The 144,179-nt window shown below is 33.4% G+C and overlaps 4 protein-coding genes and 1 long non-coding RNA gene across 11 annotated transcripts in view; 2 read left to right on the top strand and 3 right to left on the bottom strand.

Moving 5' to 3' along the window:
• Positions 1-3,397, bottom strand: part of LOC148612946 (ubiquitin-associated domain-containing protein 1-like) — a 23,230-nt gene extending 19,833 nt beyond the window's left edge. Inside the window, exon 1 of the mRNA XM_088594879.1 lies at positions 3,075-3,397. Coding sequence (XP_088451005.1) covers positions 3,075-3,330 — 256 coding nt within the window. The 5' untranslated portion in view covers positions 3,331-3,397. The remainder of the gene's footprint in view (positions 1-3,074) is intronic.
• Positions 3,398-17,828: 14,431 nt separating this feature from the next.
• Positions 17,829-42,022, top strand: LOC148612945 (fatty acid-binding protein homolog 9-like). The gene is made up of 4 exons (XM_088594878.1): positions 17,829-18,068; positions 37,114-37,292; positions 37,943-38,050; positions 40,497-42,022. The coding sequence occupies exons 1-4, from the start codon at positions 17,990-17,992 to the stop codon at positions 40,545-40,547; spliced, it is 417 nt and encodes a 138-aa protein (XP_088451004.1). The 5' UTR covers positions 17,829-17,989; the 3' UTR covers positions 40,548-42,022.
• Positions 42,023-54,417: 12,395 nt separating this feature from the next.
• LOC148612944 (beta-1,4-mannosylglycolipid beta-1,3-N-acetylglucosaminyltransferase brn-like) lies at positions 54,418-56,308 on the bottom strand. The gene has a single exon (XM_088594877.1). The coding sequence runs from the start codon at positions 56,190-56,192 to the stop codon at positions 55,128-55,130; it is 1,065 nt and encodes a 354-aa protein (XP_088451003.1). The 5' UTR covers positions 56,193-56,308; the 3' UTR covers positions 54,418-55,127.
• Positions 56,309-76,394: 20,086 nt separating this feature from the next.
• LOC148612943 (uncharacterized) lies at positions 76,395-81,454 on the top strand. Its single transcript, XR_015923951.1, has 3 exons — positions 76,395-76,519; positions 78,519-78,653; positions 81,270-81,454. It is a non-coding gene; the product is annotated as an uncharacterized LOC148612943 (long non-coding RNA).
• A 10,468-nt stretch (positions 81,455-91,922) lies between these two features.
• Positions 91,923-141,562, bottom strand: LOC148612942 (beta-1,3-galactosyltransferase 5-like). 7 transcript variants are annotated; one of them, XR_015924525.1, is made up of 3 exons: positions 118,218-118,672; positions 93,963-94,279; positions 91,923-93,560 (listed from the first exon to the last, which is right to left on the bottom strand). XR_015924525.1 is itself a non-coding variant. In XM_088594874.1 (2 exons), exon 2 carries the CDS (start codon positions 101,898-101,900, stop codon positions 100,809-100,811), a length of 1,092 nt encoding a protein of 363 aa, XP_088451000.1. In that variant the 5' UTR covers positions 101,901-101,947; positions 141,471-141,562; the 3' UTR covers positions 96,278-100,808. The 7 variants fall into 7 exon arrangements, 5 of the variants coding, with proteins under 5 accessions (XP_088451000.1, XP_088451002.1, XP_088450997.1 ...); XM_088594874.1 differs by lacking the exons at positions 91,923-93,560; positions 93,963-94,279; positions 118,218-118,672 and adding exons at positions 96,278-101,947; positions 141,471-141,562; XM_088594876.1 differs by lacking the exons at positions 91,923-93,560; positions 93,963-94,279; positions 118,218-118,672 and adding exons at positions 96,278-101,947; positions 138,750-138,797.
• Positions 141,563-144,179: the final 2,617 nt, after the last annotated feature.

Below are 144,179 nucleotides of genomic sequence, written 5' to 3'. Positions count from 1 at the left end.
ATTTTTTGTTACTGGCAGCCATGTTTTTTACCAGATCAAAAACCCCACAAAGAGATTGTTTGAAATACATTAAGACAGGTTCATGCAAAGTTTGGTTACAATCTGTTGAGAAGTTTCAGAGGAGGAGATGCTTGCATGATCAGTGTCAGGTCTGAAGAAATTCCACTACTACAATTCCATCAATATACAAGGTTTATCATGTAGAATGCTAATAGGTCGAAGAATAATCAAGGGAACCAAGATCCTATCTATTGGAAATCATAAGAATGTAAGCCATGGACAAAGACCAGACATTGAAAACAGAAACACACAACAAAGAACTCAAAATAACCAAAAAAAAAATACATACAAAGTAACAAAAGAAAATGGATAACTCAGACTTCACTATAAACTGGAAGCATGGACCAGGTGCACCGGTAGAGTTAGCAACCTCTGCTCTTCTAGAAACAACTGCCGAGTTGCTCATAAGTCAAGTCCTGGGTAGACGAAAAAGGAAAGGAAAACTATGACACTTGAACAAATCAGTTTTCATGGTGCAAGTGGATACACCATAAGGATTCAAACATTCAATAGAAATATTTGTTATAAGTATGGCATCATCATACAAGAAAATGAATACACAGTCTACAGTGTACTATTGTAACTTACATGTACATGTAGGTACACTGAAAATCTGCACGATTTAAACATTCAAGATTTTAGAAGTGTTAGAAGTGTGGTGCTACATTGTACATGTATGTTGTACTACTAAAAAATCCCTTCTTTTGTATGACACATTCATTCTGACCTCAAACCTGATGTGTTTCAAGATATCTTATTGAAAAAGAAGAGGGTTACTAGTGTTAAATCTAGGATTAGAAAAGGGCATGTATTTTTTTTTTCAAAGGGCACTTTTTGTCGCAATGTTTGGTTTTTCAGGGTACATTTATTTGTTTAAAAATTGTTATACAATTTAAAAAATCAAAGACACATCTGAATTAAAATCTTTTTATTTGAACTAGAACTGAATTTGAGAAAGTCTCATACCTGCCAACTTTGGAAAATCCCCATGGGTATTTTACATTGGACAATGTGTGAATCAACATTTTAGTGACATATTTTGCAAACTGTGTGGGTTTTCCTGTAGTAATGTATGAATGAAATAATCACTATAGCATTAAAGGGCCTTTTTCAGCTGAACAACATTTGCATGCATAATAATAGATTGAAGTTTGTAAGCCTCCCTTTTTTGTGTTGGATTCCTCCAAACCTATTTAAAATTCCTAAGATTTTTTCAAATTAAAACAAAATAAATGAGAAAACTTTTATTTACATTCATATTCTATTTGAAAATTTATACATTGTACATGTTTATGTCAGTTGAAGGGGAGTTAGTATTCATGTTGTGAACTTGAAGTTTTACAATTCAGCAAGTATTTTAGGGCCTTAGTAAGTCTAAAGTGGAACATGTGACAGCTTGATGCTGTTTAGTTTCTTAAGTACAGACAGAGGGAAACTTCGGCACCTCCTTATTTTCATTAACTACATACCATGAGGTGTAGTATATGAGAAAATGTAAGAAATATTCAAGAATGTTGATAATGAATTTCCAAAATCATCACTATTTGAAAGGAATAGTATTTCTTTTAACTATTGCAAGCAAAACTTTTGGGGAGGATACTGTTGGAATTACAGGAAATAATATAAACAATGATAATTTTAAAATTTGTTTAAACATGTGTTCTACAAATTTATGAATTTAAGATCTGTTAAAATGGCAAAAATTAATTGTGAAGTAGAATTTAATCTTTAGAAAATGATTGGATGTTTATAAATTAGTGGTAGATCCAATCGGGATTTATTTTCTAATTGTCAAACCCTGATCAGCTGATTGCTCCTCAGAGATTACTTACCTGTCATAAAACGTACCCTTACCATTTTAGACAGCAATTAACACTTTCTGTCAGATTAATGACTCTTTTAATTAAAGAAATGAGATTGAAAAGTGAAATTAGGAGTTTGATTTCAGAGTTTTTAGGTAATTTTGACAACATTGGGTTTTGTGTCAAAGGTAAATAACAAGTTTCGTGGTTTCGAGAGGGCTAAAATTCTAACAAAAGCACATTTTCATGACCGAAAAGGGCATTTGGTGTGTTGGAAAAGGGGCATGGCGTCCTGAAAAAAGGGCATGTTATTCTGAATTAAGGGCATGGTGCCGTGCCATGCTACTTTGCTTTAGATTTAACTCTAGCAGTGTAGGAAACCATTTTTTTCCCAACTTGCCATTCTGGCTAGTGGAATATTGGTCTAGCTAGCCAAATAGTAATTCAACTAGCCAATTTTTTTTTGTTTTTTCTGTCTGCGCTATCATCTGTTTTCTCTTGGATTTGACTATCTTCTGCCTTTCTTTTTCTTTCATTATTTAAAAAATTTATCAAAATCTTTTCCATTTTCGAATATCCCCTTCCATAGAAGTTTTTCATGTACTTTACAATAACAAAATAAGTACTCCATTTCTGAACTCATATTTTAAAAATAAAATTGTATTTCAACAAATTCATCATTATGAAACAAGAAAATGTTTATCATTTGCTTCTTGTTCATTTTTATTTTGACAATAAACAACTAATTTGCAAGGTAACATATAATAAATTACCAAGATAATTTCGTTTGAATACTAATATGAGATTGGGACCACTGCATAGATTTTGGCACATCTCGTTTACCGAAAATTAAAATGGCAGATCGTAAACAATGCTTTACAAGTCAATAATATTGTGCATATCATGCCAAACTTCACTTGACATATTCAAGCTAAACTTCTTAAAATGTAGGGAACAAATTTTAATGAATGATGTTAAGGGATGTTTAACTAAATAACCTGTTGGCTGGTTAACTTTCCTTGGAACTTGCCGATCAAATGATGGTCGCCAAATTGACGAGTGTAAGCTAATGAGAACTACTCATATTTGGTGAGCTGGCAAGCGGTGGTTTCCCACAGTGCTCTAGTTACAGAGTCAGAGGAATTCTGACTCATTAGAACATGTAGAAAAGAATTTATTTGTAGGTTAAGTGAACCATTCATGGAGTTTTACCATTTTCTTTCACGCCAGCTTCAGCAATGGTTTTCTCTTCCGACAGAACCTGACCAGTTCTAGCGAGCAGTATTTTATGATAAAGCGAGGTTTTCATACTCTCTGCGGGGTCGTTGAAATGACTCAGAGACATTATTTTCAACTCGTCAATTTTTATGTTAGAGCTGAGGTCAATGACGTAGTTACGACCATCCATATGGCATATTCTTATCCTCATTCCCTTCGACGGGAAGATGTTTGAATCCGAGACATACATATAAACAGCACTTTTCTAGCAGACAAACAAATTTCTGCTCAAATTAACCGGAAGTGCTATACACCATGGAAAAGTTAAATTAACATCGGTGTAGAAACGCACACAGTCCGTCTTCTAAAAAGATTATTTTTTATCAGATCTATAATTAAAGGTCTATGTTTTTTTTTATCGATATCAATGAAAAAAATTGTCATTGAGTGGTCGGTGTACATATCGACAGAAATAAGAAATGTATCTCCATGAAGGGCCGATCATTTATTTTTAAAAATTTTAAAAATGATTTTCTATGATGCTTTCTAGAGATATCCTGGACTCTTTAAGATATTAAAAAAAGCCTTATTCTTATGATATTTTTCTCCAGATCTAGAGAACTATGAGAATCCTAGAGACTTTCCTTTGAGCCTGCAACTCTTTTTGTTTAATTGTTCTCTCTCTCTTTTTTAAATTTGTTTTGTATCCAATGAGTATATACAAGTTTCAGCTATCAAGAGATGGTGGAAATTTGGTATATTTTGAGGCCTTATAGTTTAAGGCAAAATGCGGTGATAGGAACCGGGAGTTTTAGAACTAATGGTACACAATTTTGCATATTTTAGAGCGTTTACAAAAGAAACACCGGCTTTTACTTTTTAAAATTATGTTTTAAATCTTGAAGGACATCTCTAGTGTCAATCTTGACACTCAAGATGTGAAAACTACATGTATATCAATTGATGTGATAATATTTTTTCCAATCATAGAGTCGAATACAAGAGGTTATAAATATAAGATATTTAAAAAACACTGCAAAACTAATAAAGGGAAACTTCGCTTTTCGCCAAGAGTTCTGGACAAGTGGAATTCACTGCCTGTATCATGTGGAGTAGCCAGAAACATAAACATATCTAAGAGTTCTCTAAATATTCATTGGAAAAACAATCTAATAAAATATGTGCCCGACAGGAAGCATATTATTGAAATGGATCAGAGAGGCGACGCCTAAGAAGATCTCAAAGACAATGTAAACAAGTTAAAATTGGTTGAAAGTTTTATGTCAAACTGTCTGTTTACTGAAGTTTTGACTATCCCTTCATAAATAATTCTTCATAACAATCTAACAAGTAACCACACCATCAGATTTTCGCAACTCGAATAAACCAGGAAAAAATTAAAGTCTACACGTACATTGTAATTGTAAAAAAAAGCATTGAAGGACATTTTCTCTAATCCTTGCAGGATAATGTTCAATTTGAGCATGCTCATCAAGTTACCACGAAAGGGTCTATATTCCCCACCCGCCATGTCTATAGGAAACGTTGACTAAATTTCGTTTTCCTGCCAGAATATTCACCATGTGCCTAAGCAGTACAAACGAGGGAAATCCCCAGACAACCAATTGCAATTGCAAAAGGACAAAGGGCGAAGAACAGACCGCGAAATACGAACCATTTACACACAGAAAAATGAATAGAACTAACCCCACTAAAAGTCAATGTAAAAAGGGAAATTATATAATGTTTAAAAGCGTGCAGTAACATTAATAACCATGATAAATAAGGAAGGTCTTTGCGAGTATTGAAAACTTTCAATTATATAATGCAGGATTATATGATGTAATTTATTGTAAATGAATTAATTAACGATGTTCATTCATCTCCACAATATGGTTCCATGGCTTACGGAGGCGGTGAGTCATTCTCCGTGGGATAGTGAACAACCAATCTAATTAGAAGATTTGACAGATGTGTTATTAACTCGTGTACCCTTCAACAGGACATGTTCAAAGGACGTTTATCCTGTTTGTTCTGTTAGGTATATTTTCCTCTCTCGTACTACGTTACTGGTCATATATATGTACATGGGACATTGTTCTGGTAAAACTAAAGAGGACAACTACCTAACCGATGCACCTGGTCAAGTCTCATAGATTTGTTCATTTTATGGATTTTTCTATGTGGTCCAATTTTCTCATTTACTTTTCTCGTTTTTTACTTTTTTCTTTGGTTTTTGTTTTTGTTTTGTTTTGTTTTGTTTTGTTTTGTTTTTTGGTTGTTTTATTTTATATTTGATTTCTGTATGTTGATTTAGTCATTGTTTCTGATTTTTACAGAGAGAAAGATTTAAGTAACCTAGCCACAAGCTGCTCCACTTCTTGTGTTCTTCTCGCATCAGTTGATAATGATACTGATGATGTTGTTTTTCCATCCTTGTTTCTATTTGATGTTAAGACATGCTGGTAAACTTCTTGTGTGTTGTTTGAATTAACGTGAAACAAATTTTAAAAATCTAGATCTGCATCGGTGTTACTTAAAATACTAATTAACTCCACAATCTCTACTGAATTTCCTATTTCCAAATAATAAGAAAAAATAAAAATAAACATTTTAACCGTGCTGCAAGAAATTGTACCAAACACGGCAATGGCAAGCTAAGTTAAAACAAAACGCTCTACCGATTGGTCAAGACGGTGTGATTTCATGTTTTAACCGTGCACGTCAGTACCCTCAATTTCACTTAAGCTTCAAAATTTTCGTTGACTGTAACAAGCATACAATATCAAATACATTTACCCCTTGAAACGTTGACGTTTCCCATTTAAGCGTTCGTGCATCGTTTATCGCTAGTTTACACATCGTTTTGTCTAGGTCATCATTCTTCAGGCTCAAAGAACATTTTGCTGATAAACATGAAGACCAGGATACGGACCCTGATAGTTCTGACTCCGACCATGAAGAAAGTGATCTATACACTCGAAAATTCAAAAAGAAAAATCTATGGGCTCCTAAACCGAATAAATGTGGCACGCTAGAAAATGTTATTGACAAAATAAAATCAGATGTCAAACACTTATCAAACAGCTACATTCCATCTTTCGTCAACATCACGCCCGATGAGAAAAAAGCAATACAGTCGTTAAAAAACCGTGACGATATAGTTATAAAACCAGCAGACAGAGGCAGTTCCGTAGTATTCATGGATAAAAATAAGTACATCTCAGAAGCTATGCCTCAACTTTCGGATGAAAGATTTTATAAAAAGCTACCCAGCGACCCTACTAAATCTTTTAGTGAAAAATAACTTCGGAATTGAACAAAATGTGCAAGGACGGCAGCATTACTGAAGAACAGTTAGAAAACCAGAGGATCCAAGACCCGGACGTTTTTACCTTCTGCCCAAAATTCACAAAAAAGATATCCCTGGGCGGACCATAGTTTCTGCTAATAGTCACCTGACCGAAAACATTTCAGAATTTGTTGATTACCATCTCCGACACCTTGTTCAAAAACTCCCGTCATATTTAAAAGACACCACGGACTATCTGAGGAAAATGGAATCAATGAATCCTTTACCTCCCGACACACTTCACTCTATCCCACACGATCACGGTATAGAAGCCTGCAGAGAAGCTTGGGAATCACGAGATATTTTGGACCCCCATACTGACTGACTAGTAAATTTAGTTTTGAAGGGTAACAACTTCACTTTCAACGACAAACACGACCTCCAAATCAATGGTACAGCTATGGGAACGAAAATGGCTCCTTCGTGTGCTAACATCTCCTTGGGTAAATTAGAAAATCAAATAATCTCAACATCTTTATCGAAACCTCTCTCTTAGTTTAGATTCATCGATGATGTTGACATGAAATGGACTGAGTCAAAACAAAATTAAGACAACTTTATCACACATGCCTACAATGCTCATCCATCAAGCAAATTCACCCATGAAATTTCTCACACTAAAATCACAGTTTTGGATACCACTACGTCTGTAACAGACGGGGAAATGTAAATGGATCTTCACAGCAAACCAACTGATAGTCACAAATACTTATCTCCCAATAGTTGTCATCCAAAACATTGTACTAAAAGCATACCATACAGCCAGGCACTTCGAATTCGGCGCATTTGTTCATCTGACGATACTACCAACAAACGTCTAAATAAAGTCCATGATCATTTGTTATTGCGTGGCTATAAATCAGTTGACAGATATAGATCGGCGATTTGAACGTGCTAACGACATGCATCAGCCGTAATGATGTCCTCGAGTACAAACCCAAGAAAAAGAACAAAAGGGTTCCTTTTGTGCTCACTTACAATCCAGCCTTTGGGAAACTTTCGTAGCTACTGCATTCGAATTGGGAAGACATTCAAAAACATCCTAAGCTCTCCAAGCTCTTTCCTGGGGCCCGGGTCCTGGCATTCCGTATACCTAGGCGTCTAAGAGATGCCCTAGTAAGAGCAAAGATTTCATCTCATCCCAAACAAAATACAACGGGCCAGTGTCGACCATGTGGAGATAAAAGATGTAAGACCTGTACCCAGATACTGCATACCAAAACGTTTAAAAGCTACTGCACTGGAAAGGAATTTGCCATTTTTTGCGACGTGACTTGCAAAACTGAAAATTCCATATACCTTCTCCAGTGCCGATGTGGTATGCAGTACTATGAACAACCTTTCAAAAGGCGCATGAATGGTCATCGCAGTGATTACAAATGCAAACCAGACCTCCCTCTAAGTCGCCATCTTAGATCTGCCGGACACACCCAGGAGGATCTTCACTACATTGTTGTTACGATCATGGAACATAATAAAAACTGATCAAAATGTAAAAGAGTGTCCCGGGAAAGCTTTTGGATGAAAAAATTACAAACAACTTCTGCAGATGGAATAAACGACAAAAATAATTCATTTTTAGGTCTTGGTCTAAGGCTGGTACAGCACTAAATGCTATACATCAATACGCCGTACTACTATATTTTGACTTTTCTTAGTTGTTTTCCAGGTTAATTCATTTTTTAATTTTGATAAAAACACCCCTTTGTTATTTTCTTTCAGATTCCTTATCATTTGCTCATGTGTGCCTTTGATAAAGGTACAATCACCCACAGCGTACGTGATTCAGCTTCTGAATCTATGTTTTGATCTTGAACTTTATTAGTTTTATGCTGAAGAAGGATATCGGTTATCCGAAATATACTGAAATGTTTATTTTTGTTACATTGCCTTTTTATTCTGGATTGATAAATAAACTGATTGAATCCTTACAGTGTTTTGTTTGGAAGATCCCAAAAATAGCGTTACCACTGGGAGCGTCCATTTATCGTGCGTTTGGTGAGCGTTTAGCGTGCGTTTAGGTATCGTGCGTGCGGGAAACCTAAATGTCTCAATGAGTGTACGTGTATAACAGTTTATTTTTTTAAAGAATGAATAAAACGTTGCATACGTTGTTGGTGTCACATTCGATTGAACCGGGGCTGGTTACGAAAACCGAAATATTGCTATTAGAATATGGAGTTATCAAAGGCAATATAGATATTAAAATGTTCAGAAATGGTTGTTGTTTTAGGATTACAATTATAAATCTTTGAAAGATGCCGTTAATTGTGGAGGGAAAGCATTATTCGATCACAAGAACGTCCATCTTCATATGTGGACGGGTAACATTAAGAAATCTTTGCTTTCCATTTCACCAATATATCCAAGTTGTTTCTTGGCGTATTTTGATCAAACAAACCGTTTTTGGAAAGAGCAGTCTGTGCTGCAGACGATGTCATATTTTTCATGACGTAATGATAAAATCAAAGCTTATTACAATATCACAAATATCGCCCCTTTGATGTGAACATTGTACAAATGGAAAGAAATTGATTTGAATACAAAATGTTAGACATTTTTTTTTAAAGTTATGCGAACAGCTTTTTTTAATCGGGACTCTTATTAACTATATTGACGATTTATTACATAACCCCGATGAAAATATATATAAACTGTTCAATCAGTCTTTTTGTTAAAAGCCTTTTTCTCCGTATTACAATCATGTCACAAATCTTAATTTTTTCGACGCTACTTTCTTGCTTTCGGTTGTAACATATAACAACCAATAGTATTTTTACCAAAGTATATTCACACTTAAAGGACTGTATAAATATTCAGAATATCATGTTTATTCTAAAAATAATGAGTTTTATTGTCTAATAGTAGATAAATACACACGTATGTTGTGATGTCCCGTTGTCTTTTTCCCGATGTTTTCTACTCGTTGCGTGCTACCCAGTTTTTATCAAAAGCTTTTTTCGTTAGCTTTGAGTGAACTAATAACTATGAAATTTTGAATTTTACATGTATATATGCTGCAGATAGTATATTCTAAAAATAATGGTACTTGGTTGAACATGTATATAAGCGAAGCATTTTGTCTGTGTCTAACCAAATTGTCACAACATCTAAAATTTGTATATTTTATTAATTCACGCGTACACCATGCGAAATTCGAACGAATTGTTCAAAAAGGCAAATGGTGTTGAGTCGATTTCTTCATATGCTTAAAAATGTATTCATCCTCGTCTATTGTTTTATCATTTCATTTTTTCTGTGGCTTAACAAATGGGTTATATATATATATATATATATATAAAGGTCTGAAAAATTCCCAACGATGTTAGAACTGTCAAATTTGCGAAGCAAATTTTTGGTCGTTGCCTCCGCGGAACTCTAACTCGTACCGCTGTGACATCTATGGCAACACCGCCTGCACTAAGTCCAGCGCCCTGGACCACTCGACCAGCTAGGCTATATAAAATATAGCTTTCGCTGGCCGGGTCATTCCTCCTCGTAGGATTAATCTAGGGCTGTAACTTAGTACACGATGTATGGTAGTACGGGACAGTATATATATGTAAAACCGTGTCTAACAAAAATGTCACAAAGCGCATTTTTGAGGTTTCCAAAGTAACGTTCTATTTTGCGACGTAAAAACTCTCTTAATGCCAATTTTAAAAACAATAAAAAATATTGAAAAGTTGTATGAATAAAAAAATATGATTTTAGCGAATCTGATAAAATAAATGAAAGAAATGTTGAAAAGAAAACAGGAAAAAGAAGGCCCAACCTTGCGCGCACTCCTGTCTGTTCACATGCAATGATGTCCTGGTGAAATCGGGATCAGCGTGCCTGCATCAAAGTATTTTGAAACGTGTAGAAACGCGCTTGCACTAGTGAAATATTGTAAAATCAACGTATTTCATGATGGTCTAATTACTTCTTGACAATTATATAAGCTATAAGATATAATAAGCTGTACATTTTTTTTTTCAAATCTGACCAAAAACAAAACAAAAAAAAAAGATTTATTCTGGTTTGGCCTTTTGATCCCTTACAACTCGAAAACCGTAAGAGATATCCGAAATCTGATTTGAAAAATGCAGGCAGGATTATTAATAAGGAATCCGATGAAGAATCCAATGAAATAAATAATTTCGAAATCGGACAAAAAATAGTTATAAAAATGTTTTTAGGCGTTGCCCAACTTTGAACCCCTGTAACTTCAAAACGGTCCAAAACACACAAAGTCTGCGGTACATTTTTTTAGCCGAATTAAATAAAGAACACATCAAAAATAGAATATTTAAGATAGAAAGAAAACTACATGGGTTTTAATATAATACGTATTTTAACACTTTTTTGTCCCTTTTTCTAAAGCGGCAGAGGCAACAAAGTCCAAATTAAATAAGAATCTTCTTAGTTGTTGGTGAAATCATATCAACATTTCAGAACAATTTATCAATCACAACTAAAGTTATGGCACGGATACGAAGTGTCCCCAGACCACGATAACGACAACGACTGCGCCATATATATAACATTATACGACCACAAGTTTTTTTTTTGTCGTATAATAAAAACGGGAGATTTCGCTCTCCATTTGTCTCATAAAGGGAGATTTGCCAAAGTTTTGTTTTCTCGAAATGATTAGCAATGTTTTATGTTAAGCAACAGACCTTATAAAATTCCGAAGCGAGTACATGTATTCGGAAATATCAACATATACATCTGCATTAGAGATATAAAACCAAATAGGAAAGATTCACTTTATACGCTTTCACAAAATGATATCCGGGAGGGGGAAGGATGCTACTGACATTTTTTGCTTGTAGGTTTGTTGGCTTTCTGTTTTAGTGAGGATGTTTTTACTTTTTTTCCGCACCACGAAATTTGTTTTCATAATACCTAACATATTTCTCATAGGATAAAATTTCCTCCAAATCATTTTTAAATGCCGAACTATTTATCATATCAGGATGTAATCTGATCATTTCAATTTACCAAAACCGGCGAAAAATTAATATCGAATCGGATAATAAATAATAAAACATGTCGTGTGTGTTATTTCATGTAAAAATAATTAAGCACACTTCTTTTTACATGTAACAATTATAGAACGATGTACGTCGCAATTCGAAGAAAAAAGACGTCAAATTTTGCCGATTTCGACGTTTCCAAAAATGACACCAATACCGTATGCGACATCTTAACAACCGACTATTTTTTTTTTAATATTTTTTCTTTTCGGTGAAGTGCGACCCGCACTATTGCTTTACCACATTTTCTCGTCATGTTTTCCTATACATTTGAGAGGTTATTGAATTTATAATGTGCGAAATGTGAGACACACACCTCATAAATCTAACAACATATGTCTTTAACTTACCAAGGGATATAATTTTGCCCTTTTTTCGCTCGCGTCAAATTTGCTTCTGTCATGCTCAGTTGAAATACCGACTTAAAACATTATACATCGTTGTTACTCTTAGAAAGATGGAACACCTAGATGCAAATACGTACAGTAGCATCTACTTGACATATACCGTACGAAAAAAAAACAAAACAAAGCAAAACAAAAACAAAAAACAAATCATCTTCTGAAGTTTCCGAAGAATTTGTCAAAACGTTCAATTTTTGTTCAACAATATAATTGTTCAGAATGAGTGTGGTGGATGTGTATTTTAATAGACGGGTTGGCAATGGGAACAATTTGTGTTCCGCCTCTGGCTGATATTTTTCTTTCCTCTTATTTCGGCGTGTGCTTGTAGCAGAGGACACGTACCCTACCGGGTCACCTGGTCCATGCTTCCAGTTTTTGTGGAGTTCGGGTTGCTCATTCTTTGTTCGGGTTACTTTGATTATTTCATGTTCTTCTCATTTACTTTTTTTTCTATGTTTGTAGTTGTGTATGTCTGTTTTCTTGGACTAGACGTTACCACTGGATTATGTTTTTTTTTATTGTCGTTCGAATCCTGATTTCCCCCGATTTCCCTTTAAGTAGGACAATCATATTTGTATAATGGGTAAACTGTGGGACACAACACCCATTCCACCCCTACTCCGTGTTATAACGTACCGAAACAACTCTCTTGTTCAACTTGTTTTCCCAAAATGCCTGAACTATATTTAGTTGTGATGATTGTCAATAATAAAGATGTGAATTCCACTGATTAGGTGTTGTCATACTGTGTTAAGGAAGATATACTCATTAAATGCATATCACCGCACTGCAATATTCTATAATCGAGATTCCTGAATATGTTCACATATAAATCCGATACAGCACGTGCATCCATCTGACATCATTGCCTTTACTTCGAAAATACATGTGGTCTAATTCTGTACAATCCTTTAGACTTATATAATTATGTTTGTTTGTATTGCATCGTCATGACTGGACGATTCGATACCCATTAAGTTTGCTGGTTGGCAGATTCCTTTAGACTATATATATATAAACGACCAAAAATTTGCATCGAAAATTTGACACATCGTTGGGAATTTTTCAGACCTTTCTATACGTTTACATATCTTCCCTGTATCAATTTGATCTGATGGAGCAGTAAACTTATAGAAGGGTCTGAAAAATTCCCAACAATGGTAGAACTGTCAAATTTGCGATGCAAAATTTTAGTAGTTCCCTCCGCGGGACTTGAACTCGTACCGCTGTGACATCTATGGCAACAACTCCTGCACCAAGTCCAGCGCCCTAGACCACTCGCCCAGCTGTGTTTGTTCAACGATACCGATAAAGATGTTAACACACTATAATAGAGTATATAATGGGCAAAATTTTCAGTCAACAAATGACCTTCTTCAGTGCCTAAATAAACTAATATATATATATTTATATATATATATGTATGTGTGTGTGTTGTTTCAGGCTTAAATCAACTCGATGAAGAAGTTCAGATATACTTAACACGTAAGACGAAAGCAAAAGACCGGTAATTTTAAAGACAACTCGGTCTTTGTGTTCCGTGCTCATTGCTTGTATTTATTGCCAGGTACATGTATGATAGACACGACCAGACTATGCTCATAACACATTATTAACAATAGATTTACACAAAAGAATAATAAAAATATATACCTTTCGTGAGTTGTCAACTTTTTAGATTTCTATTCAAAAACTAATGAACTGCCATCAGTAGTAGAAAAGAAAATTTACGTGCAACTATTGGATGACTGTGTAATTGATAGGAAGAGATTTATTTTTCCCTCTATATCACTGTTAGTACTTTTACAATGCCTTCAAACTATTTATTAATGTTTACTTGAAACTTGGTCATCTACAGTCAGGCTATTCTCTGTAGTCCTCTGTTTATCATTACAATTTTTTACGTGATTCATGTTGTAGTATTGTATTATTTTTGTCACTAAGTTTCGCACCTATACTTCAATCCCTATTCTAAGATTCTAAGCTTGATATGCACCGGTTATTAGCCTAGTTTTTTTTTAAATCAGATTTTTATGCCTGTCTGTGTCTGACACAAACACAATTATTGATGAAAACTTTCATCAATTAACTTTAATTCTCCCGACATTTTTCAAGCTAATTGTCTTACGTAACACAATCATGGTCCCGCAGCAATTGTACCCTGTCTGTCCAATAATGCATTGACGTGCACTCACTTGACTTAAATGCTACCTGACCGATCGATTCAGAATTGATTATGACAAATACTAGTCAATGGAATTGAAGAAAGTCATGGTTTTTATTGTGTGATATTTCAATTTTTTTGATAAATTATGTTTGATTTTGAGATAAATTATCGACAATTCTCCTAAGTATGACGTTTATAGTTATAAATGTTTTAATTTGCTAATTCTGTGGCAATTACCCAACAGAATTGTTGTTGGGATTGAAGCTTATCTATTTGTCCTTATTGGCCCATGGAATCCATAGAAAAGTAATCCATCGACTGACTTTCATGTGTTTTAAAACGATATTGACACAAACTACAGTAACTGGTGAAATGGTAGAAGAATAATTTAAGTATGACCATTGATTTATTTTAACCAATTGAATCTTATACTGACTGTTGTAGGTAGTACATGTAATAACATGTATGAACGACATTTAAGTATTACTTGATTAAACACGTGTTTTTCTCTACATTTGTCTGTATCAGTTAGCCCAGTACAAATTTAGAAGCACTTAGCTTGAGTATACAACCGATATTCTCCAGGCTTGTAGAATTCTGGTTTCGTTTGCAAATCAGCCTTTCCAACTATGTACTACAAATAATACGAAAACATCGTTTTCGACAAAAATTCCAGCAGTACTGTAACAATGTATCCTTGCACTCATTGCTATACTTACTCTCACACCTGCTTGTCACTTTGAATAATGCTCTTACCAGTACTTCTGCCAATTTCAAGGATATAACATTAAATATTATCGTAAAGTACATGATATATTTAATCATTACCCTTCCCAAACAATAATTCTTAATATCTTGAAGTGTTACTGAATGAATATATGTAATATGTTTATTTAATTTTTGTAGGATCTTATTCAATACATGTACGTACTAAGTATTGTACTCAGTTATTCACAGTGGATATGTTTTGTTTCGTAAAAAGTAAGATAAATATCTCCTTCCCAACAAAATTGCGATGAGACATGCAAACGCTAGTAAAGGTGTACCCGTCCCCGGTCCTCCTGTCTGTCCGTACAACTCAAGTGAACTCGATCTCTGAAATCAATATCTTCAATGACTTTTTGATCAATTTAGTGAATACATATTCCTAAGAAAAAAAAACACCAAAAAAAAAAAAAACCAAACAAACAAGAAAACTAGAAATCAGTTTATTTTTTATTGTTAATGATTAAAGTCACAGATCCAAGAGGGTCAGACACTCCATTTTGAGTTTATCTTGAATCATCAGTTTTATTTTATTGTACATAGACAACAATCCAAAAGATATAACTCCAATCTGTGTGTAATCATAAACAAGAGGATTTAAAATCATATGAACACAGTTTCAGTGAGGAGAGTTAAAATCTCACACTCAACACGTCGAGCTATTTTATTAATTTCTTGATAGATTGAGACAGTTACATTTAAGGAAGTAGACCTAGGGTAAGGGACATTACAATCAGAGATATGTTGGTACCATATTCAATTCACCAAAGTCTCAACTTTTCATTTCAAACAGAATGAAAACAATCCAAGTTACTTTGATGCTTATATGAGATTGATATAAAATACTGAATACAAACACTCCAATAATTCGAACATGTAAGAGTTGTGTCCCTCACCTTAGGTCTATCTCCTTAGGATATCATTAAATCCATTCCCATTTTAAATTTGAGTAATGTTGTATATGAAGGAATCGTCAGGAATATGAGGAGCTTTTGTGGAACAGATGTTTTGATTGTTTATTTATTTCATTGACACCGGCAGTGGGTAATCACACATGACATTTTTTCCGACGCAGTCGATATAGTTTCGCTTTTCACCCTTTGACTAATCACTAAATCATCAAAACTAAGGGAAATAACTCCATGTTCTGTACATGATTTAGTTGATATTTTAGGAAGCTTTGAAAATATCAACTTTTATACAGATAATCCCTGTTCACTTTGACAATGAGTTTGAACATACATGTGATATTGAAAAAAAGAAAACAAAAAAAGTTGGATAAAATTTACCATGTCCTGTCCGTATTATGGGATCTGTCAGGTATTCAAATGGATATTCTTTTATGGTTTTTGTCAATCAGTTAACAGAACGTTCGTCTAGCGTGTAATGATTCAATGTAACAGTCTGAAGATACATTATAATTACAAATATCAATAACCGATAATTATGCTTTAATGGAACCATTTTAGTCACTCTAAATTAGTTTTAAATGGTTTGACGTTAAAAGCTTTTCAATATATAAATTTTCAATTAGACATCTAAACTATTTGACGGGTAGCGAACTTTGCACAAAACATGACATATCTTAGAAAGTCGTTAATGTTTGTCTGAAAGTGAAATAGATTTGATATAAAACATGCCTACTAACAAATTTACATATCAGATCAGACAATGTTTTAAAATTGATAACAGAAACCAGGAATAGCATATCAATGATATAACGCATCAATATATGCATGCCATTATGGTGTAAGCATTATATTTTTGACAGCATGTAATACTTGTTGTTTAACTGTTTAATTAGTTTCATATCTCCCATTTTCAGCAAGTCATTTCGTATGCATGCAATTTTCATTTTAACCACCGGCTGGCGAATACATTTCCGAGAACAATTTCCCACTATTTCATATTTTAGCGTTTTCTAAAATATACAATTTAATTAGAGAAACCGATTCATCTTCAACTTATCTTCATTTTGAAATATTTGTTTATATTTTACCAATTCGAGTGGGAAAACAACTCTTTGTCCCGGTATGACCATCCATTGTTTGGCGTCAACAACAGTACTAAAACGGTCATCTTGGATATTCAAAGTAAAAGGAGAAACTCATTCTCATTCAGTCTTATCTTGATTTGAAAGATTTATTTACTCTCGATATAATTTAGATTTTAACAATCTCGATAGAACAATCATTACGTAAGACTTTGATATTTAAAAACCTCTAGTGAAGACGAATCATAATTCTGGTATGACCAATCACCGTTTGGCTTCGACAACAACAACACCAAACGGTCATCAAGTAAACCAGTTATTGACCTAACTATGAGCTACAAATTCATATGAGTTATAAGTGACTATAAGTTAGAAGACAGTAAGGTTATCTTCCAATTACTAATTCATCCTTTGCCCGAATTTGTCGACAATGAGTTATGGAAAACAATCTCTGACTGAAACAGTAATTGAACACAATTTTAGACTTACTTTTAAAGTAAATGTCCCCTATCCTTTATTTGCAATTAATTCAAACCTATGCAAATGATTATTTAATTGATTTTATATTAATCCATACCACTTAACAGACTTTGTATAATTTCTGAGAGAATGAATACATGTTAAACTGTATTTTGTAAGCTAAATCGAGCATATATAGTTGCTATTACAACAGAGGAAAGACTTAAATCAATTTCTCCCTAATACCGAATGTTTCATACAATAAGTCATCGCAGTTGTAACAGGAAAATGCATCAAATGTTATCATAAATATTTTCTGTCTGCTGTTGTATACACAAAAACAATAATTATGTGATGTCTAAACATTCTATGCTTCCAGACTTTGACTGAAATTAATTGAAATGAAACGAGCATGCCTCATCGATACCGCGTAATATTGGAAGCGTAATAAAAAATCGACAAAAAATGAAATAAATTTTTACGACAGTGAAGGCGCACTGGACGACCCTCATTGCAGACATCGTGGGTTTGTCTATTCTAAATCGTTGTGCTATATATAAAGCGTGCCATAGCGGATTACTATTGTAACAAAATTAACCAACACGTGCTTTGCGGTTAAATAAATTGAATAAGATATTCTTTCAAGAACTGATCATAATTCTATATTAATATTTCAACTGTGTTTGTTCAGGACTACTTGAGAGATTTTTTTATATTAGGGACACTAATATCTTACCATTCCAGTATGAGTGGAGTAGAAGCATTTTTAGGAAGCTGGCAGGAGCAATCCAAAGAAGGCTTTGACGAAATGGCAACAAAACTAGGTAAGAAACTGCTTCCAATATCTTTACAATTTATAATTATACTTAGTTTTAGTAGTCTATAGTTTTTCAGGCTATACATTGTAGCTATTATGGTTATAGTGTTCCCCATATTACCCTTTTCAACACAATACCATTTTCCTATTAGTTTTTACCAACTTGCCGTATTTTTGTTTTTTTTGCAAGAGTTTTAGACAAAATACCAACTACTGTGATAGATATTTGTACAAGTATTCTAGTGCTGAAACTAACAATTAACAATTAAGTATGTCGAAATTTCGTCGAAAGCATTTGCCGTAATGCACTGGTATTATGTTGTTAGCCTTGAATGATGTTCATATACAATTAGATTAGCAAAAGTAAGAAATACAAGATTTGCCAATCTATACATATCCTACCAAGTCTTTATTCATGTTGCTAATTCAATTTGACATTTCTCCATATTAAACAAATCGGAATACCTAAATGCAATTTTTATTTGCACCATTTAGCTTAGTGCGGCGAAAAATTGATTCAGTATTAAATCTTTCCCTACTGGTTCAAATCATCTATGTATCCACCCTTTTCCCGTATATAAGCAGTAAAAACATCTACGCCACGTATGCTTCAGAAATTAATTTAAATATATTTTCGGTTGTTTTCTAGATGTAATGAATATATTTCAGGCAAAAAAAGACCAAATTGATAAAAATGATGTGTCACTTATTGCCTGAATTTTACACAGAATGGTACTTAAGTAACGTCAATTAAGATATTTGTTGATCTTCTTTTGTTTCTTCTTTGTTTTGTATTATATGACTCTTAATGTTCATTAAAGTTTTTGTGATGTGTTATTTTTTTCTATAAAGTATACATTTTTTGTAACCCAAGTTTGCATCATTAATACAATTTAATAGAATTCCAAGCTTAGGACACCTTAAATCAAAGAAGTGAAACGAGTCCCTTTGGCAACTCATCACAAATGAAATTTTATGATTGACTATACTGATTAATCGAGCATTCGATATAGAAAATCAATAATTACATTCATCACTTTCTGTGTGTGAGTTCTTTTTTTTCTCGCTTGTTATCAACGTCTTACCTCAGATCTGTTTATTAACCAACCAATACATGTTTGTAAAGTCTGAAATTAATGGAACATTGAGTATGCTGTCATTGACATCAACGTTATCACATTTTAATGTACTTAGAAGTATTATAATAACGTCAAGCTTAATTGAGGATGATTCTGATTTATTTAATTTGAATTCCTTGGTATGCTTGCGACGCGCAAAATACGATACACACTCAAAGCATATATTACTTATATATCATTCTTTACAGAAAAAGGATGTTCCCTTGTTGCATAATTCCTTCATCACAATTTTTGCATAGCATAATCTCTTCGGCTTCAGGCGCGAAAGTGTGTCTTATCATCTTAAAAATAACAGAAAGATAAAAGCGCATATAGCTTCGGGAGATTCTCTTCATTGCATTATGAATCGTTTAAAACATATTTAAGATAACGCAGAGTGAGAAGAAGGAAGCGTGATAGCATTATACCTTTTAATTTAAGGACCAGTCTCAATATTATATTTGCAACTAATATACTGTTCAATCTATAACTATCTCTTGAGAGAAAAAAATATCTGGTTGCCCTCGTTTGGTTAATTCAGTATTATGGGTTTAGAAATGCATTTTCTATGATATTGTAATTAAAACTTCGGCTTTGAATAGTATAGTTGCACATCCGTGCGATACTTATGTACGGGCATTGGCGGCTTACGTATTACTAAAATGAGGATTGGCCTTTTGTTATTTCAATTGCTTTTTTTTCAATCCTGTTTTGAGTCCCTGTTCTGTGAAAAATGTGCGATGAATTATCCGTTTATGACTTGGTAGTGTTAAAACTATACTTCGTAATTTGCTCAATCATGCACTTGTCAATGTTGTTCATATGCAACCTGTTGACTTCCCAACCACTTTGCGCTCTATAAGATATATCAGCAAATAAAAAATAGCCCCTTTCTCAATGTGATCCGAGACTGATATCGAATAAAGTATTAGTACATCATGGACTTGTGTACTTTTGAACCAGGGACATGTCAAAGACATTTGATACCGCCCCTTTTAAGGTATAAGTGAGATTCGATTTGATTAACTATTCCTACAATGACTTTTGTTACAATTCAGTATTAGTTATGTGTCACAAATGTTTGAAATAGGATTATAATGATAAAATAACCATTGGAAGGAAGTACTAAATGTAAAATTAACTATGCATACTTCTACATGAATAATGGATGTTTAAAATCCGATTTAGCTTTGGTATTTAGATACCGAAACAGATGGTCATATATACAGTATTTTTTATTCTTGATTGACCCATTTACAGAACAAAGATTGAATGAATAAACCATATGGGATACTTGTCAACAATTTAGTGTTATCTTTTTTCTCTAACAGTTACAGCATGGCCTCGAGTATGTACATTAATAGTGTAAAACGATTGCCATTTTAGATCGGTCATTAACCTTGTTATCGTTTGGTATTTAACGTAGTAGAACAGAAACCTTTTCATATTCGTTTTAGGGAAACCTTTCTAACCGGACCTTCAGAAATATGAAAACATGTCTTAACAAGACACTTTTCTATTTTGTAACTGAAAATAAATTGCATAGAAAGCATTGCAAGTCTTTGAAAAAGGTAGATAACTCTTTCATTTTGTGCCAAATTTGGTTGCTTTCTTAGGGAACTGTAAAATCATTTTCTGAACCATCCATTGTCGATTTGAAAAAAATGTACTGTTTGATATTTATATGTAGTACTAGCAATTTATGTATCTATTAACAGTAATCAATGATCTTGTACAATTATATTTTGTAAACCAAATTTAGACACTAAGAAGGATACAATGTTTTATGTAAGAGTGATTCAAGGCGACCTTGCCTTTTTAAGGTTCCTTTAAATGGAATAACTCTTTTTGACAAAAGAAGAAGACAAAAGTGACAAGATTTGCTGGCCCGTATTCCCTGTTATAGGGAACAATGTGAAAAGAATTCGAGCAAATGTTGAATTTTCGTACACCATATTGATATTGCCCTTTATTTGCCATGTCTGACGATTAGATACAAATATGTCTTAACTTTATGTTTTAAATCTACATCAAAATATTGTATTTGGAAAGATTTGAAATATGGAAAAACAAATCGGCCTCAAATATCCACGCCGCCGTCTCAAATTATGTGAGTTTTAGATAAGAAAAGGTGTTTATAGTAAAGAATTATATCAACACAACATTAGTGAATAGATAAAATAAAACGTAAATCAATACAAGTAAGAAAAAGAGAATGTTATTTTATTTCCTTCCTGTTATATGCTGATTGTGTCTTTTAGGTTCGGTCTTATCCTGTTGTTTAGATTTACATACATTTGGTCTGGATTTGAATATTATGATTTTTTTCTCATAACGGGTATAACATGTTTACATTAGTGTAAGCGCCAAAAGTCCTAATCAAATATTGATTTTTAGCAATTCGTTTACAAATCTATTTCTGGTTATTGTAAATTTGATAAGAAAGTTGAATGCTAGATATTGCCAGCAGAGGACAAGCATATAATACTAAAATGAAACAGACAACGATATGTTTTTCTGCACATTAGTGCTATTCTCGGACTAAGCCGATATCACAAAATTGTGATGACAAGTATAATATCAAAAGATGCTCTGCAGGAACAAACTTTAAACTTTTTTAAAAAAAATGTAATCATCCGACAAGCAGCTTCTTTTGGATAGAAGTAAAAATAATTGTTTTTTTTTATGAATTGACAACTCGTGTTCGTGAAACTCGCCATCAAATCCACTTCGTCTAGAATTGAAATGAATTATTGTTCAGAGCTCTCCTTAATACGATACCAATAGATTGAAATGATGGATAATTATAAGATACCAACTATTCCAAATACAACACAAATCAAAACAATAAATAAACTACTCAAGTAAATGCTGTAATATCAATGTTTCATCAATATATCCGAAACTGTGTTATTTTCCATATTTCTATTTCTATTGGTTTTAATACATATTTAAATGTTGATGCCAATAGTAAACGATGCTTAAATTTATGATGATGATTGAGAAATATTTGAGAGATTGAGAAAAGCATGTGCAAAACTATCCATCTGCACCATGAAAACTGATTTATTCAACGGGTCATAGTTTTCCTTTCTTCGTTTGTCCACCCCGGACTTGACTTTTATGAGCAACTCGGCGGGTGTTTCTAGAAAAGCAGAGAACGCTTACCCTACCGGTGCACCTGGTCCATGCTCCAAGTTTTTAGCGACGTCCGAGTTGCTCATTTGCTTTAGTTATTTTGTATGTATGATTTTAATTACTTCATGTTCTTTGTTGTGTATGTCTGTTTTCCATGTCTGGTCTTTGTCCCTTGATTACATTCTTGTGATTACCGCTATAACCTTGGTTCCCTTGATTACTCTTTTAATGTCAAATAAAATTTTCATTGTATAAATTTTATACGCCTAACATTGCTGTTTTTACCAAAACGAAACAATACTCAAAACAATATTCAATCAAACACCGATAAGTTTTTATTTATGGAAGATTTTCTGTCAGAGATATTGTACAAAATTAAACATTCAAAATAATGTTATATGAAAAACTCCGTGCCTCATATAAGTAGGTTTTCTGTGTAAGCTAATTAATTGCCCATTAATTATTGAATTAACAAGGGTAATAATTATAGGTTAACATTACATTGACATTGTATTACAAATCAAATGGGATGGCTTTAATTATATAACGATGAAAAACTTAACCACAAGATAGCGAACAGCATGAAACAACCAATTTTACTCATAACTTAGAGACAAAAACATAGAGCATCATTTAACATTATTAAGTTCCACATAACTCTTGGTTATAATGTTTTGGATGCGAATGCATTGATAGAAGTTTAGTACAAGCTGGATGTTTCAATGACAAAGAGTGCAGCTGAAATATTCTGAATGGTGACTTCAATATCGATGATTGAGATCTCTTGTGTATTGTGAAGTTATAAGTACCAGCCACATCCGATTCCCCTTTTGACCATTTAGATTTCCATGTGTAATTTTTGTAAATTCGTTTGTACTGTAGAAAGACATTGACTGATCATCTATAAGCGGCTGCATACTACTCCTCATGGTAACGTAAAACATTTCATTGTTAATTACTGCTGACATGTCTCGGCGGCTTTTAATCATGTTTTAAATTTTTTCAGCCGGTATTAAACAATTCAACAGCATTAGTTTGAATCAATCAGTCTAGCATTCTTTAACCGGTTCTTAACTTCTTTTGTTAATCCATGTTATATCTAGTCAGCGCACTATTATTGCCTATATAATTCGCCTCAACAATTTACGAATCATTATGAAATAGTGTTATTAAAAACTCAATCAGAAATTATTATTTTTTTCTTGTTGAGTCAAGTATCTATTGATAAAAACGCAGAGACAAAATAAAACAAAACAAAAGACAAACAAGCAACAAAAACGAAATGCTACTTAGATACTTCAATCACGTACGATTTAGGAACCTAGAATAGTTTCCCGTAATCCAATCTCCCAACATTATACGAATAATAGGGTATGTAAGTCTCGTCATGGGACCCCGTGATTTCACGAGAATGAGTTCTAGTCTACTATTCAAAAGCATGGAGATTTGTCATTTAGAGAGCGTTGAGTTCAGTGTTAAAGGCAAGATCTCTTTTTTGTGTAAAAATACTGATAAAAATTACAAATTTCTATTTCTACATGATATAGGTATTAAGAAAAAAAATGAAATAGAAGATTTTGCATTATTATACAGCGTTTTGAGTACCCGGAAGTATAAAATGAAATGCAAATCGCTCTCCGGTCTTCAATATGTTCTACGCTGGAAATTCCGGTTAAGAAAATGAAACTAGAACGAGACCTCCATACCCTATTGTCATTTTTAAAGGGATGACTAAATGACATTTTTTGTGCATATTTATTGTACTTATTAATTATTCAATGGCAAAATTCTATTTTCATTAACCAAAACATACTTCACGACTGAATAAGCGAAGTGACATTTGATTATCATCTCCATTTACCCTATTTCAGCACTTTAAGCAATTAGTTTTTTTCTACATGAATGCATTAATAGCAACCACTTGCATAACTATTTATTTCACTTACGTAACAATTCAATTGAAACCTTTATATAATATTTCCCCATCAATAATTCCCTATTTGGATTTGATAAAGAAGCACATTTATTTCCGTTCGATCACAGAACCTAAGCTTTCTAATATCTCATTCTTTTCTAATGTCAAAAGTTAGCTTTATATGATAAGACCAAATTTGATCACAAAACAAAATAATTGAACATTTATGCGTCATTCAGCTTCATATTTTGTCATGCTTCCTTATTAGATAAGTGATAGTTACGTATTGACGATATTTAGTTAAGATGAAAATAGACAAAGCTTTCGAAAATTGAATACCAGGTTTGTATGAAAAATATGTATAGAAATCTTTAATTCGTTCTTGAAGTAAGAACGTCTGTGATTCTTAAAGAACGAATAAAAATTTCAAGTATTAAGATTCCAAAATTATATCAGAAATATCTTTTTCTCATCCGTTTAACTCTCACATTCACCTCCGACGTTTCTAATACCCGAAAATATGGACATGCAAGAACAATACAAGTAAGAAATTCCATACTTCATTTCTGAGTTGAAGTACATTTTTGATAATTTCATTCCATTGACCCGTTGTCGCAAGCTCAAATAATTTACGATTCATACAATATTTATATGCTATTGATTAAAACTAAACAAAAACTGTTTAAAAACACAAATAAATTTTAAAATTCAATATGTATACTCGACAAGGTAATAAGCAAAAGAGCAGATATCATAATATTCAAACGGATCATACAAAAATGAGCTATTAAACACAGTGACGATATTCTCTTCCACTCGTTGGTAGCACTTCCGCTATTCATAATATCTAATCTGATCATGATCAACTCCTACTTTTTCATCTCATAGTTACAATGTGAAAACATATATTTTGCAGTATGAAAAAGTTCTACCTTGTACTAGGTTACATACGTATATCTTAGCCGGACGCCCCTAGAGAATGGCAAGTATTCAGGATGTTTGCTCCAGGATATCTACAAAATTTATGGAAGACTTAGAAAAACGACTTATTAACTTATTAACTATGATGTTACATAACTGCAAAAATCATCTTTATGTTTGTTTTTCAAATAATTGTACTGAAACATCTCAATTAGTGATATATTTGACAAACTGCAGATACATATATATTCTTGGCTTCTTTACTTTACCTTAGTGATGCTGATTAAATTCCTATCGTCGATTTAGATCAGTAAAAAATGATTATTAAGTAGGATCCCTTCTTGTTATCCAGATGCTTATTTCGTAAATTAAGGTCTGGAAATTGTTGATATTATTTGTAAGTAACTAGCTCAATTGAATTTGATTCCTGAATACAGATGCTGTGTTGGCAATAACACCGACAACAAGAAATTCTATCATCAAAAGTTAAGTCGGTTTGTTGGTCAAATGGTGAATTATAAAATCTTACAAGTCCAGGAGTATTGAAAATACTTCAAAATGTAAATAGGGGATTGCTGTTTTCATACCTATAATGTACCTCATACAAATGAAAAAAAGACGATCTGTTTGTTTGTTAAAGGGGTGGTGGATGATTTGTAACAGCAATTACATGTATGACAAACAAATACCTACCTTTGTTCCATTCGCCAGTTTGACAAGGTACCGATGAACTTAACTTGGCCAATGGACGTAACTACACACGACCTATCGATCTATTAATCAATAAAAAAATATTTCTGGGTTCAGTAATTACAACTTATTAACACACATTAAACCTTACAATCACATTTGGTATCAACAAATGCAAGTATTCATAATATACTAAACCAACTATAAATCCGTTCTCTGGGAACTTTTCTTGTCTGGTCATAAGCTAAATAATGTTTTTATTTTCAAACAACATTCAAACAAAATTAATATAAGCAAAAATAAATGCACTATAAGTCTATTATTATGTTCCCAAGAATGTACTTCATCACTCTTAACAAAAAGACATTTTAAACAGTTGCAGACAACTTGTTTTGGCTAAATGTCTGAAAAGGCAGGAAAAAAATAGTTAAAATGATGTATAATCAAGGAAGTAATGAATTGATAATCGGTGCATTGCTAATTAGTAAGATGTTAATGCCATTTTGCATTTTATTGAATTGCTTATATCGTTAAACAGGCGATTATATCGCATCGGTGGAAATCGATACATATACGCCCAAATAATTTTCAGCTGTTTTGATGGAGATGTATTGAAATTGTGGATTTAGATTCTATATAAAATGATTATAATAATTAAAGACAGATTACATAAATAATGTTATTACATTCAAACTCGAAAATTGTCAAGACCAGTTGCTCATAATAATTTTCGAGTTTGAATGTAATATGAAAAATTAAATAATGTGTCTTTAATTATAAGAATCATATTATTTGCACGAAGAAGATTCTATTCGAAAGAGGAGTTTAGTTAAATTTGATATGAACTGCAGTCTTTGGCAGATGCATCTAAAAGAGCAATATTTTGTGGTGTCTGACAATTTACATTAAATAAATAAATAATCGTGTCTATGAATCCCGTTTTATAAACATCTCAGATGCGATGTTAAAAGAACTTTAAAATTAAATTGGCTTCGTGCGGAGTTCGAACCCATATCAATCTAAGGACCACCTAGTTTAATGTTTCCGTTGCCAAGTTAGCAAAATCAAGATCATGATGGGATTCTGCCGCGTTAATTTTTTTTCACTGAAGTATTCTTTTGCAAAAGGAAAAGGGACTGTATTAACGAAGTGATAAAGCAATTTTAACCAATGGTTTAACACACTTTTTTCATTAAAATGCCTATGCAAAGGCATTTCCATACTGATCTACTCATGTAATGTTTGAATGATTTACATGATCTTTGGCTGAGGCAAAAAAGTCTAATTTACATGAAAACTCCAGCCTTCTCCGCTTCAAAATCCAATGGTTTTGCGACTTACTTCTTTTTCTTTATTTTTGAAAATAACGTCAGGTATTAGACATTAATTAATTTTGATATTTCAATTTGTAACTGTTACTATTTATGTATGAATGTATCTGTAAGATACAATCGATTTGGATTTGTATTTTTTTTAAACATTACTTAAGAGCAAAATTATAAGAATTATTGCTAGTTTTGCATTGATATCTTCCAACATAGCCTTAGGTCTTTCAGAACACTAATTACCACCCTGTTTTTATCTACATCAGGGAGATTGACAGCCGATAAGCGTAAACGTTACGGCTAGTTTATTTCTCCACCTGATGTGTAAAACAAATCTTTTTAACTATTTTCGGGATTTATCCAGGGACATAACAATATGCAGATTGGGTGTTTATTTAGATGCGCAATGCAGACGTGATTTAGATCATATTTCATAAGTATTACTCAACAGTTCTATTTGAGAACACTTAATAGCAAAGACAGACCTTCTGTAAATTGTTTGTGCTATATTCCAAATTGGTTTTCTTGCAGCAGATATCATTTGCTAATAAACTGCTTAATCTGATTATTCTTGGTAAACTTTACCTTATTTTATGTGTAATCGTTCGAATTGACGAACCTAATAGTACTGGCAGTATATTTATTGATGATTTACGCTCCCTCATAGTATAAAGGTCTCAGTATCGTATTAATTTTTCTATAGACTTCTATAGGGAAGTGCATATTTTTAGGATTTTTTTAAAAAATATGTAAATTGATTCAATAAAAATTTCACTTATGTAGCATTTCTAAGGACATGTGAAAAAATAATTTCCCGCAGAGAAAATAGGGTGACTCCACGAAGATCGGACAGAAAGGGAGTCTTCAACTATAAATAGCTATTTATTCTACTTTCACTTTCGTTTGTAGAGAGGCAAAAAGAAAATGCACTATATTTTTATAGCATCCATGTTTTGACGTACACCCGCTCAGGAATATGCAATGCGATACTGGTACCTATTAAAATATAACTCTGCATACTTTCCCATATATGCAGAACTACCTAAACATACATATATATATATATATATATATATATATATATATATATATATATATATATATATATATATATATATATATATATATATATATATATATATATATGTATCTGTGACCGGCAGTGGGATAAAACTGTAATAAGCATATCGTTTAAAAACTACACCTGATTAGAAAGAAAGTAACTTTACATTGACTTTAAATAAACAAAGCCCAAGATCGTCACGAATTAAAAACGCGTCCTGCTCTGATTCCTGGCCTCTTCCGTATATTGTTTTTTTTTCCTTTTAAGCCAAAACATTTACAGTAATATTTAAGAATGAATCTTTCAATACGGACTCATGAAGTGTATTTCAACTCTTAGTATCAACTTACCCTAACACATCAATTGTCTTATTCATTTGTATGATGCCCTATTAGTTTCCCGGGCGTTGCTTTATTCTATCCACTCTTTTGCACTTTTGGTATTACGTGTTCATTTGCAAAGTCATATAGAGTATAAAATATAATAGTAAAACGATTACTAGAAAAAAAATGTAATTATTGAAACGTTGTTTTTGTTGTTTAAATTGATTAAATTGGGCAGATCTTACGGTGTATAGTATTAGATTGATTGATAATTACAGTAAGATCTCATTAAGAAGTTACAAAATGCGTTTTTAAACATGGCCGTTTTGCTTTTGAATAAGGTAATAACAAAACTACCGAACTGATAAAACCAAGCAGTATAAAAACCTACAAGTTGAAAATCACCGAAATGGTACTGACTTGGTACAGGCACATGTAAATGAAAGGCGGCTAAGACCGGGTTTTATAACGAGCATAACCTCTCGCTTATATTACAGTTTATTTTTTTGTCGGTAAAATCAGCAATCAAAACAGTAGAAGATATGAACAAAATATAAGTGAAAATAAAAAAACAAGTAAATAAAATAAAAACTATGTAAATCCAAAACACGAGTTTCAAAAAGTCTTGAATTTTGTGAGGAAGGTACGTTTAATAAAATTAATTGCGTAGGTAAATATCTTAAGGGGGTAGACCTAGTCTAAAGGACAGAACTCTTGAAATCAATGATATGTTTGTATCATATTTAATTTCACCAAAGCCTCTCAAGCTTTTGTTTGAAGCAGAATAAAATCAATCCAAGTTAATTAGATTCTTACTTAAGATGGATGTAAAATGCTGCATACAAACGTTCCAATGATTTTTAAGAGTTGTGTCCCTTACCCTAGGTCTACATCCTTAATCGGTACATTTCCGTTAATATCACTTATTAGCTAAATGTTCATGTAGGGATTTCATAGATATTGACTTTCAAAGGACCGTAAAGTGTATTGTACTATTTTTAACTTAATTGATCACTGCTACATTGCTCCAGCAGTTGTAATAATCATAGTACTAAGTGTTATATGTCCCACCAGTATGCAGGTTATGTAATTAGAATATTTCCAACACATCAAGTAGACGTTTTAACTAGTTTCCATAATAATCATTAATTCTATCTAGAAAGACATATTTTGTCAATGGCTTTTCGGGAATGCATGTATTTACTATACACTGAATATACTAAAAACATTCATGTCTGTATGATCTTATGTTAATTGAAAATCCTCTTAATATCAATCTATATGAAGTCGAATATTTGCCTTTGTGCGCTTACTATTGTTAAGTTCATGTATATAAGTATTGTTGTAATTAAACGGTTTTTTACCTTCCCAATTTTTTACAGCAGCCATTCAAAAGCAAGGAATTATAATGCAAACGCCAAAGCCGTTAAATGTTAAAATGTCTTGGCTTTCAACTGTGAAATGCATATGTAACTTTATACAGGCTGCAGAAGTTACAAATGACACACACAGAGGAAGATAATATGATATATTTGCAAATTTCGATGTTTCATTTAACATGCAAATACAGCATTATTATGGAACATATTGAATCACCATGGGCATTGCATAACCTGCAACTTTTTCGATATGCAAATAAATTAAGGAACATTAGAAAACCATAAAATACTTTCTTTTTAGCCATGCACAAAAACATTACCAATTATATAGAAACTAGGCATAAGTGTATCTCATTAGCCAAATGAAAATGATATTCCAAATTCTACCGAATTATTAAAGTCCATAAATATATCCAAGATAAATAATCATCACAGTAAGAAATGTTTCGTTAACATCGGTGTTTGTTTTTATTGACAGTATAAAGATTTCTGCAAAAACATGATATAATAGACATTTGATTTGCATACCACTCGTCGAATAATCGGAATGGTCTTTAAAATGAATAATATTAAAATAAACGATGAAAGAATTATTTGCGTACAGGTTAACCTAAGATTTAGGCTAATAAAGAAAAGAAGTAATAGGTCAAATAATTTTGTTCAACTTTCAACGTCCTCTTTAAGGCTGTCACATTTACGAAAAACTTGCCACAAGGAGTTTCTCCACGGTTAGAATAAATAAAGCAAACTAGTTCAGTTGAAGTCTAATTAGATAATTCCCGCCTGTTCGGCTCACTACAGATGACTGTATTACCAGTGAAATTGTTTCCACTTTAAAGCAGTCTTCTTTGCCCTAAATTAATTAAATTGATATATCAATCAAATGTATTTTTACCATTAATGGATCTATGACAGTCTGCATGATTCTTAGTAGAAGGTTAACATTGTTGATCACTGGCTTGCCTCAGCTTAAGTATTTTTTACATTTCACCATGTTACAAAAAAGTTGCATTTGTAGTTGAATTTGTGTATAAAGATGTATTTAAAAATTATTACCTTGATTGAATATTCCTGTAAATGATTGACATTTTTCTTAATAAAAAAAGTAACAAATCAATGAAGTAACCGTTCAGCACCTGCGTATGTAGTTTTCATATCACAACTCATGTTATTTTCATATCACAACTCATACGTCATTTTCATATCACAACTCATACGTTATGCCAGAGCTTGCCGTAACTACACAGACTTTTTGTATCGCACTAGACGTCTTTATATTAGGCTTCTGGAATCAGGATTACATTGCTACAAGATTGACGTCATCACTACAGAAGTTTAATGGTCGTAATCATAAACTCGTGGATCGTTATGGTGTATCCATTGGCACAATTAAAACTGATTTATTAAACGTGTCATAGGTTTTTTTTTGCCCTCACTTGTCTTTCCTGGAATTGACTCTTTATAAGCAACTCGTCAAGTGTTTCTAGGAAAGAAGAGGACGCCTACCCTAACCCTGTGCATCTGGTCCATGATACCAGTTTTTAGTGGAGTCCAAGTTACTCATTTACTTTGTTTTACTTTGTGTGTATTATTTTGGTTATGTTGTGTCCTTTGTTGTGTATGTCTGTTTTCCACGTTTGGTTTTTATCCCTATATAACATTTTTGTTTATTTCCGCTAGAATCTTGGTTCCCTTGATTACTCGTCCGCCTTATTAACAGCAGCTTTTACGGGGAAAATATTTTATGTTGTATGTCTCTTGATTGATGGACGAATTTGTAGTAATGAATTGTACAATAACACGAGAAAAGGAGTGCAACGCTTTAATATGACCGATGACATTTTTTGTCCTTTTTACCCATATTTTCTTTTCTTTATCATGGTAGTAGTGGTGGTGGTGGGTGTGGGGGTATGTCGATAAACTACACCATTAAACAATGTAAAAGTGAATATATACTGTGAATGAAAAATTGTAACTCTTTGCCATTCAATTTTAAAGTTAATTCACGCTACAGCTAATCATTTTTGTCCAAATTGTCATTCAAATTTTGATTAAACTCAAGCTATTGTATTAAATTTTCATATTCATAATAATAAATTATAAATAGAGAGCATATATATTAAATAAAAGAGCTTTCTCAGAAGTTGACAGGATTTTATTGCATCTGCAGTAGTAGAATCAATATATAGGAAAGTCTAAATAAAAAAAAATAACTGTATACAAATAGTATGCAAAACTAAAACTAATAAAATACGAAGCCAAATCCATCACTGAGCGGTTCTGATATGAGCAATACAAGAAATGAAGCCTCGGTTAACTTTTTTGTATTCAGTCATAATAACATCTTAAATAGCTTTTTCCACAAAGCAGCTCTGCCTTCCTCAGTAACCTGTTGAGTCACTTTTCGACAAATCATTGTGCATTTGTTGAACGTTCTGTTTTTTGCAATTCCAAACTATCATTATTGCATAATGCCTTCTTGGAATGTATGTTGACAATGAGTACATCAATGCTGGGAGATACATTCATTCCTGTGTTGTTTGGTTGTTTTCCAGACTTACGCTTTACTTTATTGATGCATTAAAATAAACTGTTGACTTACAGTCTTGTGGTTTTTAATAATATTCAAAACAATCCTCATTTTTTGTCTTTTAGAATGTTATCCTTGACGATCGTTTTCTCATTTTGTAATTACAGTGGTATACTTATTTTTCATTTTCACCTTTTCACTTTTCCGTACAAAATTCCGTCTTTCTATAGTAAGGTATTATTGAATTAATACTGGCACCCGCTTGTCTTCATTGACTCAGCAAATAAGTGAAACACGAGCTTTGTTATATGTGAAACATGCCGCATACTCAAAACACTTAATTGTGCAATGTTAATGGATGTGAGTTGAATTCGGCTCTTGCGTATACCATTACCTTTATGAGCTTCCATATTTCACTTCCACAGTTACAGCCTGATTCATTCATCATAATTTCATTTCTTAGATGTACGTGTTGGGTTTGTTGTTTGTTTTCACATGTTTTAAACGTACACATCAGAACTTAATGAGTTTTAGAAGGATATTTGTAAAATAAAAAAAATCACTTTTGTAATTCATAACTTTCTTAATGCGAGTACCTCTATGGTAACACCGTTAATGGATATTGAGGAGCGTTGTCAGAGGGTCATTTATAACACTTTAGTGGTTAAGGATTCTAGTAAACTTTTAATAGAACATCAAGCAAGTCTATTTCGTTTTTACAGGCTGATGTATTTACATTCTATTTGTAAGTGTTGCAGTTTTACATGAAGTACAGTGTTGACTTTTTCATTTTTAACCGAGTCCTCAATGACAAAAAACACCAATAATGAAAGCTTCGCAGTAACTTACTTTAATACTTTAAGGTAGCAGTTTTTATTTTTTTTTAAATGTGCACATAATAAATGTAATGTAAATGAACACGCATAACATGAGTACACTAAATATAAAACATCTTCTCATAATTGTTTTAAAGAACATCCACTGTGCAGATTTTGAACAATAAAGACTAAAAGGTTGATATTCTGTTAGAAATCTGAATCATAGGCCACGGTGAACCATATCTGGTATTTTAGAGTCATTATAACAAAACATTTTAATAGACAACTCAATTTTAACTCAAATTGAATTAAAACGGATTAACATATAAGATCTAACAAGAAGAAATTGTATCATATTCATTTTATGGATTAGTAACTGGGTTTTATTTTACTAAAATAACAAAAGGGACCATTTTCAGCTATTTGCTTACATAAAAACCTCTATTTTTCTCATAACCTATGATTCAATTTTCATACCAAAATTGTATTATATGGACCATTCATATACAGAACTATTAACAAACTCTTTGAAAAATTCACTATGAAGATTTTTAATGTTGAAATAATCTTGAAGTAAAGCATTGAAAATATTCTTTATTAGTCACATTATCAGCTAAAATGTTCGTGTACAGAGTTAGCTGGTATCAAAGTATGATGACTTTTATTGAAAAAGAAGCATTGCTTAAACACAGCATGATGAACAATTATGTCTTTCAAAAATTCATCTATACATATTAAGACAAATTTGTATGATGAACACAGTTAAATGCTAGATGAAGTCATATGCTGAACACAGCTATAAAATGAAAGAAAAAAGAAAGCTTGAAATCTAATACAAAACTATAAAAACATATCTTTTTCCCAAATCGAAAATGTTGAAGATTTATAAAACTAGTGAGGTTATTGGTAATACCTACTATCTCTTTCATATTAATAATGACAGAGAATATTTCATTTTCATTTTTAATATTTAACTTTTGGAATTTTGGTATGCAAAGGAACGAGTAATCAAGGAAAACAAGATTCTAGCAGAAATCAAACGAGTGTGATCGAGGCACAAAGACCAGACATGGAAAACAGATAGACACAACAAAAAAAAAACGTAAAATAAGTGAATGAGCAACTCGGACTCATGTTATGCATGTTCAAGAGTAACCAAGGGAACCAAGGTTATAGCGGTAATCAAAAGAATGTAATCCAGGAACAAAGACCCGACATGGAAAACAGACATACACAACAAAGAACATAAAGTAACTAAAATCATACATACAAAGTAACAAAAGTAAATGAACAACTCGGACTAAAAACTGGGAGCATGGACCAGGTGCACCGGTAGGGTAAGCGTCCTCTGCTTTTCTAGAAACACCCGCCGAGTTGCTTATAAAAGTCAAATCCGCGGTGGACAAACGAAGAAAAGAAAACTATGACCCGTTGAATAAATCAGTGTTCATGGTGCTGATGGATACACCATAACGAGTTCATGATGACGACCATAAAACCTCTGTAGTGATGACTTCAATCTTGTAGCAACATAACCCTGTTCCAGAAGTCTATTTGTAAGAGTTCTAGTGCGATACAAAAAGTCCGCGTAGTTTCGGCAAGCTCTGGTATAACGTTGGGTTGTGATATGAACACTCCATACGCAGGTGCTGAAGGGATGTTGCCACAAATGAAAGGAAAGTTGACAATTCTGAATGAAAAGTCATCATATTTGGTCTAAAGTTTTCCTTTACCATCGATTTCTAAGTGTAGGTTAAGATATGAGCCTGACTTCACAGTCTCTGTAGTAAAAGTTTAGAGAACAATTTGTGTTTAACAAGGGTAGTTTTCATGTATTCGTATATTCGTAACTGTTATCAAAAAATCGTGTTTGTGACAGTTAACAGAACAGCAATGCATAATTATGTTATTTGACTCATTCACATGGAGCTTTTGCTATGAATAATACAAGAAATCACATTATATTCATGTAAATTTCACGTAAAACCCAATCCAAATGAATTTTACGTGTACAACATTTGTTGAAAAATTATTAAAACATAAAAACTGAAAACTCCTTTCGCAGGCCCTCATTGTAAAAAAGATTTTGTCTTGTTTATTACATGAGTACAAATGTTGAATTTTTCTGATTATTCTATAACAACGTTAAGAACATCTGCCACGCTCGTGATATACTATTTGCAGTTGCTCTTGTTTGTTAGAACATTGGCGCGGTATTTGTTTGATTATTTGAAAGAACCATAAAATCATGTCTTTTAATTAGTAATCTTATGGATTACATCCTTATCATCTATTGAATATGCTTCTTCCCATTAATGTTGGAATGTAATTAATCATTCCTGTTTCCATTGCATTAATCAAACATGCTTACTTCATTCAGACGATTTCGTTGAGTTAATTAAGAGTGAACTCGTTTATTTTTCTCTGTTTAAAGCGACTTGAAATGAAAAGCATGAGAGACTGGCGATGGAGTTTATTTTCATTAGTATTTTGCACTTTAACATTCAAATTTTTTTTTAAAAAATCCAAGCATGTCTTTACATGCATAACAAGTGTTCTGAAATCAAGTAAAACATTCTTATTTTACACTTCTCTAGCCAAAAGTTAAAGTTTTTTTCAAAGTATGAACTAAATGATTAGATAAGATGTTGCACTGAAAAAGCCAAAAACAAACTTCATGAACAAAACAACGGCGGAAGAATCAAAGTGACGAACAAAAAATAAAGAAACAAAACAAAAAACAAAACACAAAAAACAAAAAAAACCAAAAACAAATCAAAAACAAAAACAAATAGAAAAGAACAACTTTTACCCGTACAACAAGATAGGATTAAAATTAAATTCGAAAACATGCTAAAAACTTGGAACTATCTTGCAAAACATTCCACGTGTTCTCTTTGAAGTCTGAGTATCTATGCCATATATCTATAGAACACTCTATCTCAAAGATTTGAACGGATTGACTGTGTTATATATGTTATCATTACTCACTGACAATACTTTCATCCAACACCTCTATAATTGGTTAGATGTTCCACTGACCAACATATCATATTGTTATAAAGCGGTTTGTGAACTGTATTAACATTCTAGTAAGATTGTGTGACATGCACATGGTGTTGCTCACCCGAGTTAACAGTTTGGTTTTGAAGAAATAGAGCGATGGCCTAGAACAATATAACTCATAAAATAACGATCCATGCTTCACATCATTTGTAACAGTGAATCATAAAAGTAAAAATTATTTTAAGTTTAAATTGCTGACTTAAACTCTATGTGTCCCCCAAAACAATCCATGTGCACATTATATATAAGATTATGGATGGCTTAAAGAGATAGGTTTAAACTATACCAAAAGGAAATGTTTAACCGAGAACAACAATAAAATAAATAACCATGTCATGTTTAGTACTAGCGTCGAGAAAGTTTTCTAAGTGTGTTACAATACGTAATTCTACCGATGCACCTGATCCATGCTCCCAGTTTTTAGTGGAGTCCGAGTAGCTCGTTTGCGTTTATTAATTTGTATGTATGATATTAGTTACTTTGTGTTCTTTGTTGGGTATGTTTGTTTTCCATGTCTTATCTTTGTCCCTGGATTACATTCTTTTGATTACCGCTATAACCTTGGTTACCTTGATTACTCTTTAACTCAAAATCATTTCAGTTGTGCGCTGGTCCCATCGATATGCACTTTATTGATACTTATATTTCCGATATTTGGTAGAGATAAAAATACCAGAGTTGTGGTTATGTGTAAATGTTTTGAAAACATTGGTACGTTAATGATAGTTTAATTCAGTTTTTTTATGCTCTTTTTTTATAACCGAAGGTTTACCGGCAGATAAGGTAGAGCTTTATAAGGCTGCAAGGACAGCAATTACGTACGGAAAAGATGGCGATGGATGGGTAATCAATGTAGGTCTTGTTGGAATGCCCGGTGGACGGGAATTCAAGTTCAACCTTGGTCAACCGTATGATTCCGCAGATATTGATGGTTCCCCTATGAAGGTATTAACTATCGTTTAAATTTAAAGATTTAAAGCAAATTATTAGGGATCGAATTAGCATTTGAGTGTTTATTTCACGTAGTTTTTATATCTTTGCTTTTGATACGATTATTCTAAAAGGGATATCATTTATATAATAGGGTAATTATATGGTCAAATGTAAATGTACAAAGCAGATCGTTTTTGAAATTTATATGACCCCTATTAAACAAAAAATAGCAATGTTTCAAATAACAGGATTTACCCGAAGTAGACGTTTACATTGATATTTATAAAATAGTGAAATTTATTTATCCAATTGAGAAATATTGAATGACTGACACCATTGCTGTCGATTTTAATACGACAAAAAACAAAAACATTTGACCTCGAATGGGCTTTTCTAAAATGTTTTGGGTATTTATGATATAACATCTGTAAATTAGAATTGACATTAGGACAGCCTTGACAACCAACATTTTAAACAAAATAACTTTGACCCTTAGTACTACTACAATTCCCCAAATACTTTAAAATGTTGTGTATTTAAAACCTGCGTCAAACAGATCACGATGCACAACACTTTGAAATACGTGCATGCTGAAAAATTAGCCATTTTCTTAATTATCTCTTTCATAAATGATATACTTCAACTGTTATATTTTATTGTAGAGTTTAGTTAACGCAGAAAATGGTAAATTAGTAGAACAACATACAAACCAAGCATTAGGAGCTGATATGAACATAGAAAGATGGATAGAGAATGGGGAGATGGTAGTTGTAAGTAATTTGATTTGTTTGTTAGTTGAATACATTTCAACTTAAATTTGAGAGCTCTTTGTCGGTTATTCATTTGTTGACAAAAAACAAACAAGTTTCAAGAGAGAGTAACCTGCACGATTGCGAGATAGTGACATCGTTCCCTCTACCGACCTCTTCTATCTACCCATGTTATATTGTGAATTCTAATTCGCAGCATACTTTTTAGAATAGAGGACACGCATTTGGTAATGTCTTTGTATTATATTGTTCATCAGTTACGGTTGTGTTTGCTGCTTTTCTTTTAGGCGACTAAGTAGTGCTCAGAAACCTAGCCTGGGGCTTGGCGCTCTGCCCACAGAGCAACTGGGATGTGTGCCCCAGGTGGTGGAATGGGGTAACCCTGGCGTGTTACAATGCTGGAGTTGTCATGCTATAATACAAAAACCTGACCGCAAACCATAGTGGTGCACCGTGTTGGGAAAAATGCGACGTTCCTCGCACGTTAAGGAACCCTACTGTGGTATTCTCCCGGAGTAGGAACCATAGGGCTCCGCCACAGGAGGCTACATTGCCCGACCCTACCCACCTCCCCCTATTTCCAGTGGCAATCAACATTTGTCGACCCCATTATCCTATGTCCCATCCCATTTTTCATTTCATCATCATTTCATGTTCATTTTATCATCAATTTCATGTTCATTGTCTGAATATAGCTGAAATATTGCTGCTCGGACGTTAAACCCAAAGAAACAAACAAACAAGCTTTTCTTTTATAAATATGGAAATGTTTGTCCTAACCCAGGAATAAGTACCGAGCGCAAAAACAAACAGTCACATATTTCGTCGATTTGAAAACACAACCATGTAAGAAAATTAATTTTCAAATACATCAAATATTGGCAAAACTTGGGTTAAAATTTCAGCAATATTGTCTTATGATAAAGTTTTAGTTATCTTTCTTCGAATAAAATAAATGAGATGATGGTTAATATGCTCATATTGCAGGGAACGAAAGATAACCTTCGTTAAATTAACAAGGACATACACAGTAAAACATTGTAAAAAAGAGTTTCAAATGCAGCAGCTGGTTGTTTTATCTCTTATTAATAAAAAGATGAATTATATTCTAAATGGTTTTTTTTTAAAGAGATAGCAACCATTATCATACAGAGAACGTTTGTAATGTGACTATAATATTGTAGAAATTAATATTGATTGTTTCCAACAGTTAACTGCCAAATCAATGTCATAATGAGAATCGATTATGCAAAGTAAAAATGTTATATGATTAAAATCATCCCAACAAAAAAACCCGATTTTCACAAATACATTTTGCTTTCTATTTTTGCCCATTTATAATTCATTTCTGTATGACTTTGTTTTTTTCTTAAATAAAATGTCTTCTGATGCTTTTCGATATTTATGGATCCTTTAGTTGCATTTATCTATAATATGTTTTTTAAGTGTGCATAAAATATTGTCCAGTTCCAAATATTCAGGTCTTTTTGCCTATTCTTGAGTTATTTTCAAATCTAGACTATAGAAAGTACTATCTTAACGAAAGTTATCGACGCGGTACAATTTTGTTCTTTCTACTTTAAATTTTCTGCATTTCATTCAGAAAATACCACATGGCACGCAATGTCGATACAGTTTTTTTCGAATGCCACTATGCTATCAGTTTTTGGGCAATCTGGAAACAGAATTACGATCAGGGGACTTGCGTTTCAATGGAAGAGCGTCTTTAAGGTCAAAGGGTAAAACACGAAATATACCGACTGCCTCGGAAAAATACAAATATGATTGTTCAAAATCATTTATCAATCGAAAAAAAAACAAAGATGTGAAGCAAAATTCATTCAATCCACACTAGTACAATTTAAAGTAAAATTTGAGTTTAACAATTTGGATGACCTTATGCTCGGCTTAACTGTTACATTGTAACCTGAGTAATGATATAGCAATTGGCGTATCCGTCCGTCCGTCCGTCTACCCATTGATACGTCTTCAATACTTATGTCCGTAGTTCATTACGCAAAGAGGTATCCTAATCCGTTGGTCTTCCTTCACAACTACATCAAAGTATATGAATCTTTCTTGTATTTACTTTAAATATTCTGATTGTGAATTTGCTATATTTTAGAGTTGATCAAAATATTGTTTTAGGAGTTTTCCATAGATGGACTTGCTTTTTTATGAATATAGGATTACATCATTTATTCCAAACTCAACCTGCAATATAGAATATGATTTAATATTCCCTTCAAAGAATCATGATTAAAAGGTCCCATTGTGCACCATACCTTAAAGTAAGTGATTTAAATCATTTTACATCCTGTCTGATAATTTGTCAACATTTTTATCATTTGGGGTTTTAGGGAGCAGAGCGGTGGTATTCTTTCATAGTTTATAATATCAGGGTAATTATACGAGATCAACATGAAGACTTTCTTTTTTTTTTCAGAAAACGTCATGTGCTGGATTATCCATGATGTCAAGATATGCCAAAGTTTGATCATGATAGTTATTGATTTATATGCAGCCATTTGAACACGTACATTGCCTTTATGTGACACAACATTCATAGTAAATACTTGCCTCTTCACATATCGACTGATGGTATTAAGGGGACATGTGGATGAAGAAAATTGTGATTTCTGTGTCTATGTCTTAAATCGTTCACACTTTTAATAAGGACATACATAAAATACAGTATACTTAATTAGGTATCGAGTTTAACGAAATAATTATCGCATACTGTACCGTGTTCGTTAACGAGAGGACTCTCACTTTATGTAGGAAATTCCATGGGTTTGAGTGACTATCTCAATTGTGTGGTTAAAGAGGTCTGAACATGTTTTTGATAAACTGTGTACTTTAACTGCATAAAAGAAACAACAACCAATGACAGCCATTTGGTATTGTACAGTATTTTTCTAATAATACATTTATTTTGCTTTCTTTATAATTTAAAACAGAATTATAGACAATATGAGAAGAAAAACTACAAAACTGTTCTACAAAACACAAATCCTAAAGCTATTGTTGAGGAAGTGATATTTTAGATGTTAAATGCCTTTAATTTTGACATATAAGGTTAAAAACTCTTCCTCATTATACACATTTCAAAATAGGAAGTTAATATATTCTTAATACTAAAAATAAATTAGTTAAATCCAAGTCAAATAATTGAATATTCCTTCCCATCACTTACAACAGATAGATAAAAATATATATACCGATACATAAAACTTCAGTGGCCAATGTTTAACAGAAAAAAAGCAAAGTTTGTGCCTTTAATTGTCGTTTAAAAGTTTTATTTTATCATTAATCATCTAAATGTGCTTATTTGTGCATTTCTATGTCTCAATTTCATTACATGTTGTATAGCTTAACAGATTAAAGTTTCTCTGTAGCATAAGTTTTACATAATAAATATTATAATTGTTATTAGGGGCTACTTCAAATGAAATGATCTGTCTACAATCCTTATACACAGACAATTTGAGCTTATATATCTTGACTTATTAAACGTTTCTTATCACTATCACAATTCGTGTTCTAAATAATGTTTTGTTTAATATTATGGGCATGTCTTAGGAAAGATGATGTAGGTACATAATTGTCATGACAACCCACTATCTATTTTATGCTTACATCCGGTCTTTCTTCTGTTTGTTTGATAAATGTATCAAAGTTTAACAATTCTAGTGGATAATGGCCAAGGCCAAAGTTTACAAAACACAAAGCACCAAATATAACCTAGAGCTTGTATTCGCTAATTATAACGCGGGTCATTCATGTCCAAGGTCCTTTTATATGCCAAAACTGTTGTATGAAATGCACTACTAATCTTTTTTACATTGACCTTTTTGCAAACGCTGCTTTTAACAATGTAGTGTACGTGGAGGAATATTAGACATCGCGAGTCTGTTTATATGTTGTTATTTAACTTATGAATGATATTTATTAAAGCTTTGATTATGTGTCTTCACTACTTTTAATGGTTATTGGTCGGATATTGAATTAACGCAACACGTGTACAAAAGTAATATATAAAAGGTAATTGAATGCTCAAATATAATATTATAGGAACATAACAACTTTCAAAAGCTGATCAAACAAAATAGATATAAAATAATTGAATAAAAAAAATAGAAATATTGCCTTAAAAATCGACAACTATGTTGTTCTTACTTCAGTATATTCTTTAAACAACACGAATGGAAAAAACGGAGTGGAAAGAAAAGAAGGCAAATTGATTTGTACAGTTAAAATGTAATGAAATGCTAAAATGAAAGCCGAAAAAAACAAACTAAAACAGATACCAAAAAAAAACAAACAAACAAAAACAAAACAAAACAAAACAAAACAAAACAAAGAAAAAGACAAAACACAACAAAAAACAACAAAAGTCAACAACAAAAAAACGAAGGAAGTCAGACATGTGTAACAAATCTCAAAAGATGGGAAAATAATACCATAATCGAATAATTGACGCTGAAATATATTAGAATTTAGGAACACGGCCTTAACCTGATAACATAAAGTTGGAACGATCTATATGCACAATGTAACCCCCCCCCCGCCCCCCCCCCAAAAAAAAAAAGAAACTTTCATATAAAAACCAAACCAAAAAAAACAGAATTCCCACAAAAACGGTAGTGATATCATGTGCTCAAAAAAATACAGGAAAGCAGATACTTTCATTTAGAAAACGAAAGTATTGAAACTAATAAAATCGGTCCACGACCATAAAACGAGTCAAAACGAATGTTCACAAGAACTTCACTGATTTGATTTCGTGTTTTATTATAAAGCATTCGATAGTATTTTGTAAGATTAATTTGACATGTGACTGTTTAGTTTTGGTAAGTCAAATCAACTCCTATATTAAACTCGAAATATTTTATATCTTCCGATTCAATCGTCATTTTAAGAAGAACATGAATCCAAAATACACTGGGGTAAAGCGTATGACCGTAACGGCCATTACAGTCATCCCAAGATGGAGGATGGAAATTCGGGAAAGACTATCTTTCTTTGATAAAGTTTTCTATTTAAGTTATTCAACAAAATCAATATGACAAATAGTAAGTCATTCATTAATGTTCGACATTTGAAGCGGAAATCATATGGGTAGAAAGAATGATTAATGAGAAATTACAAGGTAAAAATATGGGCGGGATGACCGTAACGAAGAATCCCCTTTTTCGAAGAATGGCCGTAACATGAGAAACAACAATATTTCATGATGAGAGTTGGTACTTCACCATAATGATAAAGTTAAATTGCAAAGATTTCACTGAATTATGTTAAAATTGATATACGTAATACATTCATTCCAAATGGCTTGTACTACAAGCGGTGTTTTGTACAAAATACAGAAAAAAATGAACGTTGAATCAATAGATTCCGCGATCCATCTTTGAACACTTTCCTGATGTTTCCCTGGAGCAAAAATCTTAAACGAGACAACAGAACAGCAAAGTACATCCATGTTGAATAATACATAAAGATCATGATAATGTATATGAATACTTGCCGCGTGCAGTAAGCAATATTGTTGGCTTGATTTCGAGAGTGTATGTGAGGCATATAATTTCTCATTTCATAATATATTTTCATATGAGAACTGAGCTGTTATGAATAAGATCATACAACAGAAATGGGAAACAGCTATGATAGAAAATACACCCAAGAGGTCTATTTGTTCATTTGTTCATATCAAATGATATGAGAATATTTAGTTGTAGGGTCTTTGGTGATTCATTTGGTAAAATCAATTGGTTCAAGATAGTTTTGTTGTGTGTAATAGTGTCAGAATGCATGTTACAAAATATACTAAAACATTTGAAATTGCTGACTTTCTACCAGTTTTGACTGATATCATATATTACAAACTTTTATTTACTATGAAGGCATCTTATGTAGGCATCTTATGTTCAGCCAAGAATAAAATATCTGTTAAAGGTTGCATTACCGACCCAATACTGTTTTGCCTACCCAAGCACATTTATTATGGTAATTTTATTACATTCTGCTAAACAAAGCCCTCACAAAAGTATCAATATAAAATAATTTTAAAAAATGGTTTTACCTACCTCCAATATTTCTTTTTCATCCAGTGAAACCTTAAACAGAAGTGTTTTTTTTTCTTGGCCTAAAATCAGAATAGTACCTATGTACAACGATCGAGAAGGCTTCTGTGGATCGTGAACCATTCACTTGACTAAACTGACAACTACGTTATATAAATTTGCGTCAGTTTAATTAAGTTTAAGCATATAATATTGTTATATACCCCCTCTATTACATAATATGAATTTAAATTATTACAAAATTAAAATATGCACCTTTAATTCTTCCATTTAATTTGATACTGAGATAAAAAGGGAAGAATGTTTTTTTTTTAAAAAATAAAAGTTTAAACACACAAGAACTCTCAAATATTAACTTCAACAAGTACAAAAATGACGTAGTCTGTTCTGTTTTCCAAGTCTATTTTAGCTGTGGATAAACACCTTAACTATTAGATCTATTCAGTAACTATCTTACCATATATCAATATCTTTAACAATATTTTGGTCAATATTTCGTATCAAATATACCGGTTACCATTATTCTGTTCGCCAGTCCCGTGTTCTGTTACGATCATCCCACATTCTTTGTTACGGTCAACCTTGTAATTTCTCATTAATTATACATTTTACCCATATGCTCCCTGCTTCAAATATCAAAACTTGATGAAGGACTGACTATTTGTCATATTTATATTTTCTAATAACTTGCATAGACAACTTTATAATAGATTAATATTCTTTCCTGAATTTCCATCCTCCATCCGCTTTTCCCCAGTGAAATACGTATCCGCAGAATAATCAGTACATAAGTGATGTGATGACCGTTTCGTCTTCAAATCTTTTCGGACTTTTTCTTTACAAAAACAAACATTTTAACTTAATTGAATAATTTAATAATATTATATGTTTACCTGACCGCATTCAAAGATCATAGTTGAATCACGTCTATAACGTTTCTTAGTTTCCTATTATAATGTAACTGTATTGTTTACGTCAAGTTTTGTAATATCATATCAACAACTTGAATACAGTGAACGAACACGATTGTTTTTTACTATTTGTTCACAAGCGAAGTATTAACCCTGAAACCTACCTTCACGACATTGGTGCCTGACCAGGATGTAGAAGTTAAAGGCAGTGAGAGGTGGTCAGAGAAGTGCGGTAAGCAGATTAATTAATAAGATAAACGAGAAAATTGAGGATGGATCTATCAACAAACGGGGGGTACAGAGCGCAATTCAAATCTTACATTGAAACAGGAACTGTTATAAAAACATAATAGTGACATTTTAGATTCAATGGACGTGGAAAATGTCGAACAGGAGATTTTGAATGCTGACGAATTCCATCAACACATAGACATTTCAATCCGCCGTTACCAAGAAATAGAACTGGAGTTAAAACAAACCTCCCCAAGGAATCGGTGAGTAAATTTGCTTCTTCTAGCTATATAGTACAATACAAAATGCTATGGCAACTACCTCACATAGATTGAATCACAATACTAACCAGCACACAAATGAAGCGTCCTAGTACATAGACAGAATATGAAAGCGTGAGTCAACCAGAAATTGAAATTATTTCTTCACACGCTTCTATCATAAGCTTTCAAAATTAGACTTGCCTACGTTTTCCGGCGATGTACTACTTTGGCAAACCTTTTTGAAATGATATGAATCCAATGTCCATACCAATCCGTAGTTGACAAATGTTTAACTCTTTACATATTTGAAAACACAGCTACATGAAGAGGCTTATCATTTAAACATGTACGAACAAGCCATTACACTACTCAAGGAAAAATTTGGTCAACAGTGTCTGATTATTTATGCACATATACAGAAACACGTAGATTTACCGAATGTCCGTTAACAGCTTTCGTTCATTCTATGACTATATTGAGTCCAATATCAGAGGCCTCGAATCCCTCGATCAGAGTCAAGCAACGTTCGGATCCGTTCTTTCGCCTATTATATTCCGTGAATTACCACTAGAGATGAGAACCAGAATGACAAGAAATTACGATACAAACGCGCGGATCATTGATATGCTACGTCATGCTATAGGAAAAGAAGTACGCGCACTAAAAGCAGGACACTCGACTAACATAGATGATTCGTCACAAACTGCATCCGTTATGAAGCAGAGCACAGGTAAGTCACAATGGGGTATTAATCCTTCAAGCGGCTTTAAAATGTGCGTGCACTGTGATAAAAACCACGATCCTGTAAATTGCACTGAAGTTATCGGTATCGACCACTGTTACGAAATTGCCAAGAGGAAACAACTTTGTTTCAACTGCTTAGGTTCACACAAAGCATCAGAGTGCCGTTCAAAATACAAGTGTAGGGTATGTGATAAGTCACATCACACAAGTCTTTGTAACCAAGCCAATAGGCCAGATGACCAGCCTACACGCATTCAACAAAATATACCCACCACTGTGAATGCAGTCAATACTGAATTATTGTCAGCATTAAATACATCAGCCGATAACACTACAACAGAAGTTTTGTTGAAGACAGCAATACCCCCTGTCTGCAACTACCAAAACAGTGCCACTGCTAACATAAGACGAAGGGTCTCAGAAATCGTTTATTTCCGAGGAAATAGCCTCACATCTCCAAATCAAACCGACAGAAACTAAACAATTAACTTATCTACGTTCGGCGAAGATAACAGAAACATCTTGCTTTCATCAGATTCGCAATATTGGCCGTATTTGTCGTTATATCACAGAAGACGCATGTAGAACTCTAGTTTGTTCGATGATAACATCAAGTCTTGATTACGGGAATTTACTTTTACATGGACTCCCAAGCGGTAAAATTTAAAGGCTACAGCGAATTCAAAATACCGCCGCTACAGTTATATTAAGGAAAAAGAAATCAGATCATATCACCCTAGTGCTGAAATCTCTCCATTGGCTCCCTGTCTCTCACCGTTGTCAGTTCAAGTAGTTGCTGTACGTTTTCAAAGCTCTTACAGACAAAGCTCCGTTTTAGATTCAAGAACTGATTAAAATCTATAGACCGTCGAGATCGTTGAGATCGGGATCTCAATCTTTGTTAGAAACACCTACTACCCGAACAAAGTCATACGGTGAAAGACGATTTGATAGATCTGCTGCATTTCAATGGAACGCTTTGCCAAATGATTTGTGGGACACAACAGTGAGAGTGGATGTTTTTAAACAGAGACTAAAAACCCATCTTTTTAAACAAGCATTTATGTGATAACTAGTATATGCGGATTTGTGATATGACTTTATTTTAAATTGACAATATTTATATATATAGATATGTTTTACTTTTTTTTCTTTTTCTTTCCTTTTCTTTTCTTTCCTTTTTGTTTAATGTTTCTAAATATATATTACCATACTTGAATGTTTTCCATGCATGTTTTAAATTTCATTTTGGTTTATTTGTTTTATTTCTTTAAATTTTGAATATATTTTTATACTTTGTACAAATTCAATTCCAATCAATTAGTTTTTTTCCCTTTGTCTCTTATCTTAGGTTATTTAAAGTAGATTGTCTACACTTTTATCATCTTTTGTCGCTTCAGTTCATTTTTGTTTCATCAAAATAGGTATCATTGTGTCACTTGATATTCATTAAATTTTTTTTTGTCGTGTTTTTTTTTTATTTTTGTAATTTGATGTACTTATATCTATTTTTTATATATACATGTTATGTACAGCGCTTCAATTATATATATTATAGATATAGCGCTTTATAAGAGATGTAATAATAAATAATAGTAATAATAATAAGAAGACACATGGATAAGGCTTTCATTGAACTGGAAATTGAGAATGGGAATACTTTACCGATATGAAACTCGCCCATGGTGTGTCCGCAGACCATAAATTTGAATTAAATCTACTTGTAGGAGCCGAATACTACTGGGAAATAATACAAAACAGAATTGTACGAGGAAAAGGTCCAACAACAGTCAAATCAAGATTAGGCTACTTACTCTCAGGACCGTTAATAAGTCGGACAGAGCACCTAACAAACACCACAATGATGAATATTCTAATTAACCATAAGGTAGAGGTCAATGATTAAGAGCGTTTTTGGAGTCAATGGATGTGTCAAACAAAGAAATTACATCAAACTTCATGTATCAGGAGACTTTCAATGGAACCCAATACTGTGCAAAATTGCCATGGAGAAACGATTACGAAGAACTGAAGACAATAATGATAAAATCGTAAGAAAAAAACTACTAGCTTAAATAACAGACTAAGTCGAGACCATACTAAGCTCAAAATCTACGGCAACATAATAGCTGATCAGGAGAAATGTGGATTTATAGAGCAGATGCCAGAAGATGCCGAGAAATCTGACGACAATGTAGTACACTACATACCGCATCACGCAGTTAAGAAAGATTCATTAACAACACGTATCCGTATTGTGTACGACTGCAGCTGTCGGGAGTCACTAGAAGTCCGAGTTTAAATTATTGCCTTATGTCCGTAACACCAGAGCTGAATGATCTTACATGTATTCTTGCGCGTTTCCGCCTATAAATATACCGTATCAGCAGACGTTGAAAAGGCCTTTTTGCAGATTGAATTAAACAAACGAGATAGAAACACTACTAGATTCTTTTGGTTGAGCGACCCAAATGATTTTCAAGTCCGTTAATAACCTACCGTTTCAAGGCAATTTTGAATGCAACTAAGTTAAACACCTATAGTCAAACCTGATGTAATACTAAAGACATACTCAAACAGAATCTGTATGTAGATAACATTCTTTCTAGTTTCGAGAACCAAACCGATTTGCTGAAAATGTATAAGGAATCCCTGTACATACTTGCAAATTGAGGATTCAACCTTCGTTCATGGGCGTCAAACAACATGACTCTACGAAAACCAGCTGAGAATGATAAATGCGCAGACAATGATGATCTGATACAAAATCTTAGGATTGCAATGGAAGGTAGAAACAGATAAAATTTTGTTCCAAGATAATTTTTCCGAGATACAGGAAGTGGCCACCAAGCGAGACGTACTTAGAGAATCTTCAAAGGTATTCGATCCACTGGGAATCTTAATCCGGTTACAGTACGCGCCAAGCTACTGAAGCCAAAACTGTGGGAAAAGAAATTAGGTTGGGACATTTGTCTACCTGATAATATATATAATGAATGGAAGGCGCTCCTACTTGGATTTGAAAGAATGCGTGAAGATTGAAATTCCTAGATATTACTTTATTGACGAACTCAGAAGCGGGGAAACAACATTACACATTTTCACTGATGCAAGTCAACGTCCAAATGGAGCATGCGCCTGCTTAGTTCACAACGGGACTTCAGCTCTTGTCATGTCTACAAATAGAGTTGCACCATTAAAATCAATAACTTTACCGAAGTTGGAACTCGTGGGAGCGGTATAAGGAGCTAGATTCCTTGCGATGCACAAACTCGATGAAATCGGAATTAAGAAGGTAACATTTTGGTGTGACAGCCAAATTGTACTCAACTTCCACAAAACCACTAAAACATTCATATCTTACCGCGTGAAGGAGATCAAGTCATTAGTTGATAATAAAACCTGGAAATACTGTACTACCGATGAAAACCCAGTCGACTTGTTCACTCAAGGAATTACAACAAAGAATTTCAAGACAAACGAACTGTGAAAAACTGGACCAAAATGGCTTACTAACGAGAATTAACGGCCGGTATGGAACGAAAATATCAACTCAAGAGTGATCAACCTAGGTAAACAGAATTTCGAAGACAAATGTACCGATACATGTAGCACGAGGAGTAAGAAATTTCATAGATATGAACCGTTTTAGTTTACTTCAGAAATTGTTGAGAATACCTTCATACGTTTTGAGATTTATTACACACTGTAGAGCAACTCGTGAAAACAGACGCCCCGGTGAACTCACAGTAGATGAAATTAATAGTGCAAACTTGAAATGGTTATCAAATGTGCAAAGGTCTGAATTCGAAAATGAAATTAGATGCCGCGATAAATTAAATCGAAAACCGATAAGGATTGTATTTATACAATGACATACTACTTTATCGATGGATAACAAATAATTCCACTCTTTATGAATCCACAAAGTATCAATTTCTGTTGCCTACAAAACACATTTACAGAGAGTAAATTATATATGATGCAAACGACTACTATTTACATGGAGGCGTAAATTCGACCGTAACCCACATCCGTCAGTCATACTGGATACCAAAGATTCGTCAACGTGTAAAGACCGTCATTCGTAATTGTGTGAAATGGTGAAAATTTACAGGCCGTTCATATCCAAAGCCAAATCAACCACCGCTTCCATACAACCGCCTGTGGGCTAATATACCATTTACCGTGACTGGAGTTGATTTTGCGGGACCGTTGTATGTACGCAATCTGGGCAATTCAAGATCTAAAGCCTACATATGTTTTTATGTTTACACGTGCCGTACACATGGAAATAGTGCCAAACTTGAAGACAGCTTTATTCTTGCATTAAGAAGTTTTTCAAACCGCCGATCGTTACCTGTAACTATGATGTCAGATATCCTATGTTACTGCTTCAAAAGAATGTTATTTACTTGACACATTCAGAAACTGTTCCTAACCGATTGCGAAATCTTGGAACCACGTGGGAATTCATACCAAAAGGCGCTCCATGGTATGAACCGAATGGTTGGTTTAACAAAATCATGTTTAAGGACAATGCTCGGAAGATCATTCGTGACAATAGAAGTTCTACAGACTGTTATCACCGGTACAGAAGCCTTTCTAAATGACAGGCCGATCACGTATGTTTCGTCGGGAATAAACGATGCCGAACCGTGAACCCCATACCATCGTCTGTGCGGCCGGAGAACTACGTGTCTACCTCATCAAAATAGAGACCCTAATGTGAATATTCACATACGAATTTCAACTCTTTAGCTGTTAGTAAAAAACTACAATTGAACATTTCTGGAAGCGTTTGGGAAACGAATACCTGACATTCCGTGAATTTCACCGATCAACTACTGGAAAAATGATCAAAGCATAAAAGTTGGCGACTAGAAAACGATACATCAAACATATCTTGAAAACTTGCTAAAATTGACGAGCTATTAACCGGAAAAGATGGAATGATTCGCGCTATGAAGCTTCGTTCAAGTAATGTTTATACGAATCGAACGATTTCTCGCCTGTATTTGTTAGAGGTCAGCTCTTCAAAGGAACAACAGAAGTCAGCTACCAAAAGAGATGCTAAGGTAAAAGCCATACAGAAAATCAGTAAATTGACATCGTACTAATTTTATGTTGTTTTCAAACAGTGCATTAATTAAGTGAAAATGTGACATTATTTGGTCAGGGTAGTTCTAGTTTGTTAAGAGACAATATTTTAACATTTTTCTCAATTTTTATTTCTTATTCGATTTCTTTCACTTTAGAGCTCCCAGTATCAAAGCTCATAGTTGAATCACGTCGGTTACTTTACTTATTTTCTTATTATAACGTACCTGTATTGTTTAAGTCAACTTTTATAACGTCGTATCAACAACTTGAATACAATGAACGATTGCTTTTTACTTTTCATTTACCAGCGAAGTAGTAACCCTGAAACCTACATTCACGACAACCACTATTGAAAACAGTACTCAAAATGTTGTAAACAATTTCTTTTCAGTTAGGTTATGTCAGGAAAGGGGACATTAATGCAACTAATTAGATGACGGTAATAGAAAAAGAAAAAATATATCGTGAAACGCAACAAATGCACCAAAGCAAAACCCTTATACAATAGAAAATACTTATAGAGATCACCAATAGGCCGTCAACAAGTATAAACACACATTTAAGTTAGCTCTGAATATCCCGGATAACAAAAGTTATAAAGTTACACTGACAAAACAATTATACTTCTTCCAAATAAACTAAAAAGTCAAGTAAGGACACGAAGACACATTCATGACCAAGATCTCCAGACCGTTACCAGGCGAATGTCTGCAGTAAGTGTAATCTAATCTTATAAGGACGTAACCATTCTCTTTTATGAAAAGTCAGACATTATCTTAAACAACAAATAAATACACCATAACATTCACTCAGTAGTATATCCAATTCTCCTCTATGGAATACCTCAACATACAATATATAGACACATTTAGAAATCCAATTAAAGAACGCTCGCAGTTACTGAAAGTTAGCTCAGAACATATTAAAGATTGACAATGCCAACGAAATCGCCAGCATTAGAAATTATCGGCAGTCGATCAAACTACCGAAAGAGTGTGCCACATAGACTACATCTCTTTAAAAAAACTGAGTGAGCAACACCATCTCCAACCAAAAATCTGAAAGTGCAATTATCTTTTTTCATCAAACTTTAAAAAAAAATGGTAAATGTTTTTAAAAGTTTATGAAATCGGTGCCTCTGGTGCTTATTTTTTTTTTCTGTTAGGAATCTGTTGCATCCTTCAACATTTGACACTTAATTACAAATACGAATCAAGAGACCATTTGTGAAATGTGAACACCGTAGGAGGTTGCTTCGGGAATATAATAATCGAGGAATGGAAAATCATCAACACGGAATTCTTTTGTCATAAATTTTGGAATGAAGACTACTATTTTTTTAGTATTTTATCTAAATCAAGAAATAGTAAACTTAAGTTCTTTTCGGTAGATATCCCGAATTTTGCCTTCGAAGTTAGGATTATATGAAAATATCTAAAAGTATTGAATTCACGCAACAGATCATGCTATAAATGAATTTTTACGAGTTTAACCACATTCGTAACAGTAAAGGAACATATCGGCTATGAGAGGAGCACAATTAGTCACCACTGATATATCAAAAACCTTCCTGAAGAGAGTATAACCAAAGCGAATATAAATATTGTCAATTGAAAAATTCAATCCATTGATCATATCTATATATGTCTAGTTATTGTATGTATCCCGTCTAAAATCATCCAAAAAAAGCATTGCACCTACCACAAGAAACTAACAAGTAAGAAGAAGCGAGAGAGACAGAGACTCAAATTAAGAAAAATGAATGTCTTATCAAATATCTATCAAACTAATATACATAGCTAAAATTACCATGTACAATGAAAATTTTAACAGGCAAATTTATTGTACTTACCAAAACGTCCCCCCAAAGTACAAGAAGTATGAATTAAAACAACATTTTAAATAATTACTTTTTCTGACCAAATGTAATCGCAAAGCATCGAAAGGTGCCATAATCTTTTTACCAAATTACACGAAAGAGAAAAACACATTTTCAGAAAGTGGCTAACGCATTTTCGCGTTGGTATTGATACTCAACAATCACCTCTAGTCATCGCAGTACGGTGCCATCATAAACATACTTCAGCGTACAACCATTACACTTCTGCAACCTAGAAGATTTTAACGCCAAACATGTTTCAAAAAATAAATTGAAAAAAAAACGACCAATATATTTTACTCTCGAGAGTTATTAACTTTCCATCGAACCAAACATATAAAAGAGAGGGAATATACCTTCTTGAATATTTCTGACGAAGCTGGAAAATGAGATACTAGTAAATACATCACTGAGGTCACAAAGATGCAATTTGTCGAACTTCGACAAAGCTAAAAACAAAAGTTGATATTTTTATTTGCAATATGTCGTCTGTACCTACCTCTGTAGGTTTGTGACATGTTGAAACAATTAAAGAGGACTCCAAACAACATAAAGTCCCAAAAGTGCGAAGCCCCGTGCAGGTCCGGGGGTTAAAAGAATAGGCATGTATCAGCGCTAAGCTTGTCGTAAAAGGCGACTAAATAGTGCTCAGAACCCTAGCCGGGGGCTAGGGCGCTTTGGCCACAGAGCAACTGGGATGTGTGCCCAATGTGTTGGAATGGGGTACCCCTGGCATGTTACATGCTGGGGTTGTCAGGCTATAATACGGAAAACCTGACCGCAAACCATAGTGGTGCACCGTATTGGGAAAGATGCCACGTTCCTCGCACGTTAAAGAACCCTACTGTGGTATTCTCCCAGAGTATGAATCATAGGGCCCTGCCACACGAGCCTTAATTGCCCGACCCTACCCACCTCTCCCCATTTCCAGTGGCAATCAAAATTTGTCAACCCCATTGTCCGTGTGTCCCATCCCTTTTTCATTTTATGTTCATTTTATCATCAATTTCATGTTCATCGTCTGAATATAGCTGAAATATTGCTGCTCGGACGTTAAACCCGAACAAACAAACAAAAGTGCTAAAATTCCAAATTTAATTGGAAACTAAATCAACAAAGTTTTGTCATTATATGAATTAACAGAAATACGAAATACGAAAATGCCATTTAATAAAACGATTGTAAATAATGCAGAAGAATAAAAAGATAAAAAATTGCTTTTATAGAAATTACACTCCTTTATATATAAATCCGATAACAATAAAATCTTAATAATTATTGTCACATATGATCATCTACATTAACAGATGTTTGATATGATTTTCACATTAATACAATTCATGTAATAAAAAAACACAAGTCGCATTGTAAAGCTTTGCTTTTTTTTTTCAGATGTTTAGAATTTCTTATTATTCAATATCTAGCCATATTGGTAGCAGAATTAACAATATAATTCAATGGGATTAAGATAAAGATTTTTTTATCGATAAAATACCTAAATCCATCCCTTTGTTGATTTCTTCAATAGGTATACAATTACTGAAACATTAAATTATTGTCGGATCCATCCAAGCTAAAGAGATACGAGGAAGATTTATTTCATTTTATTTGCAAAATACATTTTTGGAAACCGACAAAACCTTCATCTCTATAACAGATGCAGATGCACCAAATCGCCTTGTACATTTCATACCGATAACCCATGAACTTTTAATATGAGGGTCTACTTAAAGAAAATAATAACGACTTATCTTACATTGTTAACGGAATGTTCATATTGTGTAACACTTACTCTTAAGTCTTTATATTTGTCGATTTTAGTGACGAACTTTTAGTCAAGTTCAAATTTGAACAATATTTTGTCTAATTGAAGCATTTAGGTTCACCATACAGGACAAAAAAGATTTCATATTGTTCACAAGTTATTCGAATCCATTCTGATGATACGTTTCTTGGTGGTGCAAAATTATGGGCTGAAAAGACAAGATGGAGTTTGCTTTGCGGAGGATAACCGATGGAGAACCTTCTTTCTTGTAATAAAGTAATTCCTAAAGATTCCATTACCATGCCTAGAAATACATCGTCAAACTTAAAAAGTTTAACAAACGGAATCTTAGACCTTATCATTTTGACAACAGACATGTCCATTATGTATGATCCTCCAGAAAAAAATGGAGGGTATTCCTTGTAGGGGTAAACTTCGTACGGTATGAACCATTTGCTCTCTTTATTTCTAATTGGTGTCCAATGAACATTCTTTGATCCAGCCACCAATTGCTTGGTCTTATGTTTAGTATGAAAATATAAAAAATCCAATATGTTTGGAATATGTACGAAATAGTCATCGTCTACAAAGAATACGAATGAAGCGCCTGGACATTGGCTTACAACTAAATCAAAAGCCATGTTAGTCTTTAATGTATTATTGTAGTAATGATCAATAAAACTGAATTGAACTAAGTCGTTGTATCGTGTATACTCTTGTTTTATAATATTTTCCATAGAATGTTTATATCCGAGTAAAAACACCATTTTTAGTCGAGAATTATTGAAACTACCCCATGTTTCTCGAATGTCTTGTCTGTGTTTAGTATTAACTACGCTAGATTTCACAACTATCAACAGGAAAGGATGGCCACTCTCATTGGATTCACTACAAAGTTTACTCGGTTTGTATATATATTCAATATTCATGTATCGAAAGTACGCATTTTTGTTACTTTGCCGATTTGATTCGCTCTGCACTGTAGATACTTCAAACTTAGTGAGGGCGTCTTTTGTGAGCACCTCTCGATTCAGGACATCAATAGGCTTCGTAACATTTTGAGGCGACAAGATAGAACTCCAAACGATAGAAAGTGTCAAAAGAGTTATAATCACATATTTACGTTTCGCAAAACGGTTTAATAAGTTCCGAGAGTTCTTCATGATGTCCTGTAGTGTTTACTGTTATCAGGACATAGCATGCCGACAGTACACCAGATAAAATTGTCCATGTATGAATGTAAAGTTATTACAATCTTGATAACAATAAATCGAAATTGATACACAGTATGATCTAGTGTAACAGCTGATCACCGATATTCAGAAACTTCTTTGTTCAATTTGTTTTTAAGATCATTACAATTCTTTTTGTAAGAATGCCTTGTAGTTAAGCAATAAGATCTAGTAATTTGTACTAGTACAAATGTACAATGAACGAATACGACTAATGTTGGTAGAAAATACTACAATAAGTCCGACAAAAACAAAAAGCTACTAAAGAAATGAACCGGGCAACAAAGAATTACAAGCACAGAAACCAACACCAATATATATATTGCACCAATTCCCACGTTATTCCTTTAGAGAAAAACGGGAGAGCAACTGTGCAAGCAACTCCACTAAGTTTTTTGGTAAGGACATAAATAAAACAAAATATCCCATAAATGTCATTCATCAAATTACGATAATCAAACAGTAAAAATAAATAACATATGTACATTAAATTAGAGTGTCACTGTCAGAGATGAGACAAATACTATAAAATTGATAATAGAGTTGACACTCCCTAAAAAGTATACAAGATTCCTTACAACAAAAAAAAAGATGTGGCCTAAAAAACGGCCATAGCCGACATTGAACAGTCAATGGCGGCGCCGCCATACCTGGAGTAGCGAGCACAGGGATGTTTGGGATAAAACCAAAAGAATAAAACAGTAGTTTCCACACATTAGAACACATACATTGTACATGTAAGAGTAATACTGAAATACAGCGTGTACATTTACCGCAGCAGCCACATGCTGACCAACGGTACATACAATTTAACAGATAACTACATGTATATATGTTATAACAAATATTATGTCGGAAATGAAACATGAGCCAACAGCTAGGGCTGGTGACAACTTTGTCACCCACACGAAATATAATTACACCTAAGCAATCAAATCTGTCCCAAGACATGTACCCACTTGTTAAAAGGAGGGAATTACATGTACATACAACCATACCTATGAATGTGCTTTAATGCCATGTCACACGAAAAACAATAACATACGTGTACAATGTACATATAATGTTAAAACTTATAAGGAGCAGGCAAATCCTGGCCTCCTATCTGTTAAGGCAATAAGATGTGCTATATTTACATGAAAGTGAATTCAAACTTGAAAGATCACTGAATAGGCAAATCCTGGCCTCAGATCTGATAAAATTAAGCACAAGCAATACAACAAACGATTATACATAGTACAAAAACTGTAAATAACAGAAATACATTTGGTATAGGTAAACGTACATTGTAATAAGTCCCCATGAGCAGGCAAATACTGGCCTCATTCAATAAGTAAATTCAATAGCTAAATGTACTACAATTTAAAAGTATCAATTCTGATATGTCTTTCTACTGCATTTGAGTTCCAACGGCCAAGCTTCTTAATGTAAGCTTATGAGTAACCTATGTTGGCAAAATGGGTAGCAGCACCGATGTGAAAAACTGGGCCTTGATAGAAAGTATTGTATATACCAATGAATTGTAAAATTTTGGCCATTTGTGTAGCACCAAAATGGTTTATGGTTAGAAAACTGAAAGAGAGGTCCATCAGAGTGACCAAAATGCTGTAAGTATACAAACAAAGCTCTGACAGAGCAGAAAGCTGGGTCAGACAAATTAGCTGCCAGAGATATTGAGACAGGGTGATGTGACTTAATGTTCTTAAATTGGCGCAGCGTCAATGTGGCTGTTTTTGGGAGAGGGAAAGACATATCTTTATCAAAATCAGAAAATTGAACATCACCTGTTTGTATTATTCTAGTTGAGTCTTCCTTTGACCTTAACAAAATCTCTCCTAAACGCAAGAATGCAGAAAATGGTAACAGAAAAACAGCTTTGAGGAGTAATCTAATAGAATAGTCACTGATACATACTTCAATCTTAGACAACGTGGGTTAAAATGGTTTTAGTAATTGGTAAGCGAGAGTCACACTTTGAGCCTTGGGCATTATCACAATCTTTAAGCATTGTTCGGACAATAAATGAGTTGGATTTGTCCTCCATGTCCAAAATCTTTTGGATAAAACTTAGATCTGATATGTGTGATGTAATAGTAGAAGGACTATAGGACCTGGCAAATAAATGACCAATGAAGTTGCAAATTAGCACCGAAGGTAAAGGTAATGACAAAATCAATTTCTTAAAATTACAAAATTCAATTAATGATTTTCAACTATGTTTGTATGCAGATTTGGTTGACTTGGAAAGAACTGACTGCAGGAGCGTTCTTGCCAGAGAATTTAAATTCGGAACAAATGGTCAGAAGACAACCACTTATCAGCTAAGAAGACTGATTTTCCATTAAAGGAGTCTAGAAAATACTTCCAAGCCCTACGATCAGCCCTAGTTTCTACAGTTAACCTGATACAATAATGTGCATTTGAAAATTTCCAAATTAAGGTGGTAGAGACGTCTGAGGAAAGCTCTACTAGAGCTCACCACAATGCATGCATGATTAAAATTCCTGTATAGCTTTGTAAATCCCTCAAAGTGATTGTTTTTTTTTTATTATTTTGCTTATAACTGGTGGCTAAAGCTGCACGAATCTTTGCTATCTTGTCCACAGGACAACGCAATTCTAACTGCCTGGAGTCAACCTCGATGCCATACACTGTCAGTACTGTCATAGGGCGTACAGATGATTTCTCCTTTTTGATTGGAGCACAATGCTAAACAATATTCTGATCATTCAAACATCCAGATGAATTTGAAGGATCCACAAAGTTAAAATCATCAATAAAATAGACATACCAATAGCACTGTAATTAAACTCCATAATCCACTGCAAAGCACAGGAAAAAGACTCAAATATTTGACAACTGCTACTAGCACCCATGGGTAAATACTTATCAAAATAAAAATAGCCATTCCATTTAAAACCTAATAAATGATAGTCAGAGGGATGAATGGGAAGAATACGAAAAGCATCCTCAATAGATGAACAGCCATAAATATGTGGAAAGCCTCATTCCAATTAAAAAGGGATAAGGAATAAGTAGACTTGACATTAGAATTTTGACTATTCCGGACATAAATTTGCCCTGGAGTTAGAGTTACTGCCCATGAGTTATGATCTTGACATATATTCTTTTGGTAATAAAAAAATTTAAATTAATATAGTCAAAATTCCAAATCTTGACCTTAAGTTTTTGCGAAATATGCGCATCTATTGGCATACCTGTTGTAAGATCAGCAGCAGTATGCTGACCAGGAGCTATAGAAGTGACCCTAGCCGATGGCTCTGTAACTACAATGTTTTGAATCAAATTGTTTATCTGAGAATTCATTGGAATCCCGGAGTCAGAGTTTGTAGTGCCAGCAAATGTTTTCATCACTTGATTGGGCTGTTCAATAAGTCCAGAATGTTCGGTGACGTAAACATGATATAAGTCGGCAGAGCTTGCAGAGTTATTAATATTAGACGAAGCATCAGAATTTCATTGTTGTCTCAACAGTTCTTTTGCTAATTTAATGTAGTCAGTTTCTATTGGTACAATTGTTTCACTGATTGGAGGTTGAGGTTGGGGTTCAGGTGGGATGACATCAGGAATGGATGCAGAAGATGTTGATGGACGGGAATATTTTGAGTTTCTTTTGCAAATTCTGAACCTTTCCGTTTTGGTCCCATATTCCCACTGTAATTGAGCAGTTCAATTCTCGTGTAGTTATGTGATCTGTAATAGAATGAAAACAAGCAGACATTTTGTTAAAGATATTTATAAAACAACAACCTCAAGTACATGTACAAGAAAGCTGCTAATTCAAATATTAAAGCAGTACTAGACCCATGGTCTTATGTACTTTAACATTAGTATAAGTACCTGAAGAAGTGTAAGAAGTAGATGTGTAGTTTAATGTGCAGCTTAAACCCAATATAAATGGACCTACAAATGTGCATGTAAAATATATACCAGGTACATGTCCCTTGACGCTTGTTGGTTAACTAATGATAAGTACCTCATGTACTTATAAACATATAAACACTGAAGTTATACTGTAATCTGATAAGTGATACAAAATGTATAACCCAGTGCCACACTTATCTAGTGCTAAACATACATGTATATTCTAGATTAACGATAGAGAAAAAAATTATCATGTTTTAAATGAGTTGACCCCACATACGAAACCAATTTTACTGAATAATAATGCTGGTACCCATTACAAAATTCAGTATTGAAAAGTACAAAATTGCACGAAAATTTTTAATGTGCCTAGAAAAAGTGTTACTGCCATGTACACAGAATATGTGTAACCCGCACAATGATACCTTGTAAGAATGTTGGTAGCATGTACCCAAACAATAGAGATACTGTACAATAAATTGTACTAATGAGATCAGATTAAGTACCATGTACTAAAGTAATAAAAAAATTGGTACCATGTACCAAATGGAAATGTTACAGGTATTTGGAATTAATGATTAGAAAAGGTACCATTGTACCCATACAATAATAAAGCTGATACAGATACTTTGTATCAGGATGACATAAAGTCAATGCACCATGTACACTGCAGCTACCATGTACCCATTTTCATGTCATCAGTAAAGATGAGTACCATGTACTGAAGTAATAAAAAATTGGTACCATGTACCAAATGAAAATGTTACAGGTATTTGGAATTAATGATTAGAAAAGGTACCGTGTACCCATACAGTAATAAAGCTGATACAGATACTTTGTATCAGGATGACAGAAAGCCAATGCACCATGTACACTGCAGGTACCATGTACCCATTTCATGTCATCAGTAAAGATAAGTAATTCATAAAAGAAATAATATTACCAATTGTGATGTATGAAGAATAGCACTGCGAACACTTCGATGATATTTTCTCAATGCAGAGGGGGAGAGGTGGACCCCGTCATAAGCTAAATGGTCAAGGTTACTCCAAAATCCTCTATGGCGTCAAAATATGATATTTTCATATTCTAGTTCTTTTATTTTGTGTGCTATATACAGATTTGTCTGTACGACATTGTTATTGTAGTTATTTCCAGCTGACACTGGCGATCTAAAGAGTAGTTCACCGAAAATAACAGTCCTTATATACTGGGCTTCAACCAAGAAGTTGGCGAATGTTAATATATCTGTTGCTACATTTTCGGGCTCATTGAAGGACAAATCATTACCACTAATCTGCAGGAAAACAATATGTGGCGGAGAGTTAAAAAAATATATAGGTCCGGGTGATTGTGAATCAGTTGTGATATTGTTAAACCTCCCTGACACCGATAATGAATCTGGTATCTACACGGATCAAGCCGTGAATTAATTAAATAGTCACTTGAATTTGCAAAGTCACGAAGTCTACGAATAAAACTGTGACCAAGAAGCGCGACATGTAGCGCCATTAGCCTGATAAATATTTGTAAATACACGATGTATGCGTCACACTCAAACATGCTGACAATGTTTGTATTGTTCTGACATGCGCACTTCTAGTTCATAGTTAAATATAGAACTGGCCATTAGAAAGTTATGTAATATATTACGAGTACTGCATGCGATAAAATCTGAATCAGATTGCACAATGCAGATTTTTTTCTATGAAAGTGACTCCAGAATGTACATTAAACAATAGAAGTGAAATTCACAGATATATACACGATTTATACGATGTTCCAGACACGACTGTTGCGTACCTCATCTAAGGAACCGTACACAGGAAAATTATCTTGAAAAGTTCACTAGCGAAGGTTTCCAATATATACGTATGAAGAAAAGCACAACTAACAATAAATGTGCAGTAAAACGGAAAAATCCAGATGAAAAAAAAAACAAAACACAGAAATTAAATTATAATCAACTAAACAAAAATCACAACAAGCTTTCTTGATCAAGTTTTAAGAGTGAACATGTGATCAATCGCGCTAATTTGATCGGATGATCAGCATTGGTATGCATAAATTAAATACAGCTGGTGATATGGGCTACATTAAATAACAGAATGAGGGGACCCGTGCAGGTCCGGGTGTCAAAAGAATAGGCCTGCAGCAGCACTAAGCTTGTCGTAAAAGGCGACTAAATAGTGCTCAGAACCATAGCCGGGGGCTAGGGCGCTCTGCCCACATAGCAACTGGGTTGTGTGCCCCATGTGGTGGAATGGGGTACTCCTGGCATGTTATATGCTGGGGTTGTAAGGCTTATCCGTATTATAGCCTGACAACCCCAGCATGTAACACGCCAGGGGTACCCCATTACACCACCTGGGGCACACATCCCAGTTGCTCTGTGGGCAAAGCGCCCTAGCCCCCGGCTAGGGTTCTGAGCACTATTTAGTCGCCTTTTACGACAAGCTTAGCATGCCTACTCTTTTAGCACCCGGACCTGCACGGGACCCCCGTAGTTATTACACATTAATGTCGTGTGGTTTTGTATCTTGTTGTTTGTGTTATAAACGCCGTTATGAATTCAAGCGAAATCGTCAGTTTTCATACGTATAATAACAACACATTCAACGAACACAATTACGTTATGTTTGTCATAACATTTCATACATTAGTAAGGAAGCATATTAAATTGACGATACTCCCTTCAAAAATTACAATATTACCATTTTTGTCTGTGTAAGATATTGAATTACTTTTAGGTTGCTAAAATTATTTGTCATATAGATAGCAGTGTTTTCTCGAATATTTCCAGAATGACCATTTCGATAATTCACACTGTGAAATAAATTCGGTATATTCACTCTCGCGCTTTCACTTTGATATCAATTCGCCGATCACAGAATTTAAAATTCATATTGAAAATATCGATAAATTATGATAATAAATAGGATAATCAATTGGTTATCGTGAATAATCAAAATATAATCACTCATGTCAAGAACACTTGAGGATTTTTTTCTCATGGGACATCGGGTACAGCATTTCTGAAAGGAAAGTAAGATAATTCAATTGTTTTTAGCTTACATGACTTTCTAATGTCTGGCAGCGTTACAACATGTTATAACAAGAAACGGGCGCAGTTTTGCATGATAAAAGAAATATCTTCATCATTTCTTACCAAATACCTCAACAAGTCCTTCTGTACTTTTTCGGAAAATTTAAAACAAGTTGCTTTCGCTTTCAAAACTATTTGATTCATTTAAAAATATACATTTAAGATCTAAATTGAATAATCTCGACACTTATTCGATGTTTTGTCAATGTATACCTATTGAACAAATACGAAATGGGATTGATTTAGATGTTTTATCTATGGTGATCTCATCTAGGTTCTCCCTTTAATTCTTTTTTGTTTTTTTCCACAATATATGGGAAGTTAATGAGAATTGAGAGATTCCAAACATTAAATATATACCTTTATGCTGTGACTTATGTACTGTTACGGCAAGTTGGACATAATGACAGATAACAACTAAAATAAATGTTCTATTATAGATTTGGTGAAGTTAAATAGTCGCCAATGTCTCAATGTTTTTGCAAGCGATAAATTTTAAATAATGTTCACCACATTTCTATTAATTGTAAAAAAATGCCAGTGTTCCTGTCATCTTCCAAATATACCGAGGACCATGTTTCAAAATGCTGGAGTTGTTGATCGACAACATATTTTTTCCAGTGTGGAGGTCGGCATTCCTATGGGAAAACATTGTGCTTCTCTGCTTGCTGACCTATTCCTCCACACTTATGATCCATAAGAAGGAACATTATTTAGCTATATCCTATGGAGTATTATCGTTAAACAATCCTAGTTTCGGGGATTTTGGTGAGTAATCAAGGAAGCAGGATTTTAGCGGAAATCAAAAGAATGCAACCGCGATACTAGAGATGGAAAACGGACAAACACAATAAAGAACCAAAAGTAACTGAAATAATACATAAAAAACTCGCGGATTGCACTATAAACCTGGGAGCATGGACCAGGTGTCCCGGTAGAATAAGCGTCTTCGTCTTCTGCTTTTCTAGAAACATCCACCGAGTTGCTCATAAAAAGTCAAGTTCGGGGTAGACGAAAGAGGAAAGGAAAACTATGACACGTTAAATAAATCAGTTTCCTGGTGCAGATAGATACATCGTAACGATTCAACAGTTTATGAGAAAGACCATAAAACCTCTATAGTGATGGCTTCTTGTAGCAAGATACATTAGTATTTCATTCTTTTGATTTCCGCTAAAAAATCTTGGTTCCCTTCATTGCTCTTTCGTTATATGATTTTCATTCAGTTAATACGTAGGTTATATTTTGGACCTTGTTTTTATGATTTACCACAGTTTTACTTGGTCCTAATTTAATCACTACTTTTAGTTTTATAGTGTTTTGGTTTTATCTTGAGATCCATGATAGATAATATATCCATCATCTGAACAGCGACTAGAAGAAAAGGTGTAACATTTCTTTTTAATCTTGTCGAAACAAATCAAAAACAAAATATCACACGAGCATATTTCTAGACCTCCGCATATACAATGTCAAAAGTCACACATAATTTTGAATGGTCCAGACATTAATTCAATGTTTCTGCAATTTAATACACATTGAACAAATATAAAAAGGGATATAATTAGACGTTTCATCGATACAAAATCTTGGTTGCAAACTACATTGTCATCTTCTCCATTCTGTTGAATATTTATTCAACAGGTGTACACTTACTGAAATTCTTACCGAATTGGAAATATAGAAGTTGACCATTTTTGACGAATTAGCAAGAAATATAAACTGTATATATCTTATTAAACTTTAATCATAATGATGCAAAACTATACCCGTTCTATGTTAAAGCTAATGACCCCGGTCTTATTTTCATAGATAAGAAAATTATTTAAGTTTAGAATATTCTTAACAAATCAAAGAAGTTAAAATCTAATGAAAAAGAAGTCGAAACATTGGTAAAATTATAATCGAAGACAAAGACAAAATACATATAAAAAGAGTACTGACAATCGGTACTGCCAAATTACAAAAGAATAGAGCAACATAATAAAAATTATGTACAAAATGTTCTGAAACAATATATAAAAGAAAAGCACAGGGGATGTTGTTGGACTATATACCTTTGAAAAGATCTGTGTCCATGGTGATTATATTTCCTCCCTAAAATTCATCAACTGAATATGACAAATTGTTCAAAACATTTGTCGGCTCCTACAGAAATGACAACCACTGGTTGCTTCCTTCCTTTTGATACTTTTAGAGTAAATATTCTTGAGACGTTGGTGCATTAACATTCTTCAGGGACAAATGTGTTATATCTTGTTCACTAATGTCCCTTGTTTTGCTAACACCTACGTTAGTTACCACCCTCTATTCATCCTTTAAAATCAAAGGCATGGCAGTAAAGTGCCAAGCAATTAGCCTGAATTCTCCTGACATAGACTGAAAATCTTCTAGGGGCCAATTCAGCTCCGATGGACCTTCACATAGCTTTATGGGCCCTACTCCCTGCCATTTTCGTCTTACCGGGGGTGTTATAAGCACTATGCCTGTTTTCAACTAAGTCTCTGCTTTCTGCTGCTAACTTAAAGGAAACTTAGAAGGTAATTGTACCAAAATTGGCTGTTCCAGAGCAGGAGAGGTACTGATATTAGGAGAAGATGCTGGTGTTTGAGATTCTGTGAGTCTGTCTTCCCCACTAGTACCCAGACGCTTTGCTGAAGGTGATTTGATAACTTCTATTACTGGCACACTTGCCCTTTTAGGCGTTAGCTTTGGCTGCACGGTGTCTGAAATAGGTCTTACTATATGTACTGTTGTTTCATTCTGAGTGATGCTGCTGGTAGCGTGTGATGGTTTAGATGATTTAGACGACAGATCAGGTTCTTGTCTAGGATGGTTTCTTGTGAAGATTATTGTTGTTATCTGCTTTTGAAATCTTTCCTACTTGGGGAGTTGATGCGTGATGCGGGACTGAATTAGACGACAGATCAGGTTCTTGTCTAGGATGGTTTCTTGTGAAGATTATTGTTGTTATCTGCTTTTGAAATCTTTCCTACTTGGGGATTTGATGCGTGATGCGGGACTGACAAATTCTTCCAGAAGTATTATGTTATCTTTTACGCCGAACTGTGTTTCTAGCAGGCTAATCTTTTGATCTTAATTATCAATCGCTGGATGGCTTGGTGAGTAAAGAAGATACGAAAGACTTCCCCTTGCCAAATTCCATCCAGCTGTCCATTCAGACGTGGATCTTTTGGGCTCCACCACCCTCTAATTTGGCTTTCATGGAAGGGATGTTCTCAGTTGTTCTTAAAGTCCCTCGCCTTTACCAGCTTGCTATAACCTTCTGGTTAGGTATCCAAAACCCATTTGCTCTGTGCAGAAGTCTGGATATCCTTAATGGGAGGAGTCCGACAATTTGAAGCATAATTCTGCAACTCAGTGATCTAGCGCTAACTTTTCTCTTCATCAAAGCACCATGGTCAGATCACCCTAAGCATGGAGTACCTATTACTGGCAGCATGGTTTTCAGGTTGGCTGGGAATACATCATCACCCCTATGACATTTGACACTGATCTTGGAAGGAGGCATTCTTAAATACAGATAAGTGGAGACTCTGAGTTTTACATGAAAGGACAAATTGTCTGACACATGAATAAGATCTCTGCCAACGACGTGCATTGTTTTTGGTAATAGCTTCAAAATAAGGATATATTTCTGGAAGACATATAGGAAGGCCAACATAACTGGTTAATCATGCAGAACATTTATATCTTAAAACATTGGTACAATCATTGATGCATCAAATTATCCCTCAGTTCCCATTAAATTGTCGTGGTCAGGTCTTCATATGTACTAAGTTCCATTGATTTGTGTCTTGGTAATTAAACCGGTCTCAAATCATCAATTGAGTGGCAACTTATTTCCAGTATCATGAACACTAATGAGCTGCTGAACTGCATTTTCTTCCGCAGTAGTTACTGTAATTTCTTGTATACAATTTTCTGCAGTAACAGCCTTATACATCTTACAGTTAATTATGTTGCTACAAAATTGAGGTCATCACTACAGACGTTTTATTGTCGTCATCACTCATGAAATCGTGGATCGTTACGGTGTATCCACCTGCGTCATGAGAGCCAATTTGTTCAACGTGTCATACCTTTCTTTTCCTCTATTGTGTACCACGGACTTTACTTTTATTAGCAGCTCAACGTGTGTTGAAAAGCAGAGGGCGCTTATCCTACATTTGCACCTGGTCAATGCTTCCAGGTTTTAGTGAACTCCGAGTTGTTCAATATGGTTTGTTTCTTTGAACGTATCATTTTGGTTATTTTGTTTTTTTGCTGTGTGTGTCTGTTTTCCATATCTGGTCTTTGGCATTGGATTACATTCTTTTGATTTCCGCTAGTATCTTGGTTCCCTTGATTACTTTTTCATATATATTCCTTCTATATAGTGTGATATACGACCAATATGGTATATACTAGCAGGCCGAGAAAAGCCATCTATCAACATAATTGTAAGGTCCCTTTCAAAGCGATAAAAATTTTATGCAGAAACCAAATTTTCTCAATAACTTGTAAATCCAAACTGTTTGACCTCTTCGAAAGCTTTTCTCGTAATGTCTCTTTTGATAATATGTTGCTTGATGTAAATTTTTGCGGGTCATATCATGATTTTCTTTTTTCACGATTGACAAGTTTGTATCCGTATCCAAGACAATATCTGAATCATTTTCTGGTTTTACAATTTCCGTCTCGAGAGGTAGCACAACATCTCTTTAAAACTCATGGAATTTGAAGTTATTAGGACCCCGCCAGTAAGTGGCGGCCGCCCTATAGTAATCAGTCTGTCCGTCCGTGCGTCCGTCCGTAACAAAATCAGTTTTCCGCACTTTTTTACGATATGCTTGCAGATATTGGGCTAATATTTTGTATGTGGGACAAGTATGAATAATTACAAATCAAGTCTAAGTAATTGCCTTTGGACTTTGAAATTTCACTAAAATCGCCATTTTCCGCACTTTTTTTCCCATACGCTTGCAGAAATTGGGCTGATATTTTGAATACGAGGCAATTATGATTAGTTACAAATCAAGTTTGAGTTTCGTTCCCCTCCATCGGTTTTTGATCAAGTAACGGCCCTTGGAATTCCAAAATTTCACTAAAATCGCAGTTTTCCGCATATTGTTCCCATACGCTTGCTGATAATGGACCAATGTTGTGTATATGTGTCAAGTATGATTAGTTACAACTCAAGTGTGTTTCGTTCCACTCCACTGATTTTTGACCAATTTACGGCCCTTGGAATTCCAACATTTCACTAAAATCGCATTTTTTCGCACTTTTGTCCCATACGCATGCAGATATTGGACTTATATTTGGTAAGCAAGTCAATCATGTGTCAATTATGATGAGTTACAAGTCATGATTACGTTTCGTTTCGATTGACCAATCTTTTACCAAGTTCTCAATATTTCCTGTTAAGCAATGGATATTTAAAAATATATTTTCAACCAGCGGGGCCCTAAGAGATGGCTGCCATCTCCATGATATCTAGTTAATGTCAACTTGTAAACTGAGGATCTATATGCCATCATGAAAAGATGACAGTATTCGTCCCATGAATTCTGTTTATTGTCACAGTACATGGTCAAAATAGCTGCAAAACATTTGTAGAATCTCTCGAATGATACATTTGATGGGGTTAGTTGTTCTGGTCATGTTTATACTTAGATAAATATAGATTTCTTAAAGCAATTCAAACTCAAAATTTCGACCCTGATCGGAATGAAGTTGTAATGGTGTTCCAAAGAAACATATGAAATTAACAGCAATTGCATTGGCATTAGTAGCGCTGTCTTTTATTGGAAAAGCTATGGCTTCATTCAATCTCTTATATATATTCATTATGACAAGGATAATTTTTTCTTGCAAAGCATTTGTTACTCTGTTTAAATGTTGTATTACTCTCATGACAGGCCAGTAGAAATTTTCTTTTATGTCTTCTATTGTCTTCTCTACTCCGAAATCCCCTGCTTTAGGCAAGTCATGAAAAAATTTCCTTACTTCCAATCTGCGATCTCTGACAAGACAAGTTGTAGCTTTATGCCCTGGCTGTTTTCTACTTCCCATTTTCTATACGGTATTTCACTTGATATTGTCAGTCGGTCAGACTGATTCCACAGGATGGGTTTTACAGGAGCTGGCGGATTTTAAATTCTTTCCCACTGGGGTTTCTGGTTCCCTTCCTCTTATTCTGTTATCAGGAACCCTGATGTCTTGTCAGTCAAGTGGACCGTCATAACCTGTACTGGATCCCATTCTTTAAGTACAAACTGCTAGTTGTTTCTTGTCTGTCCAATTAGTTCTACCCTTGTAATCATGCGAACGTTGTTGATACAATTTGAACAGATTTTAGGTGTTTAACAGGGTTATTCATTGTCATTTGTTCTATTTCCTGGTTATCGAGTGTAGGTTTGTTTTTCATTATATTACCTTCACCCATGACTTTTTTATCTGCATAATTCAATTTTACTTGTCGTTTACAGGCTTTCTAAGAGTTCTTCTAAATGCTTCATCATCAATATGCCTACCTCAGGCTCAGTTTATTACCTCTAAGTCAGAGGAACCAAGTATCTCTTTGTTCTTTGGATCTTCTCTGGTTTTCTGTTGACTCTCTCTTTGCAAGATGTATATGGGATCTGAATAGTCTTGTGATATCTATTTTGTCAGATTTTTTTTAATTTGACTTGATTCTGGATCTTGTTAGTGTTTGGAAATTGTTTGGTTGTTACCCTTATTTCTGCATAGTACGTCTCAAAGTTAACTATATACTCCTTAGTATCTAGGTTCGTTATCAAACGTGGTATTTTTACTGTTACATCTGTTAGGTGTTGATCAAGGATTCCTCTAACAACTTGCATAATTCTTGTTTTTTTCCCAGTTTTTCTATTATATGTTCGATGTATATTGGGATCATTATTCTTGACATTCACGGTATTTCTTTTGTTTCTTTGGAAAGGACTCTGAATGTATCATTAGCTTTGCCTCCTACACAACACTTCACTTAGGTGCTTAAAATATGTTGTTTATAATACATACTATTGTAAGAGCAGTTCTTAGGGTAAAAAATAACTCTACTGTAGGGTTAAGGGTGATAGGTTATTACTATGAGGGAATTAATAACCCTGTAATTAAATAATCATAGTTAACATATGTACATTTGTAAAAGAATAACCTTTAACATCATAAACATGTGACGCTCAAATGTATGTTAAGATTTAAACAGTTTATAAAAAATATCTGACAGTAGAAATACGTTAATAATTGCCTAATCAAATGTAATGAAATAAATCAGCTAGAATACTGTTAAATCTTCATGTGATCGTATTGACAAAATGAAATTAAATACACATTTAACAAATTAACCAAAAATATGGCAAATCTTTATATCAGAAAATGTAAAGCAAACTTTTAAACCATCCAAGCGAATAACTAAATCAAACAAGAACAAAAAAAAAAAACAGATCCAAATTAATATCACAGAAAAATGATAAAAGAAATCCAAGTAGAACGTAAAAAAGTATTAAAGCAAAGCAAGGAAATACAATTAAAAAAAAACCACACAAATATATCCTTACCCTACACGAGGTATAAAGGTTTTCCATCCTTAATGCAGTTACGGACAACTGTGTAATATGACATTAATAGGCCACTATTTCTGTAAAAAATACAAACATAAATAAACAAAGCTCGACCTGTTCATTCCACAAAAATTAGGACAAACTAAATATTGTTCTAAAAATACATTCTACTTGACCTTTAATTGAGCCTTTGAAAAGAAAATCATTCATGCTAAATACTCGTACGCTGGTCGTCTATATGAGAACTCGCGCATAATGGTAAAAATACATTCAGAGAAATTAAGCAACGTTGTTAAATTATAAATGAAATGTGACACAAGACTGAAACCTAATGAAAAAAAAGACAAAAACAAAAACGAAAAAAACAAAAACAAAATGAAATTTACCACTGAGACATTGAGAAAAAATATAGAAAACTAACTAACCATATACCACTGGTATAGTAATAAGGAAATATCATGTCTTTACTCTAAATAGATACTATTGTATGAAACAATACGCATGTGTAACAACTGCAAATATGACCATTCCTGCGAATTTCTTAACTCAAAGAACAATTCAAAAGTAACGAATAAGGACAAACAAGGACAGGCGAACGAAATGGAGCGGGAAAACTAACATATGACCAAAATTACCAATAAAAATAAGATAATGATTGTGGATCAGTCAAGCAGAAAAATAAATAAATAACAAAAAAATAGCAACCTTCAGTATGAAAACTCGAAACTAGTGAACCTTGTAAAAGTGGTCATGTCATGTCATGTCAGCTTCGAAATAAAAGTATATATTAGCATACAAATTATAAATATGAATTAAATAAAACAAAGTTATACATACACAAGTTATAATAATAACAAACATGACGTTTCTTTTCAAAGTTTTATCAATTTCCAAACAGGGCCTGACAAATTCAACTTGGCTGATAGGATGATAGGTAGTAAACACTTTACAGCAGCATAAAGCAGTAATTGAACTTGTTCGTTGATTAAAATTTTGAAAAGAAGTCTATTTTAAACTTTGGCGCTACTTGTACTTTTAGTTTTTCTTAATCGATAATGTACTTAATCAGATCGTCTAGACGATTAGTAGTGCATCCGCTACATACGGTCAAAATAATTCCATTTAAAGTACTTAACAACATATGATAGTACCAATAGTACTAAAACAATAATGATTCTGAAAGGCCAACTATTATTCACTACTTTAAAATAAACGCAACTATAACTTTTCCCAGTCAAAAGAGTGATATCGCAAAATATTCCTAACCGCAGATCGTAGTAAATAGAATGAAAAACATGAAAGTTTACAAGTTTACGGGATAAAAAACATCAATAACACGATGTACATCGATAAAAAGCATGTCTCAAACTGAATTATAGGTAACTGAATATGTCATACATGTAATGTTATCCATTGTGGGAAAAGCATACTTATGTAAATAAAAATGCCAAAAGTTGTGGTTCTGTCTATCAAATCCTCTTATTTGTGTTGTTTATGTTAAGAGAAATGCTAAAAGAATAAAGTCTGGTATAACGTATGAGTTTTGATATAACAAATCCATACACAAGTACTCCATGAAAACTGTTTTGTTCAACGTGTCATTGTTTTCCTTTTCTCTTTCGTCTACCCGGACTTATCAGTAACTCGGCGGGTGTTTACAAAAAAGCAGAGGACGCTTACTCTACTGGTGCACCTGGACCATGTTCCCAGTTTTTAGTGGAATCCAAGTTCCGTATTTACTTTTGTCGCCTAGTGCCTATTATTTTTTTTTTCTTTGTTGCGTGTGTCTGTTTTTTTTTTTTTTTTGGTCATGTCTGGTTTTTGTCCCAGGATTACAGTCTTTTGATTTCTGCTAGTATCTTGGTTCCCTTGGTTATTCTTTAATATCATAAATAAATTTAACAACAAAAAGTCAGAATATATTACCCCACCGCTATTGAGATGGTTTTTCATCTTTCATGGATCAATTGAAGAAATTAAATCATTTATTTGAAATAGGAAACAAATCTCATTAATCTGTTAAATTGATATAAGTGATTTCGTATGCCCATGTATACAAAGTACAAAGATTGACGAAAATGACAGCTTAGATACGAAAAATTACAGTGCCTGAACCGATCCGTGCAACAAAAATTGCTATCGGTCATCGATCAACGATCAGTTTCCGGTCAGTCATCGATCAATCAAACTGATCCATTAAACTAGTGATCGTATCACGTGACCACAGAGCTGTCAATGTATTTTACGGTTTTTTGTTGTGGTCTTTGTCAAGTTTACACCTATTTACATAATGTAATAAATTTAAACATTGATTTTTGCGTTTATTTTACTTATTTTTAATTTTAAACAGATCTTACGTCATTTTATATAACAAAACTGTGATCAGGTCGGTCACCGGTCATCGATCCGTCTGCGATCAATCAGTCAACGGTCATTGATCCTTCAAATTGTAGCGCTGATCGGTTCAAGGACTGTATCTTAAGTTTAAACTCGTTTTTAAATAAATCTACAGTGCAACAGTTGTTCATCCAAACACGTGTTCTCGGGGCTCATCAAGGGTGAATGGATTCAACGTAAGACAAAACAAAAATAATGCCTTCAACGTTAAATTAATAGACGTAACTTTAAATAAAGGTAAAAAGAAAGTGGATATCGTAGTCATTGAACTATATTCGAGCAGAAACCATAAGAATTTATTTCTAGGATAAAGAGTAGACTGGGAAAAAAACCAACACAACAATGAACATGAAAAGAACAAAAAAACACGTACAAATATTAAAAGGTAAATGAGTAACTCCAGTAACAACTGGAAACATATACCACGTGCACTACCTTAAGATCATATAAGCTAGCTATAAAGAAAGCCTCATAAGAGAATTAATCAATGGTACAAAGATTATAGCAGAAATCAAAAGAATGTAATCCATGGAAAAAAGATCAACCATGCTAAACAGACACATACAATAAAGAACAAAAACCAAAATAATACATACAAATTAACAAAAGTAAATTAACAACTCAGACTCCACTAAAAACTGGGAGCATGGACTAGGAGCATCGGTAGTTCCTTAAAAAAGTCGTTTTATTAATAAACTACCTTTATAGAAACCCTCAAAAACTCCATTCGTATCACAGATGCTCAAAGTCACCACACACACTCTGTACATATTAACCCTGAACTTTAAATACAGGGGTTCAATTTAAGAAACTTATAACAACTTATCTCCATAACAATAACGAAATGTTCATGTTGTGCAATACTAATTCTTAAATCTTTATATTCGTCGATTTAAATGATGCAGTTCAAATTCTAATTAAATACAAATATTCAGATTTGATAAATAGTTTGTCTAGTTTAGGCATATACGATTACCATACAAGTCCAAAAACAATTTATATTGTTCACATGTAATTCGTATCCATTCCGATGATATGCTCCTTGGTGGTGCAAAATAATGGGCTGAAGAGACAAGATGGAGTTTGCTATGCGGCGGATAACCGATGGAGAACCTTCTTTCTTGTAATAAAGCAATTCCTAACGATTCCATAACCATGTTTAAAAATACATCGTCAAACTTAAAAAGTTTAACAAACGGAATCGCATACCTTATCATTTTGACAACGGACGTGTCCATTATGAATGATCCTCCAGAAAAATATGGCGGGTATTTCTTGTAGGGGGAAACATCATACGGTATAAACCATATGCTAGCTTCATTCCTGATCGGTTCCCAATGAACATTCTTAGATCCAGGTACCAATTGCTTGGTCTTAATTTAAATATAAAAAATATATAAATTCCATTATACTCGGAATATGTACGAAATAGTCATCGTCTACAAAGAAGACGAAAGAAGCGCCTGGACATTGGCTTACAACCTTATCAAAAGCCATGTTAGTCTTTAATGTATTATTATAGTAATGATAAAAAAAACTAAATTAAACTATGTCAGTGTGACTATCATATTCCATTTTTATCATATCTTCCATTGTTAGTTTATGTCCCAGTAAAAACACCATTTTAATACGAAAATCATTGAAACTTCCCAATGTTTCTCGAATGCCTTGTCTGTGTTTTGTATTACACACGCTAGATTTCAAACTATCAACAAGAAAGGATGGCCACTCTCATTGGATTCACTACAAATATCATTTGGATTGTATACATATCTATAATTCTTGTATCGGAAACACTTTGTTTTGTCACTACGCTGATTTGATTCGTTCAGCAGTGTAAAAACTTCAAACTTGGTGGTGTCTGTTGTGAGTACCTTTCTATTAAGGACATATGTAGGCTTCGTACCATCTTGAAGAAGCAGAATAGAACTCCAAACAAACTAAAGTGCTGTAACTGCTAAAATCACAATTTGACATTTTACAAAATGCTTGCATAAGACCCGATTGTTTGTCAAAATGCCATGAAGTCTTTACTGCTGGTTGATTGAAAACCGACTCTGTCAAAACAAATACCAAATTTTTGTCAATGTAAGAGCACAAAAATGTCATTTGATATAGCCATTGTAAATAATGAGAAAGAATACAATGATAAAAAAATACCTTTGTAGAAATAACACTCTACGATAATACATAATCTTGATAACAATCATATAGATTTGATACCCGGTGTACAATCTGATTTAACCATCAATGAATTCCTTGAATAAGAAGGTTTTGTAGTTGGGAGTTTTCAGCTACGTAATATTATCTGGAATCAATATGATAAAAAAACAAAAAAACAAAAGCAGACAAATTTTGGTAAAGGATAACCATAGTCAGCGGACACATTTGATCCGATTTTAAACATCGCATGACGTCATAATCCACTTACGTTTCTGGATAATGCACGTGATTAAATGTTTAACTGCACATGACCTCATAATTCTCCAAAAATGTCAGTCGTTAATTTCTTCGTTATTACACCATAAAAAGACTTGAGACTTGGCTCAGAAGTTAATTTTGATACTTTCTTCATATTTGTAATTTTATGTTGATGTGCTTCTTATCAAAAATAGTGTAATTATGGAATAAAATGTAGTTATTTTGTGAATATAAAAAAGTAGGATCACTACAGTACATATTTAAATGATACCAAATCGTTACCAGTAACTCATTAGATCTTTATCTAGTGTAAGTTACCCCTTACATGTAACGAATTTCTGTATTTCACGTCCTTCGTGGTTACTTTCACTTTCAAGTCAGCATGGCAGAAGCAGCCGTTTTTTAAATCTTGGTGGGCAGGGTAAAAACAATCTAAAATCTCGGGTGATACTGAACCGATCTGGTCAGTGTCGACAACATTTCACCAAAAATATATTTTTGCATAACTGATACTAAAAAGTATAAGATGATAGTCGTTTTCATCAGAAACTACTGTTTGCATCCTGCAGAACTAGATATGTTCAAATCGAAAGTAGATTGATGTTTCCCTCCGCTCTGAAATGTATTGTTAATTATTTTAAAGTTTACAGTGAAGTTAAGATTACCCTTCTAAATTTTGAACTCTTATTTGAAAAAAAAAATATTTATCGTGTTTACTGTCACGTGTATTTATACTGTATTGTACAACGTTTCGCTGTCGATTTATTTTACGACGTATGACATCCGGTTACGTGTGAACTGTTGTTTGGTGACGCCAAGGATATAAACACAGAGACAAAATGTTTGATTATTTAAGATCGGTGAGTATATGCGGGTATTCATCTACTTTTTATTTACAATTGTCTTTGATATTTTAAACATATTGTGTTGAATATATTTATATTCAACACAATCAGTTGCGAAAATTCAACAATTCTCGATCATTTAAATGTTTAAATGGTTTCATGCCCAATCATCGGCCATATTTACCACGATTTTTGGGGCAACTAATTTACTTCATTTAAACATTTTTTAAAATTGAACTGTTAAGGTTTCAGTCGTAAATATGTATATAGTTTTACTATTAAACGATTATAGTTTTTTTTATGATTTTCTGTGATATTTGTCGTATAGACACATAATGTATGGAGGGCATGTTCTTACATGTTGTCATATTTTATTACAAAACACCACAAATTAGGCGAAAACTCCTGTTGGTGTTTTTTCTATCCATTATAGAATAATCGAGACTCGTAAAATACTAAGGACATTAAAACATTTTTGCTTCGCAAGTGCAATATTTTTTTTATTTATATTTAAGCAGCAAGCAAAATCAATATTTCTATTTGAAAATCTGTCTGTTTAATTAATGGGGGAGTTTTTGTTTCAATAAATGAATAACTTGAACATTTTGTTCCCAAAATTCCTCAATAACTTTATATCACTTTTTAATACTTTACATTTTTTACCCCTTAAGGATATCTCTAGCAACATCCATTTCAGTTTTGTCTTGTCCGATCAATCTGGCTGTTAAATTAATATAACTGACCCAAATACTACCTTGAACCATCAGGTATAAATGACAAACTGAAGAAATGACATTTATTTTCAATATAAGAAGGGATATGGACAAAGACAATAGAGATGTTAAAATCCATTTTACAGATGCAGATTTGCGAAGTTTTATGCACGGATAATTGAACAAATTAGGTTTCAAAGTCCATACCAATCTAAATGAATAATTATCAAATCTTTTGTGATATTAACATTTTGTTACATTAAGATAATATTAAAAGGTTTTCTTTAGGAAAAAGCATGTAAAACTGAAAGTTTGGTATAGTGAGTAAAACTGAAAGTTGGTAACTTTGGAAAAAATCAGCAAAGCGGAATGAAATATAAACTCGATCTTTAACTCATCAAGGTAGACTCACTTACCAAAAATCAGCTTAATATCTGCAAGCGTTTAGGGCAAAAAAGTGTGGCAAACTTAAATTTCGGTAAATTCAAGGGTCATAACTCTGACAAAAGTCAGTAAAGTGGAACGAATTTTATACTTGAACTGTAACTCATCAGGGTAGACTCGCATACCAAAAACCAGCTCAATATCTGCAAGCACTTAATAGAAAAACAGCGCAGAAAACTTAAATTTCAGTAAATTTTTCAATGTTCAAAGGCCATAACTCAGATAATAATCAGCCAAGTGGAACGAAATGTTAATTAAATCTGTAACTGCTCAAGGTTGACTCGCATACTAAAACACAGCTCAATATCTGCAAGTGTTTAGACAAAAATGCTGAAAACTTCATTTTTTTCTGGACGGACAGACAGACAGAATGCAAATGCAAAGTCGCCTTCGGCTAAAGCCGTTAAGGAACTAATAAATATTCCCACTTTTAAATAGAAAATCATAATTTTCCAATTTTTTATTTATATAATGGATACCAAAACACGATATGAGGAATAGTACCCCAAAAGGGAGGTTAACCCTTATTTCAGGTTTTGTCCCCAACCTGCAAAATGGCAAACAAGAAGAAAATAGATGAACTAGTGGGGGTCCATGGGAGGGTTCTGGTGGTGGAAACTTCTTTTCATTGGACCATTTTGTTACATTAATGTATTGTAAAATTAGTAAATAACAGCCTAGAAACCATCCTTTTTAATGCCACTGTAACCCTCTCTTTTCAAAATCACTGGGTCTGCAACATATGTTAAATGTAATGTTTGTCCAGCTGTCCCCGGATTAAAAGACTTTTCTGACAAATATATGTACATTTACATAATTAATTTGAAAAAAAAAATATGAATACTTTTATTTTTCAGGTTGTTCTATGGAAAAAGTGACAGATCCATACAAATACAAAACAATTATTACCAAGACCTGTAGATGGAGATTAAGATGTAGACCTTATTTTAGACATTATACATCATATCGTTACAGAGTATAAGTATTGACATGTAAATGTATATGGAATTTGGAAATTACTTTTTGAGTAAATGATATGGAAGTGTCAGATAATACACATTATATAATTAATTGATGAAAATCAGGTGACATTTAATAGATCGAAGGAAGTCCCTTGCCTAATTGATTTGTACCGATTTATTATGGCTTTTTTTCAATATGTAATAGTTATTTTGAATCACACCTTATTTTGTAATCATATTTTTTGCAGTTCTTTGGGGTGTTAATGTTAATTACTAATTTTAACTCCATATTCATCTATAGAACTGCATCATTAAAGAAATCCGCTTAGAAAATCTGGTTGTGTCAAAAGTCACTGTGATAGCACACCCAATTTCTGACTCATTGTTCTAAACTTTTAATGATTTGTAAGTACCAATTAATCTTAGATAGGATGGAGTTTCCTAGAAAACAGTCTAAGGGGTGAACGTTTTTGGGAAGGGGACTTCAGTTTTAAAAAAATGACAATTTAGCCTTGTTATTGATATTGGGGTTTATAGCCCAACCTTTTTCGAAAAAGGGGCCTAAAAGGGGCATAAAAAAGCATTTGATAGAATCTAACCAGAATTTCCAGTACATGCATAGGAATGTCTATGATATTGTTCCTTAATATTCTATACAATGGTCAGACTTGGATTGATTTTGGGGATGAAAGTTTGAACTTTTCAGAAATTAGGGACCAGAAACATGCATTTTCTTGATGTCAAAACAATATCTTGCCTATTAGGGAATGAATCTCATTGATGTTTGTTTGTTGGGGTTTAAAGTCCGAGCAGCAATATTTCAGCTATATTCAGACAATGAACATGAAATGGATGATACAATGAACATGAAATGAAAAAAAAAAAGGATGGGTCACAAGGATAAAAGGGTCGACAAATTTTGATTGCCACTGGAAAAAGGGGGATGGGTAAGGTCGGGCAATTTAGCCTCCTGTGGCGGAGCGCAAAGGTTCCTACTCCTATCGAATACCACAGCAGGGTTCTTTAACGTGCGAGGAACGTGGCATCTTTCCCAACACGGTGCACCACTATGGTTTGCGGTCAGGTTTTCCGTATTATAGCCTGACAACCCCAGCATGTAACACGCCAGGGGTACCCCATTCCACCACCTGGGGCACACATCCCAGTTGCTCTGTGGGCAGAGCGCCTAGCCCCCGGCTAGGTTTCTGAGCACTATTTAGTCGCCTTTTACAACAAGCTTAGCGCTGCTGCAGGCCTATTCTTTTAACACCCGGACCTGCACGGGGCTCATTGAAATTGTATTTCAAGGTGATATGTATGTACAATTACCACCAAAAGGAAGATTGATTTTTTGGGTTTAGACTTGAATGTTGTAGGAATTAGGGGCCTGAAACAATCATTTTCCGTATGTCTTACTAGTAACTTGAATTAAAGTGAACAGATCTCATATAAGTAGATCTATATAAGTAAGGTGCCATACCACGAAAAAAAGACTGGGATTGATTTTTGTTGTGATTTGAGCCAAGTAAGAATAAGGGGTCACAAATGGCCATGAAAAAAGTATTTTTTTTATGAATTCTGGACAATAACTCTAGTGAAAAGAAATGGATCACTTTGAAATTGTACCACAAGGTGCCATTTTTCCACAGGAATGTCGGATTGATTTGTACAGGTTTTTACTGGAACCATTTTGGAATAATGACAAAAAAGTGACCAAATTGGTTCCGGTCAAACTTCTATCCTGTGTCAAATATCTAATCATAATCAAATTTCGTAGCTGTGTCAAGTTTAAATGGTGTGTCCATACTTGCCACAAATGTTCAGGGTTCAACCTCTGCAGTCATATCAAGCTTCACCCTGCAAAGCATTTTATTTGAGTTTACCTTCAAATTTGTTAAGTAGCTGACAGCAATACAATCTTAATAGAATTGATTCTATAGTTTAGGGTTAATTATATAATTTTATCTTGGGTATTGGAATTGAATTTCTCTAGAGTTAAAATGTGTGCTCATGTTACCATGCTCACCAAGGTTGTTTGATTCAACCATCTCTCAGGGGCCAATTGTGTATAATTTAGCAGTTTGTTTCAAAATTTTGAACGGCACCTCTTTATTCTGCCTCCCAAATGACGTATTGAATGAAAAATCTTACGATATTAACCTAAAATCCCAATCAATCATTTACCTTGAAAAAGTCTTTGGTCAGCTAATCAAATCAACAACATTGTCCTTATTTTAAGGGTTCCAAAAAGGAATTTGTTTAGATAATGTATTTATTTTTCACATATATACACATGTACATGTGCATTATCATTTCAGTAAACTTTTTTCTGACTTGAAAAATATCTATCATGTTTTTTTTAAAACATTGTAGTAGTTGCTTTAATTGGTTAATTTAATTCTTATTATATAATCCTAACACACTGAATTAGATCCAAATGGCTTTCCATATTTTTCTCACTAAAGAGAAAGTGAAAGTAGCTATAAATAGAATTGAAAGTAGTCCCAGTATTAATGGTTTCCATTTAAATGCATTTGGTTAATTTACTTGTTACAATTAAGTATAGTTTTAAGATTTAGAATCCGTTAAAAAGGGTAACTTGCACTAGATATATATTTGATTAATATTTTTGTTTACTTTTTATAGGTAAATATGGACATACAAAAGATGTGTATTTAATGGCAGTCTGGCACATTTATATGCAAAATTCAAGGATTACAGTAATAGAAAAATGTTTTTAAATGGCTTAGAAATCTTGTGCTAAATGAGAGGAACATTTTGGTATATGATATGATGTTATTATGGCATACACTAATAAAATATTGAACATTCAGTTTTTTGTGTGTTTTCCGTTAGCGGAAACTTGATTCCTATATTTTGCTCGTTTCTCTTGAATCCATTATTTTTTTTGTAAGGAGAAATTCATTTATTAGTCTATAGACCCCACAATATTATATCTTTATAAGGAACGCGTGTTTCGTGTATAAACTTAAATATACAAAACAACAAATAGAAAAGAAAAAAATGTACGACGACTTCAATTTATCAACAAGAAACTTTAGTTTATAACCATCAGAAAAAAAAAATTTAAATGTTAATGTACACCTAATTTTTCTAAGGAAAAAAACTTTTTTTTTAATGTTGATTCCTAAGGAGCAAGAATATCAATTTTCATTAAATTCTATCCAATAGTTTCTGAGGAGTAAATTTTTAAATGTAACAAAATTAAAAATTGCAAAAAAGATATCGAAGAAAGGCAATAACTCCAACATAGCTAAACAGAGTTATATTAAAATTTGACCAGAGATAGATCTCATTATGTTGGACATTTTCGGAGATACATTCGACAAACTGCTTCCTAATCCTATGTTCTATTCTTAGTAACGGCAGTCATGTTTTTCGATGGATCAAACATCCCCGACTCAATTATATGCAGAACATCCAAAGGAACATTTATACCAGATTTGGTTCTGACTGGTCTGGTAGTGTCAGTCGAGAAGATTAATGAAAGATATATCATTAAAAATCACGTCGAAAAAGGGCAATAACTCCAACAAGGCATAACAGATTAACACAAAAATTTGACCACCGATAGCTTTCATAATGCTAAATGTTTTTTGCTACAGTCCCTGTATGGAATAAACTTTCCACTTGCCCCATACCCCATTGCCCCATGCCCCATTAACCATAGCCCCATACCTAATTGCATCACATTATTTCCTTTTGCCTAATTCCGAAAAGAAAAATGAAAGTAAATGGTTTATCAAACACATATAATACATTTAGATCCACAAAGTTTTGTACAATCAATATCGATTTTCGAATCTCGCAGACAGGTTCGAGAATTTTACCGAAATCACGAGATACCTGCATCGTGCATTGTCGCTGCTCCGAGCTACATGAGAAATAATCATGCTGAATATTCTTATACTATATATAAATGTATAAATTTTTAACGAATCTAATTTTTAAAATGACTCTGAATAATGTATCTATATATGTTCTTGCTTTATTTTAAAATGAATTTTTGTTTAACACTGTTTTTCTTGTTTACATATTCAGTTCCAATTCCAAAAAACAACTTATTTCTGTTAATTGTGTGCGTGCAGTCAAATTCAATTTTAATATTGGACTGACATTATTGTCTAAAATGTAAACAAAGTCAAAATAAGCATTATATGTGACACATTTATTTCAGACCAAATTCTAAAAATGAGATATTTTTACAAATTGAATGAGTGCGAACACTTGAAATTTCCTTACTGCTAAAAAATTGTGGTTTTAAATGTGAAAATTGTCAAAATAAGCATAATATGTGTAGCTGCAACACATTTGTTTCAGTTCATTTTCTAAAAAACTACATATTTCTGCAAATTGTTGGCGTACGAAGTGTTTTAATTTCAATAATGATCCAATATTATTGTTTAAAATATAATAAAATGGCAACATTAGTATCCGGTTGATGGTAGCGACACTCATATTTCAATTTAAAATCTTCAAAATGACATTTTTGTTCAAGATGTATGTGTGCGAACACTTTTTATATGCAAATCAGTCTAAAACTATTGTATAAAATTTTTAAATTGTCCATATACATGTAGAGATTATGTTGATGGCTTTGATACATATGTTTCAGATCAAATTCTTAAATATGAGATGATTTTGCAAATTAAATGAGTGTGAACAGTAGAACATTCCTAAATGGTCTAAAATTATTGTTGAAATTTTTTTTTCGTTTGTCTACCCCGGACTTGACTTTCTATGAGCAACTCGGCGGGTGTTTCTAGAAAAGCAGAGAACGGTTACCCTATCGGTGCACCTGTTCCATGCTCCCAGTTTTTAGTGGAGTCCGAGTTGCTCATTTGCTTTTGTTACTTTGTATGTATGATTTTAGTTACTTTATGTTCTTTGTTGTGTATGTCTGTTTTCCATGTCTGGTCTTTGTCCCTGGATTACATTCTTTTGATTACCGCTATAACCTTGGTTCCCTTGATTACTTTTTAAATTGTGAAAAATAAGCGTCATATATGTGGCTGCGACACATTTACTTCAGTCCATTATCCAAAAACGACATACTTTTGAAAATTGTATGGATGCGAACAGTTTAAATTTCAATAATGGCCCAATATTATTGTTTAGAATGTAAAAAAAATGGCAATATGAGTATCCAGTTGTTTGATGCAACACTCATATTTCAGTCCAAAATCTTCATAATGATATATTTTTGCAAAGTGTTTGTACGCGAACACTTTTTATATACCCATCAGTCTAAAACTATTGTATAAAATGTGATAATTGTCATTTTAAGTAACAGTCTTTGTAAGAATCATTCAAAATCTGAAAAATGTGATACACCCCAAAAAGGCTACATATTTTTATTTTTGTAATTAGGTGGTTTTATGGGTCTATACTATGAAATGTGTAATTATTCATTCAAATTCGTCTGCTCTTAGGAGATAATCCACATTGAAAATCCAGTAGATTCTATTGTATTTGAGTGCCATTTACAGAGTTATCTCCCTTAATTGTGAAATCTAAAGTGCATTCTATATATTTTTTATCTCCGAAGAGCACGGGTTATATGAAAAACCACATGTTGATTTCTGTTTACTATGACATTTCACAAAAAAATATCAAAAATAAAAAAAATATGTAGGCTTTTTACCTATGAATCACATTTTGCATGATCCTTAGCTGAAGTCCTACTTAAATATTATGTTGATGGCTGTGATACATATATTTCAGAACAAATTCTTAAAAATGAGATATTTTTTCAATTGAATGGGTGAGAAAAATGGTCTAAAATAATTGTTAAGAATGTACAAATTGTCAAATTGAGCAACATATGTTTGGCTGCAGCACATTTATTGCAGCCAATTTCTCAAAAATTACATATTTAAGCAAATGTTATGAGTGCGAACAGTTCTAATTTTAACAACGGTCCGAATTATTTGTTTAAAATACGGCAATATTAGTATCCGGTTGGTGCTTGAGAAACGCATATTTAAATACAAAATCTTCCAAATGTCATATTTTGACCAAACTTTACAACAAACGTGATGACTTTTCATTCAGAATTGTCAACTTTCCTTTCATCTGTGGCAACATCCATTCAGAACCTGCCTATGAAATGTTCATATCACAACACATACGTTATGCCAGAGCTTACCGAAACTACGCAGACTTTTTTTTATCTCGCTAGAACTCTAACAAATAGGCTTCTGAAACAGGGTTATGTTGCTACAAAATTGAAGTCATCACTACAGTAGTCTTCATGAACTCGTGGATCGTTATGGTGTATCCATCTGCACCATGAAAACTGATTTATTCAACGAGTCACAGTTTTCCTTTCCTCGTTTGTCTACCCCGGACTTTTTATGAGCAACTCGGTGGGTGTTTTACTACAAAAACAGAGGGGCTTACCCTACCGGTGCACCTGGTCCATGCTCCCAGTTTTTAGTGGAGTCCGAGTTGCTCATTTGCTTTTGTTACTTTGTATGTATGATTTTAGTTACTTTATGTTCTTTGTTGTGTATGTCTGTTTTCCATGCCTGGTCTTTGTCCCTGGATTACATTAATTTGATTACCGCTATAACCTTGGTTCCCTTGATTACTATTTTGCAATTTGAAAAAAAATGAAAATTTCTTAATGGTCTAAAATAATTGTTCGGAATGTAAAAATTGACAAAATGATTATCATATGTGTGGTTGCCACAATTTTTCAAAAATGACAATATTAATATCCGGTTCGTCGTTGCGACACATCATATTTGTCTGACAATTGAAAGGGAATTAACGTTTTCAATTTAAAAAATGGTTTAGTTTTTATCGTTCAATATGTTCAATTTATCAATACTTAAATCATGCGAGTGATTGTGACACAAAATTATGTCAGTCTCAATTTTCAAAAATGACGTATGTTTCAAATCGTATAAGCGCGAACATTTTCAATTTATGATGACCAGAAATTAAATATTCTACAAATAAACTAAACATTAAAAAATAAACAATGAACTACGACACCTGTAAACATAAAAAAAAAATTCTAAAAGCCGTTTTTAACTCTTTCAATTAATGTGACAATCATAGAATTATGATAGGTACATTGCTTACGGAAAATTAAGGCAGAACATTTTTTTTATTGATTGACCGTTCAAAATTATTCACTCGCCCAATTCCCTATTGCCCTATTAATTGACCCCATTCCCCATCCTCCATGTCCCATTCCCCATGCCCCATACCCCATTGCCCCATCCCCCATTCTTCATCCGCCATTCTCCATGCCCCATACCCCCATTGCCCTATCCTCCATCAAATGGGAATTTTATCCCATACAGGTACTGTAAACCTAAGGTTTCTGGAAATATATGCGAAAACCTTCCGTTTTACTCTATGTTCTTTTCATAGTAACAGCGGTCATGTTTTGTGGAGGGTAAACAATCCCCACGTTAGATTTACGCAGCATATCCTTCGAAAAATTCATACCAAGTATGGGTAAATGGGCCCAATTATTTCAGAGAAAAAAAGTACTGAAATAGTAATCTAAGGAACCAAGATCCTAGCGGAAATCAAACAAATGCATGTACGCCATGTAAAAGGACCAGACATGCAAAACAGACACACACAAACAAAGAACAAAATAATACATACAAAGTAACAATAGTACATGAGCAACTCAGAATTCACTAAACATTGGAAGCATGGACTAGGGACACCGGTAGGGTAAGCGTCCTCTGCTTTACTAGAAAATTCCGACGAAGTGCTCATAAAAATCAAGTCCAGGGTTTAGGGAAGAGAACAGAACAAAATATGAAATGTTGAACAAATCAGTTTTCATTGTGCATATGGATACACCGTAACAATCCACGAGTTCATGATGACAACCATAAAACGTCTGTAGTAATGACTCTGATATTGTAGCCAAGTAAACCTCTGTCAGCAGCTTAATAGGAAGAAGTCTATCGCGGTACAAAAAGTCTGCATAGTTAGAGCAGGCTCTTGCATAACGTATGAGTTGTGATTGAAAACTCCCTACCCAGGTGTTGAAGGGATGTTGCCACGGATGAAAGGTAAGTTTACTTAACCATCGATATTTAAGTGCAGGTCAAGATTTGAGGCTGACTTCACAGTATCTGTATTACAATGTATCATTTATCTCAAGTTCTTTGGGTAGATGCGATGAATAAAATTCTTTAAAATAGATTGTTTCACGATAATACGTCATCTATAAAGCGGAAACTGAGACTAAAGGATCAAAATAAACGATGTTCCTTCTTTTGAATCAGATAAGCTATAAAGTCAGCCTTAATAGAGTGAAGGATTAGATCAGCAAGTAGAGGAGCTAATTTTGTTCCGATTGGAATGCCGACAGTTTGTTGACAAATATGTTGTCGATAAAAAACTCCAGCATTTTGAAAACATGCTCTTCGGTTTATTTGGAAGATGATTTGGAATTGTTTTTTCAACAAAGTATGAGGAAACTCTACCAAGAACTACATTATTGTGCCTAGGTGTCTTTTTGGAGTAACAACGATGCATAATGGTTTGAAAAATTGTTAACTACGACAACGGAGACAACGGATGGCAAGTGATGGCAATTGCTCATATTGGGCCAGGTGTGCTAAAATTAAAAACCTTTAATCTTCAATCTCTTTTCTTCTGATGTTTTGGTGAATACCATCTGTTGAAGTTAAATTCTTAAGACGAACTCTGCATTTTAAAAATTCAGCTCAAATAGGGTTTTTATGCTTCACTTAAGACTTGAAAGTATACATATTATGTATCTATGGGGATAGAGCTACCATTTTCATTTCAAAGGCCACCATACTCATATTTTGTATTTCAGCTGGGGCTCTTTTGCTAATCCGGATTTAAGGGATCACTCAATTGACCGAATCCCCGAGAAAAGATGTAATTTGTCCTTAATGCCACCATATAATTCAAGAAACTGGCACTGTTTCTATATTAAAAACATTTTCTTTCAAGTTTATTTAACCAATTGTTTTGTCAAGTTTTTCAGTCTAGGTTTCAAATGGTGGTGATATTCGCGTAATAAGCAGTTACAATATTGTATCTATGATGTACAACTTTTGACTCAGTTCATAGTTCATTGAAGGAACTTGGCAATATTGACAAAGTCATTGTAAAATTCCGATTCAAGTCCATAATAGGGCGCTTCAGGGCACATTTTCAAACTAAGTTTTGCTGAGATCTGTAAAGAAATTAAGTCAATATGGTCATTTTAATAAGCTATGTCCTACAAGTTTAAAAAGAAAAAAAATCACCAAAACTCTGTAATGCATTTTGTGATATCAAATAAGTCTTAAATGTCAAATTATTTTATTTTATTTTCTTCAAAAATATGTAATGTTTTAATTTAGAACAATTTTGTGCATTTTTATTTTGCAAAAATTTACATGAAATTTAAGCAATTTTAGGGGGAAAAAGTTTAAAAATGTATCTTTGTCCTATATTTTACAATATTATACCTATAATTTAAACATTTTGTCCTTCTTACTTTGCAAGTACAGAATTAGGCATGCAATAAGGATTCAAAATTTAGTTTAAGGTTAAATATCTGTTCGGAATTAGCCTTTATATGGCCATTTTAGTGTGAGCTCTGGAATTTGTGGGACAGTGTGGCTCAAAATTTGTGTGATAACTCGAGAAGATAGAGTATGAATTGTGAAGTCATAGAATTATTATATTTTATATGAACTGTGAATCTTTTCATGAAATAAAATTGATGAGTAAAGATGAAAGGAAAGAAAAAGCGAAATAATTTCAGGCCTGATAAACGAGCATTTTCATTGATCAACCTTAGCAACAAACAACAATGGAGCAGATATAAGTGAGCTGGCAACAAACAACAATGCAGCAGATATAAGTGAGCTGGCAACAAACAACAATGCAGCAGATATAAGTGAGCTGGCAACAAACAACTCAACCTTCTGATCCGTCTACACTAGTATCACCAAGTAGTCCCTCTTCTCCAAATACACTAAATGCTCCATTCAAATGAAGTGTATCGAAGAGTGAGTCTCTATGGTAACCCGGAATGTTTGAAAAACACTTTAAACTATATGCAAATTAGAGTTCTGATGGAAAATCATATATTATTCCAGTTTTGAGTAATGTGTGTACTTTCAAATTTCAAAAAGGCCAATTAGGCCACAAAATGATCATCTTGATGAGTATTTAGGTGATAAAAGCTTTGACAATGTTATTGTTATTGTTGGCAAATTTCTTACATTGTCGATGATTAAAAAAACTGTACACAACATATTTTAATGATCGTTCATAATGTAGAGAAAACACATTTTGACCTGATAAAGAAGTTCAATTGGGTTTAGGTAGGGTTTGGAAACTTAAATGCACAAAGTGTACATTCATGTCTGAACCTTTTAAATTATATACTAAAATTGATAAAGGTAAGACAGGACAGAAAACGGCAGCAATAAGTTCCAAACAGGTGTTTTTAATACAAATATAGGTATTGACAGTGCTAGGTTAATCATGACTAGTACTGGTAGTAAACCAATGTACCGAAGTTCAATGCAAAGAGTATCAAATGAAGTAACCGATCTAGTTGTAGTCTGGCACAATTGTTAAACAGGATAAACTAGAGGTTATTCAGAGTTCCAAAGTAAAAATGAAAATTATGGTCTAAATAGAAACCATCAAATGACATTATAATTGGATGGAACATACAGGAATGTACCCAAAAAGGTAGAAATAAATTTTGAAAAAATGCATCACAAGCTTTAGGTATTGCATGTGAAAATGAAACAGATAACCATGATGTAATAACATGGTAATTTTTTAATAAGTTATGCTGGGTTGGTGAGTGGTTGCGAGGACAAGGGTGTGAGTTAGAGTGTCCTGGCCATGAACACTGCATGGTAAATACTAATCAATCCGCACTGTTCAGTGAAAGGGCACTGGGTTTTGAAAAAGCTACTAAAATAGGTGAACATGGTTTATTAGTAGAAAATTGTTGTAGTGCTAAATATAGCAATGAAAGAGTTGTTTGGCAGGCCAGTACAATACAAAGGGGGACAAAGTCAATTCAAACAAGGTTAAAAACAATCGGTACATCCTCGGCCAATCCCGGCAATGCTCGGAATCAACGAGATTGGCCGAGAAGTTGCTTTATTTGTTTTTGTTTGTTGGGGTTTAACGTCCGGAGCAGCAATATTTCAGCTGTATTCAGAAGATGAACATGAAAATAATGATAAAATGAACATAAAATGATGATGAAATGTGATGGGACACAAGGACAATGGGGTCGACAAATTTTGATTGCCAATGGAAATAGGGAGAGGTGGGTAGGGTCGGGCAATTTAGCCTCCTGTGGCGGAGCTCTATGGTTCCTACTCCGGTAGAATACCACAGTAGGGTTCTTTAACATGCGAGGAACGTGGCATCTTTCCCAACACGGTGCACCACTATGGTTTGCGGCGGTCAGGTTTTCCGTATTAGAGACTGACAACCCCAGCATGTAACACGCCAGGGGTACCCCATTCCACCAACTGGGGCACACATCCCAGTTGCTCTGTAGGCAGAGCGCCCTAGCCCCCGGCTAGGGTTCTGAGCACTATTTAGTCGCCTTTTACGACAAGCGTAACGCTGCTGCAGGCCGAATAGTTGCGATTTGGTTTAAATGCCATATTCAGTGCCAATATATTTCCTGGTGCTTCTAATGCTAAAAAGTAAGAAATAAAAACCTATTTAAATTTAGATCATATGGTATAATGAATGCACTGTTTTCAAAATTTAATGGAGATACGAGGCTTACAATGTCAGGCTGATATAGCACATGATTATAGAAAACACAAACTTGAACCAGAGTAATCGTTCAAGCGTAGCCTACAAGTAGGTTGTAGTATTTAGTAAATAGTTTTCACAATTTGATATAATTAAGATGAATGAAACTTCGTGTATATTGTTTATTGTATCATATATGCTTATATCTGTTTTCAGGAATTTTGCATGATGTTGTTTCAATATAAATAAAGTTCTGTTTTTTTTTATAGAGAATGAGATAAGTACCCAGTGCTTATCTTAAACTGTCATTTGATTTTATTAAGTACTATAATAATTGAATTAATTTTAAAAAAAATATATATTACGGTTGTTTGCCCAAATCTGAAAGTACGTTGTTGTAACGCATTAAAAATCAAGAATATGCATGCATAAGCCCATATTATGGATATTTTTATGTCCGAGTATACTGTGAATTCATTTATTTTCGTTGACATCAATTTTCGTGGATTTACAGAAAAGACATTTTCGTGGGTTGTTAAATTCGTGGAAAACAAAATTTTAAAACACAACTTTTAGGTTGTAAATTTTACATGCATGGTTTAGCTGAAAATCGTTATTTGATTGACGATAACTACTCAAATCAAGATTAATCATCTGTTTAATCTTTTAACTTGAAAAGCGGATAATCAAATGATTATTTTTATATAGTAAAAATAATTATAGTTAGAGGCATTATAAAAAGAAAATATTTGTAAAAGTGATGTTTGTCGCCAAAGTTGTGACCAACGCTTAAAATTTCTCAAATTAAGGATGCCTTATAAATACTTTCGGAAATCTAAACAATTCAGTTCACTATGTCACTCACATAGTGGTTAAAGTCCGCTTCCATCAAGGTTACGAAACCTTCCACGCCAGGTCTTCCTGACCCTTCAGAATGTAAAACCCAGAAAGAACAACTCGTTGTTAAAGCAGCAAATGAAAGTGTAGATAGTTTGGTAGCCGCTTCCTCATCTACTATTTCACAAAAGAAAGAGAGGTGAATACAACACCAACAACGACAATACTCGTGCCAAGATAGCCCGTTATGCTGTAGACAATGGTGTTGCTAGAGCTTCCAGAAAGTTCACCGCCGACCTTGGTCACAAAGTCAGCGAAACTTCAGTCCACAGCATGATTTATCAGTGCTTGTGTCTTAAAATTGCATTGTCTAGTGCTTTATAAAATATGTTTTTATTTCATATGTACCACAAATAGATTGTTATTAATATGATGGTAAAAAATACAATAAATATTAAAACAATTTCTTCGGTTTTTTCTCTTTGTGAAAACTCTGTTTGCTTTTCCAGATCGACTTTCTCAAAATAATCAATACGCAAATTATACACTTAAAATGAACACTTTACCGATACATGCTATTTTAACCAGAAGTATGAAATAAACATCTCAATAAAGTAACAAAATTAGTTTTTTGATGTTTTTATTCATTTAAGGAGTTTTATTACTGATTGTATATCTTCCTTCATTTACTGCAGGTACAAGTAACATTGTTAAACTACGTTTACACTGAAATATAGGTGAACAGGGTCTGACAAGTGTACAAGCCCATACGGGCAGTCTGTCGTTCATGTTCTTCTTCCTAAAGGTTTTGGAAAACACATTTTTCGTTGGGTTGTTAAATTCGTGGTTTGGGCAACCCACGAAATCCACGAAAATTGGATCGCCACGAACAATTAGTGTTTCACAGTACTTGTGTTCAACTGGAACAATTCAGAAGCTTCCGTCACAGGAACAAACACTCTCCAGGCATTAAATTTCAAAACGAGACAGTCGTGATTATTAAAACACCTATTTCAGAACTTGACGAAACATACAAAAAAAATTACAAAAAAAACGAAAGAGGAACGAAACACGGCGGAACAAAAAAACAAAAACAATCATTATTCTAAATAGTTTTTATCTCTTATATAATAAATCTACAAAATTTTGCCATATTATGTAATATGATAAGATATGAACTGAAAAATAGAATGAATGTAGTGACAAAATAATTAGTCATATACTGCAGGTGAATAGAGAACAAAAAGCTCTTGATGGTAATTTAACCATAGAATGACAGGAAGATAACATGCAACATAAAAGCTAAAAAGAGTAAAGATCTTACTTAGTTTCCTATCTTCAACAAAATGTTATCTGTTTAAAGCAAATACCTTCAAATTTTGTAAAATTAGGAAGAAAAATAAACCCAAGTTGGTGTAAAACAGTAAAAGGCATATCTATTTTAAACAAAATATATCAAAATATAATTTAATGTTTTCAAATTCTTCCTCTTATAGATTATAACTGCTTCATACTATGAATCGGAATACAGTTTAAGGGTAGTTTCTAAATTCTTCACAACGTTCGAATAACAATTCAATTTATTTCTAAGATTAAATACAAGACCAAAACATAAAAAAAAACAGGAGCCAAAAAAGATCTAATAACAACAATGAAGACAGCAGAATAAAATATAATTAATTTAAAAATCGGAACAAGAAAAACAAGACAGCACATGATTGATTTGGAAGAGTTAAGATAATAAAAATAACTTTTGGGTCGTAACAAGGTGGACTGTTCAGGACTACACATATCATACAAGCAGATCTATTTATAGGACTCCAATTATTTCCAAACAGAGTTGCATGTACGTTAGAAAGATTAAGCTTACATAATTTCATTGTTATAAAGCCATTTGTGTAAATATTTGTATAGTTAAATGGGTCAAGCATATTGTAATCATTTCAACAAATTCGGAAAATTTACTACAGTGAGACTGAACGCCACTACAAAACAGCATTCAAAACTACAATAAATCACATTGTTCATTGTGTCAACCGTTACTTAGTACGATTTATTGGAACTTCCAAACATTTAAAGATTGTTCTGTCTGTTGCTGCCGTTACACATATTTGTAAAAACAATAAATCATCCTATCATTCTGCTCGGTTGGAATCGTGCATTAAATGATAAGTATAACACAACCCACTACATTCCCAGTGTACGTGTAGTTTGACTATTTGGTCCATCACACTCAAAGGGGGGTGTCAGGTTATTTTATACAGTTTTGGCAAAATATGTTGCGGAAGCTTGTTGGTGTCTTATGTCCCAACTTGGGCGAAGAGGAAAACTAAACTAAAAATAGAAAAAAGTTGTATCAGCGTCATTTTAATACGAAGTTCATTTGGGTAGATTGAATATAAATAATTAGTTCATAAAATTTAGAATATATAAATATAATACATCATCTATAAAACGGACACTAAAGTTAAAGGTAAGCAAATCGTATCTCTTTTTTTGTAGTAGTAAACGTCGGGCTTCTTACGAGTTCAAATGTGTACACCAACATATTGATTCGTGCTTGATCTAGCAGCAGCCTTACTACTTGGCCTGTGCGATACTGAAATCGAAAAGCAAATAAGTTTTAAGACTTCATGACGAACTTAATTAATTGCCTATTAGCTGTCATTTGAATCACAAAAATGCTGTTGAAAAGCCCCATAAATTGGAAACTATAAATAAATTTCAAAGAACTACCTAGTTTTTCAAGTTAACAATGTTATAACTTTCGAGTTGCATCAATGATTGATTAAAAGTCAATGATCACGCTACGTGCTTTATCTCCGCTGCATTTCTTTTCTGTCCCAAGTCAGGAATTTCTGGCCTCTGTTTGTCTTGTTTCGTTTCAGTTTACTTTTATCTTGCGGGATTTATTTTTCTGCAACCTTATATAATGTTGTTCTGGAACCACCTGCAGAGGGTACTGAGGTGTGAGCTTTTCCTCATTGTTCAATGAAGACCTATGGCAGGCTTTGAATTAAAGGATGAGGGTACATAAGGCGCTGTAGTGCCTTCTAGAAGAAATGAAATTATCTCCATTCAATAAACTCAAAATTGTTCCATTTTTTTAAATTAAAACACTTTATTTCATCTTCATTTTTAACGAAATCAAAAGAAAAAATTGATTTTGTTTGTAAAAGAAATAAACAAAGTAATATACATATTCAATTAGCATATGTTGAATAAAGTAAAAAACAATGGCATCTTAGTGATTTGTTTTACGCAATTTGTAAGACACATGCAGTCATAGTGGCCTACAAGTACAACCTATTTCTCTTCTGTTACATGTCTATCTGATGTGTGTGTGTGTGTGTTTTTATCAATTAAATATAAGTTTGCCATATCATACATGTAGTATTAATACTTTATAGTTTTGAGGTCTAGAATCAGCCAGAAATATGTTGTATGTATTTTTTTGGTTTGCGCATGAATTGAGCTTTGAAGGTTCAAATTAAGTAGGTATATATATTAATCCATCTTCAGTGCCCGATGTAACAATTCGTTTGGTAGTTTCGAATTGGTGCAGTCGTGCACTTAGCCCTGTAACTTCTACATTTTATAAAGCTTAAGACAATTAATCATGTTTGTCTCCCCTTCCGTAAAATATCGTTTTACTTTAATCAAACTTGTATAAATTTTTAAAAAATAAATATAATCGTTGAGTCTCAGAGTATGTTACGCTGAAAACAGAATAATCACATCGACATGGGTCAAATATACAAATCATGTGTTACTGTTTCTCCTCAACTACATAATAACACTGCACGAGTAGCTATATACATCTTCATTACCACTTAAAAGTCATTAATTATTCTCGTGGTTAACTACAGGCAGACAGACAGACAGCCGGACAAACAGACGGATCCCTGAGCAAAGTGTTAAAAGTTTTCCGAGTACAATAGCGGAAAAAAAATAAGCACGTACATGCACAAATCATTGTTGATAAACTTATCAATACTTTTAGTTAAATCGATAATTTCTATAATATTTGCGAAGTTTTAAAATATGTAAATGAGAAAAATAAATATGAAACATTATTTAAATAGAATTGATGGTTACGAACAATTGTAAATTAATGGGGGAAAGTTTGAAAAAAAATGCATCTATATAGGTAATTAACCTCCCGCTATCTGCCGTTTTCAGCTTGAACCTCCCAACATTTTATCATACATTCTTCAACAGTCTTGTCCATCTCCCGGTGGGAGCTGATGGGAGCTTAAGTTCTGCCGCTTTCAAGATTTTCGCTATTCATCAGTCAAAATAATGGGGATGAAACTGGGAAGGTAAGAGGCCCAGAGGTGACGCACTTTTTGGATTTTTTTGGATTGTTTGGATAAAAATAACAGGGGTCTCCTTTTGTAGGGTTTCCCAAGATTAACATTAGTGCAAACTGTTTCTCCGCTAAAATACATGAAAGCTTGGCACATCTTAAATTCAGGTTCGAAAACTTGTTTCAATAAATGTCACGTGGATATTCATACCACTAAAATTCAGATGGTTCACGGTCAGACCATGCTTAATTAATCTGAAACCTACATGTATAAGGCATTGTTGCACTCCATCAAATCCACCACCCGCGACGCGCCTGTTTTTTTCTAATATTTTCAAGAGGCGGATAACAAAATTTTGGAGACATGGATTAAACACAAACGTAACACATGATGCAGCTGACTAAAATAAAAGACAACTTCGTTCACATAAAATATAGACGCTAAAGTTTACATTAAATATTCGAAAACTGACAAAAAGCTAAACTGCAGACAACAATTAGCATGAAAGGACCGCTTGGCACAAATATTATATAAGACCTGTTATAACAAATACTAAAACTACATGTCGGCTATTAAGCACAAATATTTACACATAAACATGAAAAATTTACATGTACATCCATGCTCCTCCTGAGAGGACCATCATAGTACTTCCTCAGGTAACAGCTTTAATATAAAAACGAGTATTTTAAGTGTCTACATGTTTTTTGGCGTATGTGTAGGTGTACATTAAATATGAAAGAAATGTTGGAATATTTACTTCATATACAAGAAACTTAAGCAACAGGATTTTATACACACAAAATTGCATACAATTGACCAGCATTTTGCATATACTAAATTTCCAATAACGAATACATGTAAGGACATGTTTGATATGTGTGCATTATAACTGTATACAAATTGATGATTTTTCCCGGATAAAGACATTATAACTGTATACAAATTGATGATTTTTCCCGGATAAAGAAAGCAGTTTTGAAAGAATTTATTTATATAGAACTGCGCTTAATCATTGTAATAGATAAATACCCAGAGCCTGGATTTTTTTCAGGATAACAATGCAAACGGCTTTTAATTTTTCTACTTTCAAAATAAAAACAGAAGCAATAAAAAAGCTTTATTCGCGCTTGATATATATTATAACAGTGTTTCCAACTTTTCCTGATCGCATAAGGAAATAAAATGCTTTGCAGCATTTATTACAAACAAAATTATCTTTAGACAGGGTGCTACAGGTTTCTATACACTATAATGCTTATACGAGCTTTTTTGAAGCATTTCATTTTTGCACTTAGTTCCACGCAAAAGTAAATCTTTTATCGAGGAGATTTATACGGGTATTACAGCAAGCAAAAAGATATTCAAAACTATCGGATTCAAATATTAAATCCATAGATAAAATCCTATGAAAAGGACAGTAACGCGGTTCAAAGTATACAAGTGCATTCACGTACATGCATGCATGTTCATAGCAGTGGCTATATCAAAATCGACGCCTGATCAAAGATTATTTTATACTTGTTTTCATTCTTTGACATAAAGGTGAGATTAAAGCTTTTTAATCAATATATCTACTCCACTTGCTACAGTGTAATTAGAATGGCCAGGTGCTTAATCATGTGACGGTTAGCTAGGTCACATGATACATGTACAGGTAAAGTTGGACACTCATTTTTGAAGCGATTTTAAGCGTGATTTTCGAAGTTTTTTTTTAAATGCACATAGAGATCCAGTGTTAACCAAAAAATCCTTTGTCCTGTAGAAAGACTATATAAATGCACTCTTTCAGTTTCAATCCTTTTTTTTTTGGTTAACGCTGGATCTCAATATAAAATAAGTGGCAGAAGGGTGAAAAAATGCTATTTTATTTACAGAATAGCCTTCCAGGCGGTTTTTGTGCATTCGTTTCTCTATTGTTTCTCTTTAAATCACAAACTGAATGCATAAAATTGAAAATTTACAATATGTATTACATTATTATTTATTTTCTTCCGAATTGATGATATTTTTTACCAATTATTTCAGTAGGCAGAACTAGGCCTTATGGACCCTCATCCTGTTTCATTCGGGTTGGGTTGTTTTTTCACTTTGATATATTCATATGATATATTCAAGATGAAGTTGGCGAATTTCATGCCCCACTATATACTTATCACTGGAAGATAGGCAACCGCAGAATAACAATCCCAAGCGTAATCAAGGGAACCAAGATTCTAGCGGAAATCAAAATAATGTAATCAAGGAGAAAGACAAGACAGAAATACACAACAAAGAACATTAAATAAAATAAAATACATAAAAAGTATCAAAAATAAACTTGGACCCCACTAAAAACTAGCGAAGTCATATCAGTTTGCAGCGAATTCGTACTTCCATGTAAATTTAATGTTCATGTATTATTTGCCATTATTCTACTAATGATGGTATGATGGAACAAGGTGTTACCCGAATTCATATTTGATCAAATGAAATGAATACACACATTATAAATACATCAAAATCCATTATACTACAGTTATAAGAAACCCTCTCCTACAGCAGACTTCGTTTTAAAAATTATATGGTTAAAAAATCGATATAACCTTCACATGTTACTATTTATCTCGAATAAACTGTCTATCTCTTCACGACATTTGGGTATTACATAACAAAGTCGTCTTCTTACCCTGCCAAAGGCGAACTTAAGTTTTTAAAGGTTATTGCATAATAGTTTAACTATACAAAACAAAATATTAAATTTGCATTTATTGACCCATGAGGGTATCATGAAGGGAGCCGCATGCGCGGTGGAACATGCTTTCTCTTTCGGAACGCTTGATGCCACTCCTTGTTTTGGTGGTTTTACATATTACTAGTACGTTAGTGTTTCGTTTTCCTTATTTTTATAACTAATCTATTTCATTTGGTTTGCAACATTGGGTATGCAACTCGTCTTTATTTACTTGTATTTTACCTATTCTTCGATTTTGACGTATTTTGTATTGTCCCAATTTTCATCCGTATTTTGTCTTTTACTGATTTATTTGTTTTTAAAGGAGATATTTATACATATCACAATGTTTATCACAAAATACAGGCAAAAGATAACATAACAGTCATTGACATATATACATATATATAAGTCTTAAAGGAAGCTACCAACCAGTAAACTTAATAGATATCGGATCGTCGAGTCATGACGATATTGCACAAACATAATGAATGTCATATCAATGAAAGATGAAACCATTTTAACCGAGTAACTCGACAACATTGCCAGAAGTTTGAGGATCAAGGAGTACTTCGTCTTCTATAGTAGAGTGAAAAGGAAAATGAGAGATTCAGACAATGAAAATACCTATCGGTTTATGAAGAAACGTGAGTGGGTTCCTATAGAAAAAGCAAGAACTTCACTTTAGAATCTTTTATAAATAATATACAATCTGACCTGATAAGAATTTTTTAAGTGAACACTCACAGTCATGACAACTTGACAGCAGGTGAGAGCACTGCTCTAAAAGATCTACGAATCAATGCAGTAGTGGTCATGGACAAATCCGCCCACATGCAGGAGGATGAGCATCGACTTAAAGACGTTTTTTTAATAAATTAAAAAAAACACTACTCGAATATTTGCTGACGAAATTAAAACTAAATTAAACAAAATGTACAAAAATGACCACATCGACTTGGAAACACTTGAATATTTTAAACCTGAAGACCGAAAACCTGGTCGACTCTATCTAATTCCAAAGATCAACAAAGTCCAAAATCCAGGAAGGCAAATAGTCTCTGCTAACGGTCACCCTACAGAAAAATTTCGGGATTCTAGGAATTTCATATGCTGAAAAACTTCCGTCCTTTATAAAAGATATCACCGATTATTTACAACAATGCAGAATCTGAATCCTCTACTTGCCATTACGACATTGGTTACTATGGGTGTTACCTCACTTTATACCAATGTTCATCAAGTGTGGGATTCTCGGGAGACCAAACATCTACCTACTGATTGCCTAGTGACATTGCTCACAATGGTTTTAAAATAGGACAATTTTACTTGGAGACTATTATTTAAAAATAAATGGAACAGCTATAGGCACCACGATGGCTCTATCTTATGGTAACATGATGAAAGAGAGCTGGACTATTCCATCACCCGGGTAAACAACCAGTACAAGTCTATCAACTTCACTCACGAAACATCTGCATCAACCATCTCGTTCCCCGATATCTCCAGTATCTATAGACCTATACTCATAGCAAACTGACCCCACCAATACTTTATGCCAAAGAACTGTCATCAACCGCACCTGAAAGTATACCATTAGTCAAGCTCTTAGGTTAAGGTGCAGTCGTTCCAACGATAAATCTTTAAAGAGGCGTTTGAATCAACTAAAAACAATTTAAGGAGAAGGGGGTATCACTATAGCACCATCAAAGAAGGTTTTCGAAAAATTAATAACATCCCAAGGAGTAGCCTGTAACAGTATAAGGCAAAGAAAAAAGTAAAAGAACTCCTTGACATACCACCCTTGTCTAAAAAAAACCAGCCAAACTACCATTCGTGAGCACTGGACCTCTGTCGAGAAAAAGTTCCATACTATCCAAAATTCTTCCTGCGCCACCTATACATAATGCTTTCAGACAGTGAAACAGTTTGCGTAATCAGTTAGTAAGGGCATAAATATCTATAGCCTGCTTATCCCCTGGTGCAAGTCGATCGTGTGGTAACGAAAGGTGTAAATGCTGTAAACTGATGCACCAATTGTCAACATTAACTAGCACGGTCATCGGGAAACGTTACAAAATATTTTGTGACGTACACTGCAAGAGAGCAAATGTGATTTATTAAATTCGCTGTGCCGTCTGTGACTACAATATGCTGGTAAAACCACCTTTTCGTGAAACAGAAAACGATTTGAAGCCATCCGTAGAGGTTGAAGCGGGAAGGGTTATGGATAAAAGAATTCCGTGCCTGACATCAACACGGAATGAATAAAAGTTCTTCCATGCTTGTATACTTCATTTTCTCTTTCCTTTGAAAACTACCTTAACCTGTGATCTTACGCGAATTAACTGTGGGAAGCGTCTGAGCTTTTAATACCCCCCAATGCACTGTGCTAAATTTTGTTAATAACTAGCAATAAATAATCAGATTCGTACAATAAATGCAATATGCGACAAAGTCTAGTAATAAAAAATATAATCGTCTCGATCGTGAATGTATGATAACCGATCGTGTTAATAAAAAAGAATATGGATTGTTAATTTGTAGTGGGACATTTCATTATGTCATAGTTTCGTTTAAATAAATATGCGTTGTGTTACACTTTGGTTCGTCGTAGATAACGATGAATAGTTTGGTGTGTTCACAATTGATTCGAACCCATTCAGATAACATATGTTCCTTAGGTGAAAAACCGTGAGCTGAAAATAAAACATGCATCTGTTTAGGCTGATATACAGTTGAGAATCGTCTTTCGTTCCGAAATTCAAGTCTTAAAGAGTTTGCAACCATACCAAGAAAAACATCATCATATTTAAACGGTTTGACAGAAGGAATTTCAGAATACATCGCTTTAACAACAGATATGTCATATACAAAAGAACCACCCGACAAATATGTTGGATATTCCTTGTAGGGGTAGACTTCAGCTGGCATGTACCATTTACTTCTTTTGTCCCTTATTGGTGGATCATGAACTTTATCCGATCCAGCTGCTAACTTTGATGTGTTATTTTTTTCATGAAAATGTAAATATTCCATCAAGTTTGGAATATTTACGAAATAATCGTCATCTACAAACATCACAAACTTTATGAGTGGGCAGTGGTTAAATACCCAATCAAAAGCCATATTTGTCTTCAACGTGTTATTGTAGTAATTATCCAAAAAGCTAAACTGTACGATATCTTTGTGTGTGTTATACTCCAGTTTTACGGCATCTTCCAGTAATGGGTTGTATCCCAACAAAAATACAATTTTAATCCTAGAATCATGGAAACTGCCCCACGTTTCACGAATCCCTTCTCTGTTTTCGGCATTATGGACACTAGACTTCACCACTATTAGCAAGAAAAGACTGTTTCCACGATCTACATCACACACATCCTTAGAATTGAAAACATACTTATATTTATCGTACCGAAAATAAACAGTTTTGTCTTTATCCGGTATCCATTCGCTGGACTTTAAGTCATTTGTTACAATGAAAGTTTCGGATGTTGGTAAACTGTTACTGATATTACGGCTGTCCATCTGTCGGGACATTATCCGTTGCGATACTGATGATTCCCATACCGCATAAACCACAATAACTAACAAAATCGCAATGTAATATTTACATGAATGTTTAATCAGGGATTTTATGGCAATCATTATTCTTCAGAGTATCTATATGGTAATCTTGAAGACAGTTTGCTTTCCTGCAAAGGAATAATGCATTCATTAAATATGCAACATCAAAAGGAAGTTAAGGAAAACAGGATACAAGCGGTTGTCAAAATTAACAAAATTCAAGGATAATAACTAGACAATAAACTAGACACTCACAACAAAGAACATGAAATAGGCCAAATAGCACGTACAAACTAAAAAGGTATGTTAACCCCGCACTCAATATGACACTATGAGCATAAAAGAGGTGCATTGATAGGATAATTGACATCCCCATTTGTAGAAATACCCATCGCCAGTATAAGGGACGAATATTCAAAGCACAATCTTTTCGATTGAATATAAAATGTTGTTGTGGATAAGACATTAAAGAAAATACGATCAATTTCAAAACAGCTTTGTTTCTTTTCGATAAAACATACATGTAAAAATTTATCGTTGTACAGTTCACTCAGCAAAATTTATAAAAAAAATGAATAATTTAATGTGGTTGGTTGAATTATGTAAATTAAAATATGGATGATCATGTTATATCGGATAAAATGATTAAGTAATTATACCACTACCTAATCACAGTCGCATGTGTTTTTACTATAGTAACATATTGATCATTGGTGTTTGTTTGTTATTTGTCCAGTGTAGTGGTGGGTCGACATTCCAATGGAACAAATTGTGGTCGTCTATTCGTTGACCTATACCTTCACTTTTATGAGGCAAACTATAATGCTGATCTAATCCAAAGAGAGGAACATCGTCTAGCCAAATCCCTTCATCACAGTTTCCGCTATAAAAATGGCTTTTCATTGTTATACCATCTCAATTCTGGTGATTTTATACTTCATATTTACCTCCAAAGAACTTGAGATAAAGGATACTACATACACTGTGAAGTCAGCCTCATATTTTAATCTTAACTTATTAATTGATGGTAAAGGAAAACTATTGTCCAAACTATACGACAAACGCGATGACTTTTTATTCTGTATTGTCAACTTTCCTTTCATCTGTGACAATGTAGATATTATTATAGCCGATTACATTTCCCAGAAACCAGAGGGAGTTAAAATCAAATTACACCGATAAAGTGAGTGTTGTTCTCTCCAAAAGAAAACATGTTATTCCCTATTACTATGAGAGAATAAAAAAAGTTGATAACACTTTCAAAAGTCACCTAATAGAGCACAAATAGTTCAATTATTTGGAAAGTTCATAAAAGGGAATTATTCTGATGAATTAAGGGCTTACAAAAATATTTGTTTAGAGCAAGAACTTCCTTATGTCATTAAGAAATAACCGAAACAATAAGCAATGTTGAGATTTTTAAACATTTTGAAATGAAACGGTCTATTTCTATGTCATGCCTTATAATTTGATTATTTTTCGAATCATAATCATAAAGCACAAAATGCACGACATACATATGTATTATGATATAACATTATATATTCCATCAGTAATTTTTTTTGTTATGTTTCCGACATTTAGAAGTAACTTTCGAATTTAGAATAAGTTAATTGTAACTCTTCGTTTTAATGGATTTCCTCTTCGATTAGCTATTTTGGATTATATAAATTTTCAAAAACCTTTTTAAACACATAATGCCTTGTTGCTTAACAAATTTCAAAGCACATAATTGAAAAAAAAACATGCTTCAGAATCACGAACTAAAAACCAAAAGCATTTCAAATTGATACTGAATACTTAAGAAAGTCGTAAATCGCAAATGAGTAAGGAGAACTTATGTTAAATTCCCATGTAAGTAAAAATTTTGTTTTGTATCCACCGATTGCCGAAAGAGCAGTCTTTACTTTATCTTATGCACAAATGTTTGACACGTGGATGACAGAGGAACAGTGGCTTTCGATTTTAAAGTTTTATGCTTGACTCGAGCGTGATTGCATCCACGAACTGTCTTCTTGCTATTGAAACGAAATTGCTACAACGAGGTCACTGCAGCTGTATTTACTCATTCAAAACTCAAACTCCAGAGATGACCAAAAACGACAAGTAAATAAATACGTGCACCTGCATCTTAAATGATATTTTTACATACATGTAAACTTCCGACTAATAAGACATTATTTGAGCTAAGACGGGCTACCTTAAATCTGCACCCTTAAATCTAGGAGGGAAGCATGTTCAGTATACATGCACTTCATACTTTTAAAATGGATTTTAAGGTATGTTTAACACCGGATAAAAGTGGGGTTGTATTTTGACATAAGTTCTCTCCGTTATAACAATTGCCTTTTTTTTTCTTGCTATTCATGCTGATGAAATATAGACACATTAAAATCCAATGATGTTATGTCACAATGAAATGTTTAATTTGTATTTGTTATCTTTTGATAGTTATAATATAATATAAAAAGGGTCTTGGATGACTGTATAAAAAGAAGTTATGAAGAACATATGTACCGCTTTGATTGACTGTGTGTTCTCGAAGAATTTTTTCTTTAAAAATGGAGTAAACTTTGTTAAAAATTGTCCTGTGGGTAACGTATTCATTCACTTTACAGAAAATATTCATTGATTTGACAGCTATAAGTACACAATTTTTTTTTCATGCAATACATATGCATGTAGGCACAAAACAATGCAGCGAGGAATATAAAACAATGAGAAATAGAAATGTGTTGTTTCTTTAATTTATAAATATTTAAGCGCACAAATGTCTATTAAATACAGAATTAAATTGCACAGTAAATCGTTGAGTGGAATTTTCTTTGAAAAACATAGAATCAATGGTAATACATTTGTTTAACCTGAATTTACATATTGTATGTACCTGGGATATTATCTGCCAGTTTTAAGCACATTTCTTGTCCCAACTATGTAAATATCAATCTAAATGATTCACACATAATAAAGTTTTAGGTTTTTTGGCATACTTCAAAACAAATCTGAGCTATTTTCTTTTGTGTTACATGTCTTTAATCAAACGAGAAGGGAAGCGGTTAATGAAAAAAAGGACTAGAACCACATGGCGCCTTTAATACCATTGTTACGTCAAATAAACGTATTAAGGTGCGATGTCACTGAATGCCGATTATAATCAATTGGCACGCATCCAAACAAATTGCCACTCAAAGGGCTAAGAGTGACAGAAAAGTTGATTTAGTCTTTTGGTCGCATTTTCTGTGGCGTCACAAAAAATGGTAATAAACATTACTTCGAATCTGTGAACTTGACAATTCATGTTAGGCTATAAACTTATACGTATGTCACTTTCACAGGGCCGATATAGCCTTTCTTCCTTTAATACCGGTATTCTTTATAAATGATTTGTTTTACACATACAGGTTAAACTCTTTTCTTCCGACACAAGTATTTCTATCAATTTTTAAGTGACATGTTTATATGAATATAAAAGTTCTACCGAAGCTTTAACTCGCCGTACAAATGATCAAAATTAAAAATAAAATGATATGTGAAGACCTATGATAAATACAAAAGAAATATTTAATGTGTTCATAAATCGCTATTATTATTTTGAGTTTCTCTTCTTTCAGAGATCAACACAAATCTTTTTTTTAAGAAAACAGCAAGTGAAAATTAACATGAATTTATTGTAAGTAAATATAACGAAATGGGCACAAAAGTTTTCATTTTATATTTATTTATTTATTTATTTATTTATTTATTTATTTATTATGAATTATAGATCTATAATTATGGCCAAACTCTGAGCCTTTGAATTGCATAGAACTAACTTCACCTCTTTCCCTTTAGGCAGATTCCAAATAAGAATATCATGTCATCAGCCCTTTTCACAAAAAAATCGTTAGAGTAAAATTAGTCGTAAGTTGTGACGTTACAATACTTAATTCTATTATGACATCATAACTTACGACTAATTTTACACTTACGATCTTTTTGTGAAAAGGTCCGCAGAACCTTAAATCAAATTTGAGTAGGTTTCCTTAGCTTCTTACAAAACAACAAAACAGCTGTAAAAAATACTTAGAAATATTATAATATATTATATAATTATAAATGTATTATTGCATTTAAGAAAACCATTCAGTCTATCAGGAAGTAGTACACGTAAACAATTTTCTTCTGACTTCGGATATGCATGCAAAGTTTTAGTCTAATGGAAGCAATTGTGATCCTTTGAAAGAAAACGAAATAAGTGATAAAATAATGTTTATTTCAATTTTAGAGTTTTCCAACGATTTAAATTTGTGATCATCTAAAAAAGACAAATTGGAAAAAGTAAATTGCCTTTCTATAATTTGGAAAAGCTGAAAGATAAGTAAATCATGATTTCTATATATACTTGTACATGCATGTAATTGATAATATCACAAAAAGAAGTTGAGGTGATAGAGGGCGAAAGACTAATGATTGTGAAAATATATCATCTTTGTTTATAAATATTATGGTTGTTAGAATATATTATATTATCATTGTTTAACAACACGTCTCTACATTTGTCTGCTTTTATGATTAAACTAGATATATCCCCCCAAAAAACTAAAATTAGATGTTCATTAAGACTATCGAACAAAAAGGCCAGCCAGTACATTTTTGTTGAATTCCTTGTGTAGAGTTTATTCACTGCATCATTGTAGTACAAAATCAAAATATCTAGGCATGAAATTGCAACAGATGAAAATGACAATGAAATCCAATTGATCAATTCTTGTAATTGAATTACAAAATGAAAGGTTTAACAAACATGTAGGATTAATTTAGTTGTAAGTAGTTGCTAGGCTATTTTACATTGTCTTGGCATGTAAAACAAAACAACACATATACAACCATATTCAAGTCAAGTCCAAAATCAAAATAAATCTGACAAAACAGATATTATGAGCAGCTGGTACCGCAATAGTCCTGACATGTTTTAGGCATTTCAAATAAAATGATGGGTTAAATAGAGGTTTTACAGCGCGCTAAACCTACCTCTTCCATTGCAGCGAGAATATACCGATGATGGTTGAATAGCATTTGGATGTAGTGCAATAATTGGTAAATCAGTGTTCATAACAGCATCAAAATTACTTTACAAAAAAAATATTATCCATTGTTTTAGAAGAAACTGAGTATTTTTCAACAAAGGACTGATCTTTGAAAAAGAATTTGGTAAGAGACATTTGAGACGCATTTCATCATATCCCCAATTCAGGAGTCGGTAACGGAGATACTTATGGCGTTCAAGTAAATCTCTATCGAAGCAAATCAATTGTGAATAAGTGTAACAACAAAATAATGAACACTAATCCGATTCATAATCGAGTAAAGTTTTAAATAAATCTGACAAAATATAAATTACCCCACCGGAGCACTAGTACAGTAATGTTCCTGACTTGGTACAGGTACTTCAAACGAAATGTGGGGATTAAATCTAATCTAGGTTTTACAATGCGCTTAACCTCCCTCTTCCATTGCGGTTTGACTATACCAGTGGCGATTAAAAGGCATGTGCATGCTGTTGTTGTAATCGGTAAATCAGCGATCGCATCAGCATAAAGAACATTTTACAAACAAATAATCATTACTCATTGTTTTAGAAGAAACTGGGTATTTTACAACCAAGGCCTGATATCTAAAAAAGAATTATAAACACCATATGCAGGAAATGAAAATATATTGCTGCACAGATGGGAAAATTTTTAATTTCAGTATGAAAGTCATCTCTTTTATCATGAAACATAGTGCTGAAATGACCATTTTGTTTTCGAATTCGAGTTGTATGTTAACAAAAGATGTCGAACAAGCTGTTTCTGTAGTCTCCTTTATATTGAGCTCTGATGGATATTTTGATGGTAACCATTTACCAATTGAAGTATTACAGTGATTGGAAAATCAGGGGTGAAATTGAGGGCATATTTGTAATGATGAACCTTAATGGACAATATATAATCAATATATCTGTATGTGAAATCAAAGAATTTAGCATCTTTTATATTTTTATTCTTTACGGGATACTGAAGAAATTCAGTCTCTTATGAACATAAGAACAACTCAACTAGGAGAAGAGCACATGGTACAATAAGGGCTCACTGGAATGCCAACTTGTTGTTGAAAAACAATTATTCCTAATGTGACGCATATAATATCAATCAGCAAATCAAACATGCTGCAAACATGCTTAGTTTTGTAGCATACCTTTCTGTATGCTTTAGACAATTATGTGAATATTCAACTAGGTGGTATTGCAAATAGCTTGCTGTCCATCATTCATTGACGACAACATCTTTGTAAGGTGAATTGACATCTCTTTCGTTGAGCAATATGAAGGTCCAGCTCAATACCCTTCGCATGAATGTGGGAATCCAATACAAGTGAGCAAAGTCCTCACATTTTGTCTCGATGTTGAGAAAAGACATGAAGGATAAAAAAGCAATGTGTTTTAGTAGATTTTTGTCCAATAGAAATCAACACTGATATATTCAATAAGTCAATTTAAGTGTATAAAGACATAATTTAATTTGAATCGTATTCGTGTGTACTCATGGTCAGTAACCGCTTTTAAACAAATTGATTAATATATCCAACCTTTTTTTTATATTTCAAGTAAAGGAAAATTATTCATGACGAATACAATTTGTCTTTAGTAAGAGAACTGACCACAATTGAAAAACACGGAAAACAACAAATCTGAAAATTCCCATTGTTCCCTCTGTAACATCAGGCTCACGTATAGATAATGAAATTCCTAAATTCGTTATGTAATTGTTATCTTATGACACGTGCAATAGGTTTATTCATATTATTCTTTATGGTGAGTGCAATACAGTTATGGAAATTTTTATGGACATAACAGTTACGAGTCTTGAATCCTATATACTTCTAGAAAACCTTTCCTTACAAAAATCATAAGCTTATCACTTGTATGTAGCTCTGTAACAAGTTGTATTGTATGGTCGTGGTCAGCATAAAAACGTATGGTCAAATCCTTCCCAGATATTGAAATACTTCCAAGGGACAGCGGTGGGGTCATTCATTTCACCTGACCTAACAGTTCAATGCTGCTCTAATATATTTTGCAATCAAGAGTATCATGTTCCATTTATACGAGGCTTTAAACTATATCTGCTTGTGAACAATTCCTCCAAAGGGGTTGCTGATCTACATTGTCCAAAGGTCAACTCACAATTCGACGAATTTTCAATTGAACTTTGGGGAGAGTGTGATGTTTCTGACATTTTTTAAATACTTATTAATAAACACTATAAAGTGTACATTAATGCAAAAGCTTGAAAACTAAACTTTTCAATGGAATTTATCATATTCTAATTACTGAATTTTCTTAATTTAAAAATTAGGTTTTAAAAATATTTGGCATTTTATTAATCAGAGCCTCTACTGCTTCAATTAGCTAGTGCTGCATAGAAAGAAATCCCTCTATGTGAATAGGGGGTGCTCTGGCCGATGGTCTACCTCCAATAGGACTTGAAATATAGGACACTATACCCACAGTAATTTGTTTGTCTTCAACGAGAAGCAAGGTGAGTGTTTTCCATGAACTGAGGACCCTACCAGACCCACTTTTCAATGATTCCGTTCTATATGTTTTTATTAATGGTTCTTTACCATGTACGCTAAATATTTTCACATTGACGAAGTTTGTGAGTTAAAAGTATTGCACGAGATAAAATTACTTGGATAAATATTTTTATGTCGACTTACTTAACAGAATTATTGTTTTTCACGGCTTTAAAATCGACTTTAAATTTCTAACACTTATCAACGCCTTATATATTACCTTTATTTTGATAATTGCACTAGTCCGGTTATTTGCTGTATGCCTACCCTACACAATGTTATCGTAGTAACACCACTTCAGTGACATTTTTGTCTAATATCCAAATGTTAAAAATCCTATCTAGAGCGAGCTTTTTTCTAAAATGTGAGTTGAAACTTTTTATAAATGAACATCCGGTTTGATAAGATATGTGTTTGATTGTGTAAGCTTGATAAAACAGTTGCTTTGATTTATTGTTTTTTAGATATTGTTTACCTGCACGCTTATCAATACAGAACATTCAAGCCGGAAAACTCTGAAATCAGATGTTTATTATCATTAATCAAAAAGACCTAAAAAAACATTTTTTCTTCCAGTAGCGTAACATTTTGTAACAGTATACATTTGTTTCCTACTTTTTACACCATGCTGCCACATGGCAAGTTTGAGTACGTTTTACATGATCTCATTCACTAATAATTAATCCAAAGTAGGAAAACAAATGAATGTGTATCTAGTAAAATGTAGATAAAACGTTCATTTTGTGAAAAACCACTTAAATCAACAAACAAATTACTATATATCTGTCACATTTTGGGATATTAGATCTACCTATGGGAACAAATTGTGCATCACTCTTGATCTAATATTCTTATGAAGCAATATTTTAACAAATGCGTCTTTAGATAAAAGAAAATAAGTGTAGCAACAAAATTACCAAACAGTAATTTGGTCAATAATCTTTTCTAGTCCAGGACAAATCTGGCAAAATAGACATAACACCATCTGAGCAGCTGGTACCGCAATGGTCCTCACTTCGTACAGTCATTTCAAACGAAATGGTGGTTTAATCTAGGTTTAACAGCGCGCTAAACCTCCCTCGTGAATATACTGATGGCGATTAAATAGCATTTTTCCTGCTATTGTGCCATAATGGGAAAATCAGCTGCCGCACCAGCACAAAGAACATTTTACAAAAAAAATCATTTAAAAGAAACTGAGTATCATTCAAGGACTGATATCCAAAATGAATTCGGTGGGAGTCCTAGGCCGTTTGAAACGCATTTCCTAATACCCCTGGTTCAGAAGTCTGTTCGCAGATATTTGTGGCGTTCAAGGAAATCAGAGTAGTTAATACTTTGTTTCTGTTATCATAAATCTTAGTGATTAGATGATGGCTGTTGTCAAATTCGAGCTATAGGTCCAAAAAGGAGGTAGAACAAGCTGTTTCTGTAGTCTCTTTATTCTCGAGGTCTGGTGGATATAATGATGGTAACCATTTACCAAAGGAAAGGTTATCAATGGATAATACATCATCAATATATCTGTGTATAAAGTAAAATGATTTATCGTCTATTATCTATATATTCTTTATGAGATGCTCAAGAAATTCAATCTCGTATGAACATAAAAATTCGGCTAGGAGAGGAGCATAGTTGGTGCCCATTGATATGCCAACATGTTAAAAATAGCTCCTCTAAATGTGACAAATATATTTTTAATGAGTAAATCAAACATGCTTTTCTGTGCACCTTACTTTAAATGGTGTAATAAAACGGTCTATATTCTTTGCCTCAAAATGTGATTTTCTTTTCAAACCATAATCATAAATCACAAAATGCACTACATACACATATATTATGATAAAACATCACATATTTCATCAGTCATTTTTGAACAAAAATAAAACTTAGAACTAAATTAATATTTCCAACACAACATAATTGATTCCCACGAAAAAATACATATCCGACAATGCAATCCAACCTCTTTCTTAAATGTTTATGGCATATTGCTTTATAGCTATTAAATGTATACGTTAGAATTAACTATGATCTTATCATTTTTAAGTTTTTTTATGGATTTACTCATCGAAGGAGCTATTCGGATACTATAATGTTTCAAAGAGTAATCAAGGGAACAAAGACCCTAACGGAAATCCAAAGAATGTAATCTAGGGACAAAGAAAAGACAAAGAACAAAGAACATAAAATAACGAAAATAATACATACAAAGTAACCATAGCAAAGAGCAACTCAAAATCATTTAGAATCATCACCAATATATATGTATGTAAAGTTTAAAACATCTTTAAACTAAATTTTCTTCTTTGTTTAGCACATAACTTAGAAAACATGTTTCATAATCACCAACTACCAGTCAAAAGAATTTGCAATGGATACTGAATACTCCAGAAAATCTCAAATTAGTGTGGAAAATTTATGTAAAAATCCCTTTAAAGTGAACATTTTATTTTGGATCCATCTGTTGAAACCACAGCATCCATTTATCTGTATGAAAGATATTGAATCATATCAAAGGAGTCAGAATAGGCAAAAAAAATCAGCCTCATTGCAGATTTACACCAAACATCCACAGTCAATACGTGCCATTCAATAGATTTCATTACAAAATATCAAAAGATTTCAGTAAACCATTTCATAGTGGCAAAACAAATGGCTGTAAAAGTGATATTTGTAAAATGTAACGTCACGAACAGCATATTTCATGACAGTATTAGTTTGTTTTCTGTGCAATAGTTAGCATTGCGATGTTTGTTTTTCAATGTCCTTCACGAAATTCCGTCATCTATCAAATACAATATAATAGGTAGCGATGGAGGGGGAGTAATCTTTGGTACTTTTTTTTTGGTACATGTACTATATTTTTTTTACACATTTAAAAAAAAAATCAATGTGATTCCCATGGGGTTCATCGGGGTGTTTCAGTGTTTAGTTTATAAGTATTTTGGTCAGAAACCAGTTACTAGTATTTGCATTTCTTGGTTCTTCAAAATCAAGCATGATGCAGTAACCAAAGAAAATTTCTTTATCAAGCAATCAATCAATCATTTGCTTTTGTTACCTTGTATGTATGATTTTAGTTACTTCATGTTTTTTTTTTCTTTTTGTTGTGCATGTCTGTTTTCTTTGTCTGGTCTTTGTCCCTGGATTGCGTTCTTTTGATTACCTCTATGACCTTCGTTCCCCCGATTACTCTTTATCTAATAAGCTCGCCTCGCTCGATTTGTGAAATTATAATATAATACTTTCATTCAGGGCAACCAACTTATGACATAACATGAATGTCATCTAAAGAAATCCGATGTTACGTTGTCTTGTCTCTCCCTATTTCATATATCAATTATAATAGGTCCCCTGTATACATGTAACATGACCCCTTTAGTTCTTAAATAAACCATTAGATACCATTAGATACGTAAATGTTAAGATTAATTCAATATAATGGAACACATTTTTGTGGGGCAGAATCAGAGTTCCGATATTTTAAAACAAAATAGCTTTCACTTGCTTTATCTCGAAAGGCTTTCGTTAAATAACACATTCGGGTAAACCGTTTGCAACAGGGACTTTCCATAACTAACGTTAGTTTTACAAAAAAAAGAAGAATAAATTTATTTCAGATCGTAAGGGATTGGAATTATAAGGATTAAACACTGACTTTTTTCAAATTGTTTAATATGTGGCATAAAAATCATTCGCACTATTTGTTTTGTGAACGGTTCGATTTTACACATCGATAAAGTCTTGAAAGAAAATACAGTTTAATCCTATTGTTTATGTTTTTGTTTGTTGTATGATTTGCGCTGTGTACAAGTACAATCGTCAGTTCTTGTTGATATTTATATTACTTTCTAAGTACCAAACTGTCTATACATTTACATGAAAAATCATTTTCAATTAATTTTACATTAAACTTATGAATAACAAACAAAGGAATACTAGTTTATTGACATACATGCGCCAGACCATTTTACACCTACATAAAGTTGTGCCTCAATGTATGTAAATTACGATGAACACACTTGTATTGAATTATATCAAGAATTTACGCACCGTGACTTTTTAGATATTAAAAACTTGTTTTATTTTGCAAAATCATTTAAATAATAGTCTGGATTTTATGCGGATGTCACATTGTTTTTTGTACTGCGATTTATAAGAAGTTTAGGATACCATAGTAATTTTGGAGTTAGTCACATATGGATTTAAGAAATATACAACCTGTCCGAATAATAATTGAAACAATGCCAATAATTCTTGTCATTTGTCAAGTGACAAGATATGAAGACGTTAAATAAAACCAATCGTAAGTCATACATTTTCATTAAAAACAGTCTTCTAATGTTTCAATGTTCGTATTTCCACATCTCTGGTTGATCTCTTTCAAAAATGCAAAAATAATTGTAACCCCCGTCAGTAAAGAAAAAAAAAGCATTGAAATATCAGAAGAAGCAGACTCCTGTCTTTGCTTAAATGAAAAACAAAATTATTTACGATTATAATTGATTGATTGTAGATATAAATCCTATGACAGGATTAGCACTATCTTTAATTAAAAAAAAATCTCAAACTTAGATTTTCTTCAAATACTTCAGTTTATTTTCAAATCTCAATTTTCAAGCAGTTTAATTTGTAAAAAAAATATTCAAGTTGAGGAAGGATTAGGGGAAAGTCTCAGTTTGGGAATTATTTTATAGAACCCAGTCCTGTACATTTCAATAACCAAAAAAAGCATCCTGCTTTGTACTGCCTTGACACGTTGGGCTAATAGCTAGCTGATAAGTTTGCATTAGTCATGTTACACCATTTAGACAGCGAATCGATCGGTCTTTACTTGAAACTTTTTGGGCGGTTCGTACTTCCAGTAGTGTAGCAGAATCATCCGGTATTGCCGATAGAGCAGTCTTTACTCGATCTTATGTACAAATGTTTGACTGACAAAGAAACAGTGACCTCCGATTTTAACGTTTTTGTTTTGACTCGAGCGTGATTGGTTCCAGGAACTGTCTTTATTGCTCCCGAAACAAATGGGCTACAACGAGATCACTGATGCTGTATTTACTAATTCAAAAAGTCAAACTCAGGGATGTTAAAAACGGCAAGTTAATAAATACGTGCTCGTGCATCAAAAATCTTGTTTTTACATACTGGCAAAAGTCTGACTCATCAGATTTTATTTGAGCTAACAATTTCAGGGTTCCAATTGCTATGTATACATGCAGCCTTAAGTCTAGTGAGTACAGCATGCTAATTATGCATGTATATCACTCTTTTAAAGTGGATATTCACTTTAAATTCTCCCCAAAAATGTGTATATCGTTGTAAAGAGAAGCTGAATATCTGAAATCTCATTTTGCAACAGGTCATGGCTTGCTAGGCTTCCTCATTCATTTTAACATTTGAGAAAAAGGAGGGCTGTATTTTTCAAATATTTGACAATTCTCTCCGTTAATTTACTATTTTGCTCAAACTTTTCTTCCTATTTATGCTGACCAAATATAGATATGTTTTGATGTGAAACTCCTTTCCTGTGGTTATACACTTAAAAATATGGGCATAAGGATAAAACATTCTTATGGGGAAAATGAGACATTTTTATTTTAAATAGGGTATACGTATATTTCAGATACTTTAAATGTTGTTTTTGTTTTACAAATCTCAGGTATACATTTCAAACGTTTAACGCTTACTATGGTAAAACCCGATATACATAGGCATTTTTCAAAGCGGTCTTTCAGTTTCATGAACCGATCTATTGGACTCGCTCTATCTAGAATCATTTCTGTCTTCATATGCTAGAAAACTATCTGTGACGTTTGCAGGTCGGTATCTTTGGGACTATTTGAAGGGGGAAGCTACATGTAAATAAAGGCTTGTATTTTTTGTGCAACCATTCTCTTTGTAGGAGGAATATTGATTTTATACTCAATTTCATTCATCAAATTTAAAGCATTTATTCTCCCTGTCTGAAGCGTCTACAATGTTTTTTGTTTAATTCATTTTTTGTTTGTTTGTTTGTTTCATTTTTAAAGTTTTCTCTTCCTTAAAAGAAAATGAACATTTCATGAACATATCATAGGTAAATACCGAAAAATGGTCGCAAAAGTTTTCATTTCATTGTTATCTAACTGCATAGATTATTGATCCATAAGTTATTTTTTGCCCAAACCAGAGCCATTGAATCGCATAGAACTAACTTACTCCCCTTTCCCATGCGGCAGATTCCCTATTAAAATATCCTTTTTAGAGACAAAACCTTTAATCAAGTTTGATTAATTTCTTTGTTACAAAATGACAAAACAAATGGATCAGTAATTGCACATAATATTATTAATTGTATTATAAATGTGAAATTGTATTTTAGAAAACCTCTCCGTCAATTGAAAATAGTATTAGCAAAACAAATATATTTCTTCTGACTTGGATATGCATTCAAAACTTTAGTTTTGTTAAAGCAATTAAGATTCTTTTAATAAAAACGAAAAAAGTGCTAAAAATAATGTATATTTTAATCTTAGAGTTTTCCAGGAACAGGGTTATGTTGCTACAAGATTGAAGTCACCACTACAGAAGTTTTATGGTCGTCATCATGAACTCGTGGTGGATCATTATGGTGTATCCATCAGCACCATGAAAACTGATTTATTCAACGGGTCATAGTTTTCCTTTCCTCGTTTGTCTACCCCGGACTTGACTTTTTATGAGCAACTCGGCGGGTGTTTCTAGAAAAGCAGAGGATGCTTACCCTACTGGTGCACCTGGTCCATGCTCCCAGTTTTTAGTGGAGTCCGAGTTGCTCATTTACTTTTGTTACTTTGTAATGATTTTAGTTACTTTATGTTCTTTGTTGTGTATGTCTGTTTTCCATGTCTGGTCTTGTCCCTGGATTACATTCTTTTGATTACCGCTATAACCTTGGTTCTCTTGATTACTCTTCCAATGATTTGAAAAGTATTCATCTGAAAGAGACAAACTGATAAAAGTAGATTGTCTTTCTATTTTTTGAAAAAAAGCTGAAAGATAAGTATATCATGATTTCTAAATATAGTTGTACTTGCATGCAATTGATAATATCCCAAATTGAAGTTCAGATGATAAAGGGTGAACGCCTAATGATTGTAAAAATATATCATTTTTGTTTATAAATATTATGGTTGTTAGAATATATTATATTATCATTGTTTAACAACATATCTCTACATTTATGAATAAAGAATGGGAAAACCCATAGATGAGCAGTAAAGAACATAAAGGCTGAGCCAATACTATTTTGTCCAACACCTTGGGTAAAGGTTTATCAGGACATCATAGCAGTACAAAACCAAGATATTTAAGCATGAAATTTTATTTAACAATGAAAGCCAATAAACTAATTCTAGCAACTGAATTTTAAAAAGGAACAAACATTGATGATTATAACATATATGTTGGATTCATTTAGTTGTAAGTTTTTGCTAGCCTAGCTGGCCGAGTGGTCTAGGGCGCTGGACTTTGTGCAGGCGGTGTTGCCATAGATGTCACAGCAGTACGAGTTCGAGTCCCGCGGAGGGAACGACCAAAAATTTGCATCGCAAATTTGACAGTTCTAACATCGTTGATAATTTTTCAGACCTTTCTATACGTTTATATATCTTCCCTGTATCAATTTGATCCGATGGAGCAGTTTAGCAAATAGTCGTCACATTCTGAGACGTTGTATATATATATATATATATTGGTCAGGAAAAAAAACTAATGGACAAATCCTTTCATTGATATTGTTATACTCGTATTGCATGAAACGGATGTGGGTCATTTAATAAACCTGGCCTAATAGTTGAATACTGCTGCTGTATTTTTTTTAAACGAGTAGGATTATGTTCCATACCAGGCTTTACACTATGCCTTCTTGTGAAAAATTCCTCAAAAGGGTTTCTAATCTATACTCTCCCGAGGACAACTTCAAATTCGACGAATTATTGTTGTAAACTTAAGGGGTAGATGGTATATGATATTTTGGCAATACTTTGGAATTAAAACCATAAAGCATTCATTAATTCAACAGCGTGGAAACTGCACCTTTCATTGGTATCTAACTATGTTTAGTATCTGAATATTCTTAATTTAAAAACATCATGTATTACAGAAATTTGGCATTTCACTAATCAAAGCTTTTACTACTCCTTTACTTATGATCTAGTACTGCACTTATATTTTGGCAAACTGGCGGACATGTGTTTCAAATACATCAATAAAAATCCTACACGCGTCAACATAAGTCCCCCTGAGTATGCTAGCCCGTAGTTTACATCCAAAAGGATTTGAAATATAGTACACTTTAGAATAGTGAAGTTTTTTTTATCAACAACAAGATACACTGTGAGTATCTTGCGTGACCTGAGGACCTTTCTAGACCTAGTTTTTGTTGATTTTATGCTGTTTGTTTTTGTATTATGTCATTTTAGCAGTACGTTTTCAAAATAATTTCCAATGTCAATATTAAAATATTGTCGAATGTTTGTTTACATGGCCTGTATGACTGACCGTTGAAGTATAGTACATAAACGTTCAAATTGTTGTAAGATATAATTATTTTTAAATTCGTTATAGAAAGTTTACAAGGAACCAATTTGAAGTTTTTTCTCTGAAATATTTCCTAGCACTGTATGGACATAAATTATGAAAGGCAATATTTTAATAGGGCTTGGAATAATATTGAAGGAGAAACCACGCTATATATTATCACTTTCAAGATGTTTGTGAGTAAAAAGTATTGCACAAGATAAAATAATTTGGATAAATAATATTACAACGACTTACTTTACAGAACCATTGTTTGTAAGGTAGAATTTTTCACAATAATGCACGGCACATCTGTTACCTTTATTTTGATAAACACACTATTCCGGTCATATTTGATGTATTTCTACCCCTATACAATGGCATCGTCCTAACACTTCAATGTCATTATTGTCTAATTTCCAAATGTTAAAATCCATTTCAGAACGTGTTCTTTTCTACAGTATTAGTTCAAGCTAATAACATCCGGCTAGATAAGATGTTTACTTGATTATGTTACCTTGATAAAACTGATATTTTCATGATATTACTGTATCTGTCCGTTTAACACGATATTTCAATATATCAAGCCGGAGAATTCTGAATTTAGAGGTGTATTTTCAAAAAAATTAAAGTACCTTAAGATTTTTTTCTTTCAGTAGCTATACGTTTTGTATAAGTTTTCAAATTTTTTTATCCACCTTTTTCACCAAGTGTCACAAAGCAAGTTAAAGTCAGTTCTAGGTGATCTAATTCACCAATAATTAATACAGTTGTAAAATAAAATAAATGTTTAAAAGGTATAAGGTAGATGAAATGTTTATTGTGTGAACAACCACAGCCGACAAATGGTTTGTCATATTTAGGGACATTTGTTCCAGCAGACTATTTGAATACCTATTGGAACGAATTGTTCGCAACTCTTGGCAGATCAGAGGTTCCTATGAAGCGATATTTTACCAGTGATTCTAAAGATAACAGAAAATATGGGTAACAACAAAATTACCGAACACTAACCGATCCATAATTAAGTCAAGTCAAACTAAATCTTGCAAAATAGATATTTCATCACTGGAGCAGCTGGTACCGCAATAGTCATGACTTGATACAAGCTTTTCAAACGAAATGGTGGCCTAATCTAGATTTTACAGCGCTCTTTACCTCCCTCTTCCATTTCAGCGTAAATATACCGATGGTAAATATTATTTGCATTCTTTTACGTCATGATCGGTATAACAGTTGTCACATCAGCACCAAGTACATATTACTAAAAAAAACGATCATTGCTCATAATTTTAGAAGGAACATGAGCATTTTTAAACCAAGGACTGCTATCTAAATACAATCGGGTAAGATACCTTTTGAGACGCATTTCCTCACACCCCTGATTCATGGGTATGTTACGCAGATTTGTATGGCGTTTATGGAAGTCAGAGTGGTTAGTTCTTGCTTTAGCGTAGCGAATCAATTGTGAAATATAAACACAATATGCAGAAATGAATGATTATTGTTGCACAGGTAAGGGAAATTTATAATATCAATATTAAAATCGTCAGTTCTATCATACATCTTAGTGCATAGATGACCACTGTTGTCGAATTAGAAACATAAGTCCAACAAAAAAAGATACGGAAGAAGCTGATTCCGTAGTTCCCTTTACCTCCAGTTGGTTTATTTAAGGTGACCATTTACAAAAAGAAGGGTTGTTAATGGACAATACATCATCAATATATTTGTATGTAAAGTTAAAAGATTTAGCATTTTTATATTTATATTCTTTACGAGATTCTGAAGACATTCAGTCTCATGTGAAATCGGCACAGTAACTGTCCATTGCAATGTCAAATTGTAGTTGAAAAATAGCTCCTCTAAATGTGACAAATACATTATTAATGATAAAATCAAGCATGTTGTAAACCTGTTTTTCTGTGTAACACACTTTACCCTTCTGCCATGTTTTAGAAAAAATATCTAGATTTGAACAAGAACAACAAACGTTTTCAAACAAGCAAAAGATTTACAAAAAAGTCCTTTCAAACGAGATTTTAATCTATCATGTTGAAACGCAGTGTAAATATTTGAAATGTCATAAATTGGCAGAATTTTACGTTTTGAAGTAAATCTTTAGGATTTTTATTTTAAGTATCATCATATGATTAATGCCACTATGATAGTAGGTGGTATTGCAACTAGCTTACAACTGTGGTAATGGGTTTTACAAACAAATTCAATTTTTGAAGCTTTGTTCACAGGTACGATAACATATTCATCTTGAAGTGAAGAAAGAGATTCAAGTGCCTTATGATCGTTACATATGGACTTGGATCTATTAATGACATATGTTTTTAAATTGTCCTGGTTCTTGGTCCTATTCCATATTTATCCTCGATCTGGCAAAATCTTTAAAAGCATCCATTATGGTTTTGAAATTAAGTTTCCAATTCAAGTGCTGTGATTCTCGGAATTTTTGACAATGAGAAACTACCTTACGTAGGGATTCATTCTCAGTGATATTCAAATCCCTAGTGACAACATGATCATAAGGGCTGTATTTAATGTCTTTTTATGGAAAAGTTTACTACTTATTGTCTTAGTGTAGCTGTAAGAGACATTAGGAACCGATTGATGTTTGAAATATGGTGGAAACTACCTCTTTGCCATGAAGAATATTACTGATGTGAATAGCATCTATTAGCTTGTTGGAAAATGGAATATGGATAAATGTCCGGTTCTAATACTGAAGAGGCTAAGATTTAACCGGTTTGAAAGATGAAATTTGGCCACGTCAGATATAATACTGGACAATCTGTATTTCATAGAAAAAGGGGTGGCACCTACTTTCTTGAGTGCAAAATCTCAAAGATCTTTCAGAAGAGTGATTTGTAGTAAAAAATGTTCTTGTGTATTGGACGTCTAAAAGGTGATGTAAACTCGAACAAAGATCATTTTATCTGTCTGAAATTGAAATGTTTTCATAGCATCAGATGCATTTCTTTTTCCTTGGTTTAACCATAACCTTAATCTAATCTTCAGCCTATCGAGTATACATATCACAGTTGATCTTTTAGGGTTGAGCATGTGATGTGCACACATACGTTCTCTGTAAAGCACGGATATTGTCAAATAGACTCTTAATCAGGGATACGTCCAGCCTTTGTTAATATTAATTTATGGATGTCATATTGCTAGTGTTAAATTTATTTTGACGCACGCGCATTGTCCCATTGTTGCACTTGGGTACGTTTTTTGCTGATATGTATCCATTAATGACTTCACATTTGGAGACGGGCTTTTATCTACCAAAATGTTTACTTTAATGGGATATACATATATTCCATTTTCAATTAGGGAAAATTTTGTTTAATATCGATCTGCTGAAACAAAGCATCCATTTATATCTATGAAAGATTTTGAATCATAAAAGGAGTAGACAAAAAACCAGCCTCATCACAGATTTACACCAAACGTCCACAATCAATATGTGCAATTTAATAGCGTTTCATTGCAAATTATCAAAAGATTTTAGTAAATCATTTCAAATAAAGGGCCTGGATAATAGGTCGTTTAAGTGATATTTGATAAATGTAACGTGAAGAACGGCATATTTCGTGACAGTAAAGTGTTTTCTGTGCAATATCTAGCGCATAAATGTTTGTTTTCCAATGTCCTTCACGAAATTTCTTTCTCTACTGAATACAATATAATAAGTATAGTTTGCGGCGAGTTATCATGAGTACTTTATGTTTTGTTCGTACTTTATTTTTCACACATATTGAAAAAAAAATAAATGTAAATTCAATGGGTTTCTTCTGAGTGTTCCAGTGACGTTTAGTGTATACGTGTTTTAGTCAGAAAACAATTATTTGCATATCTTGATTCATTAAATTCAAGCATTATGCAGTAAACAAAACAACTTTCCTTATTTAATAAGCTCGCCTCGGTCAATTTGTGAAATTATAATATAAAAAATTAATTCAGAGCATCCAACATGTTATTATATGAATGTAAAAAAAAATTAATGCGGTGTCATGTGGTCTTGTCTATCTGTCTGATTGCCATCATATTTCATATAAATTATAAAAGGTCTCCGGTATGCAGATTCCATGATCCCTTTATTTTGGTGATAAACCATTAGATACGTACATGTTAAGACTCATTAAATATAGTGGAACAACATTTGAGTGGGTCAGAATCAAGAGTTCCGATAATTGTTTTTGGCTTTTATGTGCACTTTCCTTTCCTTCACGTTAAGATTTCGTAAAATAACATATATCTGTATCGTTTGTGCAGCAACAGGGACTTTAAGGTAGAAGTTGCTTGAATTAACGCCCCTAGCGGATTACAGGGAAAACGTTGTCGTTGCCGTTACTATGCGAGTTATTTCCCTTTGATCACTGACTTACAAATGTTCGACGGCAATCGAAATTCCTGTGCATATTTCATTCGTAAATTGTATTTTACTTAGTAACATAACCTTTGCAAAAGAAGAGACCAGAAAATATTCACGAGAAAGAAAAAAATGGAAGCACACGAAAGTAATAACGACAATTTGGAACGGAGACAGGCTTCAAGAGTAGTAGAGTTGGGACATCTGGCAGGTATGCTGAAAAGGTGTGAAAACTGTACATAATTCTCCTGTTTTTGGTATAGTCATGGGAGCATTCTTTATATTCAATGTGAAAATAGCCCTCATATCAATCCGATTTCGACGGGCAAAATGCACAGAAAATGTCAGTACAAAGGGGAATACAGATCTGGGATGTTAACACAAAAATGAGTGGGTATGAAATTAAACTGTAAGCCTTTGTTCTCTGCATACGTTAAAATGATAAAAAAAAACATACATTTAGTATTGGTGTACGCCTAAAAAGATATAACTTATGTGCAAAGAAAACGAAATCCCTCAAAACTCGTATACAAAGTAACTGATAGATTCCAGCACCAGCACTCTTGCTTTAAATATTAAAATACATATAAGAGTAACGTTATCAATAAAGTGAAACTATAAGAAAAAAGCATGTTCATGTTGAAATTATCTGAGATACAACTCTAATTCCAGTCGCCCAGTGCAGGTCCGGGTGTCAAAAGAATAGGCCTGCAGCAGCACAAAGCTTGTCGTAAAAGGCGACTAAATAGTGCTCAGAACCCTAGCCGGGGGCTAGGGCGCTCTGCCCACAGAGCAACTGGCATGCGTGCCCCAGGTGGTGGAATGGGGTACCCTTGGCTTGTTACATGCTGGGGTTGTCAGGCTATAATACGGAAACCTGACCGCAAACCATAGTGGTGCACCGTGTTGGGAAAGATGCCACGTTCCTCGCACGTTAAAGAACCCTACTGTGGTATTTTCCCGGAGTAGGAACTACAAGGCTCCGCCACAACAGGCTAAACTGCCCGACCCTACCCACCTCTCCCTATTTCCAGTGGCAATCAAAATTTGTCGACCTCATTGCCCTTGTGTCCCATCCCTTTTTCATTTCATCATTATTTCATGTTCATTTTATCATCAATTTCATGTTCATCGTCTGAATATAGCTGAAATATTGCTGCTCGGACGTTAAACCCCAACAAAAAAACAAACTACTTCCAGTCTGCCCCTTCTTTTCCAACATACCATTAATATTGTCAACCGACTGACACAGGAAAGGTAAAATCGTTTAGTTGGAAAACAGCAATCAAAGATAAAAATCCCGGGATAAAAATACAACACTAAATATTGTGTTATGCTACATATTTGTTATTTTGAACATTTGCCTTCTCTCTGGTCCGGTTCCGACCATCCAAATTGCTACTTTATAGTATTATTAGGATCAATTCTGCGTCAATGTATAAAACAAATGCATACCGAGACAAAATACGCCTAAACTAAACGAGTTCAACAATATTATACAAGTGCTTCAAAAGCCAAATAATAACTTTCACGCCAAAAAAAAATACAAAAAAGTAATAATATTCGCGATCCCACTCTTACCAAAAAAATAATTTTAGATTACCATTCGTCTACCGTTTTTTTTGTTTCATTTGTTGTTCGTCGAAACATGACTAGTCATTTATTCTAAACTGGAGAATGGAAGGAAATATCCATTTTTTTTTTTTTGACACCCCTCACAAAATATGAGATAATTATTTAGAATGTGAACGAGTGCTCAGGATGTCACATATTTTCTGGCTGCATTGAACATACAACGAATGAGAGTAGAACGTTGAACCAAAGAGACAGATAAATAATTAAAGGGATTGAAAGCTGCGCTGATGTATCTTGCCAAAGATCCATACAAAAGGAAATATCCCTGAATAAGTACGGCTTACAAAATGTACAGTGATATACATGTATACATATCTAATTTTAACATCATTACAAACGAGCCTTGATATTCCATACTTACTCGTTGTAAGCTACAATTCTATTTGTTATTAGCGTTCTGGTTTCACAATCTGATTTGTTCGATAGAAACAAAATTTACGAGACAGCTTCATAATATTAACGTGTAATCGTCTCGAATGTGAATATATGATAATTATGTCTCAATGATTTAGTAGCTGTATTAATACCCAAGCATCACTTTTCTTATTCATAATCACATCATTATGTCAGTGTTTGGTTTATATTAATGCGGTTTCTTTCACATTTGGGTGGATCGTAGAAATCTGTGAATAGTTTGGAATGTTCACAATTCATTCGAACCTTTTCAGATAGCATATGTTTCTTGGGTGAAAAACCGTGAGCTGACAGTAAAACATGCAACTTTTTTGACTGACATATAGTTGAGAATCGTCTTTCGTTCCGAAATTCAAGTCCTAAAGAGTTTGCAACTATACCAAGAAAAACATCATCATATTTAAACGGTTTGACAAGAGGAATTTCAGAATACATCGCTTTAACAACAGATATGTCATATACAAAAGAACCACCGGACAAATATGTTAGAAATTCCTTGTTGAGGCAGACTTCAGCTGGCATGTACCATTTACTTCTTTTGTCCCTTATTGGTGAATCTACAACTTTATCTGATCCATCTGCTAACTTTGATGTCTTATTCTTATAATGAAAATGTAAATAATACACCAAGTTTGGAATATTCACAAAAATATCGTCATCTACAAACAACACGAACTTTACGCGTTGGCAGTGGTTAAATACCCAATCAAAAGCCATATTTGTCTTCAACATGTTATTGTAGTAATTGCTAAACTGTACGATATCTTTGCGTGTGTAATACTCCAGTTTTACGGCATCTTCAAGTGATGAATTGTATCCTTACAAAAATACAATTTTAATCCTAGAATCATGGAAACTGCCCCACGTTTCACGTATCCCTTCTCTGTTTTTGGCATAACGAACACAATTCACTACTATTATCAAGAAAAGACTATTTTCACGATATACATCACACACATTCTTAGGATTGAAAACATACTTATATTTGTCGTACGGAAAATAAACAGTTTTGTATTTATCCGGGGTCCATTCGTTTGAATTGAAGTAGTCATTTGATACCGTGGAAGTTTCTGATGTAGGTAAATTTTTACTGATGTTACGGTTTTCCATTTGCAGTGACAATATCCTTTGCGATACTGGTGATTTCCAAAGAGCGTAAACCACAATAACTGACACCATAACTATGTAATTTTATATAAATTTTTAATCAGGGATTTTATGGCAATCATTCTGCAAAGGAGTAATATACAAATTAGATATGAAAGCACAGCAACAGTAAACGGAAATAATCAAAAGGAAGAATAATTTCAGTAACAGTAATCGAAAAGACCATAATCACTAGGATAAAGGTGATGACTGTAGGATCTTGATCATCGATAATACAAAAAAATGCATGAAGTTTGTTTTGTTTGTTTGTTGGGATTTAACTCCGAGCAGCAATATTTCAGCTATATTCAGACGATGAACATGAAATTGATGATAAAATGAACATGAAATGATGATGAAATGAAAAAGGGATGGGACACAAGGACAATGGGGTCGACACATTTTGATTGCCACTGGAAATAGGGAGAGGTGGGTAGGGTCGGGCAATTTAGCCTCGTGTGGCGGAGCCCTACGGTTACTACTTCGGGAGAATACCACAGTAGGGTTCTTTAACGTGCGAGGAACGTGGCATCTTTCCCAACACGGTGCACCACTATGGTTTGCGGTCAGGTTTTCCGTATTATAACCTGACAACCCCAGCATGTAACAAGCCAGGGGTACCCCATTCCACCACCTGGGGCACACATCCCAGTTGCTTTGTGGGCAGAGCGCCCTAGCCCTCGGCTAGGGTTCTGAGCACTATTTTGTCGCCTTTTACGACAAGCTTAGCGCTGCTACAGGCCTATTCTTTTAACACCCGGACCTGTGCGGGGCAATGCATGAAGTAAAATGAATATAAATAATAAATAAATAAGTTGATTTACCCGATCAAGCGCCGAGTTGTTCTCTACGAAAGCATTATCAGGAAATTCCCCATACTAATTTCTTACATAACCGATATGTTATGTTGTAGAACTTAAATAGGTTTGCATGTGTATCCAGGAAAATATAATACAAAGCAAGAAAAAAGTAAAATTCGATGCTTTAAAACTACGATTAATTCATAGGAAAGTATTTTTCTTCCAAATCTTACTTCTACAAATGGAAATGGTAGTTCAAGATTTTACTTTCCCATTCATAAACGATGTTTATTACTTTGGTATCAGTATATGTAAGAATTAGGCATAAAGACAAAATAAAACCATTTTGAAAGTTTATTTTTTGATAATTTATTCAGAATCGAGGAAAGAAACAAGATTGGTCATATCTTTTTGGTAAATTGGGTTTTAATTTCATTGATATACAATGACAATGAATATTTCAAGGAAAGATAACTTCATTTTCTAACATATTGAAAAAATCTTACCGAATCCAGTGGTGCAGAGATCAAGTAATAGTTTTTTTAAATAGTAAAAGCACCATTGATTGAAATTATATTATAAAACCGAGTTTTTCACGTGCATGTTTCTAATTTTTTTCATTTTAGGGTGATTCTTACAAAAACCTACACTTAACAGTCTTCTGTTTCGTGAAATATTTTAAACAATCTGTTATTCGCTGTATTGAATTGAATCGAATCAACTATATGCATAATAAAACTTTTTGACAATTTTAAATTCGCCGCAACTTTTCATGGTACGACAGTGGTAAGATTAAGTTATATCATGCAAAACTCTATCATGTTTTTGCATGAATTGCAGCGAGAACTACAATAAAGAGCTCGGATAATTAAATAGACAGTTAGCCAGTTACCTACACCTTTCAACTTTTCCTCAGTTATATTTTGCCTGTGCATTGTCAGTAGTCGTTATTAAAGACAGCAGTACATTTGCAGCGATAAGTTTGTTTGCTTGTTGTTGGGGTTTAAAGCCCGAGCAGCAATATTTCAGCTACATTCAGGCGATGAACATAAAGTGGATGATAAAATGATCATGAAATGATGAAATGAAAAATGGGATGGGACACAAGGATAATGGGGTCGAGAAGTTTTGATTTCCACTGGAAATAGGGAGAGGTTGGTAGGATCGGGCAATTTAGCCTCCTGTGGCGGAGCCCTATGTTTCCTACTCCGGGAGAATACCACAGTAGGTTTTTTTAACGTGCGAGGAACGTGGCATCTTTCCCAACACCGTGCACCACTATGGTTTGCGGTCAGGTTTTCGGTATTATAGCCTGACAACCCCAGCATTTAACATGCCAGGGGTACCCCATTCCACCTCCTGGGGCACACAACGCAGTTGCTCTGTGGGCACAGCGCCCTAGCTCCGGCTAGGGTTCCGAGCACTATTTATTCGGCTTTTACAAGCTTTGTGCTGCTGCAGGCCTATTCTTTTGATACCAGGACCCGCACGGGGTTCAGCGATAAGTAGTGATAAGTAGAATCTTTAAACGTATAAAATTACTTTTGGCTAAATATTAAAATAAACAGATTGTATTTAAGGTGGATCATACCAAATATTTCTAGCAGATATTTTTTTTTTCTTTTTTTTTTCCGGAATGTGACCTTAAATGAACATATTTTAACATTTTATTTTAAAGAAACATAGACTTGATTTCCAGGTAATTGAGCTTTAATGAAAGCAAATTTGTTATATGGATTCTGTTAATTTTACAAACTATTTAAAAAATGGTAGAGAGAATTTATTTCAAATTCGTATACAGAACAATCGACAGACATTCTTTCATATTTCAAAATGCATTTTTTTGGATAATTATGAACAAATCCCATTACACATCTATTCAAACATTTTATGCTAGTTATCTTTCGTTGAAAAAGGTGTTTTACAATTATTTTTTTCTTTTAATTTTACCTTACAGTTTAATTTTTGTCATAAATTCTTATGAAATAATTTTCACATATTATTTTCACCTGGTACACCTGGTCCATGCTGCCAGTTTTTAGTGGAGTCCGAGTTGCTCATTTGCTTTTGTTACTTTGTATGTATGATTATAGTTACATTGTTATATTATGTTCTTTGTTGTGTATGTCTGTTTTCCATCTCAGGTCTTTGTCCCTGGATTACATTTTTTTGATTACCGCTATAACCTTGGTTCCCTTGATTACTATTACTATTGCCTATTAGCAAAAACATTTTGTAAACTGTGCTTCTCAACAAGGTTGATAAAATTTTTTTTTCTATTGTGTTTCTTATTAGTTCCAGAATTCAATGTCTAGATTTATAATTTCGGTTTTTTTCAATTTGAGGCTCTTAGCGATTCAACTTTTCTTCTCCCTCACACTCTCTCACAATGCCCTTTAGTAAAGAAATTGTTTTACTCAGAATTTCAATGAATACTGGGAGTCACCTTAACATGTATGTAAATGTACATGTACAAGTATACAAAGTAGGAAACCTCGTTAACATATATTATTTCATTAACTGAACAATAGAAAGGGAACTGGACATTGGAAACTGTTTCACGTGTACCTGTCCTGGCACCACAAATCCTGAAAAGGCATGTGAAACTTAGAATAATTTTACATTTCATAGTACATGTATAAAGTAACTTCAATTAAAGTTAGATAAATCACATTCTGAGACGTATATATATATACATGTCTCAGAATGTGACGACTCTATTCGCTACACTGCTCCATCCGATCAAATTGATACATGGAAGATATGTAAACGTTTAGTATATATATATATATATATTAAATTGATCCTCTATCCTACATAGTAACAATTTCATGAACAGTCCTGCACTACCATACATCGTGTACTAATTTACAGCCCTAGATTAATCCTACGAGGAGGAATGACCCGGCGAGCGAAAACTATATTTTTACATAGCCTAGCTGGCCGAATGGTCTAGGGCGCTGGACTTTGTGCAGGCGGTGTTGCCATAGATGTCACAGCGGTACGAGTCCCGCGGAAGGAATTTGGTTATATTCAAGTACATGTAATCATAGGTCAGGATGAACACATTATATTAATTTTTTTCATGACAATCTTGGATGATTTTTTTTTAACTGAATTGCTTCAATCAGCTTTTTGAATTCTTGCATAATTTTAACTCAAACTCAATTTTTTGGGAATGGCATGTTTAAGATAATTAAAATCATTAAGGATGTTATTTATTCCAACAAAAAATTAAAAGTATCGATATGTTCGTTGTATCTGTAAATTTGTATCTACTGAACGTGAAAGCAAAGACAAACAAACAACCAAACCAACAAAATCCCAAAAAAACATTTCAATGTAAATACTTGTATACTCTACACAGAAACAAAAACACACCTGTATTGATAACTAAGTTTAAACGTATTTTATTTGTCGAATGACGTACAAAGGGAATATACACAAGTACATCTTATGAAGTATTTTCCCGTTAAAGAAATATACAATAATCTAATGAGCATACGCATACAAAAACATTTTGTTTTAATATTACTCATATAAAACAGATGAAGAAATGGAGAAAAAGCTTTTTTTATGAGATTAAATATGGAAGAGAAAAGATAAACAAAATGAGACGTGTGCTTTTTTGTCATGGTGTGTTTGTTCAACGGAAGTAATAGAAACTAAACAACAAGGAATTTCCCGGTAACCACGTAAGATCATTCATTAATTAATCAATCTGCCTTAAGTGACTCTATAGATGACATTCGATAAAAATAGTGGTATTGAGTTTCTACTTTGAATCCACATCTTCAAGTTGGATTACCAACAATGTTTACTCTGTGAAGGTCATAGTTAAGAAATGGTGCTCCGCCTCTCATTTGTGTTAAAACAATATTTAGTCGTCTGGGTCCAAAAGCATAGAATATTGGTTTTTACTTTACGTTTCAGTTTGCTTTTGAAATGTGATAACGAATTCAAATCTCTTGTTGATTGATCAAGTTTATTCCAATGTCTTATCGTAGAGGGAATAAATGATTCTGCTGTTATAAAAAGCCTAAAGAAGGGTAATATTATAGCTGAACCATTCTTAGGGGATAATTAGTGGTACTTCGAATTGTTTACTTAATTGTAAATTACACAGAAAGTGAGGTGTAATTTGGTTGTTAAGAGTATACACCATTTGCAGTTTTCTTCTCTCGCGTCTAGATTTTAATGTTTCCCATCCAGTTTCGCGGTAGATTAGATCTATCTTGGTAAAAATAGGTAATCCAGTTACAATTCTGGCAGCTTCAAGTTGCACATTTTCTAACTTATTCGAATAACCTACACCACCGTTGTCCCACACTTCACATGCATATTCTAAAATTGGCCGTACGTAAACTAGATAAAGTTTTTTTTCTATAGTATTCCTACAAATTTTAAATTTAAGCTTTCGCATCACGTTGGTATGTTTTAATGATGCTGTCAGTGTAAGTATTCCATTTGCTATTTTGACTAAATGTTACACGTAAATCTTTATGAGAGTCAACAATTGGAATTGCTTGATTATTGAAGTTAATGTTAGTATGAGGTATACTCATATTAGAGATCATTAAGACTTCCGTCTTTTCCGGATTAAAGGTCATCAACCACTTTTTAAACCAGTCGTCTAGTTCAGCAAGATCATGATCTATGATATATCTAATATGTACAAGATCAGTTCCATAAACTCCAAATGATGTATCATCTGCAAAAAGTCTTGTCAATGAAATTAGCTTTTCAGATATATCGTTTTTAAAAAAGACAAATAATAGCATAGACCCTTGTGAGACACCGCAAACTGGGAACATTGTATTTTTTATTACAACTCCTTGTTCCCTATTTCAAGATAACTTTTAAATCATTTTAAAAGATCAACAGTTATGCCGTAGGATTTCAATTTATGCAGTATACCTTTATGCCACACTCTATCAACTGCTTTCGAGAAGTCACCAAAAAAACGAAACAGATCGTTTGCTTTTTTCTAATCCATCATGAACAGTTATAAAGCCCTAATAATTGGTGCACTGTTATATCTAGGAAGGAATCCGCTTTGGTATTCGTACAAAAGTTTATTTTCAAATAAGTGATTGTAGACATGTTTATGAATTATTCCCTCCATCACTTTGCCCACACAGCTAATCAAAGAAATAGGTCTGTAGTAAAGCGGTATCCCCATTTTTAAAAATCGGAGTCACGTTTGCAGTCTTGTCTTCTAGCTGGAGGGAAATTTGCAATATTGAATGGATGTATTAAATATTATCTGTAAAGGGATTGAGATTTTTTTTCAGGGCAGATTTTTAGCATCTTATGGCTTATTATATCAGGACCGGATGCCTTATTCGGGTGTAAAATTTTGATAATATCTATTATTTCGGAACGTTCTATATTTATGGTAAATATTTCATTATTTGATTTTCGCTCCATGTTTGGTAAAGGGTCATTTGCTTCTTTAATGTTTGATATAGAACAAAAGTATTCATTTAAAACGATGCACTTTTCATCGTCCTCGTACACCGTAGTCGCCAGAGACATTTCTTAACGGGATAATTTTAAGATCTTTTTTCAGCTTTTAAAAGCATCTTCATAATTTTCCAATAAACTTTTGGATTAGAAGTATTTTCATATTTAGAAGTATTGTTACATTTCGTAAGTAATTCAGAATATAAATAGACCCGTGCAGGGGCTAGGGCTCTCTGCCCACAGAGCAACTGGGTTGTGTGCCCCAGGTGGTGGAATGGGGTACCCTTGGCGTGTTACATGCTGGGGTTGTCAGGCTATAACACGGAAAAGCTGAGCGCAAACCATAGTGGTGCACCGTGTTGGGAAAGATGCCACGTTCTTCACAGGTTAAAAAACCCTACTGTGGTATTCTCTCGGAGTAGTAACCATAGGGCTTCGCCACAGGAGGCTAAATTGCCCGACCCCATCCACCTCTCCCTATTTCCAGTGGCAATCAAAAATTATCCTTGTGTCCCATCCCATTTTTCATTTCATCAACATTTCATGTTCATTGTATCATCCACTTCATGTTCATCGCCTGAATATAGCTGAAATATTGCTGCTTGGGCGTTAAACTCCAACAAACAAACAAAACAAACAGAATATAAATATCAAAGTTATTCGGTCTTTTACGGATAAAAGAATTTTATGAATACGTTTTGTTACTTTTTGACTTATTTTTAAAGAAACCTAACCAGGGAACAAGCTTTTCAAGGGCCTGGTGGCCGATACTACTGAAAACTTTGTAGGACCCTAGCATAAATACATCTTTTATGAATCAATTTCAAAATCACTTTAACAAAAGCATAATATATAGGCAGTATTTATCAGTGTTTCATGTAGGTTTAAGTTTTCATGGCCAATTCAAAAGGTATTCAAAACATTGGGAATCAGGCTTATTCCATGCCTATTCAGTACGTCACACGTGCAATCGCGTGTACATGTGCAAACTACATAATGTATATTTGTACTTTTGTCAGTAGTTATCGAAATGTTTTGGCTTGTTAGATTTCTTTTTTTTTCCAAATGGTGTATATATCAATGACTCTCCTTATTGAATCGCCCCGTGCAGGTCCGGGTGTTAAAAGAATAGGCCTGCAGCAGCGCTAAGCTTGTCGTAAAAGGCGACTAAATAGTGCTAGGAACCCTAGAGCATCTGGGTTGTGTGCCCCAGGTGGTGGAATGGGGTACCCCTTGCGTGTTACATGCTGGGGTTGTCAGGCTATAATACGGAAAAGCTGAGCGCAAACCATAGAGGTGCACTGTGTTGGGAAAGATGCCACGTTCCTCGCACGTTAAAGAACCCTACTGTGGTATTCTCCCGGAGTAGGAACTACAAGGCTCCGCCACAAGAGGCTAAACTGCCCGACCCTATCCACCTCTCCTTATTTCCAGTGGCAATCAAAATCTGTAGACCCCATTGTCCTTGTGTCCCATCCCTTTTTCATTTCATGTTCATTGTCTGAATATAGATGAAATATTGCTGCTCGGACGTTAAACCCCAACAAACAAACCTTATTGAATCTATTAGAGGATCTGTGATTCTTTCCAACATTTATCAATACACCATTTTTTATCCTTTAAAAAAAACATATCGCTACATTAAAAAGTTCTGTGATGTGTTCTCTAAAGGCCTTTTTAGCATCACAATTATTAGTGTTATATGACAGTCTGCGTTGCCAAATATGTTACGGTACGTGTATGTATTGGCTGTTAATTTCTAAGTAAAAAGGTGTAGTAATAATCCTCAACAAACTAAAACCTGCTGTAATGACAGACACATCTTACAAATAGGAATAATACCGATCTTACAATAAAACATCACCCGAGGATGCTTTCTCTATCTGTCTATTTAAAAAGACCAATCTTTGTATAATTGGATTTGCTCAGAAATTTTTCAAAAGAATCTTTGAAAAAGTAGATTTCCGACAGAGTTATCTGCCCTGAAATGTTCATTTTGAGTTCATGGACATGAAATTGTAACTCAATGGTCCAGCATGATGTGGAATATCTTGCCTGTTTTCCCTGATTCTGATGGTGCAAATAATTACATTACACTGTCAAAATGATGGGATTTTTCATACCATATTTCACGTACTGTCTGCTTCTTACAGGGACTGACACTTTTCTACTAGATAATGCAAAAAGTTTGTATTATAGTCTATCATCTACTTTAAAGTAACGAGAATAAACGTTTTTCAGAACAATTTAAGATCTATATACAATTTTTATCGTATGTCACATGTTTTATATAAAAAAAAAACAACATATGTGTTCTGGTGATATCTTATGAAATACGTCTCAGCATTTTTACATCATTATTTAAGAGGAAGCGAACTGTATAAACGTCCTACAGGCAATGTAGCTCGGTGACCTAGACAACAAATTCGGAAAATTTAATCGTCATAAAGAACATGCGGCTATACAATACATCAATCGTTTCCTGAAAACCTTTTTTTTTAATTTGACAAATGGTGCAATTTGTGATTTTTCGATGTCAATGTCACCACCCAAATAATGCAATTTTTGTTGTCGAAGTTTATTGTGTTACACGGAATTAAATGCTATCGTTTTACAATTATTTAACATTATTTTCTCATTATTCTGTTAGTCTCTAATGTGTCTACTATCTTATATTGCAACATTGCCGAAAAGTCGCTTAAATTGTGATAGTACTAAACACAAAATACCATATAAGCCATTTGTTTTACTGAAGCATAAATACTCTAAAGGTTTTGACATTGAAAGATATGTCAATAAGCGATTTGTCGGCGGGGTAGCGGTATATTTGTTTCATTATACCGCAAAACCATAAGTGTTACCACAACTTTCTTGGTACCATTGTAAAGCTGAGACATTTAGCTACACAATACAGACATATGTCAGTTTTCTTCAGTTAGTAGAAAGAGGAAATTTGTATAATAAAAGAAACTTAAAAATAGATTTTTGCCTCAACTAGGTATAAAAAGTAGTAAAAAAATACAAAAAAATGCTTCAGTTTATATTTTGGCGACAAAAAGATTTGTAAGTGAGAAGTATAAGGGTACCTGAAAATCATACTTTGGTCGATGAGTCGGGGGGTGCAGGGGGGTAATCTCAGCCCACGTACTATAAGTTTTAGAACGCAAATACGGGAGTTTGAAAAAAACGTTTTAAGCTTTAGTTCATGTAAAATTTTGATTCTTTTAATCTTCAAAACGCCATGAGTTTGAAAATTATACTATGCGCCATTGTCTGTAAGAATTGCTGAAAAAATACAAATCAACTACATGAATACGGTCTATGCATTACAATATGGGTACACATCCTATTGCAGCCAAAAATATTTACTTTTTTTGTCAAAATTGATAATTATTCTCTACTAATAAATCTGAAAACATGACTATACATGTAACTGCTGGTTTAAAACTTGAATTTCTGCTTGCTTAATCATCTTTAGGTTGACACGATGTCGACCACTTGAAATGGCTTCTACCTTTATGTCACTTAAACAATACAGAATTATAACATTCTTAGTGCAAATGCCAAAATCCACGGAGATAATTATTGAATTATTGATTTCCAGGTTCCACACTATCCACGAAAAACTACGGAAAGAAGTTCCAGTTTTCCAGTTTTAGTATAATGTTTAAGAAGACAGATCTGAAGCCAAAGCTACTACATTCATTTACAAATTCATTAGTCCCTACAATTCTATATTCGGTCTCGATATATGCCTTTGCATTGAACATCTTTTTTCATTGACAATGACCAAATAACACAATCCTGGGACCTTTGTAATTTTGTTGTACCTTAAATTTGTTATATGTACTACTTGTATATACCGATTGATACCACAACAATCATTTCTTTTGATGTTGTTCTATGTGTATATGTATTCATTCAAAATTTTACACATATATAAGTCTCATGATTGAAATTTTATTATATAGCAGTGATTTATCGAATGTCCCCAGTGTAAAACTTTTCTCTAATTCAAATTCAATAAGTTCGGTAATTTCACACTCGAATTTTCTCCTGCCATAAAGTCACAAAAATGTCCCGTATACCAATCCGCCGTTTACATAATTTAAAAAATTGAAAATAGCAATGCAAAATGGAGAAAATTTATAAAATGAATAGAATAATCAATTGGTTACAGATAACTCCTTTGTCTTTTGTTAAGATTATTCTTAATTTGCAAAATAAATCATCGCATATATCTTTAATTGTTATGTCTTCAATAAAAAATGTTTTTTTCGTCACAAGATTTTTTAAAAGTAGTTTTGGTCTTTTCGTTGCATTGATGGGGAGCACATGGTGTGTTTCACTGTTTCGTTTTTCCAACACTTTTCTAATATTGTAGGCTGACAACAGATTTGCGACATGATCAGCCTTGTAATACTAATCATTTTGTATTTTATATTGGAAATCAATAGCATGACCGTGTCTGATGGGCCAAAATACCAAAATTATCATTTTACAAAGAGTTTCATTTGAGTGCAATATTTTCCAAAGGATCAATGTTCCTACAGCTCTTGAATGGTATAAACTATCCACTTACACCATACACTTTCCTCCCATTCCCTATTCCCAAAATCTCCATTCCCAATCCCATTTGAAAAATCCAATCTCCTCAGAGAATTCCCAACGTATATTTCGTATCAAATATGTACATTATCAAATTAAATTTCATATTTTTAAATTATGTTATTTTGTATTAAATTCAGTACATGTTATTTTGATATTTTCAGTTATTTTTTTTAATTTGTTATGGTTTTCAACTAAAAGGAACAAATACGGTCCACAATCATCGGCATTTATATACATGTAATAGAACTGTTCCTCTTTGTTCAGGAGGTAGACGAAGGGTAAGGGACATAACTCTTGAAATCAGTGATATGCTTTTATTATATTCAATTTCAATTTATATTCAATTTCACCAGAGTCTATCTAGCTTTCACTTGAAACAAAATGAATTCAGTCCAAGTTACTTTGATGCTTACAGGAGATTGATGTAAGATGTTGAATACAAACGTTCCAATGATATGTAAGTGTTTTGTCTCTAACCCTAGGTCTACCTCCTCAAGTCTGCGCCTAAAAGTTATAGAAACGATAATATATTAAATTAAAAAAAACGTTATTGATAACTATGGTCTAAGAATGTTTGAGGACAGATTTGTTAACTTAATTATTAGCGTAGCGCCATGTTGCCAAAGATGAAAGAATAGTTAGTAATGCGAAACGATAATTCATCGCATTTGTCGTATAGATTTTTTGGAGTGAATGTGTAGTCATTGATCGAATGGTATATAACTTTTTAAGCGCAAGAAAATGGATCAACAAACTGAGACACTAGTCTAGGGTGAAACATACTATTATGCAGGAAAAAATTTATATGTGCTAAGATGGATATATTAACGAACTTTAAATGAATATTTTAGAGTAAATGAAGGAGGACAGCAGTATCGATAGGTTTATAGTTACCAGTACATTTTCCTCATAAAATAAGAGTAAAAACATACAAAACAAAACAAACTAACGTAAAAAGCAAACTCTGAGTGTGAGTGTTTAGTTGTCAAAAAATCGGGCTAACCACTGGGCAAAAAGCTACTTGATCTGGTTAAAAATAGGCAGAAAGAATGTTAAAAACAAATCTCAACATACAATGTAACGGCATTCTAATGATCGTACTATTCAGTAAAAAATACATGTATGTACAAAATCAAATTTACCTACCAAGACATGACCATGTGACTTATCAGGAGATTTCATCAATGTATAACTATTAGCTGGATTTATTCAACTTACAAGCAAACTTCTAAAGTGTATACCGATTAGCCAAAAAAACCGATTTTGACCAACTAAAAAGGAAACTTCAATAGTGAACAAATCAATAAACCATTGCGAAACAAAACATCCCATGGATTATGTGAAGGTTATTACACAAATCGCTACAAGCAATGGCTCGTAACAAGCTTTTAGCTTCTTGCCGGTCAGATGTTAGAAGTTGGAAATGACTAAATTTTTGGTTTAAAATATGCATTGGGTTACACATTAAAATGGCAGATTTTAAACTTTAAACTGCTTGGTATTATTTAAGACACCAAATACTTAGATAAAATCATGACAAACGGACATAGCATCACATTCAACCGCTTTTTCGTAACCACCAAACTTGCAAGTAAATCGAATTTCCTATTGGTATAATTATGATGCATTACCCCGGACAGAGCATGTCAAAAAGTTACCGACCGCATTAAAGCTGATGGCATAAAGAGGAATGTGATTGTTATCAATTCATACTAACGTTCAATTAACCTTCAACGGACAGCGTAACATGCGTCTTGCCAGAAGCATGAACCACGCATCCTTCTGGAGATCAAACATATTCACGTGTGAATCTTTGATGACACTTGGTATTGCTTCTTATAAGATCTTATATCAAAAGCATACGGGCATTGGACGTGGTGTGCTTAAGAATGCAAATAATGTATTTCAAATCTGACGCTTTCGATGTGACATTCTAACAGTATAAAAATGGTGTCTTTAAATGTCTTGATTTCGTTGAGTGTTATCAATACAGAAGTACCATTTTGAAAAAAAAAACACTGGCCTCACCATAGCCTGTTAGCATTTGCATGAAGATAACGTCAATATTATTAAGTTGTATTTTACAAGGGTGTTCTTCCCAACATATTCAAAATTCTGTTTTAAGTAATTATTTAAAAGGGTAATCACTATACCCGATTGAACATCACACTGCGTTCAAGTTGGATTTCAAAAGGAATTTAAAATGGGTCCGACAATTCACAAAATATATTTGTTGTCAGAGATAGCTTTCATGTGCTGAAGCCAATCATAAAGGAGATATTCAAGTCACAGCTAAATACATGTAATTTACTGTAAACTAAAATAATGTCTTACCTTAAATGGACAGATACAGAAAAAATTAAATAACAGTCTATATCTATTTATTATTGGATAAGAATGAAAAAAATATTTCTTGTTACATCTGTTCTTTGTGTCTGACAAAAGTTGATATTGATTATGGATATATATCTAGAGTGGTTTATTAAATGAATTAAAAAGCCGTTACGAGACATAAAATGACAAAAAATGACAGCATGTATAACATTTGCAATTTCATTGGATAACGTGGTTTTATGGATATCAATTTCACGATTGATTGCCTCATCTTTTTAAGCATCTGTTTACATAATTATTTTCGATTGTTCACCATTTCTGTTAAAAATTGACGAAGATTTAAATGGGGATAACTGTATTTGAAAAAAGACAATTAAAGATATATACGAAATGATCCCAGTTGTTGTCTTCATTATGCTGATATATCAGTTCATTCTCAAACCAAAATAATTTGGGTTTTGGTCAATCACAGCAAGAAAAAATTGTTACATCTGTGATAGGAGTTACGAAAGAGTAATCAAGGGAACCAAGGTTATAGCGGTAATCAAAAGAATGTAATCCAGGGACAAATACCAGACATGGAAACACATATACACAACAAAGAACATAAAGTAACTAAAATCATACATACATAGTAACAAAAGTAAATGAGCAACTCGGACTCCACTAAACACTGGGAGCATAGATCAGGTGCACCGGTAGGGTAAGCGTCCTCTGCTTTTCTAGAAACACCCGCCGATATGCGCATAAAAAGTCAAGTCCGGGGTAGACAAACGAGGAAAGGAAAACCATGACCCGTTGAATAAATCAGTTTTCATGGTGCTGATGGATACACCATAACGATCCACGAGTTCATAATGACGACCATAAAACTTCTGTAGTGATGACTTCAATCTTGTAGCAACGTAATCCTGTTCCAGAAGCCTATGTGTTAAGAGTTCTAGCGCGATACAAAAAGTCTGCGTAGTTTCGGCAAGCTCTGGCATAACGTATGAGTTGTGATATGAACACTCCATACGCACGAGCCGAAGGGATGTTGCCACAGATGAAAGGAAAGTTGACAATTCTGAATGAAAAGTCATCACGTTTGTCGTAAAGTTTGGTTAATAGTTTTCCTTTACCATCGATTTCTAAGTGTAGGTCAAGATATGCGGCTGACTTCAGTGTCTGTAGTATCCTTTATCTCAAGTTCTTTTGGGTAGATGCGATGTAATAAATCCCCGAAATTAGGATTGTTTAAAGATAATACATCATCTATATAGCGGAAACTGAGATTGAAGGATCTAGCCAAACGATATTCTTTGTTTCTGATCAGATCAGCTATAAAGTCAGCCTCATAAGAGTGACGGAATAGGTCAGCAAGTAAAGGAGCACAATTTGTTCACATTGGAATGCCGACCGTTTGTTGAAAACACGTCCACCACACTGGACAAATATGTTGTCGATTCAAAATTTCAGCATTTTGTAAACATCTTCTGTATATTTGGAAGATGATTTGGAATTATTTCTTACAAAGTATGAGGAATCTCTACCAAGACCTATATATTTGTATCTAGGTGTACCATCTTTTTTGGAAAAACAACGATGTATAATGCTTTAAGTCGGGAATTTAACTGAGTATGGTGTATATAAGTATACAGTGTTGAAAAATCATAGGTTTTAATGCTATAATATTCAGATAATAGTCTTGAACTGATTGTCTCCAAAAGATCTTTCGAATTTTTCAGGATCCACATTGAATTAATACCACTACGGGAGTAACAAGTGTTGTGGTAGGACTGCAGACCCTTTTTGACAGTTGTGAGTATAGAAGTTAAAAGCTTTGAAAGAGGTTTGGTGGTACATTTTGCAGATGCAGGTATGAAACGATGTTTGTATGGATTCTTGTGAAGTTTAGGAATCTAGTACATAGACGGTAAATCACAATCATCGTCCTTGGTAGAGAGACCAAAAGAGGTAAGCACAGATTTATGGTTTTCCACAATCTCTTCTTTGGAGAGAGTAGTAGCAGTGTAGGTCTTATCACTGCTATTATTTTCTACGTCTACCTCTGATAATAAACATTGGATATAAAACGTTTTGCAGACAAAAACAATGTTGTTTTGGGCTTTGTCTGCTGGTACGACAACATATTTGTCATGTATAGTAGACAATGTTTTTGCTACATCGGGGTCTTTGAAAACTGATGTAGCCTTGGCACTCATTGACCTACTTAAAACTATCATTCGTTTCAAAATTAAAGACCTCACGGCCTTTAACTACTCAATAAAAGTGACATTTTGAAGATATCAACAAACTTTCAGCTTGAAATTGAAATTCCTAGGAACAACGACCAAAATAACGAAACAGTACATTTTGGTATATTAACAAAAGTGGTAAAACAACGGGATATGTTATTTGTAATGTAATAACACAACATAAAACAAAGTTCTTGTTTGTGCAAACCGCTTGTCCGAACTATATTTTGGGCTCTAATTATTTCATATTACACATATGTATAACCAACTGACCTATTGCCGAATGTTGTGGGCATTGTTTTGTTGTTATTTTTGTGTTTTGTTTTTTTTAAATAGCAGTTTGTGTATTAGTATTTAATTTTATGTGCATTATATGTTTGTTACTTGCTATAACAACTTTACTTTAAAACTGATACTTGTGAAATATTCGACCAGAATATATAGTTTTCGGTGCTTCTCTACAATTGCATTTACATGTACTTACATTTTCAGCTACAGAAGTTTACCCAAGTTAACCCACCAAATGAATGTTTCACATGATCATACCTTCGAATCATCCGTTATTCATCTGATTTTGGAAAATAGTTTAAAATGATTTTTTTCCTGTTATTAATTTGTCATTCGTAAAACTGAAAAATTGCAACAAAGTCTAAGTATAAGTGTATCCGGTAAGTAGATATCAATCTAGCGTAGCTTGATGGTCATGGAAGTATTTGAAAAAACAGGAAGTATATATAACTTGCACAACATGGTTTGATTTGGTTTAAGCACTTTGAAATCAACATCAAACAAACATTTCATTTCAATGGTATTTTAATATTAAAATTCTTACCCTTCCGGTGCACCTGGTCCATGCTCCCAGTTTCAAGTGGAGCCCGAGTGGCTCATTTGCTTTTGTTACTTTGTATGTATGATTTTAGTTACTTTATGTTCTTTTTTGTGTGTGTCTGTTTTCCATGTCTGGTCTTTGTCCCTTGATTACATTCTTTTGATTACCGCTATCACCTTGGTTCCCTTGATTACTCTTTGATTACCGCTATAACCTCGGTTCCCTTGATTACTCTTTGATTACCGCTATAACCTCGGTTCCCTTGATTACTCTTTGAAATATTATAGGGTTATAGAGGCCTAAAATTGCTCATCCTGTCCTGATTATGTGTTTATTTGAACCTCTGAAAACAAACTTAGATTACTGAATATCAAAATTACAAACTAAGATGTGAAAAATGATACAGTCGACTCTCGTTGTCTCGAACTCGGATGACTCGAAATTTTGTCGAAGTCCGAAAAAAAATGCCTATTTGTCTATGTTATTTTACTTCTTTTTAGTCGAAACTGGATGAGTCGAAATTTCGGTTTTCTCGAAGTAAAAATTAAGTCCCTTCAATGAATTTCCTTGTAAAAGTCAATGGTTATCTCGAACTAATTAGGGTAAATTACATGTCAAAGTGTCAAATCATTTTACCTGTCGAGGCCCTGTGTCACCATTAATTAGTTTATTACACCTTTCGATGATGATTTTGATTTGATGACTTGTTACCTGTATTTCTGTAATTAATAAAACTATGAAATATTTTATTAATGCAATTAGATTTCTTTTATTTAATGATCAAAGACCATTGTCGGCATTTGTGTTTTTGACAAGATGTCTACGCTTGGGTGTGTATAAAATAATTACCGTTATCCGAACTCAATGGGTCGTTAAAATAAGATTGTTGTTATTAAAATCTTGATGTTTTATTAATTACAATTTTAAACAAACATATACGCTTGTGGATGAATAGCAATTGGCCAAGCGGATCTTGAACATTTTCGGCGTTTCTGTGAAAGCAAAGGATTTAATGTTTTTACTTGATTTGAGAAAATTAATGAGATTTCATATAAAAATGGTATCAATGTGGCTTTTGGTATGCCTTTCAGAATGTCTTCTGATGATACTGTTACACGTGATCTTGGTGAAGGAAAAACAAGAATTCATCAAAGTACAAACAATAACAAAAATAATTTACGACAACCCAGTATACACAGAATATGTAACCAGATCCAGTTGTACTTATTTTGTCATTCTCGTCCATGGTTATCTCCCCTTTCTGCTGCTCGAACTTCATTGATTTCGTTAAGTCGAACTTCGGTTGAGTCGAACTTTTCTCCTGGTCCCTCCAATTTCGAGATAACGAGAGTCAACTGTATAATGAAAATGAGCATTGAATTTATTTGCAATTTATATAAACATTTATATAAAATTCTACTTTTAATTTCATAGTTAAAAAAAAATGATGTCACAGCGGTACGAGTTCGAGTCCCGCGGATGGGAATGACCAAAAAATTGCTTCGTTAATTTGATAGTTCTAACATCGTTGGGAATTTTTTCAGACCTTTCTATACGTTTACATTATCTTCCCTGTATCAATTTGATCCGATGGAGCAGTGTAGCGAATAGAAGCGTCACATTCTGAGACATTTGTATAATATTGATTTGTTCGGCATGCATCATTAATTTGATCCACTATCCTACATAATGACACCTAGATGAACTGTCCCATACTACCATACATCGTGTATTGAGTTACAGCCCTAAATTAATCCTACAATTAAGAATGACCCGGCAAGCAAAAGCTATATGTTATATAGTCTAGCTGGTGGAGTGGTCTAGGGCACTGCATTTCATGTAGGCGATGTTGCCATAGATGTAACAGCAGTACGAGTTCGTGTTCCACAGTTCTAACATCGTTGGGAATTTTTCAGACCTTTATATATATATATAATCAAGTCTAAACTCCACCACAACTCTGGAATCGATGTGAGGTTGCAAATTGTGTTGCTCCCTCAGCGAGATTCGAATCCCTTCTCTTCTCTGACAACTATGGCAACGCCGCCTGCACTAAGTCGAACGCTCCAGACCACTCGGCCAACTTGGCTATATAAAAATATAGCTTTCGTTAACCGAGTGATACTTCCTCGTAAATAAATCTAGTGCGCGTACATTAGCTTGTTTTTTTTTTTGTTTGTTTGTTGGGGTTTAACGTCCGAGTAGCAATATTTCAGCTATATTCAGACGATGAACATGAAATGGATGATAAACGAATATGAAATGATGATGAAATGAAAAAGGGATGGGACACAAGGACAATGGGGTCGACAAATTTTGATTGCCACAGGAAATAGGGAGAGGTGGGTAGGGTCGGGCAATTTA

Source organism: Perna viridis, chromosome 7, assembly GCF_037379345.1.
Source record: "Perna viridis isolate PV_CMFRI_1.1 ecotype Kerala chromosome 7, ASM3737934v1, whole genome shotgun sequence".
Classification (NCBI taxonomy): Eukaryota; Metazoa; Mollusca; class Bivalvia; order Mytilida; family Mytilidae; genus Perna; species Perna viridis.
Note: the sequence above shows the minus strand (reverse complement) of the source record. Positions and strands in the feature narration are given on the sequence as shown.

Excerpts from the sequence above, each read along its gene's own strand:
- LOC148612945 (XM_088594878.1), top strand. The coding sequence starts at position 17,990 with ATGAGTGGAGTAGAAGCATTTTTAGGAAGCTGGCAGGAGCAATCCAAA. Across the intron at positions 37,293-37,942 it reads TTGATGGTTCCCCTATGAAG|AGTTTAGTTAACGCAGAAAA; the intron begins GTATTAACTATC and ends ATTTTATTGTAG. Across the intron at positions 38,051-40,496 it reads AGAATGGGGAGATGGTAGTT|AAAACGTCATGTGCTGGATT; the intron begins GTAAGTAATTTG and ends TTTTTTTTTCAG.
- LOC148612944 (XM_088594877.1), bottom strand. The coding sequence starts at position 56,192 with ATGAAGAACTCTCGGAACTTATTAAACCGTTTTGCGAAACGTAAATAT.
- LOC148612942 (XM_088594874.1), bottom strand. The coding sequence starts at position 101,900 with ATGATTGCCATAAAATCCCTGATTAAACATTCATGTAAATATTACATT.